Source organism: Schistocerca piceifrons, chromosome X (assembly GCF_021461385.2).
Source record: "Schistocerca piceifrons isolate TAMUIC-IGC-003096 chromosome X, iqSchPice1.1, whole genome shotgun sequence".
Lineage (NCBI taxonomy): Eukaryota > Metazoa > Arthropoda > Insecta > Orthoptera > Acrididae > Schistocerca > Schistocerca piceifrons.
Genome location: NC_060149.1, coordinates 309,444,154 through 309,588,332, shown reverse-complemented (window position 1 = coordinate 309,588,332; position 144,179 = coordinate 309,444,154). Strand labels below are relative to the sequence as shown.

At 42.4% G+C, this 144,179-nt stretch overlaps 1 protein-coding gene across 1 annotated transcript; it reads right to left on the bottom strand.

The window, feature by feature from the left end:
- Nucleotides 1-33,602: 33,602 nt before the first annotated feature.
- Nucleotides 33,603-140,065, bottom strand: LOC124721490 (aminoacylase-1A). Its single transcript, XM_047246498.1, has 8 exons — nt 139,925-140,065; nt 119,086-119,255; nt 79,711-79,882; nt 79,398-79,544; nt 75,874-76,061; nt 42,754-42,983; nt 40,373-40,433; nt 33,603-34,826 (listed from the first exon to the last, which is right to left on the bottom strand). Exons 1-8 carry the CDS (start codon nt 140,013-140,015, stop codon nt 34,671-34,673), a joined length of 1,215 nt encoding a protein of 404 aa, XP_047102454.1. The 5' UTR covers nt 140,016-140,065; the 3' UTR covers nt 33,603-34,670.
- Nucleotides 140,066-144,179: the final 4,114 nt, after the last annotated feature.

Below are 144,179 nucleotides of genomic sequence, written 5' to 3'. Positions count from 1 at the left end.
CATCAAACGCATTTACCAAATCAAGTATCCCCTGCACACCAAGGTGCATATTGAATCATATGAAGGCCGCAATGCCCCCTCCATCTGCCGTAGGTGTCAACGTTTGCGCCACACTGGCAATTACTGTTCACTGCCTTCTCTGTGTGTCAGGTATGCTGGCTCTCATCTCGTCCAAAGACTGCAAACTCCCAGCCTCAAAAGAACATATGTGTGCCCGCTGTTTGGGCACCTCTCACGATCCCCACCATCTGGCTTTCTGGAAGGGTTGTCCTGTATACCAGAGGGCTATGAAGTCTTCCCGCCCTCTACGAAGGAAACCAAGGACGAATCGACCAACCACGCCATCACGGGACTGCAACCGTTCCCGTCTTACGGGGTAAACCCCACGACCATCCCACCACTGACGCTCAGGCACCTGACGCATCTGTGGCACAGGAGGCCCCTTCAGCTCCATCCCCTACGACCATATTCGCTGCTGCAGCTCAGTCTCATCCTACTCATCTGTCTTCTATGGTGCATACCAACACCCACCAAGCTGAAAACTGCCTGCAGCCTCCTCCCGCCCTCCTACTGAAGTGCCACAACCCCCCATTGAAGCGGCTTCTCCACCAGCCACGACACCCACCCCTGCCTGTCGCAGAGTCAAGCAGCCCACCCGGGATGTTTCTCCAGTCGTGGAGACAGATGCTTCTTTCCTGGATGACATGCAAGAAATCCTCCAGGTCATCTCTCTGTTCATGCGGCCCCACATCAGGGCTGTCATTCATGAAACAGCTCAAAAGATCGTCGGTTGGAGGATGGGCTCCCTAAGGTCATCGCCCTCATTTAAGTGCTCAGTCAGATTTTGTTATAATGGCGAATCGCCCACCACACAACAATCAGCCCCTCAGGATCTAGTTGTCTGTATTTTTAATGCTAACTGCCTTAGAGGTATGAAGGCTGAACTGAACACTTTCCTCTACGACTACCATGTGGACATTTTATTTGTCTCAGTAACCCACATGAAACCTGCCGACGATTTTCCTCTCCACAACATGATTTGCTACCGCACTGACCACCTCCATTGCCGAGGGGGGGGGGAGGGGGAGGGGGCATGGCGGTGTTTTTGCATGAGTCACTCATCCATAATCATGAGGTTCTCCAACTACTCGGACATATAGAGGCTACAGCAGTCACTGTTTCTACCCGCCTTGGTGCTATAACTTTTGCTATGGCGTATTTGAGCCATAACCTACCACTTCTTGAAGCTGATCTCCGTACCTTGACATCATTTGAAAAACTCATTGTTGGAGCAGATTTCAACACCAAGCATCTGGCTTGGCGTTCACGCATGGATAATTGCAAGGGCAGACTCCTCCTCTGGCCCTGTCTGTCTATGGTCCCCACACTCTCATCCATATACCAGTCCAATCTGACTGCCAGCCAGACGTTCTGGATGTGGCCATTTTCAAGAACATTGCGGTACAGTTTTCGTGAGAAACAATCCACGAACTGGCCTCTGATTACCTCTCCTGCACCTTACCAATGTCACTCTGTCTTTAGACGTCCGTTCTACCGTGACCATCATGAATTGGGACAAATCATCCAGGACCCTTAATAACACCACTCGGCAACATCTCGGCCTAACAATGCCTGTCACTCTTGTTAGTGGTGTCGATTACCTCACCACAAAAATCCAGAGGGCATTGAAGGCCCCTACTTCCATTGTCCCAAGGCTGTAACCCCTCTTGATGACTTGCCTCCCCTCTTGTGTGAACTCAAAATCCAGAAGAACTGCTACCACAGGCAATGGAAGTAGTTTAATGATCCTTAGGATAAGTGTCACATGAAGGGTCTCTAGCGTGAATTCTGCCACTGGCTCGCTGATTGGAAAACTGAACAATGGGAGGACAAGATGTCCGCCTTCCTCCTCCAACATAAATCTGAATGGACTTTTGTCAGAGCACTGTGGCACTCGGCTGTGAAGACCAAACATACCACCCACACAGTGGGTGGCTTCTCTTATGATGTCCTCCATGTGGTAGTAACTCTGGCCGATGCACTTGAGGCCCAAAACCAATTGCTCGTCCAGGTCCTCACCCCTGATGAACTACAAGATCAACATGCAGTTGTCACTTTCAGACAAAGATCACCTCTGCCTGCCCCTATCCTTGCATCCATGGCAGAAATTCAACGGATCCTCTAGTGGAAGTGTGGGCAGTCGGCTCCAGGTTTGTATGGTATCTTAAATGAACTCCTCTGCCAGTTCCCACACAAGCCAATTGTCTTATTAACCAGCATCCTGAACCACTGTCTCACAACTGGCAGTTTTCCCCCACAGTGGCAGCAGGCCAAAATGATTGCCATCCCCAAGCCCTCGAAGGATCCTATGGTCCCTACCAACAACTGGCCCATTAGCCCTCTGAATACCATGGCCAAGGTTCTAGAATCATTGATCCCCCACCGCATTCCCCAGTCTCTGGTGGCAGCTGGAACAATTCGTCTGGAACAGGTTCGATTCACTTCCCATCTGTTGGCCGAACTCCAAATCCTTAGGATCACGGAAGATATGAGCAAGGGGTTTAACTCCACCATGTCGATGCCAGTGGTTTTCCTGGACCTGAAAAAACGCATATGACAAGGTCTGGCAAGACGATCTTGTGTACAAAATGCTGACACATACGACATCCCCGACATCAATGTGAAGATCGTGAATAATTTCCTCCACGATAGGACTTTCTTGGTTACTCAGCAAGGTGGACGCTCCAGCTTACGCCACATGTCGATGGGTACCCCTCAGGGCTTTGTGTTGTCTGCCATCCTTTCTAACATTAATGTAAACGATATGCCAGTCCTCCCACACTACTACCTGGCGCAATACGCCGATGATACAGTTATCTATACCACTGGCCACAACACAGACCATCTCATTGCTCGTCTCCAGAGGCAGGTGGATGCGATAGTGACCTGGTGCCGTTCCAACAAGATTGCCTTCAATGCTTGCCCTCAATGGCACCAAAACTATGGCAGTCTATTTCACTAAATGGCGCCCCATCCTCCACCACAACATCACTATTGCAAGCGTCCAGGTCCTGTGGTCCCCTAATACCAAATACCTAGGTGTCTGGATGGATAAAAAACTGCTCTTCCATCGCCATGCGGAATATGTAACCCTAAAAGGACTGAAGTTGATAAAAGCATTGTATCCTATGTTCACCAGCAGGGAACTGACCTTGACAACAAGCTCCGGTTGTACCGGATCGTTGCCCACCCTTCGCTCATCTATGGCTCCACTGCGTGGGCTACAATTAGTGTCACCCCGATGCAGACACTCCAGCGCCTGCAGAATAAGGTGTTTTGGTGGAGTCTGCATGCCCCTCCTCTCACGAGGGTAGTTGCCCTCCACGAGGAAATGGCCATGCCCACTCTCAAGACGTCCACGCAAGAGAAGGAAAGGCATCTCAAAGTCATGTCAAAGGCATGTCAAAGTAGAAGCCCTACGCGACATGATCGCTGGCTTACAAAACATTGGCACAACGCCTCCCTGGCACTGGCACCGACACCCTGTTCCTCTCACCATTCTTGAGGACTCTGATTCTGACCACGGCTAATGATAGTGTAGTGTCGGTAGCTGGACCGACACCGTGATGTTGATTGCTGAAAAGGAATGCTAAACTAAAGCTGTAGCCGATAGTGCACGCACGGCAATAAGCATACGGGCGTGAAGTCTGGAACATAAAAACTTATGAATGAATAAGAAGAAAAGTATGTAGATGCTTTTTACTTAACTTTTAATAATTCCTTGGAATACATCTCTCTTGAATACTCGTAAGCTATAGGCACTGATACAAATGGCTCCTTGTTAGTTCGTAGCCATTAACTTAGCTGATGGCTATTCTGTCTCTCGGCTAATGAGAGAGAAAGGCTTCGTACAACTGGGCGATAGCTAGGTTCGCGTACAACTGGGCGGTAGCTTGGTTCTCATACAACTGGGGTCGAGTCCACTCTCGTATCACGAGACCTGCCTTGGTGGTGGCGCTAGGTCTGCGATCACAGTGGCGACACGCGGGTCCGACATGTACTACATGGACCGCGGCCGATTTAAACTACCACCTAGCAAGTGTGGTGTCTGGCGGTGACACCACATTCCTCCCCCGCAAATCGGCGAACGGTCGTGTAATAAGGCTTCCGCCCGCCGTGGGGAGGACCACATGTTGACGTATGCGATGAGGTGGGGAGCCTAACAACAGGCGAGGCTGTGCCACCCGCACCCGGCCATCCGGTCCGAGGGGAGCTAGGAAACGCCTGCAAAACTAGTCCAGGGTGCACGTCAACATGCGGTGTATGCGCCCGTAAAGAGACAGGAGGGACTGAAGGGTCGACGTCCATGGCGTCGGGGTAGCCGACGCGCGATGACGTCATGTGGTCCGGAGCGGGCGGGCGTTCCATGGCGGAGGACAGCTGGTCACGGGAAGCGATCGGCGGCGCGTGACCCTGGGAGGCGCTTGGCGGCTGCAACGAAGCGTCTAATGCGGTCGGCGGCGGCGGCGGCTGCTGCTGCTGCTGCTGCTGCTGCTGCGGCGGCGGCGGCGCGTCGCCATGGGGCAAAATGGAAGGCATCGTCGGTAACACCTGGGGATGAGGCGAGCCAGTAGATGGGTCCCCAGGGCGCTGACCGGACGGCACCGTCGCTGAAAGCAGACGGGGAGCGGCAGAACCCGAGCGACGACAGAGGCGCAGCTGATTGAGATGCCGACGCACCTCACCAGAGGCCCCCAAAACCAAATACATCGCGCGGCCGAGGCAGCGAAGAATGCGCCCTGCGAGCCAACGCCGTGAACCTCGATAGTTGCGATAAAATACAACGTCGCCTGGAGCAAAAGCAGGAGTCTGCCGCTGCGCAGGAACCTGATGCGGCGGATGCAGCAAAGACATCAAGGTGCGATGAGGACGACCGTGGAGCAACTCAGCCGGCGAGCGACCATCTCGGGGCTGAGAGCGATACGAAGACAAAAAGAGCAACAATGCGTCCTCCCGAGAATGCGACTCTTTCAATTTCAACATCTGTGACTTGAAAGTCCGGACCAATCGTTCAGCGGCACCGTTGGACTGAGGCGAAAACGGCGCGGATGTCAGATGTTGAATACCATTGGCCTGGCAGAAAGACTGGAATTCTGCGGACATGAATTGTGGGCCATTGTCGGAAACAATAGTCTGCGGAAGACCTTCAATGCAAAAGATAGCAGACAACGCTTGGATGGTGGCGGAGGACGTCGTGGAAGACATCCGGACAACAAAAGGAAAATTACTGAAGGCGTCGACCAGAACCAACCATCGAGCATTCCAGAATGGACCAGCAAAATCAATGTGCAAGCGTTGCCAAGGGGAAGTGGCTTTTGGCCACGCAAAGACTTTCCGCGGCGGTGCGGACTGTTGTTCGGCACACGCCGGGCACGAAGAACACATATTCGTAATCGCAGCATCGATTCCGAACCAAGTACAGTGCTGACGAGCAAGTTGTTTCGTTCGCACTATACCCCAATGTCCTTGGTGAAGAAGCCGTAAAACAGAGGACTGTAACGAACGTGGGACCACGACTCTGGACTGATCATTATCAGAACGCAACAACAAAACACCACGTCGAACAAAAAGTCTCTCCTTGTGAGCAAAAAATCGGCGAACCAACGGATCCTCGATCCGAGACTTTGACAAAGGCCATTGCGTAGCAACAAAACGTAAAACAGTAGCAAGGACAGGGTCAGCAGCTGTGGCTGTAGCGACACGACGAAAATCAATCGGAAACGATTCGACCACTTCATCGGTTTCCGAATCAATGAACATGCAAGCAAGTTCGGAAGAATCGAATGCTTTATCCTCAGCAACAGGCAAACGGGACAACGCATCGGCGTTTCCGTGCTTAGCAGTGGACCGATACAAGATATCGTAGCGGTACTGCGAGAGGAAAATAGACCAGCGAATGAATTTCTGCGCTGTACGTGGAGGTACAGGCTTGGTCGGATGAAAAAGCGATGTCAAAGGTTTGTGGTCTGTGATGATGGTAAAGTGACGACCATACAAGAAATCATGGAACTTAGTAACACCAAACACGAGAGCCAAAGCTTCGTTCTCTATCTGTGAATAATTTCTTTGCGCAGACGAGAGCAATTTGGACGCAAAGGCAATAGGGCGATCATGGGAGCCAACTTTGTGCGCAAGCACAGCACCGATCCCGAAATCCGATGCAAATCCCATCCTCGTCGCCAATAATTGTAGTGTCGGTAGCTGGACCGACACCGTGATGTTGATTGCTGAAAAGGAATGCTAAACTAAAGCTGTAGCCGATAGTGCACGCACGGCAATAAGCATACGGGCGTGAAGTCTGGAACATAAAAACTTATGAATGAATAAGAAGAAAAGTATGTAGATGCTTTTTACTTAACTTTTAATAATTCCTTGGAATACATCTCTCTTGAATACTCGTAAGCTATAGGCACTGATACAAATGGCTCCTTGTTAGTTCGTAGCCATTAACTTAGCTGATGGCTATTCTGTCTCTCGGCTAATGAGAGAGAAAGGCTTCGTACAACTGGGCGATAGCTAGGTTCGCGTACAACTGGGCGGTAGCTTGGTTCTCGTACAACTGGGGTCGAGTCCACTCTCGTATCACGAGACCTGCCTTGGTGGTGGCGCTAGGTCTGCGATCACAGTGGCGACACGCGGGTCCGACATGTACTACATGGACCGCGGCCGATTTAAACTACCACCTAGCAAGTGTGGTGTCTGGCGGTGACACCACAGATAGCACTGTTACAGCCACTAACCATTAGTGTTGACTGTTCCACTCGATGGGTATCGACCATCGTCAACCACCACTGTTGATACGTAATGTGGTTCATAGTTAGTTAGTATTTGCCTGTGATCTGAACTTCCAATGTCGTAGGGTGGTATGGGACTTTAAGTTCCACTGCCACACCTTCAATGTGCACTCCAGTGATGTCTTTGGAATGACATCTTTGTCGAATGGAACAATTTTACTATCCACCACGACAGTAAGACCGTAAACCAACGGTGAAGCTGTTTTTCAACCTTCCCCCCCCCCCCCTCTCTCGCCCCACCCCACGCCAATTTCCCCCCCCCCCCCCCCCCCCACACACACACACAAAAAAAAATAGTCGCGGCCCAGTCGAAGAGAAGCTTCAAGATTAGCGACCTGAATAGAAGCATCGACTCTATTATCTCGCTTGTATTAGGATTGTTTATACTGAAGAACATTGGTTATTTTGCATGTCGCCCTTTCCTTGAGACACATCTGTGTAATATCAAAAGTAAGTATTGTCATTTACTTCTTCGTAATAAAGATCATCAATACGATTTGCTTGAATTCTTGTCTAGTGATCCGAGAAAGCAGGTTTCCTAGACACCTCATCTTTGAAGACTAGGCAGGATTTAACAGTAGGAACATGAATTTCTCAAACGACTTGGATTGACAAAGAATTAAAATTATAAGCCTTGTTAAATGAAAACAATTCCACGTGCATTTGACGCATATTATCGCACAAGGGAGAAAAACAAAGTTAATGGTATCTGTAAAATAACTATTCGTACAAGGCGAAATATTCTATCACAGCGTCTGGAAAATTATTATCTGAAGTTTTCCTGTGCTTATAAGGAACTAATGATTAATTTGGTCCTTGGGATATAGAAGAGGTCAATCGTTTAACCGACTTGTAAAAAAATGTTAACGTCACTTGCTCCAATTCCAGGAAATTGACAAATGCAATTTACAAGACATATCTTTAGAATATTTAGAAATCATGCTTCGCTGATAACAAGTAATGTCTGATGTTGGATTCCTGGGGTGGACAAACTAATACCGTCATTAATGATTGATGACGAGAATCAATAGACTTGCAAGGTAGAAGTAATACTGCCAAACTGCACTCCTGTGTGCCAACCATGTGATGTTCATTTTTATAACAAAGTTAAAGACTTTATATCGAAATCAAAAATACAATCTGCTTCTGGAAACCCAGTGAGAATTGCACAACCATGCTGATGCAATAACGATTCACAGCATAATTCATGATAATTTTTCGAGCAATGTTGTGTTGTGCGTGGTTGTCACCAAAATTAATTCCCGAAAAAGAAATATTTTAAAATGTAAACCAAGTCTGTTTTCCGCCGAATCTTCTAAAGGAACGATATAGTAGTTGCTCGAAGATTGCATTCTTTAGATATTCTTGATGCCATCAGTATATTTGCTTCGAATGTTTATATGAAAAGTATCACACATCTAAATGTTCGAAGAAAATCGAGGTCATGCAACAGAGTGAGTGAAAGAGCCGTTGTAAAGCGACCAGGATTAAATTTTTTAATTCTTTACTAATCCAAGACGCTTCAGAAATTCATTTTCCTATCTTGATATTAGTTCTTACTGATTTACTTACTTTATTAACTCTCTTATTCCTACCAATTTCGGCACGGAAAAAGAATACAAATGAAAAGAGAAACTGCAGAATGCATTTGGAAATCGAACAAATCGAACACAGGTTTTCTGCTCCGCAGCCCAGATGCCTTTTTCAGTATTCTGGCTTCTCTTTCGTTGAACAGTGTTTGCCTTATGGATACATAAGCGGTATTCGTTAAAGTTTATTTCATCGATTTCAAGGAAAATATGCGTTTACGGACCCCATATATGATGATGAAGAAAGCTGAACTTTCAGTTCTCTATCAATCGCTATCAATTTTGAGTCGATTGCACGACATAGACTTTTGGGGTGATTTTCTTAAAAACAAGGAGATTTTGAGGCAAAATATCTTAGAGTCTTTCATTTTAGGTTGTGCACAAGCGACCTGCCCAATATAAGCCGAATCGGTTGGTTGTATCTGAGGCCTACCTTTGTGAGAGGTAAATTGCCAAACTACGGATCCAAATATCTACCTAAGCTTTAAAAAAAAAAAGTTCAAATGTGTGTGAAATCTTATGGGACTTAACTGCTAAGGTCATCAGTCCCTAAGCTTACACGCTACTTAACCCAAATTATCCTAAGGACAAACACACACACCCTATGCCCGAGGGAGGACTCGAAACTCCACCGGGACCTAACCTTCGAGCTATGATCAGTCCAAGGATTTTAATCTCCCACTTGTCTCTTTATTCGCCCCTGGCAGTGTTTGTCGATGTGAAACACCGACTTGCACCTTGATTCGGAACCAACCTTAAACTGTGTGTCTATAATACCATCACCAACGGACCATGGCTCGTAAATCACTGTGGTATTCAAACCAACCTTCGGTTTGATGACAGGTTTGCCTCATGACTGTAGTGGTCAATTTATTGTATTTTTGGAGGAAGAACGGAAGGAGGCTTAGAGTTTTACGCTCATTCGATGACATATCCATTAGAATTAGAGCACCAGTTTAGAATGGAAAACGGTAGGAAAGGAAATCGACTGCAGCCTCTTTTAAGAAATCATCCTCGGCAATCAAGGTTATACAGGGTGTTACAAAAAGGTACGGCCAAACTTTCAGGAAACATTCCTCACACACAAATAAAGAATAAATGTTATGTGGACATGTGTCCGGAAACGCTTAATTTCCATGTTAGAGCTCATTTTAGTTTCATCAGTATGTTCTTCCACCTACGCTCAATGGAGCACGTTATCATGATTTCACACGGGATACTCTACCTGTGCCGCTAGAACATGTGCCTTTACAAGTACAATATGTGGTTCATGCACGATGGAGCTCCTGCACATTTCAGTCGAAGTGTTCGTATGCTTCTCAACATCAGATTCGGTGACCGATGGATTGGTAGAGGCGGACCAATTCCATGGCCTCCACGCTCTCCTGACCTCAACCCTCTTGCCTTTCATTTATGGGGGCATTTGAAAGCTCTAGTCTACGCAACCCCGGTACCAAATGTACAGACTCTTCGTGCTCGTATTGTGGACGGCTGTGATACAATACGCCATTCTCCAGGGCTGCATCAACACATCAGGGATTCCATGCGACGGAGGGAGGATGCATGTATCCTCGCTAACGGAGGACATTTTGAACATTTCCTGTAACAGAGTGTTTGAAGTCACGCTGGTACTTTCTGTTGCTGTGTGTTTCCATTCCATGATTAATGTGATTTGAAGAGAAGTAATAAAATGAGTTCTAACATGGAAAGTAAGCGTTTCCGGACACATGTCCACATAACATATTTTCTTTCTTTGTGTGTGAGGAATGTTTCCTGAAAGTTTGGCCATACCTTTTTGTAACACCCTGTATAGGGAAACCACTGGAAACTGAAGTAGGACAGCCACGATGGGATTTGATACTGCTTCTCACGAAAGGGTGTCCCCTGTGCGAACCACAGTGCCAACTCGCACAATGTATTTGAGAGGAATGTCGTTCAAATTAAATTAAACACATATTGATTTTGGTTTCCTTAAATCGCATGAGGCGAATGCTGAGATGGTTCCCTCAACAGTTCGTGGCCCGTTCCTCTTGTCACTCTTTTTCAAACAGAGTCACTGCTCCGTCTCGAGCCACACAGATGTTGTAAGGACAATGAATTCTATCCTTCTTGTCAAACGAGCAAGTGTCCCATCTCTAGGCGTAAGACTCACTGTCCTTAGTACCGTCTGCTGTTCATTCGGGTCTCATTCAAAATTTTTGGCGGCACGCGAGGTCACTGTGTACGAAATTATCCCAGATTCTACGTTCTTCACAACTGATGCATCATGTCGCTATATCGCTAGGAAAGAAACGCCCTACAATGAGTAGTCACTAAATTATGACAGTTTCACCAACGTGTAAAATCAACCGCGAGCCTACACGATTTTCATAAAGAATTGTCTCATGCATGAAGAATATTCGTGAGCCAGTAGCTACCGAATGCTCTAGTGTACTGGCGAAACGATAGAATTTAGTATTGTTTAATAGACGACTGACCATGTGCGCTCCGGGGCTTGCGCCTGAACCATAAAAGCCGGCCGGGGTGGCCGAGCGGTTCTAGGCGTTACAGTGTGGAACCGCACGACCGCTACGGTAGCAGATTCGAATCCTGCCTCGGGCATGGATGTGTGTGATGTCCTTAGGTTAGTTAGGTTTAAGTAGTTCTACGTTCTAGGGGACTGATGACCTCAGAAGTTAAATCCCGTAGTGCTCAGAGCCATTTGAACCATTTTGAACCATAAAAACATCTGAGCTGCCGCATTCAAAATGCATCGAGTTCGGTATCAAAGCAAGGAAATGAACAATCGGTACAGCTGTGCAGGACAGAAAATTGGTCTCTGCAGGCAGCCAACGCGCTCAGTCAACAGACGCATCGTTGAGGATCGTTGGCCTGATAACCATTATCAACATAATTGGTGCACGGTCTGTTACAGCTGTCTTGTCATACGCCCCCTCCCCCACTCACAACCGCCATCTTCCCTGCGTCACATGGACTTCACAGGACCTTAACAGCTCACACGATTAGCACAGTGAATCCGCTTTTTTTCTACTTTGTAGTCGGGCCTATATGTGACTGTTCTCAGCCACAACAGGTTATGCATCCGTCGTAGATGTCGTCCACAGGGAAGTGCAGTTAGCAACCCGCTTAGGCAAGTTGTATTGTTCTTACTTTGCCTTATTCTGTACCACAGTAGCAGGTAGGCAATTGCCTCTCCAAACTCTGAAATATTATTTTCATTCAGCATTTGGATGTTGTTTCCGTCAGAACAATAATCAGATAATCTAAGGAAGGAAATTCGCGTGTGCCATCTGCCTGTTAGTCGTGTCATTTTGTGTGCTGTGTCTCATGTTCTAACTGTTTGGGTATTGTGTTTGTGACATGGAGATGTGGGACCACTGTGACTTTTCACTAGAGACGGTAAAAAATTGCTCAAAAGCAATAATCAGGCTTGCCGATGTACCATACCAACCGCTTTAATCCAGAAAGCGGGTTCATTTCAGACCTCACTCTTCCCCACAAGTTAGGGCGGCGCGCGTTAAGCTATTGTAACAGATTTTTATGTCAAAAATTACTCATTTTACAAAAGGATATTATTATAATTATGTGTGAGACTCAAGTGCAAAACTGCTAAAGAAATCTACATCTATATCTATATCCATACTCCGCAAGCCACCTGACGGTGTGTGCCGGAGGGTACCTTGAGTACCTCTATCGGTTCTCCCTTCTATTCCAGTCTCGTATTGTTCGTGGAAAGAAGGATTGTCGGTATGCCTCTGTGTGGTGTCTAATCTCTCTGATTTTATCCTCATGGTCTCTTCGCGAGATGTACGTAGGAGGGAGCAAATATACTGCTTGACTCCTCGGTGAAGGTATGTTCTCGAAACTTCAACAAAAGCCTGTACCGAGCTACTGAACGTCTCTCCTGCAAGTCTTCCACTGGAGTCTATCTGTCATCTCCGTAACGCTTTCGCGATTACTAAATGATCCTGTAATGAAGCGCGCTGCTCTCCGTTGGATCTTCTCTACCTCTTCTATCAACAATATCTGGTATGGATCCCACACTGGTGAGCAGTATTCAAGCAGTGGGCGAACAAGTGTACTGTAACCTACTTCCTTCGTTTTCGGATTGCATTTCCTTAGAATTCTTCCAATGAATCTCAGTCTAGTATTTGCTTTACCGACGATCAACTTTATATGATCATTCCATTTTAAATCAATCCTAATGCGTACTCCCAGATAATTTATGGAATTAACTGCTTCCAGTTGCTGACCTGCTATATTGTAGCTAAATGATAAGGGATCTTTCTTTCTATGTATTCGCAGCACATTACACTTGTCTACATTGAGATTAAGTTGCCATTCCCTGCACCATGCGTCAATTCGCTGCAGATCCTCCTGCATTTCAGTACAATTTTCCATTGTTACAACCTCTCAATATACCACAGGATCATCCGCAAAAAGCCTCAGTGAACTTCCGATGTTATTCACAAGGTCATTTATGTATATTGTGAATAGCAACAGTCCTGCTACACTCCCCTGCGGCACACCTAAAATCACTCTTACTTCGGAAGACTTCCCTCCATTGAGAATCACATGCTGCGTTCTGTTATCTAGGAACTCTTCAATCCAATCACACAATTGGTCTGATAGTCCATATGCTCTTACTTTGTTTATTAAACGACTGTGGGGAACTGTATCGAACGCCTTGCGGAAGTCAAGAAACACGGCATCTACCTGGGAATCCGTGTCTATGGCCCTCGGTGTCTCGTGGACGAATAGCGCGAGCTGGGTTTCACACGATCGTCTTTTTCGAAACCCATGCTGATTCCTACAGAGTAGATTTCTAGTCTCTCTATGGGACTGAGAGGAATGAAATGCACAAACATGAAATTGTTTATTGTGTTGTAGATACAGCACAATTTATTTGTTAAACTACAAAAAATACAGATTACTGAGTTACAAGCCCAAAATCACAACCATTCCCAGTCCAGAGCAACTTGAAAACCAGCTGGTGCGCATCCCACAGAGAAATCGAATCAGCTGCGAAGGCTGTCGTTGGCCAGAAGGTTAATACCGGTTGTGGAGCGCATTCACATATGGAAAATTATCATCACTCTTCTTCTTCTTTATTGTCATTTCGTTCCCTCGTCCTCCGCTTCTCTAGCATCAGTGAATAAAAGAACAAAGATGTAGTCCAGTTTTTAAAAGGATGGACTACATACTGATTTCCTCCAGTCTGGATGCATTCACTGATTCCATTCGGAAGGGTGTCATAAAGCCACTGTATCCTCTGCTGATGCAAGCTGACACACAACTCCCTTATATCATTGATACTGACGCTGCGGCGGAGTTGTCATAGGATGTAGCCTCACATTTGTTGTTTCGAGGTCAGACCTGGAGAGCTTGCTGACCATAGGAGTACCTCAGCGTCTGCAGACAGTCCATAGAGATACGTGCCATGTGTGGGCGAACATTGTTCTGTTGATAAATGGCACCACGATATTGTCACACAAGTAACACTCGAAGACGCAGGATGTCTGTGACGTACCATTGCGCTGTCAGAGTTCCCTCAGACAGTATCACCCACGACCTGAAGTCATATCCGATAGATAGTTCCTCACAACATTACACCATAAGTGACACCCCTGTGCCTCTATGTAACATTGGAAAAATGGGACCTCTCCCCTCTACCCACCGATGCGCCGTCATTCATAAGTAGTCCAAGGATTTCTCCTTGGCAGGAGGACTGTTACGGGGTGCACTCAAGCTTTTGATGCCAATTCAGGAACTTCTTGACCGAGTAGTAGCTGCTCCACGGTCTGGAAAGTCTGCAAAACGGTCGGGAGAGCGGTCTGATTACCACACGCCGCTCCATACCGCACCCGCATGGCACCACTAGGCAGAGGATGACACGGCGGCCAGTAGACATCTCTTGGGGCTTCACGGCCTGGACGAGGAGCTCGTAAATATACCCTAGCAGGTTTTACGCCTTGGTTACGAGTAGAAAGAATTTCATCGGTAATGTAATGAAGCACTGAGAATGGCTATATGGCTGTTACCCCCCAGTCCTTTGGGATTGTTAATCACGTTTGACGCCTCAGTTACAAGTAGAAAGAATTTTATCGGTGACGTAATAAGGCACTAACAATGACTATCTGGCTGTTACCTCCCAGTCCTTTGGATTTGTAATCACTTTGACGCCTCGGTTCCGAGTAGAAAGAATTTTATTGGTGGTGCAATGAAGCACTGACAATGGCTATCTGGCTATTACCTCCCAGTTCTTTGGGATTCTTAATCAAGTTTGACGCCTTGGTTACGAGTAGAAAGAATTTTATTGGTGATGTAATGAAGCACTGACAATGGCTGTCTAGCTGTTACCTTTCAGTCCTTTGTGATTGTTAATCACGTTTGACGCCTTGGTTACATGTAGAAGGAACTTTATCGGTGATGTAATGAAGTACTGACAACGGCTATCTGGCTGTTAGGTCCCAGTCCTTTGGGATTGTTAATCACGTTTACCCCTCGGTTCCGAGTAGAAAGAATTTTATGAGTGATGTAATGGCGCACTGACAATGGCTATCTGGCTGTTACCTCCCAGTCCTTTGGGATTCTTAATCACATTTGACGCCTCAGTTGCGAGTGGAAAGAATTTTATCGGTGATGTAATGAAGCTTGACAGTGGCTTCTGGCTGTTATCTCCCAGTTGTATAAGAATTAATTACGATCGACTCCTTGATTACGATTAGCAAGAAAATTTTATTGGTATGCTCAGTTATGATGTAATATTTTGTGAGTTGAAATTTATACCCCTCACCACCCCCTGCAACACAAATGTGGCCCTGTGCCCGATAGTCCAATTGTTGTATGTCTTCCTCTTGTTATTTTTGATTTATTCATTTATTATTGTCTTTAATGGCAATTTATATTAAACAAGTTTGTAATTCTCCCAGATTTCCGTTGATGCCTAGAACAAGCGAAACCCATCACATGTGAAGATTAAATAAACCTATCTTGTGCAACCAAGACTTTTATTCTGTTCTAAAGATCCATTACGGCTGCTCCACCAGTGCCACTGTGGCAGTCATGGGGTGGAATGTTTTTAGTATGTGATTTTATACATAGGTGTTATTTCCTCAGCATCTATGGTATACAGGGTGTCTCTCCTAACAGCCATCAGGGGCACTTTCTCTGGTGTTTCAGCAGATATTTACAATTTCATTTTTTCGATGTGTGGTTTGAATGAACCCAAACAAACACTGCTCAGCACGTCTTTCATCATCTTGTGTGGATGGGAAGCGTCAGTTTGTTTCCCGTTACAAACAAAATCATTTTAAAGCCCATGTCACATTATATATGTATTAACAGGGACAGAAAACATGAAAAATAAACGGTACTCCAGCAGCGATTGAGCAGCGCTGTTACTGTATGACGGTAGCAGTCAGCACAGGCCAGGACAGTGCTGTCTCTGCTGGAATACTGGTTGTTCTTCGTGTTTTGTTGCCTGTGTTAATACATATCGATTAAACAAGTATAATCTGAGACTGCTCCATCAAATGAGTACCTAAAATTCCACTCTAAAAATATGTAAACTGAAAATACAGACGGTAAGAAAGGAAACTAAGGGAGGGGATTATTTCTGTCAGCTACATCAGGACACTGCGCGGAATTAGCGGCGACGAGTGAAAATGTGTTCTGGGCCAGGATTCGAACCCTGGATCTCCTGGTTGCTAGGTTGGTGCGTTAACCACTGCGCCATCCCCCCCCCCCCCCCCGTCTTTTTTTTTTTAAGGAACCTTCTAGGCGTTCAAAGGGAGGGGCGGGGGCACAGTGGGCAGGGGTGGCAACCCGAGACCTGGCCACTATGCCCCGTTCCCACCCTCCAAGAATTAAGGAAAGCGTAGGGAACGTGGAACAGAGGTACAAGGAGTGTCGTTTATTTATTTACGGGGGTCATTCAATAATTAAAGAGACAAATTGGTCTGGGGAAAGAACTGTTGGTAGGAAAAGTTTGATACTTTTATGGCTTTAAGTTGGCATCACTGGGATGAGCCCTGATCAGTTGATGTATCAACATTGTTTTGTTTATAACCTCAAAAATACATTTCAAGATGCCGAGTCCACTTGAAATGTCCACATTAGTTGAACAACGTTCTGTTATTCTTTTTTATTTGCTGAAGGCGAGAAACCAGTGAATATATGCTGTAGAATGTCTAACATTTATGATGAAGGCTGCATGCATCGTGCAAATTTTTACAAGTGGGTGGAGCAGTTCAAAAATGATTGCGACTCAATGACTGACGGACACCGTTATGGCCGACCAGCTGCAGTTGCAGTCGAATTGATGACATTATTTGTGCCGACCGCCGTGTGCCTGTGAAAATAATAGTTGAAAAGGTTCAAGTTAGTACCGGTACAGTTCCTAACATTATCTGTAACAAGCTGAAGTACCGCAAAACATGTGCAAGACGGATCCCAAAGGAGTTGACGCGGTTACACAAGGAAACAAGGTTGAGAGTGTGCACAGAACCAAAAAAACGTTTTGAAACAAAAGGAGAGCACTTCCTCAACAAAATATTAACTTGTGATGAAACCTGGGTTCACTATTACGACCCAGAATCAAAAAGGCAAAGCATGGAGTGGAAGCACATCAACTTAACTATCAAGAAAAAATTCAAAATCCAAGCATCAGCAGGAAAAGCCATGTTGACGGTGTTTTGGGATGCTGAAGGTCCAGTTTTTTGTGATTATCTCGATGAGCAGAGTACAATGAACAGCCAATACTACTCCGGTTTGCGTTTAAACAAGGGGAAGCCAGCCATGAGAGAGAGACGTCGTGGGTCTCAGAGGAGAGGCGTGATTCTCCAGCAAGACAACACACGTCCTTATATTGCTCAACCAACCCGTGAAACCTTCTGATTTAGCACCTAGTGATTTCCATTTGTTTGGTGCACTGAAGGAGGCATTATGTGGGAAGAGGTTCCAGAACAACGAGGACGTTAAAAAGTTTGTGGTAAATTGGTTCAAACATCAAGATAAAGAGTTCTTTGCAGCCGGAATAAGAAAGCTTAAGTGCGTAAATGTTCAAGTTGAATGTTCAATGTTGAAAAGTAGAAAAAGTATTGTTCTGTAAAAATAAACGCTTTTTTCCAGACCAATTTGTCTCTTTAATTATTGAATGACCGTCGTATTTATCAACATTAATACCACCTAAATAGCAGGAAACCGGCGTCGCGAGGAGGAGGGCACAGCGAGAAGTCGGACTCTTTGAGACTATCGACGTATATTTTTTCCGAGAAGAACATTCCGATGACCAGAGAATATATCGGTTCTAAGCGTGGAAGAGGCGTAGATCATCTCTTCATGACAGGAACACCCCAGCTCTAGGGTGGGATAAGGAAGACACTGCAAAGGAACTTGGAGGAGAATTGTCTGTAATTTGGATTGTGGAAAGCTGCACAATATCGATCATTAAGGAACTGTTAAAAATCAAGAATACTTATCTCGCAATCAGCAAACAAGTAGTGAGCTGCGTGTCCACAAATCCACTTCACAGAGTTCGTCTTTGCTTGCAGGAAGTAACCTGCGTCCAGAAAGAGGGCCGGCCGGAGTGGCCGAGCGGTTCTAGGCGCTACAGTCTGGAACCGCGCGACCGCTACGGTCGCAGGTTCGAATCCTGCCTCGGGCATGGATGTGTGTGATGTCCTTAGGTTAGTTAGGTTTAAAGTAGTTCTAAGTTCTAGGGGACTGATGACCTCAGATATTAAGTCCCATAGTGCTCAGAGCAATTTGAACCATTTTTGAACCGGAAAGAGGAGCAGTTGATAGGTATCTGATGAGGAGTCGTACGGGTAATCAGGGACAACATCTGTCGCACCGAGAACCAGACTCCTCTAGCCGATCTGCACAGCAGGCGGTGTTCGTCTGTGTCCAAAACATCACAGGCGACACACAACTGGATGTCTGCGAGGTGAATCCTGTGAAGGCATGACCGGCATACTTGCTTCCCCTTGACAGTAAGGTACCACGCAGACTGGGCGGCAGTGTCGGGATAAGTAGCGCACACCGATCTGGCTGTTACCTCCCAGTTCTTTGGGATTCTTAATCACGTTTTACGCCTCGGTTACGAGTAGAAAGAATTTTATCGGTGATGTAATGAAGTACTAACAATGGGTATCAGGCTGTTACCTCTCATTTCTTTGGGATTCTTAATCACGTTTGACGCCTTGGTTACGAGTAGAAAGAATTTAATTGGTGATGTAATGCTGCACTGACAATGGCTACCTGGCTATTGCGTCCCAGTTCTTTGGGATTCTTAATCGCGTTTGACGCCTCGGTTGCTGTCAGAAAAGGTTGTTGCAACCATTCAGGGGTGTTACAAAGGGAAATATTGGCACATACTCGGTCTGCGGTGGCTGATTGGTGTAGGTACACACACCGACTTTTGGAACTGCTGTGTTATGCCTTCACTTGCGAAGAGTAGACCCAGGTTGTAACTTCTCTAACACCTTGTGCTGTTAAATCAAATGGCTCTAAGCACTATAGGACATAACATCTGAGGTTATCAGTCCCCTAGACTTAGAACTACTTAAACCTAACTAACCTAAGGACATCACACACATCCATGCCCGAGGCGGGATTCGAACCTGCGACCGTAGTTGCAGCGCGCTTCAGGACAGAAGCGCCTAGAACCGCTCGGTCACAGCAGCCTGCTGCCATTATGGATAAGGTACAGATTTTGGGTTGCAGCTCGTGACAACAGACCCCCCCCTCTCCCCCCAAGAATAGCCTAACGCTGTAAAAATGTCCCATGACAATAGGTATCTTGTTTCTGTTAAGTGAAGCTCGAATGAAGCTGAACTCTTCACGCGGAGGTTTATGAACAGATGTGACTACAATCTTGCTGAGCTCTACAGAGATCACCGCAATGTTGTTAATTTCTCTATGGTATACACAGTACACTTTTAGGTCTGCTTTCATAAACATTGCATGTCCATATTCCCTATGTGGCTTTTCACTCATTAGAAATATTCCTTGAATTTTTCGACGTCTTTGCAGGGTATATCTGTGTGTTTTTTGACTGCATAATATATCGCGTTTCTTGTAATCCAGGCAGCTGTTGACGTGCATTCAGTATTTATGGTTATGGATCTTACAGTAGTTTTCTAAAAAGGAACATTTTATTGAATAAATTTTTTGTTCGTGCTTCTGGGTTGGAAGGACTGGCATTCACTTTTCCATGGGACGCCCGATTGTTGTATTTTTGCATTGTTTGCCAATACTGACCTTATGCTTTATTTCGGAACATAAAGCTGCATTTTGCAAATTTCTGGGTATAGAAAAGACTTTTGTCAATGTTGACTGAAATACACTGTTTGGATTTCTGAAGTTATCAGAGAGAAAATATTGGGTTCCGAAAATATCTACAACTCATACGTAAACGAGACTGCAGTACTAAAAGCCGAAGAACATGAAAGGAAAATGGTAATTAAGAAGAGAGAGAGAGAGTCAGTATTGATTCATACACCCCATTTTATTCAGTCTGTACATTAAGCAAGCAGTAAAGGAAATAAGTATGTATTTGGAAAGTGAATTAACGTTCAAGGTGAAGAAAGATAAATTGTACTGTAGGGACCTGAACTTGGGTGGAAATTCACGTGTGCGGATTCGAAGTTCATCCCATACAGGTGAGGTGAGGTTGGGTTTTTCATTGGAACCTACGTTGTATCTGCTGTCTTCAATTTTCTTCCACTCATTCACATAATCAGTCAACTTATTAAAACTTGTCACCATTTTATACAGATGAAGTTGGTGTATTCTCCGAGTTACTCTACACAATTTAATGTTTCTTCGTTTTTACTTACGATAGGTAATCTGTTTCCATCTTAGATCTTCCTGCCCTTTCAACTTAGAACACATGAGTACTTCCTTTATTCTCCACCGACAACTGTCTCTTTCTTTATCTAAATGATGGTATTGCACATATCAGGCTAGGAACAGCAAAGAGAAAATGACCTACACTCATGGAAGCCCGCTGACACTTGACCATGGTGTTACTATCTGGAAAATACTTCCATAGACTTCTCTTGGACAACTAACACACGTGTCATATAGCCGATACCAATCAAAAGTCACAGTTAATGTACATTTATACTGCAGATTGCCATTCTTGGAGTAGATTCGGTTCCCTTAAGTAACTTCTAGCGAACAAAATATTGTCGATTCATTCTACCGTCCAGCTTACATAGTGCTCCGTTTATACTGCCAACAATATAGACGAGACTTTCAACTCTAACTTTCCTTACTTCACTGGAGCATACGGGCGGGATACTACTTTGCAGTATGGCTGCTTTCACAGTGGCGGCAACTGACCCGCATAAAGGAGCGACTATCGCGTGATTGACACGCCCCGTTGAACGACTGGGCGCGCCACTGAACTCTGTTGTAAGAGCTGTGTACTTGCGAAGTGGATTCTGACCAGGAACTGTTGCTGTTCGGTCTGTTACTAAAAGGCAAAGATACACGTCGACGGAAGTATTGGAGTCATCAAATACTAACTACTCGTGAAAAGCTTGCACAGGCTGTACATTTACAGAACTTCTTCCTTTAAATGTGGCATTTCTATCATGTCCAAAATGCACGCTCCCCAAACTTCCTTGGTGGCACTGATGGGAGCCATACTCATACATTGCAGGCTTTCATGCATGGACGTCCGCAGAAATTTCTCTGGGTGGGAGTGGAAGACTCCGAAATTGCCATTTTTACATAAATGAATTGATCAGTTACGAGACGTGTCAAGCCACAAGAACTAAATTCATAAATTACACAAAAAACTAATTATATCTCAGAGAACTGAGATGTATAAGATTTATGTAATGAATAAAAGGCCTGTACTCCACTGCATTATAGGCTGCCATAGTTATCCGAAGCCGAAGAGGTTTGCACAGGATCGACTAATGTGGAAATTTACATCAAACCACTCTTTGGGCTAGACTTGATAACCCGAACACAGAACTACCACTACAAAATCATTTCTTCTATGGTGCTACATGTAGACTGTGACGCTGACTTTTACCTAACCTTCGTAGACATATACTGAGGTAACAAAAGTGGGTAGCGATATATACATATAAAGATTGACATAGTATAGCGTACACAAGGTATAAAAGAGCAGTACATTGATGGAGTTGTCACTTGTAATCAGATGATCCATTTGAAAAAGTTTCCGTTGTGATTATGACCACACAACGGGAATTAATAGACTGAACGCAGATTGGTAATTGGAGCTAGACGCATGGAACGTTCCATTTCGAAAAACGATAGAGAATTCAATTTTCCAAGATCCACAGTGTCAAGAGATTGCCGAGAATGCCAAATTTCAGACATTACCTCTCAGCGCGGCCAGTGCAGTGGCCGACGGACTTCACTTAACGACCGAGAGCAGCTGCTTTTGCGTAGAGTTGTCAGTGCTAACAGGCAAGCAATACTATGTGAGATGAAAGCAGAAATCAATATGGGATATATGACGAACATATCGGTTAGAGCAGTGCGGCGACATGTGGCAGCGCCTCTCATGGGCTCGTGAACATATCGGTTGGACCCTTGACGACTCGAAAACCGGGGCCTGATCAGATGAGACCGATTTCAGTTGGTGAGAGTTGATGGTAGGCTTCGAGAGTGGCACAGACCCAAGTTGTCAACAAGGCACTATGCAAGCTGATGGTGTCTTCACAATGGTGGGGGTTGTGTTTACTAGGAATGGACTGGGTCCTCTGGTCTAACTGAACTGATCATTGACTGGAAATGGTTATGTTCGGCTAGTTGGAGACCATTTGAAGCCATTTATGGATTTCATGTTCCCAGATAACAATGGAATTTTTATGGATGACAATGCATCATGTTACTGGGCAACAACTGTTCGCGATTGGTTTGAAGAACATCCTGGACGATTAGAGTGAATGATTTGGCCACCCATATCACTCGACATGAATCCCATCGAACATTTATGGTACACAATTGAGAGGTAGCTCATGCACAAAAACTTTCGCAATTATGGATTGCTATAGAGGCAGAACAGCTCAGTATTTCTGCAGGGGACTTCCAACGACTTGTTGAGTCCATGCCACGTCGAGCTGCTGCACTACGCCGGCCAAAAGGAGGCTGGTTGATTGGTTAATCTGGGGAAGGGGACCAAAACAGCGCGGTCATCAGTCCCATCGGATTAGAGAAGGATGGGAAGGAAGTTGGCTCTGCCCTTTCAAAGGAACCATCCCATCATTTGCCTAGAGCGATTTAGGGAAATCACAGAAAATCTAAATCACGATGGCTGGACGCGCAAAGGGAGGTCCAACACGATATTAGGAGGTATCCCATGCCTTTTCTCACCTCAGTGTATGTTCATATAGAAAAAGTAGCGACTGACAAATGTATGGAAATAAATAAAAAGTTACGTGAATCTGGGAAAACCTTGACCTATGTTGAATCAGGCTACCGCCTTTCATCCTACTTTATAGAAAATAAAGCATTTTCTGTTGAAGAAAAGATGCAACGTCCTCATCAAAATTATCGAGACCGATCAGCTGTATGGCATATATCAACCTGTCATCTTTATGTTGGCCTGAACTCTACTGGGGACACTCCCAGTGAGGAGTCTTGATGTCCATGGAGGAATGGCAGCTCATTCTTCCTCAAGAGCTGGATCCAGTCAAGGCAGTGATGTTGGACTCTGTGAAGGGGGAGCGAAGTCTACATTCTAATTCATTCCAAAGGCGTCCCATTGTGTTCAGGTCACGACTCTGGACAGGCCAGTTCGTTTCGGGAATGTTGTTGTCCAAAAACCATTGTCTCACAGATACTGCTTTATGAGATGGTCCACTGTCATGATGATAGAAACAGTCATCGTCTCTGAACTGTCTTCTACTGCATGTAGTACACAATGCTGTAATATGTGTTCGCTCTCTTAAGTGCAATAAGGGACCGTACCCTAAACATGAAAACCTCTCCCATATTGTAACACTACCTCCTCCATACTTCATTATTGACACTACTCATGGCGACAGGTAACGTTGTAAACATCGCTTAGCATTAACTACAGAAACGTGTGACTTATGAGGAGCTGCTCGACCATTGTTCCCCATTATTTTTGACGCCCTACGTACAACCATTGGACTAACTGGATTCGTGATAGCACTTTGGAACTCACGAGCGATTCCTTCCGACGATTTCATTCGCTTTTCCCAACCACCCTCTGCAATGATCGACAGTCCCTGTAGGTCAGTACATGAGGTCTGTTCAAAAATGGCTCAAATGGCTCTGAGTACTATGCGACTTAACCTCTCAGGTCATCAGTCGCCTAGGACTTAGAACTACTTAAACCTAACTAACCTAAGGACATCACACACATCCATGCCAGAGGCAGGATTCGAACCTGCCACCGTAGCGGTCGCTCGGCTCCAGACTGTAGCGCCTAGAACCGCACGGCCACTCCGGACGGCCATGAGGTCTGTCTTGTCATGGTTTAGCTAACTGTGATTGTTCCTTCACGTTTCCACTTCGCAATCACACAGCAACAGTCGACTTGACCAAATTCAGAAGGGATGAAATTGTCCTGGTGAATTTGTTCCTCAGATGACATCCAATGACTATTTATGTTCGAAGTGACTGAGGTCTCCTTTTGTTACTGATTCTTTACTGACAATACTGGTAGATCTGCCTCTGGTGACATATGGTAGTCAATTTCGCACTGCGTGGGGTGTCCGGATACTTTTGATCTGCCATTGTATACTGTGAAGACATCTGAGAAAAAAAAAAGTTTATATTTACGGGTTATCTAGAGCGCGATGAAACACGGAGTGAACTTCTGGGTTCTTAACCAATAAATGGCTGATATTTCACTGTCCTTTAACTGGAGAACTGCTTTGCTTTGATAATTAGCGTATGTTGCGTCCTGCATAGCTTTGTTTACCAGAGATGAATACTAAAAATTGTATGATGCCTTAAAAAAATTCGGTTTAGATAACATACACGGCACCACGCAAACTTCTTTGCCATGACTACACGAAATGAATTCGCTGATTACTTTCTCGACATTGAAAGAGTTGATCCTTGGTCAATACATAAAAATATATATCAGATTTATTTTTTCCTATTGTATTGTATTGTATTGTATGATAACCGGGGACCTAGAAACGACGGAGAGGCTCCGTCGCCGCCGGGGCCACAGCGGTCTACAACCCCACGGCGACTACCACAGTCCACTTCACCCCTCCGCCGCCCCACACCGAACCCTGGGGTTATTGTGCGGTTCGGCCTCCGGTGGACCCCCCCAGGGAACGTCTGACACCAGACGAGTGTAACCCCTATGTTTGCGTGGTAGAGTAATGGTGGTTTACCCGTACGTGGAGAACTTGTTTGCGCAGCAATCGCCGACATAGTGTAGCTGATGCGGAATGAGGGGAACCAGCCTGCATTCGCCGAGGCAGATGGAAAACCGCCTAAAAACCATCCACAGACTGGCCGGTTCACCGGACCTCGACACAAATCCGCCGGGCGGATTCGTGCCGGGGACCAGGCGCTCCTTCCCGCCCGGAAAGCCGTGCGTTAGACCGCACGGCCAACCGGGCGGGATTTTTTTTCCTGTTACTATTTTATGTTAAAAATTAGGCACAATTATTTTTATAAAATTCCATCCAAGCGTTAAGTTTTTTTTTATTTTATTACTAGAATAATTGTTTCTTGAACCCATTTCGAAACTGAAAATTTACAACGAAATATATGTGTCGGATATAAGACGAAAGGAAGTAAGGAATGCGTGTGATTAGCACTCATACACCAAGCGCTAACATAGAGCGGCAGCTGCTCCACGCTTTAACGTATAGTCGCGGCTGAATCGCTCTGGGTGTTAAGTCCAGCCGCGCGGGCAAGCTGCCAGTGTGATTGCAGCCTTAAGGTAGGCAACATTTGAGTGCTAGAATTGTCTGACATTGTCCTCACAAATACAGCGGATACCTCCAAAAGAAATGGGGACCATTAAGTCCTTGATCCTGAGCCGTACGGAGAATCTATGAGATCGTCTCGGCTGTTTAGTCTTTCGGCGCTCTGTTGCACATCCAAGTCACAAAGCACGCTTCAAACAATTCTGAGAAGGCACCTTTGATCTTCACTGCTGTGATAGTGTGACTCAGCTCTGCGTAATGTTATCAAAGTGCCCGAATTCTGGACACAAAACACAATAAACTGTTCTGATATTCTCACTTACATTTAATGAATTTTCTAGACATCAAGGGGCGCCCACGAAAGGAAGTAGGAATGCGCAGTTGATTAAACAGCTATCTTGGCGAAGCATTTCTCCATTGAGAAACTCACAAAAACATCTAGGGTGGTGTGTCATCCGATCCACCGTAAGAACAGAAATCTCAGTTTTATACGCAACTCTATTCCGTAATTTGTTGCCGGTTCTTCAAAACAGTTATCAATAAGTACATGAATGCTCTGCAGGTGGGACGAGCCTTCATGGAGTCTCTCGACCGTTCCACTCACAAATAGCACGAGGTAAAAAATGTACACCTAAAGTTTTCTGTGTGAGCTCTGAATTCTCTTACTTTGTCATGATGGTAATTTTTCATTGGTGTCACCAAAATATTGTGTAATGGAATTGATCTCAACCAACACGGAACCTTTCTATCGGCATTTGTGACTTAATTTTCGTAGATTCGATTGTTCAGAATCCACTCATGATATAAATATATGAGATCTAATGGCAACAAATAGACCTGACCTCATTGACTGAAACTGGTGTCAGTGCACATGAGACCGTTGTAGCAACAATAATTACCAAAGTACAAAGGGCAACTGAAACAAGTAGAAAGATTAATATGTTCAGTAAAATAGAAATAAAGAAACAGTAGTATCGTGTCTCTGTGAGAAACCTGAAACTTTTAGCTCAGGACAGGAGCAAGTAAACGAACTATGGCTCAAGTTGAAAAGAATATCTGACCATGCATTGGATATATATGTGCCCAGAAATACAGTTCATCATGGGAGGCAACCTCCATGGTGTACAATCACTGTTATGAAACTTTTAAAGAAACAGAGTTACCGGGTAACAGGTGTAAAACAAAGCTCAGGGCAATAGTTAGAGAGAAAGGTACTGGATGAAATATGCTTCGCTGTCAAGTTAGCGGTGGATGAAGCCTTCAGTGACTTCCAAATCAAATCAAATCAAATACTGTCGAAAGATCTTCGCAAAACCCAAAGAACTCTGGTCATATGTTAAGGTTATTTATTGGTACCGAAGTTAAGTGTCCAATCACTTATGGCTGAGACAGGAAATGAAATTGACGGTAAAAAAGCAACTGTAGTAATGCTGCACTCCATTTTCGAACGTTTCTTTACAAAAGAAAACCCTGCAGTATTGCCACAGTTTAATTCTTGTACTACTGAAAATATGAGTGAAGTAAGTCCCAGTGTCAGTGATGAGAAACAGATGACACCGTTAAAACTGAATAAAGCTCCAGAGACCAATGGAATCCCCTATTAGATCCTATACTGCATTCGCGGCCAAGTTAGCCCCTCTTCTAACTCCAGTCTATCATAGATCCATCGAAGAAAAACCGTTCTCAGTAGTTGGAAGGAAGTGCGTCACACCTGTCTAGAAGAAGGGTAGCAGAAGCGATCCACAAAATTACCGTCTAATATCCTTGTCATCCATTTATTGTAGATTCTTAGAACATATTCTGATATCAAACGTACCGGTGTACCCTTAAAAAATAACCTCTTCCGTGTCAACAAGCAAGGATTCCGAAAACATCGATCATGTGAAAGCCAACTCGCACTTTTCTCACATGACTTACTGAAAGCCACGGATCGAGGAAGTCAGGTAGATGCCATATTTCTCGATTCCCGAAAAGCATTTGACTCAGTGCCACATCTACGTGATCTTAAGGATTTCTGTGGACAGGGCATATCATTTTATCTCACATGGAGGGTCATCGACACATGTGGAAGTAACTTCATGAGTGCCCCAGCGAAGGGTGTTTGGACCTTTGCTGTTCATGTTGTATATTAACGAACTTGTGGACAATCTTAATAGTAAACTGAGACTTTTCGCAGATGATGCAATTATCTATAATGAAGTACTGTCTGAAAGAAGCTGTACAAATATTCAATCATATCTTGATAATATTTCAAAGTGGTACAAAGATTGGTCGCTTGCCTTAAATGTTGAGAAATGTAAAATCGTGCACTTCAGAATACGAAAAAACATAGGATCCTGTGACTATAGTATCAATGAGTCACAGCTGGAATTGGTCAAGTCGCACAAATACCTAGGTTTAACACGTTGAAGGGATATAAAATGGAACGATCACATAGGCTCAAGTCGTGGGTAAGCAGGGGGCAGACTTCAGTTTTTTGGTAGAATACTAGGGAAATGGGCTCAGCCTACAAAGGAGACTGCTTACAAATATTGCGTGGACCATCGCAGAATATTGCTCAGGTGCATGGGGTCCGTTCCAGACACGACTAACAGGAGACATTGAATGTATACAGAGAAGGACAGCACAAATGGTCAGAGATGTGTTTGACCAGTGGGAGGGTGTCACGGAGATGCTAAAAGAACTGAACTGGCAGCCTCTTGAAGATAGATATAAACTATCCCGAGAAAGCCTACCTACAAAATTTCAAGAACTAGTTTCAAATAATGACTCTACCACTATATTACAAGCCCCTATTTATTGCTCTCGTACGGATCGTGAAAAGAAGAGTCAATTAAGCACAGCGCACAAAGAGGCATCCAAACACTCATTCTTCCCATACTCCATACGTGAATGAAACAGACAAAAGCCCTAATAACTGGTACAATGAGACGTACCCTCTGTCACGCACTTCACAGTGATTTGCAGAGTACAGATGTCGATGCAGATGTAGATTCACATCTTCATCACATAAACTGTAGGGCAGATCAGCGTAAACCTGATTGTCACCCTCTTGTCACAATATAAAAGACATCCAGTTAATTAAATGACGTCGTGCAGAAATATTTACATCATAAACAGCACCGACTGGCGCGTGCTATTCCAGAGGATGTAATAGATACGTAGTACATCAGTGCTGGTTTTACTCGAACATTATATTAATTTCATCCGAATGGCCAAATGGCATAAAGGTGAAACGTCACGGCTACGTCGTGGATTTCACCAGCTACAGTTTGCTACCTCTGCTCTCCCCCCCCCCCCCCCCCCCCCACTCCAAACAGTCTATCTAACTGCTCAAGAATGATGGGACAGATAGCACCACAGTGCGTGTCACATATTAGCATTTATCTGTTTCACCTTCTACTTTCTACTTCGTTTCCCTGTATTCCTCAGTACCCTGCTAACAAAGAAACAACACTTCTTTCTTCTGTCTTGGTTGAAGAATTCATCAACATATCTGAATGCACAGATGGCACTATCGCTCAAGATAGACTACTACGGTCTTAATTTTTTTTTCTTAGGTGGATCTGGTTATCTAGTGGTAAAGTGTGTGCCGGGGACTGAGAAGTAATGGAATCAAAATTTTCAGTCTGCCTTTAATCTAGCCTCCACCTCTCAACGATGTAAATCGTCGCCAGCAACGGCACGTGGTTCACATACCACATCAACCTGTAGGTCACCTTTCTCCAATGTAGTCATGATGACAAAACAATGAGTATCCATCTCTGCGTTAAGCAGCAGAACATCAGAGATGACCGATAAATGGTGGGTGAGGTGAACCCAGGCCCGGAGCTCTGGATCGGTAGATTTCGAAAAATACATAAGCTACCCTTGGAGCACATAGTGCAGGACGTGCTCTAAGACAGGCTCACAGCACATGTCTGCAGTGATTTGAGTAGCTGTAATGGGAAACCCATCCAAGATGTTCTGTCGCCCCACTTCATTGTGGAAACATGACATTTCCTATTGGTCAAATGACAGTTTGGGCCCTAAGGGGAAACAAGAGAGACCATCCACATTTGTGCGTAGTGCCATGGGCTTGAATTCAATGATATCATCATATGATCTAAGGAAACGAGTTCAGCATCACAGCCGTTGCACAAATCACTCCAGAAGTAGAGAGTGGGGTCCAAAGAATGCTACCAGTGGTTTTTGATCTCTAATGAGAGTAAACTTGGTTCAATACAGATAAATGGGGAACTTATTAATGGCATAGATGATTACCAAAGCTTCTTCTTCGATTTGTTAGGAGTTCTTTTGAGAGTGCCTTACTGTCTTCGATGTATACAATTGGTTGCTTGGTACTGTCATCATTTTAAAAGTTTTAGTCAGTGGGCTGGATCCCTTCTTTGTTGTGCAAGTGGCTGAGGTATCCCACTTGGTCCTGAAAAAAAAAAAACTGGCAATTGTGTGTCACTTGAGCCCTGCATCATGCAACATGGCAAAAAGGGTACTGTGGTATCCCTTCATGGGATATCAACAAAGGTAGATAGGTGGCCAAATGTAGTGGAGCAGTAAACAGTCACTGTCAGAGTTTTTGGCCAGGGGCAAATAATTAAATTCTACCGATAGTCAGTAAATCTACCTTTACGTAACTTGCGTCAATCCTGATGTACAATCCAAAATCAGAGTCCATGGTTCACAGCAAAATTTCATCAACAAAAAAGCACATAGTCACGAGGTAAGATGCAGCGCACTCAGATGCCCAGCTCATGACAAACTGAATTCAACAGCCACAGAGCTGTCCTTTACCCAGTCTGCAGAGGTTGCTCTTGTCAGCAGTGGAGGAGGCTGGACCTAGCGGACATGCATCACTGACTGCAGTGTTGACATGTGTGACCACTGTCAGCATCAGCAGAATTCTTGTGATGTATTACCAGCTATCACCAGGTGCCACCTCTGGTGGTATCAATTGCAACAAGACCACAGGTAAAAAAGTTGTCCAGGTGGTCCTGTAGTGTAGTGCTTGTGCCAAGTCATTAAGTTAGTATAAACAAGGATGGACATGGTTAACTGTTCCAAGAGTCTCTGGAAGGCTGTGGATGGGAAGATAACCCAAGGGCAAGCGTCCAAGGAAGGGCCGTCTAGTTTGAGGTCTGCAGAGTGTGATACCGGATGTGGAGCCAATTGGACCACTGTGTCTATGATCAAGGAATCACCATATGAAGTTATGGAAGCTGGTTTCGTACAAGTGAAATCGCAACTCAACTCAATCCATGCATATCCATCACTCACAAGTGGTACGAGCGACCAGGTTACTTGTTGTATTGATGGAAATCAAGGCATGATACGACCACATATAATTGTAAAAATAATAATTGGACAGCTATGAACACATTTCTTCGAACATGAGTGTGACAGGATTTGAGTGTGGAGCCAACTTCCTTTCTTGGGGAAGCCCAAGAAAGAGTGAATGTTGGAGAGCATCATACAAAAGATGAAAAGTGACAAAGTGCTATTTCAGCAGTTGCAAATACTTGGCCCAATCCCCACTGGTGTCATTAAATGGCGGAAGCAAGGATGGGCAAAACTCTGCCTGGGAAGTGACCACAGCCTGCATGGAATGAGAGCCCTGAATCTGTAGGCGATCTGACAAAAGCTGAATATCCTGACAGAGCAAGTTGGTTTGCTGCAGTGTTGCTCAAACTGGTGCTGCAACCGCTGCTGTTTTACGAGTTTTGCATCCATGGGTCGTTGCTAACTTTTTACCTCATCGCCATTTGTAACGAATCAAACAAGGTCAGGCGTAAGTCCAGAATCGCGAAAACTGTCCAAGATTATCAACAGCGAGGCGTCAGAGAATAAACAGGTGGCCAACAACAAGAGAAAGACAGAACAGATTTGGCACAGTGGAATAATAAGTACAGTGAGCAAATCAAGATTGAAATGCCTAAGATGTGGCCAATCCACAATCAAAACAACGATTTGTAGTGAGATCAACACAATAACGCAGTGAAAGCACCACAGACTGACTGAGCAGCTGCGCTGATGGATTTAAAGGGTACTGATTTGCCGCATGACACACTTGTGTGTCTCCACGGCCAGCTCTGCCCCAGAGACTGCAGCCCTTGCACATTATAGTAGTACAATCTAGCAGCTGATATTGAGGTCCATGCGTTCTGGTGGGCTTTCACATTCGCTGGACTGATGTACCAGAGGCATATCAAAGTATGCAAAGTACGCTACTAATGCTGTCTCGATGTTAACACAGTGAGAGAGATTTCCAAGTGCAAATCAGGCAGAACTCATCAACATGATCTTGTCATATCAGTGTGTTATACATTTGGATACCTAGGAATATCACAAACTGTTTCAGTTAGTGTGTACCTATTGATCTCTACTTGCTGTAGCCCAGTTCTAAGTCTATTCTATACCCCTAACTAAGCCTCATACGGACTTGTGTGGCACCTCTTTCAGCACACTTCTGTCATCAGTAAACATCACAGTCTTTGAAGATTCACCCCATGTCTTTGACAAATCATTTATGTTGTTCAAGAGCAGGAGTGAGTTTAGGACCACAACTTGTGGGACAATATTTATTGATTCCCTCTCTGGACTTGGCTTTATTCCTGTAGTACTACTTTTTACAGTGACCCTTTGTTTCTGTTGTTGGCTTCATCCATACAATGGGGATACCTTCAAGGCCATAGTTTCCTCTAAAAACTGTTTCTTGTTTAGTTCTATCAGAACCGAGTTTGCGAGACCATATATTGCTTCCTCTGTTGAGAACCCTTTATAGAGAACTTCCTCATAGCATTTTACCACCAAACTTGTTCTATGCTACCTTTTCAAACATTTTTTTTTTCAGAGCATCTGAATATGAGAGACTGATCTATAATGTAGTATCTATTACTTATCTTCAATTATAATTGGGTATTGCTACTGCATATTTCATTTTTTCAGTAAACAAATATTAACTCTTTGCCCGTTGCACTATGAAATCAGCATAAGATTGGATTTCATTACTTCTGCTGAAATACCACCAAGACCAGAGGAGTTCCTCCATTTCAGTGAATTATTTTTGTGGTCTCATTAAGAATTAAGGGGTAGTTAAAACTGATGCCTGCTGGTGGAGCACATAATACTTTTAATTTCCATGTAGCTCCTTTCAATAGGTCATTTATTTTGTCTGCAGCTTCTGTCATAGTTTGGAAGATTCATTCAATTTAATTCCAAGAATTATGATGACAGTGCAGAGTACTAGTTTTGCTTGTAGTGCTCCTTTAAGTTTTGATTCTAGGTAGTTCCCCACAGTATGTAATGTGCTCTTACCTTGGCAGTAGATGCAGTGATCCCACATGTTACCCCCTCTCTTGGTTTCCACTCATTGTCTCTAACCTGTTGTAAAAGGAAAACTGGATTCGTAGTTTTTTTACGAATGTTATGAAAGAACAAAATTTGTTATCTATATGCACTCTTTTAAACTTCTTCCCATGGTCAATCAGTATCCCCTCTCTCCCTAGTGTGACTGTTACAATGATTCAATGAAACTATACTTTTCTCCCTACTTAATTAAATCTGATGGTGGAAATTTTTTATTGTTGATGTTAGAATGTCAGAGATGAGTCTAGCTGTATTAAACTATTTCATCTGCTGTGAACACTCATGATACAAGGACCCCACCACTATCCTAATCTTTACCCTGTCAATACAGATTTTTCATCTTTAGTGCTTTTGACAGGTTGATGTCCTGTGTTTATGGATAGTAATATGTATTGAAATTGTGTAAGTGTGACTTTCCACATTTTGACACTAGTAGTACTGTTCCTGCAGTGATGGTCATGAGTAAACAGCTTATATAGCCAAAGATGGCAAAAATCATGAATTTTATGGGTTCTTGCATTTTTGTAACAGCACCACAATTCCTTCTGGCTGAGCTTCCATCACTAGAAAAGATTTGTCCCTTACTTTACATGCTCTGGAATAATGAAGAAAAAAGACTACTAAATTGTTTACTGATTCTCAATACAGAAAGCTATGTCACTTGTGAACCTGTGCACTACATTCATTAATATTCTTCATTTCAATTTATTCTGCACCAATTTTTTTTTTTCATCTTTGACCTACTGTAACATTCTGACATACTTAAGAAATAGGTTTAGTGAGTGAAATAATTTCAAGGATATTCTTAATGTCATAATATTTGTCCCCCTCTCATGTTTCTGTTTTTAAACCACCACGTTGTGCTGCATAATAAGTTTCTTATGTAACAAGATATTTATCAGTTTATTTACGATATCATTTTCATGCAAGTACATTGTGGATAATTCTTATACATACTTAATTTGAAATTTTGTACAAATATAATTACTGGTTATTGTTACATTTTTAATTAGAACAACCACTCTGTGTTTTAACAAACAACACTCTACATAGGTTTCAGTATATGAGGTTAATATACAAAAGTAAAATAAAAATATCTAAAAACAATCATGTTTATCTTCTACCATGCAAAAATATTGTTAAGCCTACTATTTAAGCAAACTATTGCTTTCACAAATTGCACACATTGAGAAAGTCATCTTTTCTTTCTTGAAAGTAACTTGATTACAGTTACCATATCATTGTCACGTACTTTGTGCATGCAGAATGCCAAACATTAGAAGTAGCTGCTTAACTTTTAGCTGTTTCTGTTTTGTGACCATGTGGAAGCAATTTTATTCTTAAAGTGGCCTAATGATGCATGTGAAAGAAGTTGCTCTTTAGACAGTTTACACAACTAAAATGTGTATATACACTTATTTTGATCAAGACAAATCCTGTCCTAAAACTTAAGTAGTTAACTATTTTGTGTATCCCACTGTGTCTTTAAGACCAGTATTAATGCAATGAGGAAACAAGAAGGTCATTTGTTTTTAAGGATGAATCAAAACAAAAATTTCATGTCCATGAAGTCACAATTGTTTGGGAATTATGATACCAAGACAGACCTCACAATGATTACATTTTAGAAATGTTGACACATTGAAGAGGGGACAATTTAACAGATAACAATCAGTAACAATGTTTATTTTCATTTTAAAAAGACAAGTATGAATTTTCTCATCAGAATCTGATACTACTCTCCCTCACACAAATTGTTTACATTTATTAATTCTCAATTGAAACCTTGCTTTAAAAATCACCTCAGTAAATAATATTAAATCTTGACTACATGATTACTTAACAGCATAGAGGAGGAGATATATATCAGTTTTCACATATTAATACTTTGTTTTAGTGAAATCATTGGTGTAAATATCTTTTTAAATATCCCAGTAAGTTACATAAATACATTACTGAGGATCTGACAGATTTGCCAGAGCAGGTATTATGTTCTCATATATCTCAATACCTTTCAGGAAAATGCTCTCATTGAGGTATTCATCATGATCATGCAGAAGTACTGGTGTATGATTCATTGGAGAAAATCCCAAAGCTGGTAAGCCAATCTGAAAAGTTACGTTAAAATCAATGTGGTTATTAAGATAAGTAATAATCATAGCCCACTTTCAGTTTTACATTTATCAAATATGATTAATATCAGAAGTACAAATAGAAAATTCTCTCATAAATAACAGCAACACAGGCAAATGATTTCTCTCAGTTTAACTGACTAGTAATTGACTCTGATCAACCGGCAGCTTATTTTGGAATTCATGTGAAGCAGTCACTCGAGTTACATCAGGTGGCACATTCCAGGTTTCATTTATGGAAAGAAGTATGTATACATTCAATGACCAGTTCTTATACAGGACCTCTAACTTCTCAATAGATTTACTGTGATCTGACCATTTATTGTGGCCAATGAAAAGAACTAATCCACCACTTTCTGTAGGACTAGAATGAAATTCTATAGCGCTACTCTTACAGAAGTGATCCCACCATGTATTGTATGAACAAGAATAATCAAGAAGAAATTGGCCCTGCAGTTGCTGAGACATCGATGACAATCAGAACATAAAACCCAAATGTGCCTTTATTTACAGGTATGTTATGAGAGGCACTGGCTCCGCTTCTTTCAAAAATATACTTTGGGTGAAGAACCTGGGAGAAACCATATTGGCTTTTGTGAAGCCTGTGTTTGGTGTGTTTTATATTACAACTTACATCCTATGAATAAATGATGTTTGAAAACATCAGACGTTTAGGATTTCCCAAAAAGTAATTCGTACGAGTACAGTTTATCACAATTAACAATAAGGTAATGACTTATCAGTGTTTAAAGCTTTCAGGTGATCTGTGACACACAAGAAAGTCGCAATTACAATATCATCATTATGGTGTAGTTACTGTAGACTTGGGGATACAAAACTATAAGTCAAAGTTTGTATTCTGCCAACTGCAAAAGGTTTTACTATTCACGTTGCATGTCTGAAAGATTCTGGAGCTTCTGTTGTGACTCGCCGATCATTCAAAGCGCCGCCACACAATTACGCGCGTCCTCTACATGCGGCGCTGTCTGCCAGCCATGCAGCAGCTGTGCCACCTAAGCGGCCAGCCGAGCAGCGGCCGCTAGACTGGGACTCTGTGCTCATTCGAATGCTAAAGTGTACACACGTATTGCTTGTCAACTTACTCTGTGACTTATATGTGTTGAGTCATTCTGAAATATATGTGTTAAACTTGACGTTATAACAGCTTCTCTTATTAATTTAATAGACAGGTGTTCTGTAATATTTGGTGTTACATACATATGAGACTGCTCTCTCAAGAGTGAGTTGTCATTGTCAGTAATTTACAAATTAAGCATGAAACAGAAATGTGAGCAAATATTCAAAACATGATTACATGGTAAAACAAACTACCACTCAAGATAAAAAAAAACAAAGACTGACATGTGAAAAATAAAAGGTGCCAGTCTCATCTGTCTACTAAGTTCACAAGACATTTTACACACTAGCAGCCTTAGATGACTTTTTCCAAATGGGAAACCTTCGATTGAAGAACATATGCAGATGATATATATTCTGTTACTGGTACATGAATGTTTCTGCTGGTGTTTTTTTTCTCATTGTTTCAAATGCAAAGGAAGAAGTTCATTTTAATGGTAGTGAATTGCAATTTTTCACAGAAACTAGAGCATACTTTGCACAAGCAACATGCTTATTTACCAACAGGGCAGCTTCTCACTTTCAAATAAAGGAAGGACAGCAATAGTTTGCAAAATTGCACTGAATGCACCAACTGAATGTATAATGAGCTGCTGTTTTAATTTGTCTAGTAGAATGACTACTACTGTCATGACAATACTGTGACAACAGACATTTTTCGGTGCCTTGAAGAAAACCAAACCATATCTTTGAAAGCAGTGGAACAACATGACTTTTCATAACATCCATGTAAATAAAGGTAAGTACAACCCATAATACAACAACTGATGATTTGTTGTCTTCTACAGTCAACTTCATTAATAATAGAGGAACCATGACTTCCTTCAATTATATGGTCTTCAGGTAGTGGAGTTTGGAAAGACAAGTTTGCACTAAAGAATTTTAGACAAACATTTTTCTGACTTTCAAAATGTTAAAATTATTGAAGCGAAATGGATCAAGATAAACAAAATCTTCAGTAACATTGTTTGCAAAATTATAAAATAATTTCTTCTTATTTACGTCTTTCTACACATTTGCATGAGATTATTTATCTTTACATAATGTACCAACATTCCAGATTTAAATGGTTTTATCTGGATATTTTAAACAGTCTCATACAGAATCATAATCTCTGGACACACTACAGGCAGTGATAAAACTGAAGCTATTTATTTATTGTTCAGGTACTTCAGCATTTTTTTTTTTTTTTTGCTGTTTCCAAGCCTCTTTCTCCTACTGTCCACTGTGTGTCCACTGTGACTTTCTTCAGTTTGTCATTCCAATGGTCAGGTGACCTGCCTTGTGATCTTTTTCTTTCTCTGGGGCTCCACTCTAGTTCTGCTTTTGCCCATCTTCCATCATTACTTCATGTGATATGTCCTGTCCATTTCCTTTTCCATTTTAGAGCCTTTACACTTTCTGCATATATGATACCTCAGTGGCTTTTATCTGCATAGAAAAATACAAAAGTGAATTACTAATTCAAAGAGCAGTAAAGCAGGCTGATCTTGCAACACCAAAACTATAGCTATCCTTGAGAAAGCTATGACCAAAGTTATTTGAAAAGTCAAAAGAATTACAATATATGGGGAAAAAAGTCACTAGATTTGTGGATGATACAGTAGTCCTAGCCAGCATCACAAGACAACTACACTCCTCTATAACAGATTTATCATATAGTTGTGAGAACTCCTCTTATTGATCTTATGTCTTCATTTCTTTTCCAAATTTTGTTAGTGAGACCTAGGAATTTCCTTTCCTTAGCTCCCTCATCTGCTCATAGTTCACTTTTCAAAAACTCATTTAAATTCCAATTTCATAGCTCTATGTTATTATTGGAAGAACACACTGTTCAAAAACCACCTTTTTTTAAATTGCATATTACATATGGAAACAATTGTGTTTCTTGCATCTCTTCTTGGCCATCAATTAACTGTTCAGATAAACATTAACTAACCTTTTTTTAAATAGTTCTGGTTTGTTATTATTTGTCTTGTAGTTACCCACTTGTTGTGCATAGTATTTGATTTAGACAGATTTATCTTAAGGCCTTCTTTTTCACAACTATCTGATAAATCCTTTATAGACAATTGCAGTTTCATTGTATTGTTAGCTAGGACTACTGTATCGTCTGCAAATCTAAAGTCAGTGAATCTTTTCCCATTCATTTTCATTCCCCTTTCTTTCCAAAAACTTTGTGTCATAGCTTTCTCAAGGGCAGCTATATATAGTTTTGGGGGTATAGGATCACTCTGCTTTACTCCTCTTCAAATGATATCATGGATGTTACATACAATGTTTGTGTACTTCATATCTAAATTATGTTCAGCCAGAGCATGCATAATTGCAGTGTGGCTGACAGAACCAAAAACCTTTTCAACGTCTATAAAGGCTATGCATAGTGATATTTCATATTCATTGGTTCAACTAACTACCTCATGCAGGGTGATCGCACACTTTTACTTGGGCCCTGAGGATGCTGGGAGCAGAAGACTGGGATCGCCTCACAACATTGGCTGCTAAAACAAACCCTGCCACCTTCTCCCAGAGCACCCAGCTTACAGCCTATAAAAGGAATGAATGTGTAACAGGTTAATGCATTGCAGAAGTGACATGAAAGTTAATAGTGTGTCACTAGCTGGAGCAGGTACAGCCTCTTCACTCATTTTTGTAAATAATATTAAAAATCACTATGTGCAACAGCACCCCAAATCAACAGTATATTCACAATTGCTCCATGTTACGGCGCACAATACTGGTACGTAGCAAATGTTGGCAGTGATTGTACACATTCTGGAGCACCACAAAGTCAGTCGACTTCCACTGTTCGTAGAGGGGCCAACTGAATGTGAGCAATCAAATCAGTATATAATCAATTGTTATACTCAGTGTGGCATCCAACTTGTTCTACAGTTTGTATATTTCCACAATAGCATTGATGCAATTTTTCAAGACTTTAGTCAAAACTTTGTAGATAAAAGGGAGTAAACTGATGGAAGGAAGACAGGAAAACTAGGGTTTAATGTGCCATCAACAATGAGGTCATTAGAGGTGGAGCACAGGTTCTGACTTATGTTAAGGATGAGGAAGGCAATTCGCCCTGCCATTTTGAAGGAATCATTCCAGTGTTTGCACAGAGCAATTTAGGAAAGTCACATAAAGATAAATCTGGATGGCTGGAGGTGGATTTACCTGCCATCCTCCCGAATGCAAGTCCAGTGTGATAACTACTGCACCTCCTCACTCAGTCAAGTGGAATGATGGGCTGGTAATTCTTGAAATCATGAATACTTGCTTTTTGTGTAGAAGGATTATTCCTGATCAGTTATGCACCCTTTATCAGTAATAATTTCTATTCTTTTTTTACCAGTCAAAAGCTTTAACTTTTTTCCAGCCCCTTTTGTTCTCTAGTGCTGATTTTATGGCATATTTGTTTTATCTTTTTATATCTGTTTTTATTTTCTTCCTTGTACACTTACACAGTTCTGAGTATTCTGTCATGCCAACACTTATTTAAACTTTCACATCTTGTCCTAGCTATAAACTTCCCTGGTAGCTTAGTAAATTTCATTGGTCCCTCTATTCCTCTTGTTGTTTTCATTATCGTTTCAACTAGTTTTTCTTATGCCGACTGTTTGAATCTCATCTGAAGAGAGTTTTGGAATTATCTTCCTTTTTCACTTAAATTAACCATGCTTATAATTTCTTATTTTCACTGATACTAGTTTCCTTCTTTCTTGTTGGATGTTAGTCTAGTTTCACTTTCACCAGTCTGTGGTCACTACAAGTATTAAACTGATTTTAACTGGTACATCTTTGATTGTTCTGTTTTGCTTTAAAAAATATAATATGTTTAATTCAGAGTCTTGTGATTTGAACTCTTACAGTGGCACGAAACACCACTGTAGATTTAGAGTGTACGTCCTGTTACCTACAAGTATGTTCAACTAATAAAACATGAGCAGCTGGAACAGTAAATGGTGTATTGCCTGTAAAGGTATATGCAAGTTTCTCTTCCAGACAGGTATAGTTAGGAACAATAACTGAAAACAGACTGAAAAATAAAATAGATAATTCTTGTCAAGTCAAATTCTTGTAGCTTTGTGAACTTTCAGATTACTGTTGGGCATCATTTCTTGCACTAACTTTGGTTAGACATGATTCTAAACATCCTCTCCTTCCAGAAACTTAATTTTTGAGAGCCTTCAGCAGAATGGTGACTGTCTTTGCTTACCACTATATACAAATTATCAACCCAGCAAAACAAAACACACTCATTAATAGAGTACACTTGAGTACTTGTGAAGTATTTGGTAACATTCTGTTTAAGAATATATCTGATTAATGGAAATGTTATCCTGCATAATAAGCAGTCAATGCATAACAGAATTTTACTTATTTACCCCTCTAATATATCGGCTGTCTGTGGCTGCAGGAAATATTTGTGGCACCAATTTGAGGTTCCTGAAATAAATAGAACCACACAGTAAATGCAAATTTTGCTAAAGACAAGAACTAAACAGCACTCAACTAAATTTAATGGTAATGTTTATTTAACTCTAAATATCAGTACTTTGATGCCAGATTGATCATAAGGATGACAATCAGAAGGGTAAATTCAAGTAGATCCCTTAATACAGAGAGAAAAAAAAAAAAGAAATATTTTGAAATCCAAATGCACACGAAACAATGGAGCTTACAATTTTATACACAAATTCATGAAATATTTTTTCAAACCAACATGCATTCACATCATCTAAATGTGAGTGAAATGTTAATATCACCAGCAAAGAAATATTTTCCTTTTAATATTTTCTGAAAAATCACTGATTTTCACAAAGAACAACACTGGTCATAACAATACACTGAGGAACACACATTTTACTGCATTTTGGATTTGATAAAAGTGATTTTTCATGGTATTTCTTATTTGAGGTTTTTGTTTTCTGTGTCCTTTTTAATTTCAGATTTATTAGAACCTTTTCTTTGCTGTTTCCTACAATCCTAGCTCCTTTGCTAAAATTTTATAGTTAACAATTCCACAAATTTGAGCTGTTATTGCTATAGTAGGAAAGTTGTGGTAGAGTGTAAATATTTTGGGAATAAAGACCACTCACCAAAAAAAACAAACTTTCCTACTATAATAATAACAGCCAAAGTCTTTGATATTGTTGGCTGTTATCATGGTATGTATGACATCATTCAGAAAATTTTAGTAGGAAGTACTTTAATCTATTTCTTTTAAGACTCCAAAGAACTGTTACAAATACCTACTAAAAGTAATTTTTGCTTCATTTACCGAAATTACAGCACTAAGTAAGTCAACTACACTACTTTTACAGTAAATATATTATTTATCAGCATTCTAACAATACTGTGCATACTTATCATTCACTATGCTACATTGTATAAAATATCCTTATGTTGCAGTATTCATGTCACTTTTATCTTTGTTACTGCCAGTAAATCTGATAACTGTAGAATGATTTCTGTTATAGAGGTTCTGTTTTATATTGATAGTATTCTCTTTAAAAGTCTGATTCAAGAGTGCTTAAATTTCTTCTGTATTTTGTGTGGGTGGTGCAACTGTTTATAACACTTGTTCTGTCGTCATATGACAATATCAATTTGTCTACTAAAAATGCAGTTGCTTGCTGCTGTCTCCAGATATCTGTCTGACATTTATATTGGAGCTTTTATTACATCTTTATATCTGATCCTGACTAGGTTACTTACTACTAATTAAACTTCTCAGATTCCAATCTCCTCATCAGCATAGCACAACAACATAATTAGTTTTAAACATTACTTCTGAATTTTTAGGCTCTGTTACAGTCCAAAATACAATCTGAACTGCTGGTATTGTTTTGGTATTTGATATTCACAGCAAATTAATGAAGACACTGAATTTATACATAGCTATGCATATCTAAGCCTAATGGAACTGATGTGCATCAAACAGGGCCAACCCCAGAAGTTACCCAACAATGACTGATTTTCCTAAACAGCCCCCCCTCCATACAAAACCCCCATCCTCGTCAGAGCACACCTCACCTTTAACTTTGGTTTTGTTACAGAAATTTACATTATCCTCACAATCCAGATAATTAGCCCTAGGGTAAAGCATACTTTTGTGGCATAAAACATTCCACCATCATGACCAACAGGTGGTCGCCCAAATATTCCCAGGGTTTATGGCAGCAGAAGGGTGGCAATACTGGGCAGTCCCTAATGCAGGAACTCTTAGTTTTCCAAACATACCCCTTTCCAAGACTAACCAAGTTTTAGATGTATGATACGTAGATCATACACATAAATTTTTTAAAAAAAGTGAAGTAATCTATGGCTAGATAAAGAAATCAATACATGTGCTGCTCCTTTCTAAATTCAAAGTTACACTTTTACCTATGAGAACTGTTTCATATTATCTATACGCAAGTGAAATATAATCAAAAACTCGTTTGTGATATCTAAGTACAGGTATTTTTTTCTTTTTCAAAAATTTATTCTAGTTTGCATATTACAGTCTCTTTGCAATACTACAAAAATAAATGCACTTGATATCAATAATAATTCCATGTTGAATTTCCAGATTAATAAGTAAATGTACATGCAATAAATGGAGAACTTCAGTTTTGAGTTTTTAATATGCAGATGTTGCTTGTTAATAAAATAAGAACTCTTCTATAATTTTCAAATATTATGAATGTGTTTCTCAAACATTTTCTCTAGAACATTTTGTTAATAAAATTGATACTGACTTATTATCATGTCACATACTCACATTTTGTCACATTCAGCTTTGAATGCCAACCACCATGGATTTGTCTTGTCCAGTTTTGTTGCATCAACTATGGGACATTTTTGTTCATACTCCACATATATTCCTTCTCCTGCCTCTCTACACCACTTGTTAACCATTTCTTCAAACTCTGTATGTGCAACATCAAGAGCCAATCTTACATCAAACACTACTGTCAACTCAGGTGGGACAACATTTGACTGAACTCCTCCCTGTCACACAAACACATTAGGTAAAAATGGGATACACCATAACAAGTGTTACAAGAAACTTGGTGCATAACAATGTCTTAAGAATGTATTCTTTAATATTCTGTACATTCATTTTATCACAATCATCTATTTAGCACCTTTTCCATTTGCTGTAATCACTTAAATTTAAACTAGACCAAATATACTTCTTACCGACTTAAACTCTTCAGATTTACAGGTTTTTACAGTGTTACATAAATTCTGTGTCACTATTTGTTTATTGCACCCATTAAATCTGAATGTGAGTTTTTATTGTACCAAATAAAAAGTTTCTGCAGCTTCTACAAAACTATTCAAAACCTCAATTTTATCATAGTGTTTGATCTGCATTTCACACCACAGTAACCTTTTTAGATACATTTATCATGAATATATGTGGGTGACACATTTCAGACTGTGACATTTCCTTTGAATGGGTTGATTCAGTCTGACTGCCAAAAACACATACCTTTTTTTGCAACCAATGTATTTGTGGTAAACATATTTGCTCTTGTACCAAATTTCTCACAATCTATACTGGTAGTCTCTCAAATGTTTTACTCTACTAAAGCCACTAGCCCACTGACATCCAGAAACTAATCACTCCCTGCCATTTCCCCCTAATGTCTTCCAACTACCAAGTTCCTGGTATCAAATCACCAGATGCAAACTGCAAACATGAGCTACAAGGCTTGGATCTACTGCTCCTATAGAACTGCATCTCAAAGTTGCACACAGAAATGAGATTATATGTATTGTAGTAGTTACAAATTTTCAAGCATAATAATTTTCAACAAAGTGTCACACACAATTCATTCAGAACAGTTATATTTATAGGACAGTGCTAAAAATTTGACTAAAATGTAATTACTCCTGCTCAACTGAAGGAGTCATAAATCAATCATTATAAAAACTTTTTCATAACTGGAAAGACCTTGTGTTCATGTATGTGAACTGTACAAAACTTTAATTGCTGTACACTCTGATACGACCAATTGTAAAGAAAATTCTGAAATTTCACTAAATGTCCCGATTGTGATCCAGCTAGCACAATAATGCACATGAAAATCTGGCAAGCAATAAGCAGGCTTTCTTTCAAGAGTGATAAGTACCACTGCTTCTGTGGCTTGCTTACTTCCCTGACATATCTCCCATTTAATGTGTATGGATTTGTCTATTTGGTAACTAGTCCATCATTATCCTCCAGTAACCACTAATGCTACATTTTGAACTTGGATATTAACCATGTAGAAGCACACTATCCCACATAGATATTAAAGTCAGCTTTAATTGAATGTGACAATGTTTAAGTGATCCTTTTACTGGAGATACAATTTTTCACAAACATTATTGTAGTTTTATATTATTCATTACACTGTTATTATGTATAAATTACGAATTACATGAGCAATATATTACTCTGAATAAATGTTGTGGAAATTTAGTATTTGTTTAGAACCACATCCTCTGATATGTTTAACATAGTGAATTGAATGCTTATGCATTAAAATATATATACACAAGAATAAAGGAAATGCCAGATATTTTATGTGATGTGCTTACCTATAGGTACTATCAGATAAAGCATGAAACAGATCACAAATCACTTTAGTTTGTAACAAACAGCAGGATAAAGTCAAACTATGTCAAAAACAATGTACTATCCTCATGCAGACATTAACTGCTGTATCTTACTTTTGCTATAAAGACCAGTGTGATACTTCACAAAATTAGTTAACACTCCAAGTGTAGGTTACTGATATGCTTTTCTGCAGAGTGCTGATTATTTATTTAATGTAGTTCCTTGTGACTGCCCAGTCATAATACTGCTTAATCATCAATATAAACCTCCAAAAAATTTACATCAATGCTTTTATGTATTTCAGCTACCTGTTCTATGTCCCATATGGTCCACTTCAGACGTTTCAGATGACTGACCCATTGGGCTAAATGATTCCAAGCAAAAGAAATGTAGAATGCATACTAGAGCATTGTTTACAATGATAAAAGTGAGGAATGTTTTAAAAAACAAGACAAAAACAACTGTTAAGACAAAAACAACTGTTATAGAACTAATTAACATTAATTCCCACAGGTGACAGTATAAAACTGGATCTGGAAAACATTAACTCAAGCCTTCAAACTGTTAAGAGGCTTAAGATAAAGGTAAGGGATAAAATCCCAAAAACTCATTTCAACCAAAATAAATTTCCATTTTGATACATTGTGTAGTTTAGATGATGGAGCCTTGTTTAAACTGGGATTTTTTTAAAATTTCCCTGTTTATTTATGAGTGTGATAATGTTGATCAAGTGGAAAAGCTAATAGGCATAGGTGATAAATTATTTAATATTATTAATGAAATTGGTTTGGAGATAATTGTTCAGAGAAATTCTAAATTGTCAAATGACAACGGTACAGATGCTCACAGTGTTCATAAATGGTGAAAGAGGAAGAACACACACTTTTTAAGATAGTATATCAACATATATACGTATAAAAGTTGAGCTTGAAAGGAGAAGTAAGAGTATATTCTAAAGCAGTTTTCCTCTAATTAGTAAAGAGTTCCTTTTCAACATAACTTTGATTAGATTAGATGTACTTCTCATTCCAACAGATCCATAATAAGATTTTCCAGGATCCAGATTGCATCACAAAAACAAGAATACACAATAAATATTAAAAAAAAAAAAAAAATATGCTGTGCACCTTCCACTTATACTATGTGAAATGGTCATAATGGATGTGGAACAAGTAAAAAAATTTAACAATTTTCATTTAAAATATAATAAACTTCTTGTCATAACACATGTAAATGTTCAATACACTCAGGTGCATATGATAATTGTTATGTTATTGTAGCCATACATCAAAAAACAGAAAAATCATTTTAGAACACTTATTTACAATGATCGCATTACTGTACTGAATTTGTACAGAAGTCAGATTGTAGTTCTGCGCACATTATTTGATATTATTAGCAACATACACACATTAGTGTGCACAGAACCACTGTTTGCATTGCACCAGACTTTTGTTTTGTGTTTCAGGAGTCACGTGTAGTGGTTACAGCCCCTAGTTGAGCAATAACTTTCATAACAGCAGCGGCAGCAGCAGCAGCAGCCGCTAATCAGAGCAGTGCGAGTTGACACAACTTCTCGTAACAAGTTGTTTATTTTAAATTTTGTTAGTGTTATTTAGCATCAGTCCCTATATTTCATACATGTTTGTGTATTTATCAGACACAGTTCCACACTTTCTTAGCTGTATAGTTCATAGAACTGCTGTTTGCATCACGCCTGTGATTTGTGTTTCAAGATCCACTTGTGGTAGTTAGCTCCACCAGTCGAGTGATAACTCTGATAGTAGTAGCAGCTCATCAGATTTTCAAACAAAACTTAAGTGATACAGAAATGCTTTGAGAATTCAAATAGGAATTCCTGGAGGAAAGGAGGTGTTCTTTTCAGGAAACACTATTAAAGGAATTTAGAGAACTGGCATTTGAAGCTGACTGCCAAATGAGTCTATGCTGCCGACTTACATCGAGCGTAAGGACTACAAAGATAAGTTACAAGAAATTAGGGCTCATACAGAGGCATACAGACGGTTGTTTTTCCTTCGCCTTGACTGCAAGTGGAACAGGAGAGGAAATGACAAGTAGTGATGCAGGGTACCATCCGCCACGCCCTTTATGGTGGCTTGCGGAGTATCTATGTAGATGTAGATATAGATGTACTGTGACTTGACACAAACTCTCATAAAAAGCAACTTACTTTACGTCTCTCTCTCTCTCTCTCTCTCTCTCTGTGTGTGTCTGTCTCTCTCTCTCTGTGTGTGTGTGTCTGTCTCTCTCTCTCTCTCTCTCTCTCTCTCTCTCTCTCTCTCTCTCTCTCTGTGTGTGTGTCTCTCTCTCTCTCTCTCTCTCTCTCTCTCTCTCTGTGTGTGTGTGTGTGTGTGTGTGTGTGTGTGTGTGTGTGTCTGTGTCTGTGTCTCTCTCTCTCTCTCTCTCTCTCTCTCTCTCTCTCTGTGTCTGTGTGTCTTTATCAGGCCATCTTTAGTATGGATAGGAACTGTGATTGCTGTGATCAGATGCGAACTGAGTTAGTCACCCTTTGCTCACAACTCCAGGCAATGTTGGCTTTGGTCACACAGCTTGAGGCTGCTGCCAATGGGCTTGATGGTGGGGGGCCAGATGGGCAATCCAAAGGACTAGTGGCCGCCTCAGGCTTTGATGTTGATCCCTTATCCATGGTCGAGTGGTAGGTCATTCCAATTTGTGGCCGGCAGAGAAAGATTTTCCGAGGGGCCAATCGGAGGGCCTTCCTGGTTCGTCTGACGAACTGGTTTTGGGCGCCGTCTGTGGCTGACAGAATCCGTGAGCCAGATGAAGTTGCTCGCCCTGTTCCAGAGGAATCCTCTCGGCCTGTAAAGTCTTACCACTGATGGGGAATGAGATTAATGGCAGTTAGGAGCTCCAATGTTAGACACATAATGGGGCCTCTTTGGGATATGGCTACAAAGCAGGGGAAGGAATCCAATGGGCACTCTGTGCACATACTGAAAGGAGCAATTACAGATGTGGAATGATTGCTTCCAGATGCCATAAAGAGCACAGAGTGCAGCCAACTGCAGATGGTAGCTAATGTTAGCACTAACGATGTGTGTCGCTTTGGATTGGAAGAGATCCTCTCTGGTTTCTGGTGGCAAGCTGAAGAAGTAAAGTCTTGTGGTCCTTTGGAACAGAGCCGAGTGCAGGGTCTGAATCAGAGGCTCAGGCGGTTCAGTGACCGTGTAGGTTGCAGATTCCTTGACTTGTGCCATAGGATGGGCGGTTTCTGGGTTCCACTAAACAGGACAGAAGTCCACTATATGCAGGAAGCGGCTGCACGGGAAGTGGGGTCTAGGTGGAGGGGACTGAGCGGCTTATTAGGTTAGAGAGTCTCAGGGAAGTGCAGGAAGGACTTTAATTTCGAACAGTGCAGGACGAACACAGAAAGACGGTACACAATCAGTATTGCAGTCGTAAACTGTCGTAGCTGTGTTGGAAAAGAACCAGAGCTCCAAGTGCTTATAGAGAGCACTGAATCTCAAACTGTTATAGCCACGCAAAGCTGGTTGAAGTCGGAAATAGTTCAATAGAAATTTTTACAAAGGATGTAACAACACAGCTCAGAAATGACAGATTAAATACCGTCGGTGATAGAGTGTTTATTGCTGTCAGAAGTAGTTTATCTGGTAGTGAAACTTAAGCACACACAGTTCCTGTGATTTATCTTGGGCAGAGCTTATACTTTACAACCAGAACAAATGAATAATTGGTTTCTTTTGCCGACCCCCACGCCCCTCCTCCTCCTCCTCCTCCTCGACCCGTATTGGATGATACACTTGCTGAACAGCTCAAAGCAAATTTAAGTGTCATTTCAAATAGGTACATAACTCATACCATTATAGCTGATGGTGATTTCAATCTATCCTCAATATGTTGGAGAGAATACATGTATAAAGTCGGTGGTAGGCATAAATCGTCGTTCGAAATCTTACTGAATGCCTTCACAGAAAATTTATTTGAACAACTAGTTCAGGAGCCACATCGAAGTGTAAATAGTTGCGAAAACATATCTGATCTCTTAGCAACAAATAATCCTGACCAAATAGGGAGCATCATGACAGATACAGAGATTAGTGACCACAAGGTAGTTGTAGCTAGACTGAATACTGTAACAGCCAAACCCCGCAAAAATAAACGTAAATACATTTTTTTTTAAAAAGCAGATAAAAATTCGCTTAACAGTTTCCTACTAGACAGTCTCCAGTCCTTCCAATCCGATTATGCAAGCGTCGACTAGATGGTGTTTAAATTCAAAGAAACTGTATCAACGGCAACTGAGAGGTATTCCAAAATAAGAGATGGTAATATTATCCCAAAATAAGAGATGGAAATAAGAGATGGTAAACAGGCCATAACATTATTGCAGAAGCAACGAAAAAAGTTTAAAAGAATGTAAAATCTTAACACTGACGAAGTTTTGCAGAAGCTCGAAATTTAGCGCAAACTCAATGCGAGATGCTTTTAATAGTTTCCACAACCAAACTGTCTCGAAATCTGTCAGAAAACCCAAAGAGATTCTGGTCGTATGTAGACTAGCGGCAAGACGCAATCCATACTTTCACTTTGCTTTAGTGACACTGTCATAAATAACGTCACCATTGTCATAGCAGAGTTACACTGTTTTCCGAAATTCCTTCACAAAAGAAGATGAGGTAAATATTCCAGAATTCGAATCAAGAACATCTGCCAACATGAGTAACTTAGAAGATATCCTCGGTGTAGTGAAGCTGCTTAAAACACGTAAGAAAGGCAACGCTTCCGGTCCGGACTAAACACAAATAATTCTTACTACACATTTTAAGTAAATATAATACTAAATCAACAGGACCATCCTCTTAAGAACATTATTTGTCTGTTTTACTGACATGTTTATTTACAGATGTGCTGCATTCACATGAATTTCCTCACGTGTTCTGAAAAGTAAGTGTCACAGTTGACATGTGACCATGTTTCATACTTACATATTTCACTTTATATTGTTCGGAATCAAGCGTCGTTCCAACACAGATGGCATTTAGTCACCTCTTTAGTGATGATGGCAGCATTAAGCATAGATCTGTGTCGTCCGCTTTGACCTAAGAATGCCACAACCTGAGCTGAACTGTCTGCCATGTTTTCCCCAAAATATAAGATATTAATATTGTCACGTAGAAGAAGGTGTAATTAGATCAATGACGAACACTAACTTCACTTAACGAAGGTTTATTCAGCACTTGCACATACAAGAGCGCGGAGCGAACTGCCTCCGGCCAGAACACATACGGTATATATACAGCTACAAAACATTCCAGTACAACGAGTCTTGACATTTGTGGATACTTCTAGAATGTCCTCAAACCGAATATAGAAATTAAAATTTTTCAGTTCAGTTGAGTTTTGAACGCACGACACTCCTTGCAAAAGTTTAGTATCATAACCACCATGGTGCTACTCAGCTATTTCTGCGACATTGCTCCCTCCTGAGGAGAACAGCGTCTCGGTGTTGTGTCCTCTTAGTCCGGGCACGAGTCATCGGTCCTGCATATTCTGACTCCCGATGACTAATGCTCACCCTGGCGGTGATCTTCTTAGAACTTCCCTTGCCGCTACGTTCTTCGTCACCTTTCCGCTTGTTGCCTGTCGCTGGAGCTTCGAATTTACCCTGGGTTGCTGGATCCTTCATTCGAAGGGCGTGGACCGTATCTCTGATCTTTCGTCATCTTGTGTCGGGGTTGAAATCTTCAACTTCATAAGTAACATCAAAAACAACTGTCTTACAACCTTATAAGATCCAAAGTAGCGCCCGAGGAGCTTCTCAGAGAGACCAACCTTCCGAAGATCCAGACGACGTCACCAGGCTGGTAGAAAACAGGGCGGTGGCTTGGGTCAAACCTTTGGCGATCGTTTTCTTGAGCCTGCAGTGTGCGGAGTCGAGCTGATTGCCAAGCTTCCTCAGCTCTGGTTAACACTTGGCCGATGTAGTCGTCGTCCACGTCATCTGGATGTAACGGAAACACAGTGTCCATCGTCGTCGTCGCCTCACGCCCATGCACCAGGAAAAATGGCGTAAATCCTGTGATGTCTTGTTTGGCGGTGTTGTTGGCAGACGTCACGAAAGGTAGCACCTTATCCCAGTTGCTCTGCTCAACACTGACGAATATTGACAGCATGTCGGTCAAAGTCTTATTAAGGCGTTCAGTAAGCCCTCAGTAAGCCATTTAGTTTGCGGATGGTAGGCAGTCGTCATGTGATGAGTAATGTTGCACCGACAGTTTATCTGTCACAAGATTCGACTGAAAAACTTTCCCTCGACCCGTAATTAACGACCTTGGGCCACCGTGTATTAATAAAATGTCTTCTACGATGAATTTGGCTACCTTGGATGCTTCGGCTGTTTCCACGGCTTTTGTAATGGTATAGCGTGTCAGATAATCAGTGGAAACAATAATCCATCTATTGCCACTAGCAGACGTTTGAAATCGTACGAGGAGGTCACTCCCAACACGCTGGAAAGGCGTTTCGGCTAGTGGAATTGGTATGAGTCGGCCAGGTGGTTTCTGAGGAACTGCCTTTCTCCTCTGGCAGTCTCTAAAGTGGGACACATAGTGACGGACACTCCTAAATAAACCTGGCCAGAAATACCTCTTGCGGATTCTATCGTATGTCTTAATAAATCCTAAATGTCCGGCCTCAGGTGTTTCATGGAATTTCTGTAGAACATCTAAGTGCATGTGTTTGGGAACCACTGGTAGCCACCTCTTTCCACACGGATCAAAAGTTTTCTTGCAAAGTAATCCATTAACTACATTAGATTGTCCTTTCACATCCTCTGACCGATTTAAGGAAAGCATAATTTGAGATATCTTGGCGTCCTCCTCCTGCTCAGCAGAGAGATCCTGCAGTGCAACGAGACAGTCACTATCTTCATCAAAGTCTTGATGGTCTTGTACAGGGTTTCTTGAGAAACAGTCGGCATCTTTGTGTTTTCTTCCACTTAAGACCTGTCAACCAACAAAGTGAATGATGGTCTGTAACAACTGTGAATGGCCTTCCATAGAGATACTGTCGAAATTTGCACATGGCCCAGATCACAGCAAGACATTCTCTTTCTGTAGCTGAGTAGTTTTTCTCGGCTTTTGTAAGCGTCCTAAAAGCATAGGCTATAACCTTCTCTTTTCCATCCTAAATTTGCACCAGAAGAGCACCGATCCCATACCCACTGCCATCTGTGCGTAGTTCTGAACGTGCTCTCTCATCTTACAGACCAAGTACAGGGTCAGTCATCAGAGCTTTTCACAGCACATCGAAAGAATCTTGTTGAGCACCACCCCAGATAAATTTAGCATGGGTTTTTAACAACTCTTGGAGTGGCCTGGCTTTGATACAAAAGTCTTTGATAAAAAGACGGTAATTAGAACATAATCCGAGGAAGCTTCTCACATCTTTAATACTTTTAGGAATAGGAAATTCCGTTATAGATCTCACCTTTTCTGGGTCTGGTCTCACACTTTCGTTTGACACAAGGTGCCCAAGTATTTTGATTTCTTTTGCTCCAAAGAGACACTTTGTTGGATTAAGTTTCAGTCCGCCTTCTTGGAGACTAATCTTTTTATGTGTTCATCAAATGTCTCTGAGAACACTATAATGTCATCTAAATAACAAAGACACATCATCCACTTCAACTGCCTTAGAAGATTATCCATCATCCGTTCAAAAGTTGCTGGTGCATTACACAAACCAAACGGCATTACCTTAAACTCACACAGTCCCTCAGGGGTGATGAATGCAGTTTTCTCAGGATCGGCCTCATCTACTTCGATTTGCCAGTATCCCGAGTACATGTCCATGGTTAAGAAAAACTTAGCCCCCTACAGACAATCTACTGTAGCGTCAATTCGTGGAAGAAGGTAAACGTCCTTTTTAGTTATCTTATTAAGCTTCCTTAATCAACACAAAAGCGCCAACTGCCATCCTTCTTCCTGACGAGGACCACTGGTGACGACCAAGGGCTCTGCGAAGGCTGAATTATGTCATTCTTCATCATTTTCTCAATCTCGTCCCGAATTATTCGACGTTCCGTTGCTGACACATGGTATGCTCTCTGGCTTATTGGTTGATGGTCACCAGTGTTAATCCGGTGCTTCACCGTCGATTTGTCTAATTTGAAGCATTCAGCAACTCTTGAAGAACGGCAAGTAGCTTCTTCTGTTGTTCGTTAGTGAGATCTGGTGATAGCCGAGCTAGAAGATCTTGTCTCGTAGAGGTAGCGCTAATTTCGCCCACAGATTCGGCATGGAAGGTTTCTATGACGCTCAGCTGTTCTTCAATTAACGGCTTAGCGTTTGCTATGCACATGCATCTTGGAATGATATGCGGTTCTCGGCGACAGATAACTATCCACAACTCACCGAATCCGTTCTTAAACGAGACGACAGAGGCTGGGATGACCAAGTTATTCTTCAGTGGTGTGCTTCTCTTACATTCCACTACAAAATCTATGGGTTGATGCATGGCATGACACACGACAGTTTCCTTTCTAGCGCTGACTACAGGAATGATCACTTCATCCAGCACACAGTCTCCACACACTCGGATGCGCATCTTCCTGTCCACAGGATCTCACCTCGTTTAGCATAATCTTCGAGCGACCACAATCTGTAATTGCCTGAGAAGCTTTCAAAAAGTCCCATCCGAGAATGACTCATGACTACACTCTTGTAAGACGATGAATTCTAAGGGCTGTGTATGGCCACTTATACCCACATGAATGATACATCTTCCTGTAGGTTTTACATATTTCCCATTAGCCCCCTTCACCAGAGATGTTTTGCTGTCGAGAAATACGGTTTTCTGCAACTGGCGATGGTACTTCTCCTAAATGACTGAATATGATGCTCCAGAGTCCACAAGAGCTTGGACTGGTCGGCCATCCATGAGGACATCGACGTTGTTTCCTACCATTTTTGTAGCGATCGACGGCGGAGGATTTTTCTCTTCGGTGGCCTCACCTCCAAGGAAGGTCACACCTTTTAGTTTTCCAGGTTGCGGCGGCTAGGTGATAGGCTGGAGCTTCTAAACGGCGATGGAGACCTAGATTGAAGTGTTTGGGAGCGTCCTCTCCAGCGGCTAGCTTGCGGCGATGGTGACCTGCGTCGTCCTGCACCCACATCTTCTTGTTCATCTTCGTAGTCTGCTAAGATCGGTCTTCTGTCTTCTGGCGTGGGCATCATCAAATATCCGCCGCCTTTCTCGACAATAGCGCACCACATGTCCCGGTCATCCGCAGTGGAAACATACTGGTTGGTTATCCTGGGTCCTCCAGACGTCAGTTTTCCTTGTTGCCGCAACAGGTTCCTCATGTGGCATTCTAGAAACGTAACTTCGCCTGGGTCTTGACTTTTCCATCATTTTAAAGGGAAATGAAGGACAAGAGTTTGGGTTCAATGTCTGTTCCACTTCCTCCCATCATGAGCTCTCGAAGCGTCTCGGATTTTTGCCCGCCGTGCGATCCAAGTGCCTTCTGAACTTCAGCCGGCCGGGGTGGCCGAGCGGTTCTAGGCGCTACAGTCTGGAACCACGTGACCGCTACGGTCGCAGGTTCGAATCCTGCCTCGGGCATGGATGTGTGTGATGTCCTTAGGTTAGTTAGGTTTAAGTAGTTCTAAGTTCTGGGGGACTGATGACCTCAGCAGTTAAGTCCCATAGTGCTCAGAGCCATTTGAACCATTTTTTCTGAACTTCCTCTCTCACAATCTGACGAAGAACACTTGTGAAATCAATTTCTTCCTCCATTACAGACATCGATACGACGTTTGGAAGCCGTTCAAGCTTCTTGCGTGTAATTCTTTTTTGATGTATTGTCTCGATATACTGGCACCATTTTATGAAGTCGTCTGCTGTCGAAATCTCCTTCAGGAGTAGGGCTTGATACATGTCCTCAGCAACACCCTTCATGAGATGTGCAACCTTATCTTCCTCCTCCATTCTAGGGTCCGGTATTTCACACAGCTCCAAGACGTTTTGAATGTAGGACGCTGTCGTTTCTCCTGGACGCTGTGCCCTGCACTTTATCTTCAGCCTTGCACTTTTGTCGTCGTGTGTCGCCGAAATACTTGCGCAGTTCCACCTGGAATATATCCCAGCTTGTAAACTTCTCTCCTCATTGCTCTCATACCATTGCTTTGCAGTGCTCTCCAAATAGAAAAATACGCCAGCCAAAGACACGGTGTCATCCCATTTGTTAAATTTGGCTATACGCTCATACACCTTCAGCCACTTGTTTGGATCTTGGCCATCGTCGCCAGAGAACCCGGAAGGATGTCTCATGTGATGGCACACAGTTGCTGTCATCGTAACGTCCTCTTCTTCAATAGATTGCGATCTGTTGAATATGGCTTAAACTCGGGTTTCTCGCCACGTATACGGCGGCTCTGTCGTGGCCTGATGGGAGCCACTGAGTTGTCGATAATCTGCGGTGTCACAAGTTCCAATACCCAGCGTCTCCACCTGGATAATGTCACGTAGAAGAAGGTGTAAGTAGATGAATGACGAATACTAACTTCACTTAACGAAGGTTTATTCAGCACTTGCACATACAAGAGCGCGGAGCGAACTGCCTCTGTCCAGAACACATACAGTATACAGGGTGCAAACGGTATAAGGCGCCAAAATTATACAGATGGCACATCTCGTAATGCTTGACAAAAAAGTCTAGTAACATGTTTGCGTATTTCCTACGGTTGTCCCAGAAAAAAACAGTTCGTCTCAGGATAATGTTTTTGGTAAAGTAGATGCTTGGCCGTGCACGTACGTAAGCAATCGGTTCCTGTTATTGCCCGCTGCGCGTATTGACATCGCGAGCATAAATCGTAAACACATAGGCAACTGCGGCCTGAGTTGCTGCGTCATTGTAATACACCGAGCGACGACAGTAGGCGAGTAACCTGTGCAGATGTTATTGCAACTCTGTTAACTGTTAGGATGGAAACGAGATTTACTATACCTGAACTATGTGATATGCTTTTAATTTATGGCGAGGCAAAAGGTGTTGCGAGGGCAGCTGTACGAATTTATCGAGAACGCTTCCCACAACGACTTCCTGCACTGAAGACATTTGCTGCTGTGCACCAAAGGTTTGTGTCATTGTAATTCTCTACTTGTATGCGATTAGTATGCATTTACATCTTAATGAAGTGCAGTAGTTATCTGCACCTTTGTAAATTTTCGTCCGTATGCGAAACGTATATTCTGTTCTGATATGCTTTCCGTTTTTGTTGCATCATGGCAGAATACAACTGACGAGCACGTATTTAATTTCCTTAGATTGAGAGATACTGGCTCTTTACTGTCCCGCACAGAAGGCAGAGGCCCACAACGCGCCGATCGTACATTGGAAGCCGAGAAAAGAATTCTGGACCGCATCCAGGAGGATCCTTCTCAGAGTACTAGAAGCATCGCCCGCCACGTGGGTATATCGCACACTGTCGTTCATCGCACGTTGCAATAGGAGCGTCTGCGGCCTTACCACATTCAACGCGTACAAGCATTGGAAGAACAAGATTTCCCTCCACGACGTGAATTCTCAGAGTGGTTTTTGTTACACAGTGCGCAGCATGATTTTGTCAACAAAATACTCGTCACAGATGAAGCGTGTTTCACTCGCGACGGAATAACTAATTTCCATAACATGCACACGTGGAGTGTACACAATCCTCGCCACGTAGTGGCAACACATTTTCAGCGACGATTTTCCGTAAATGTGTGGATGGGTATGCTCGATAATTACATTATTGGGCCCTATGTTTTACCTGCACATTTGACTGGTAACTGTTACCGATCGATAATTACATTATTGGGCCCTATGTTTTACCTGCACGTTTGACTGGTAACTATTACCGAACGTTTCTAGAGGAAACATTGTTACCAACGTTGTTAGAAGACATTCCGTTAGGCATACGTCGTAACATGTGGCTCCTCCACGATGGAGCTGCACCCCACATTGGTCACAGAGTACGCAGGTTTTTGGATGGTCGATTTCCAGGACGATGGATCGGGCGTTCGGGTCCACGTCGATGGCCAGCACGCAGCCCTGATTTAAATCTACTGGATTTTTACTTTTGGGGCCATATGAAGGAACTTGTTTATACTGAGCCAGTAAATAACGTGGACGAATTGACGCAGAAGATTTTAGATGCTGCCAATACCATAAAGGCCAATGTGCATGTGTGTGAACGAGTGCGACGAAACTGGGTTCACCGTAATGAAGCATGTGTAGAAGCGAATGGTGGTCATTTCGAACATTTATTGTAGTATTGGTGTAAGAGGAAACGAAGTAATGGGTTTTCATTTCGTTACGATGTTGTTGTACAGAAGGAAAATAATGTGAATTTAATATTCGTTATGGCATTGCCGTAAAAAGGTGAAACAGTTGATTTTAATTAATGCACAACTATCTACTTGGTGATTGATTGAATTTGTACTAATGTAAATACACTGTGTTTGGTATTAGCTTGTCATTACTACTACGACCTTCGTTATCGACTTGTTGAGAAACAGGCTGGTTGTATTCAATTCACGTAAAGCGAATTACACATTCTTAACAACCCAAAAACCGATTACATTCCTTTTTTCGGTACCACCTGATTATCACACCACGTCGTTGTACACGTCTAATGATTTCAATCCTCTGGTCGGCTCGTTGCCTTTCTCTGGCCGCCCCGTCATTGTAGGCAATAAGCTCGGTACGCCGTGTACTGTCGGTTGACTACGTGAACAGAAATGCGTATACTACCTATCCTACCAACATTAGGTTTTAATAATACAAAAATAAAGTACATGATACTAGAAAATGTCATTAGACTTTTTTTGTCAAGCGCACCGAGATGTACCATCTGTATAATTTTGGCGCCTTACGCAGTTTACACCCTGTATATACAGCTACAGAACATTCCAGTACAATGAATTTTTCCATTTGTGGATACTTCTAGAATATACTCGAACCGAATATAGACATTAAAAACTTTCAGGTCACTTGAGTTTTGAACTCACAACCCTGCATACAACAGTCTATTCTCATAACCACTACACTATGGAGACTGGGCTACTGAGTTTCTACTGCGACAATATTCTGAGTTCAAACGTAACGCTGTACCTTGAAAAAATAACCTCTTCCGTGTCAACCAGCATGGATTCCGAAAACATCGATCATGTGACAGCCTACCCGCACTTTTCTCACATTACTTACTGAAAGCCATGGATCAAGGAAGTCAGGTGGATGCCGTATTTCTCGATTTCCGAAAAGCATTTGACTCAGTGCCACATTTACGCGTATTATCAAAAGCACGAGCTTGAGGATTTCCGTGGAGAGGGCACATCATGTTATCTCACATGGAGGGTCATCGATAGATGTAGAAGTAACTTCATGAGTGCCGCAGAGAAGGGTGTTGGGACCTTTGCTGTTCATGTTGTATATTAATGAACTTGCGGACAATCTTAATAGTAAACTCAGACTTTTCGCATATGATGCAATAATCTATAATGAAGTACTGTCTGAAAGAAGCTGTACAAATATTCAATCATATCTTGATAATATTTCAAAGTGGTGCAAAGATTGGTCGCTTGCTTTAAATGTTAAGAAATGTAAAATCGTGCACTTCAGAAAACGAACAAACGTAGTATCCTGTGACTATAGTATCAATGAGTCACAGCTCGAATTGGTCAAGTCACACAAATACCTGGGTTTAACACTTTGAAGGGATATAAAATGGAACGATCACATAGGCTCAAGTCGTGGGTAAGCAGCGGGCAGACTTCAGTTTTTTGGTAGAAACTAGGGAAATGGACTCAAAGGAGACTGTTTACAAATATTGCGTAGTCCATCGTAGAATATTGCTCAGGTGCATGGGGTCCGTTCCAAACACGACTAACAGGAGACATTGAATGTATACAGAGAAGGGCAGCACAAATGGTCAGAGATTTGTTTGACCAGTGGGAGAGTGTCACGGAGTTGCTAAAAGAACTGAACTGGCAGCCTCTTGATGATAGATATAAACTATGTCGAGAGATAGTCATTGCTAGAATGACTTTGAGGTAGCCAATCACAGCTGTAGTGTCAGTACATGCAGCGATGGTCACAGCATGAAACACAAACCAGCTTGATATCAGTGCCTGGCTTAGGCCGTAGCAAGCAGCGGGCCGATCAGCGATGGTGCAGGTACAAGGGGCCGCGAAGGCTCGCAAGGGGGCTGTTCTCACCTATTTGACGGATATTGAGAGCACGACTAGAACTTCAGCAAATGAACAGGGAGACGTAATTTTCAACCGTCTTCGAGAAAATTGAGTCTGAAAATTGTAGGCGTGCGTGTGTGCTTTGTATGGTCGCTACTGTTCAAGGAGTCCACAGCCGAGCCGCCATGGTAGCTCAGCGTGTTCGGTCACAGGGTTAGCTGCCCTCTGTAATAAAAAAAACTGAGTTAATCAATCAACGACTTGCTTGAACGGGTGTCTTACGACGTCCGCCCCGAGCAGATGCAACGAACGAAAAACGAACAAAACGACATTAAAAAAAAAAAAAAAAACAGAGTAACCGCATGATAACTTGAGCGCGTGATCTCTGAATCGATTCTCACTGCCAGTACCCCTTTTCTTTTTCATTTCCACGTAATTCTAACAACAGATGTCTGTGATATTTAAGATGACCGAGAACCGTTTATGAATGTAAATGAGTTGTTTCGCAATAGACACAGTGAAAGAACCACAAACTTGCAAAAATTCGGCGTTCATTACATGTAGTCTTATTTTCCATATTTCTACGGTCGGTCATCCTGATTCGTGCAGTGCTCCATAGTCTACACATTATACTTGTCACAAATGTAGCATCAATAATATAAATAAAATTACTGTACTGATTTGACAAAGTTCTTGTGAATCGTCTTATTTCCAAACTACTTACCAAAAATTTTTCCTCATTTTTCAGGATAAAGATTATGAAAAAAATTTGTTACTGGAAATTACGTGGGAACGAAAGAAATGAAGCACCGGCAGCGACTTTCGATCCAGAGTCCTCGCTGCTATGAAACCAAGCGCTTACTCGCTTGGCTGAGGACTCTTTGAATGCCAACGATCATACTGTACAAAGTATACAAGCATTCATGAAATATTGAAACACGATTTTCACGAAAACGGCTGAGAGTTGCATTTACCTGTTTACACATATTCAAGTTCTAGTCCTGCTCTACACACCCTGTCAATACGAATCAAATCAGTGAGGGTAAGTTCGTACGGTCCTCTTATCACTCCCCTCTACAAGTCCTGAAATAGCTTCTGTGGAAAAATTTTCGAACTGGCCCTGTAACTGAATGAACTGCCAGATTTTTACCGTGTAGTGCTCGCTCACTAATTTTAGTTGGAGTTTATGCGTCTTGTGAAACACCGGCAATAAGTTTTTCCAGCACACTGCAAAATATTTCTTTTTTCCAGATCGACTGAACGTTGGCAAGTTTTACCAAATTTAAAATTGACTTTGAGGGGCATTCTGATACAAGATGGTCATCAAAATGTATTTCAATTCACGCATTACATATTGAACTACTGCAAACACTGAATACATTACATAGCAGAAGGGACAGATGAACGGAGCATATATGCAGCTGATTTTGTATCTTCAGCTAAAGTCATTTTAAAAACGATTAAAGTCGAATTTATTTCTTTATTGGTTGTATGGAATCATCATCTTCAAGTACTGACAACTTTAATTGCATTTTATAGGAAAAAACCGTTTGCTTGGTTTCTAGAATGGTTTCACAAAAAATTAAAGAAAAGCGTGATTTACTTGGAGCAAAAAAAAACTAGGAAACTAGTATCGATAGAACCAGAATTTTCCGTAAAGCGCCACCGAAAGGTTCCAACAATGTTCGACGAAAAGGCCAAGGATGATGCGGCCATAATGACTGCACCTGAAATTTTAAAATTCAGCTTCACTGTGCTTCACACACACTTATTTAGTAAATGGTATAGAAACTTCAAGTGTAGCTGCCGTAGCTTGTGTTTTTTAGTTCTTACTTACTACTGTGTAGGAAGGGACTTTCATTAAACAAAACCTCAACTGAAGACCTAAAGAAATCCGCAGCTGGTCTCGCATTAAAATACATAGTTTATGCCAACGGGTTGTGTTTATAGATTGATAGCTAAAAACACTAAATAAACTCATTATTGTCGGATTAAAAAAAAAATAGACGTTACATTGCAGTTATTAAATTCCATGAAGAATGTGGCACAGTGACCAGTTTATCTCAATACAGAGATTGCACTTCGCCTAGCACTGACGTTACCTGATGCTTCTGCCAAAAGAAGATTCAGCATATTAACATTAATAAAACTTTATTTCGCTCGCAGACTGGTCAGCAACATTTGAGTAATTTCGCGACACTATTGAGTATGACATTGCAAAACGTACTAATGCACATCGTATTACTGATAAACTGGCCTCAGAAAAAGCCAGAAAAGGTAACTTAAGCTACACTGCCTAAATGAATGAATTCTTATTGTTTCCCTTCCTACACATTAGTAAGTAAGAACTAATTTTTTTCCTTAAATACGTACGTAACTTAAATTACACTTTCAAAGTTATTGTATGGTTTCTCTTTCAAGAAAATAAGTCTTAAGCCTAAGGGGAACAAAATTAAAATCTTGCCGGAGCACTCATGACACCAGCCTCGACGCTGCTGGGTACCACCATATTTTATATCTACCGTCATGATAGGTCTACTGCTCCAAAACTGCCTTAGAGGCATTATCAGTTTGGAAATTAAGTAACGGAGTTCAGTTTTTCACAAGTACTCACAGGATTATTAACGAATGGTATCACTTCAGGAGATAAATTCACTTCCAGAAAGAATGATCATCTATCTGTAATTATCCTTAAAATTTGCATACAAGTCCTTGTCACCTGTGTTTAGTTTGTTTCCTCATATTCAAAACAGAAAGATTCACCGTTTGCCGTTTACGAAAAAGTAAAAAAGCTGTAGGATTCTATTCATCATCTATTGCTACACTTAACTTATTGTACTTACTCATAAGAACTGTTTGTTAGCCTTAAGAACATAAAAAAACGGAGTGCATAGATCATATCGTAAATGAAAGATCAAACATTTAGTTTAAAGTTTCGCACATGTGGAAATGAAAAAAAGAGTTTGTCAAGAAAATTCACGGAATCCACATATAAACATGGAGAATTAGCTGTTTCAGCCATGAAAATTTACATTTTGGAACCAGATTTTTTTTTTACAGTTAGTGGTTTTTTGCTGTTATTCTTTTCATGTAGACTCTATTGTTGTGAAAAGTCTCAAAAATAGTGTACATGTTATTTATAAACGAAACTATAATACATTAGAGCCTAATTTGATAAAAATGTTCATATTTGTTACTTACGAAGGGGGTACTTTGACCTCAGTGGTTACTTTAAAAACAAACATGAAAAATCAGTTGCCTGTAAATATACTAACGTCTTTGCGAAATTATTCATTGTTATAGCATGACCCAAGGCAGTGTCTGTGACTGTGGTGTCTATGCTGTGTTAGTTTATTTATTTTTGGTCTGCTGTTGGTCATTCTGGAACTGTTTAGAACGTTTTGTCATAGGAAATTTGACGGTTACAGTTCACTGAAGGTATCCGACAAGATTATTTTTAATATCACACATTTAGCTCAGTAGAGTTGTAATTAGTATTTTGAAATTTATGTTTATTTTATTATGGAATTGAATTTAACCAAATATTTCGCTATTAAGTCGGGCATGCTTCTTTATTTTCAAAATTCGGATTACTTTGACCATTGGGCTTAGACGTTGGAATGGATAAGAGGAACAGTAAGTCAAAATATCTAGAGATCACAGAGTCGAGTTTCCACCGGAAGAGTCGCAGCAAGGAGGAGATCGAACTATAGGATGCACCGCACCGATCTAACATTGGAATATCCTGAGGATTTATCAGGGAATCAACGACAGTTTACCACCGACATGGTTTTTGTAATCATACATTGATACTCGTCCTATTTCCTATTTTACCATTTTATTAACTTTTTTGAGGGATGCCAGGGTTTCCTTCACCGAGGGGATCGTGGAGCGCCGGCCGAAGTGGCCGTGCGGTTAAAGGCGCTGCAGTCTGGAACCGCAAGACCGCTACGGTCGCTGGTTCGAATCCTGCCTCAGGCATGGATGTTTGTGATGTCCTTAGGTTAGTTAGGTTTAACTAGTTCTAAGTTCTAGGGGACTGATGACCTCAGAAGTTGAGTCCCATAGTGCTCAGAGCCATTTGAACCATTTTTTTTTATCGTGGAGCACTGATTGCTTTTTATTTAGTTCCATTTGATGACATTATGTACAGAGTGTGTATTCGTAATATAGGACAGGTCAACTTAACATTATATTTTATAATATTTAGCCTACATTTTACAATATAAAACGACGTACAATGAGTTATTTACGTACATTATACTACAATATTTTCAGTTGATTACAATACATACAAGTAACGACAGTATTCCCCATTTTTTACATATACGAGTACAGTGGCATCTCGGTATTTCGAGTCTCGCAACTACGAGCTACCCATAAATCCGAGCCTCGTAAAAAAAGAAATCCTCCTGTACAGCGACGTATCTAACCTCGTTTCCCCCACTGCTCGTAGCTTTCACATGTCGAACCACTCACAACCCCTATCTGTGTGTTACTTCTCCCCTGTCTGTGTGTTGCTTCTCGCGGTTTTTAATTGCTTACAAAAGTAAACTCTTTTTGCTGAAAGTTGTGCTTTCGGTTCGTCATTGTCGGTGCAGTACAGTGTTGTGATTGGTTTCCTTTCTTGGCCTTTTTTTTGTTACACCTTCTAAGAATGACTGCTTTAACAAAGGAAAGACTATCTGTGCTCTGAATGTTATGCTAAGAAGCATTGAAACGACTTGACAAGAGAGAAGCAATAAAAATAAACTTGGGCTCGTACACGATGTCGGCAAAGTTACTGTTGGTGACAGTCGAAGAAGCCGACTTAAATTGGAATAGTTTTCTACAAAGAAACGATCTGAAGTATTTCTTAAATGAAAAACTATAAGGAAGCCGGAGTTTGAAAAAACAAGTGAGGCGTTCATGTGGTTTATTCTTTTAAACATCCTCACGTAAATTTCGATATTCCGAGTTTTCAGTGGTTCGAGATGGTCCTGGTCCCGTTCAGCTCTAACTATGGAGAATCTACTGCATACTCCTCTACACTATAAAATTATTTTTCCATTAAGTAATCCTCTGGAAGTTTTTTGAATGGACTTTCACTCACACTGTTCTGTAGACTCCTGGGAAGATGCTTTGAGGACCTTTTTCATCAGCTGGCGTATACTTCTCAGTGGCTTTTGTTTCTTGTGTCATGTGAATGAACATTTGCATCTACTTCTAGCAGTTAGTGTCTTTGGCTTCATGAAATTGGTTTGTGTAACAAGATGGATGGAAAAATATTTTTAAATTACGGAGAGCAGTACTGCGTTAGTGGTTTTTATTCACAATTGTCCTAATAGCACTTTTTTGCAATATAAAAATTATTTGTGTTATTGCTCTTGGAGTTCTCCAAACAGTAATTTCATACAATAAGTATGGTTGAAAGAGTAAGGTGTAATGTACACAGGAGTTTATTAGCATAATGTGCCAGATGTTTTATAAAAATATTACGGTGCTTAATTTGCGACAGACGTTGCCTATAATCTGTATGTTGCCTCCATTGGAGCTTATTGTCAACTACAATTTCCGAAAATTTTATAGAGGTAACTTCTTCCAATCTTGTTTCATCTACGAATAATCTATGTGATCTTCCTTTTCTCTGTTCGTGACCATCATAAACATTGTCTTTTTTATTTATAATTTAACCATTCTGTATAAGCCGCTGTACTGAGCTATTTGTCGACATAAAAGCACCTCGCTCCAGTGTTTCCAGATTTTTTTCTACTTTCACTAATCTCATGTCATCAATATGCAGTACTGCCCAATTTTCACGGCCTAGTTACGCCACTGGATATAATTGTAGCCATCAAAATGCTAAAGTCACGAACAGTTCATTCCATATTTCTTCTTATTCTACATAGGCGACAAACTCATCAAAAATCAGCAATCGCATTCATAGGTAAAAATCATGTGCAAATATGACAAGTAAGTTCTTCCATTTACACTAGGAATAAGCAGAAGACGAAGTGTCACTTCAAAAACTGTGTGAAACTGGTACAGTCCCTATTCTAGACGTATTCCATACTTTCCTGCAAATGGAAAACACTTATTATCCATATTTATAGTACACAAAAACTAAAAACGTACCGTCAGTAGTTTTTATATCTGAATGGTCGATAGTCCTATTATACGGAGAGATTGCCAGATTGAACATGTTTGGTGCCACTTTTTGCCGTACATGCGCGTTTTTCCACCTCAACAATACTGGGTGTCCCGCGTCCGACCATCCTGATTTAGGTTTTCCGTGATTTCCCTAAATCGCTCCAGGCAAATGCCGGGATGGTTCCTCTGAAAGGGCACGGCCGACTTCCTTCCCCGTCCTTCCCTAATCCGATGAGACCGATGACCTCGCTGTCTGGTCTCCTCCCCCAAACAATCCAATCCAGATACTGGGTGTCTATGATGCATTCTGCTACACTGCATGAAACATGTTCGTCCTTTACTGTGATGTGTGGAAAATTTCACACAGTGAATGCAACTATGTTATTGGTTATAAATCTAAGAGGGTCACTTCCAGCGGTAGGTGTGAAATATGTCGGCAGCTTTCGTTGTTCGCTCTGCTATATAGAATGGCTGTAGCTGCAGAACATCAACAATAATTTAAGTAATTCACAATCCAGTAGAAAATTGAAGGTAATCAAAAGCTGATTTTATTACTGACTTTAATACAGGGCATTTGCAGCTGCAGTAAGACAACAAGGAAAAACAAAGTATAGTAATCCTCCGGCGAGTTTTAAACAGAGATATAGTGCAGCATTCGAATGAAGTAACGAGCGTGGTATCACTAAGCCAACAAACACTGGTGCCTGGGAAACGTATGAGGTGTAGAACGACATTTCTGAATAAAAACCATCAAATTTACTTTCTCAATATCACATCTGAAGTGCAATTTATTCACAGTGTTTGACAGCCATAAGAGATTATTAAGTGAATTTGGTGCCGCACACTGAAATGAGTGGACGTCAGAGTTGCTTAACATTCCCATGATGTTGCCAAATCAGAACAACTATAAGGGTAGCAAGAAAACATTTCCATAGTGACAGCCTTACTTGATGTTGAGTGCATAGGTCTTGAGCTGCTGCTCTTTAGATAACACCAAGATATTGCACGATCAAAACGAAAAAAAAAAAACAATCCCTCCAAAACTATGAAGAGAGAGTCAATGACAAAATTCGATTTTGTTCATTATCAAAGAAACAGGAAACAGACTAAACATTATTGAAACAGTTATCCGAAAATGTAGTTTTCCCATTCGGTTCTGGGCAAGTTAAAGTCATCACCTACAACCTGATGACCCATCAAGATCGTTTGGGGATTTCAGTAAGTCAGCTTGCCGAAATCCCGCACAATCTGGACGACAAGAGCCGGATAAGTAAATAATAATGAAATTAAAAAAAACTTACACTTTCTGGTGAGTACTTTTTCCTTCCGATAGGCTGTATGTTCCAAGTTCAAATGGTTCAAATGGCTCTGAGCACTATGGGACTTAACATCTGAGGTCATCAGTCCCCTAGAACTTAGAACTACTTAAACCTAACTAACCTAAGGACATCACACACATCCATGCCCGAGGCAGGATTCGAACCTGCGACCGTAGCGGTCGCGCGGATCCAGACTGAAGCGCCTAGAACCGCTCGGCCACACCGGCCGGCTATGTTTCAAGTGTTGACGAAAATTTCAACACTTGGCTCTCCTGCTCTTCGATTTCGCTGTGAACTCTTCGATAGTAAACTGCTCATGTTCCAAGATTCCCCTTCTCCACATTTGGTTTCCGCTCAGTTTCAATAATAAGTTTATGTTACGGCAGGTTGTCATCAGGGAAATCAATTTCGCCTAACCAAAGAAACCCAAATACGCCTTTATCACGTACTTTATGACCCTAGTGACATATCCAAAGTGCCCGCAGTTCTACATTGTTTTCCGTAGGTCGAGGAATCCACAACACAGATCGTCACAAAACCGACAAAGTCTCTGGTTTAGACGTCCTCAGAACGATGCTGCAAATCGGCAGCTGCGCTGAGAACCCACATTGAGTCTACAGAGAGAACGGAGAATGGTTTCAGATCTCAAGTGACACGTCCTTTGTGTATACCTGCGTGACGACCTGCAGCTGCCTGCACCCCGATTTCTCAGTAGTCCCAGCATGTCGTCTCCTCTCCATCAAGGGTAAATCCCCTCCAGAGGGATACAAAGCTAGTGCACATTTCATTAGTTCCCTTCCGGTGACGCATGATGACCCCGCTTAGGAAAGTAGCAACTAACAGCCCCTATTTTCCCTCGGTGATCGTCCAGACCTCGACAAAGGAGAGACGGTGCTAGAACAAGAAGGGCAACACCCGCTACCGCCGTCTCATTATCAGCGGATGGCAATGCCTCAGGCATACGCATGGTGCTTGTCTTTCGGCCATCTCTTACTCAGAGTTCTCCGCGAAACAACATATATGGGCACAGCTTGCGAACCTACATCAAATGACCGTTTGGTGCTAGATCACCGTTAAGCATCAACAGGAAAGCTCCGCGACGCGTTTGTGATAGCAGAATAACACCTTCGCACTCCACCACAGTCGCAGTTCGTGCATTGAACCAGTCTTCAGGGCCTTCACAGAAAGGCGGCAACTCATGGGACCTGTGAACGCTTGGTATTTGTAAGTCGAACAGACACTACGCGCTAGAGCAACGCCAGATAGAACACGATGACCACGCAATGTTGAGAAACCAGCCTTGGGGAAACATGCTATGAATGTTAACATTTTATTTGACATTTCTATCATAACACGGAAGAGCCTGTTCTCTGAAAGCGTAATAAAATATGCGAGTTAACATCAGAATATTGCCAAACACCTTTTGAAAAGACAATGGCTTGCAGCACAGTGCAAATAGGTATCACTCCATTCCAAGGTCAAAACGGCCATATATGGCTATCTACTGTGCAACATAGAGTGGCAGTATAACAAGATCAGCCATACGGTAGTAGCCAGATTGCTATGGCCGAAGAGTACTCTGACGATACCTAGAGGAAATTTAACCACTTTGCGTGGATGTAGAATCGAGAAAATTTTTATAACTCGTTATACTATCAGCGATTATCTTCAAAGCTCTTTCCAGAAGAACTAACTACATATGCTGAGGGATCATGTAAAAAAACTATCAATTCAAGCATATCGTTTTCTGAACGTCATTATTCAACTACCCTGATTTATTTTAGAGCACATTCTGCAACTTCTTTGTTGTGATCTTCAGTCAGAAAACTGATTTGATGAACGCTCTTCACCCTAGTCTTTTCTGCAGCAGTCTTTATCGTTGCATAACTACTGCATCCCACAACCACTTGCACCTCCTGACTGTCGTCTATCTTCTCATACAATTTTTACCTGCTTCATCCCCCACAAACACACACACTTTCTTCATTACCAAATTAACTATTCTTTGATGCCTCAGAATGAGTTCTATCATGCTATCCATTCTTTTCATCGAGGTGTGGCATAAAACTCTTCTTCCCATTTCGATACAGTATCTCTTCATTCGTACTTTATCTACTCAGACTTCAACATCCTCTGAGTCACGACATTTCAAAAGTTTCTATTGTCTTCTTGTCCGTACAGCTTTTGTCCATGTTTCACATCCATACTTCAGCCATCGTCAGATAATTTGATGTCCAAACAGAATAACTCGTGTTCTACTTTTAATTTCGTTTCCTAATCTATTTCCCTCCAGGATCACTTTAATTCTTTGGACTACATTTCACTACCCACGTTTTACTTTGTTGATGCTCGTCTTATAATCTTCCCAGTATTTGCCGTCACTGACAGAATTATGCCATCAGTAATTCTTAAAGTAAGTCTCCTCTCTGAACTTTAATCCTTTTTCCAAACGTTTCCTTGCTTTTCTTTAGTGCTTCCACATTGCAAACATTAAACAACATCGAGAACAGGCAACAACTTGTCTCCGTACCTCCTCGACTACTGCTTGCCTTTCATGTCCTTCGGCTGTTATGGTCGCTGTCACGCTTCTGTGTACGTGTTAGATATCATTTCGCACCTCGTATTTTATCCCTAATAAATTCATAAACTGGGAGATGAAGCAGCTTGCACAGGACAGAGTAGCATGGAGGGCTGCATCAAACCAGTCTCAGGACTGAAGACCACAACAACAACAACAAAAAAGTCATAATTTCAAAGAGTGTGTCAAACACCTGTTATACACTGTGTGATCAAAAGTATCTGGACACCCCCAAAAACATACGTTTTTCTTATTAGGTGCAATGTACTGCCATCTACTGCCGGGTACTCCATATCAGCGACCTGAGTAGTCATTATACATCGTGAGAGCAGAATGGGGCGCTCCGCGGAATTCACGGACTTCCAACGTGGTCAGGTGATTGGGTGTCATTTGTGTCTTACGTCCGTACGCGAGATTTCCACACTCAAACATCCCTAGGTCCACTGTTTCCGATGTGATAGTAAAGTGGAAACGTCAAGGGACACGTGCAGCACAAAAGCGTACAGGCCGACCTCGTCTGTTGTCAGACAGAGACTGCCGACAATTGAAGAGGGTCGTAATGTGTAATAGGCAGACATCTATCCAGACCATCACACAGGAATTCCAAACGGCATCAGGATCCACTGCAAGTACTATGAGGTGAGAAAACTTGGCTTTCATGGTCGAGCGGCTGTTCATAAGCCACACATCACGCCGGTAAATGCCAAACGTCTCCTCGCTTGGTGTCAGGAGCGGAAACATTGGACGGTCGAACAGTGGAAAACCGTTGCGTGGAGTGAGGAATTGCGGTACAAAATGTGGCGATCCAATGGCAGGGTATGGATATGACGAATGCCCGGTGAACGTCTTCTGCCAGCGTGTGTAGTGCCAACAGTAAAATTCGGAGGCGGTGGTGTTATGGTGTGGTCGTGTTTCTCATGGCGGGGGCTTGCACCCCTTGTTTTGGGTGGCACTACAGAGCACAGGCCTACAATGATGTTTTAAGCCCCTTCTTGCTTCCCTACATTGAAGAGCAACTTGGGGATTTTTAAAATTTTTTTATTTATTTATTGTTCCGTGGGACCAAATTAAGGAGAAGTCTCCATGGTCATGGAACGAGTCAATACATGAAGTTATAACACGATATTAGAAACAGATAAAATGAAATATAAAAAAACATATTCAGGTGACAAGTTGTAAGTTTAAATAAAGAAAATCAACAATGTAACACTGGAATTTGCTTAATTTTTTAGCTCTTCCAGGAGCTCCTCGACAGAATAGAAGGAGTGAGCCATGAGGAAACTCTTCAGTTTAGACTTAAAAGAGTTTGGACTACTGCTAAGATTTTTGAATTCTTGTGGTAGCTTATTGAAAATGGATGCAGCAGAATACTGCACTCCTTTCTGCACAAGAGTCAAGGAAGTGCATTCCACATGCAGATTGGATTTCTGCCTAGTATTAACTGAGTGAAAGCTGCTAACTCTTGGGAATAGGCTAATGTTGCTAACAACAAACGATATTAAAGAAAATATATACTGTGAGGGCAATGTCAGAATTCCCAGACTATTGAATAGGGGTCGACAAGAGGTTCTCGAACTTACACCACATATATCTCGAACAGCCCGTTTTTGAGCCAAAAATACCCTTTTTGAATCAGAAGAATTACCCCAAAAAATAATACCATACGACATAAGCGTATGAAAATATGCGAAGTAGACTACTTTTCGTGTTGAAGTGTCACTTATTTCAGATACTGTTCTAATGGTAAATAAAGCAGCATTTAGTTTCTGAACAAGATCCTGGACATGGGCTTTCCACAACAGCTTACTGTCTATCCGAACGTCTAGGAACTTGAACTGTTCCGTCTCGCTTATAATATGCCCATTCTGTCTGATCAAAATATCGGTTCTTGTTGAATTGTGAGTTAGAAACTGTAAAAACTGAATCCTACTGTGATTTAGCATCAAATTATTTTCCACAAGCCATGAACTTATTTCATGAACTACATTATTTGATACTGTTTCAATATTACACACAAGATCCTTCACTATCAAGCTGGTGTCATCAGCAAACAGAAATATTTTTGAATCACCTGTAATACTAGAAGGCATATCATTTATATAAATAAGAAACAGCAGTGGCCCCAGCACCGACTCTTAGGGAATGCCCCACTTAACAGTGCCCCATTGGGACTGAACATCACTACCACTCTCAATATTGCGGAGAATTACCTTCTGCTTTCTGTTCTTAAAGTAAGAGGCGAACCAATTGTAAGCTACTCCCCTTACTCCATAATGGTCCAACTTCTGCAGTAATATTTTGTGGTTAACACAGTCCAAAGCCTTCGTTAAATCAAAGAAAACACCTAGCGTTCGCAACCTTTTATTTAATCCGTCCAAAACCTCACAGAGAAAAGATAATATAGCATTTTCAATTGTTAAACCATTTCTAAAACCAAACTGAACATTTGACAGCAAATTATGTGAATTTAAATGCTCCAGTAACCTTGTATATACAATCTTCTCGATAACTTTAGCAAACACCGATGGCATAGAAATAGGTCTAAAATTGTCAACATTATCAATGTCTCCCTTTCTATAAAGTGGCTTCACTACCGAGTACTTTAATCGGTCAGGAAACCGACCACTCCTAAAGGAAAAGTTACAGATATGGCTAAGTACTGGGCTAACATACATAGAACAATACTTCAGTATTCTGCTAGATACCCCGTCATATCCATGAGAGTTCTTGGTCTTTAGTGATTTAATTATTAACTCAATCTCCCTCTTATCAGTATCATGGAGGAGCATTTCAGGTAACAGTCTCGGAACACTTTTTTCTAAGAGCGCTATATGATTTCCTGTTGGGACTAGGTTTCTATTCAGTTTACCAGCTATATTCAGAAAGTGATTATTAAATACTGTACATATGTGCGACGTATCAGTAACACGGACATTCCCACTACGCACTGATTCTATATCCTCGACCTGTCTCTGCAGACCAGCCACTTCCTTTACGACTGACCATATGGTTTTAATTTTATCCTGAGACTTAGCTATTCTATCTGTATACCACATACTTTTTGCCTTCCTAATAACATTTTTAAGCACCTTACAATACTGTTTGTAATGGGCTGCTGCATTTAGATTTTGACTGTTTCTAACGTTTTGATATAATTGCCACTTTGTTCTACAAGATATTCTTATCCCTCTAGTCAGCCACCCAGGCTGCCTGTTTGTGCTAGTACCCTGTTTTGAACGTTCTAACAGAAAGCAACTTTCAAAGAGCATGAGAAAAGTCTTGAGAAAAGCATTATATTTATCGTCTACTGTATCAGCGCTATAAACATCTTGCCACTCTTGTTCCTTGATGAGGTTTACAAAGGTCTCTACAGCAACTGGATCAGCTTTCCTAAACAGCTGATGACTATATTTAACACGTGATGTAGCACAAAAATCTTTTAGATTTAAAATTTGTGCATCATGATCTGAAAGGCCATTCACCCTTTTGCTAACAGAATGCCCTTCTAGTAATGCGGAATGAACAAAAATGTTGTCTATGGTTGTTCTACTGTTCCCTTGCACTCTCGTTGGAAAGAATACGATTTGCATAAGATTATATGAATTAAGGAGGTCTACCAGCATCCTCTTCCTTGCACAATCATTTATACAATTAATATTGAAGTCACCACATATAACTAACTTTTTGTATTTCCTATAAAGTGAGCCAAGAACCTCTTCTAGCTTTAGCAAAAATGTTGTGAAATCGGAGTCTCGGGATCTATAAATAACAACAGTTCGAAGTTTAGCTCCGTTAAATTTAACCACACCTGCACAACATTCAAACACCTTTTCAGTGCAGTACTTTGAAACATCAATTGACTCAAATGGGATGCTGTTTTTCACATACATGGCTACTCCCCCACATCGCAAGGAGCTCCTCGAAAAGCTGCCAGCCAACCTGTATCCTGGTAAAGGAAGCCTCTGAATTATCTCCTTATTTAAGAAGTGTTCAGATATACCAACAATTTCAGAGTCAACATCTATAAGCAGTTCACTAACTTTATCTCTAATACCTTGTATATTTTGATGAAATATACTAATTCCCTCATTACTCGGATACCTAAGCTTTGTCAAAAGTGGTTCCTTTGTTAGAGAGACTTCCCTTAAGCAGGAATACCTATCAGCTGACTACAATCTAAAAACGTTGCAGCTCTAACACCCACTACTGCAGGAATTTTCCCATGAGTGATCCCACCAACCCCACCTATGCTGTCACCTATAAGCTTTGCCAGTCTCCCCTTCTCATACCTGTTGAGCTGCAGGCCATGTCTAGTGAAACCCGTCCTGCTGATAGACTCCACCGACACCACTGAAATGTAACCAATGCTTTCTGTCATCAGCGCACCCCCAAATCTCATGTTATTACGCCTGACGGCTGTATTAAAATGAGGCCGATCGTGGCGCTGAAACAGTTCCACGAAATGCACATTCTTGTTGCCAGTCTGAGTGGCTATCTTTTCCAGGATGACGATTGCATCTTTCAACACGATCGAGCACCTGTTCATAATTCACGACCTGTGGCGGAGTGGTTACACGACAGTAACATCGCTGTAATGGACTGTCCTGCACAGAGTCCTGATCTGAATCCTACAGAACACCTTTGGGATGTTTTGGAACGCCGACTTCGTGCCAGGCCTCACCGACCGACATCGATACCGCTCCTCAGCGCAGCACTCCGTGAAGAATGGGCTGTAATTCCCCAAGAAACCTTCCAGCACCTGATTGAAGTATGCCTCCGAATGTGGAAGATGTCATCAAAGCTAAGGGTGGGCCAACACCATATTGGATTCCAGCGTTAGCGATGGTGGGCGCCACGAACTTTTAAGTCTTTTTCAGCCAAGTGTCCGGATACTTTTGATCACATGGTGTAAATGTACAAATACATCAAACGTGGGCATTTTTCGTTCTTCAATAGAGCAAGGTAAATATTTCATCTCGTGTTTCTACATTTCTTCAGGATCCAAACTGATCTCCCAAGTTGGTTTCTACCAATTATCCCAGCCAATCTGCATTGCCATTTTACAACTTTGATCTATCAAACTAATGATGATGCCATACATCCATCAGCAGATGTCTTCTTCGGTACTGGAATCCTTACATTCTTCTTAACGTGTGAGGATATTTCGCCTGGCTCGTATCTCTCATGGGAGGTGGAAGCGTTGAATAATTGCTTCTCCCAAGAATTTTAATAATTCTTGTGTAGTATCGTATACTCAATGTGTCTTGTTTCGACGTCGTTCTAAGTGGTTTGTCAAATTATTCATGCAATATTGCAACTCCCCTCAACCACAAAAAATCTTTCCTGCATGCACCTTTTTCATAATATGGCCATAAAGTTTCTTTCCAAATCTAGTCCTTAAGGCGCTATATAGTGCACGTCACAGGGAACTTGTTCGATACGATCATCGCATATCGATTTAGTGACAAATGACTGACTGACTGCCTACCCTGGCTTTATTAATTAAAGAAATAGAGAGAGAGAGAGAGAGAGAGAGAGAGAGAGAGAGAGAGAGACGTTAAGATAGTGCTTAGGAGCTCCACATAGTCTCCTCCTACTTGAGTACAACGAGCGTGGTGGCGCTGTGGTTAGCACACCTGATTCATTCGGGAGGGCGACGACTGAAATCAATGCCCGGCCATCCATGTATCAGCTTTCCCTGATTTCCCTAAATCGCTCCAGACAAACGCCAGGATGGTTCCTTTGAAACGACACGACTAATTTCCTTCCCCATCCTTGAAACATTCCGAGCATGTGTTCCGTCTCTGATGACATCGATATCGACAGGACGTTAAACCCTGAACTTACTTCCTCCCTTCCTTCCTTATTGCAGGCTTTAAGCATAGCCCCGTTTGAGGCGTGCGAGTTGCTCTTAAGTTTTTTCACCAATTTCACTTAATTTTCTTTTGTAACAAGATACCAGCAATCTTTGTTCTCGCAACACACTGCGAGTGACACCACTAAACGAAGGTGGGTCTTCGCCGTTTTTTATTACCTTAGTTGGCATGCATTTATCCTGTCCACAATTCATGATCTCTGCGAGCTCTGATAACTTTTCTATGTTTATCAGATTTGAACTATGTTTTTACGTTTTCCCTATCAGTTACATTTTAATTCTATCAAACAAAAATGCTCGCCTAGCTTTCTTGACAGACTTTCCCGTTGGTGACAAACTTTCCAGCAATAGCATAATGGTTGTTCTATCTTCGCTAATGGCACTCTTGATGTGGTCGAATCTTCTCACCAGCACCGTATTTTGTAAGACTAACTAAGACTACTAAGGAGACTGCCTACACCACGCTTGTCCGTCTTCCAATATAGTACTGCTGCGCGATGTGGGATTCTCACCAGACAGGATTGACGGCGTACATCGAAAAAGTTCAAAGAAGGGCAGCACGCTTTGTATTATCGCGAAATAAGGGAGAGAGTGTCACTGAAATGATATAGGATTTGGGGTGGACATCATTAAAACGAAGGCGTTTATCGTTGCGGAGGAATCTTTTCACGAATTTCCAATTATCAACTTTCTCCTCCGAATGCGAAAATATTTTGTTGACGCCGATATAGGGAGAAACAATCACCATGATAAAATAAGGGAAATCAGAGCTCGTACGGAAAGATATAAGTGTTCACTCTTTCCGCGCGGTACACAAGATTGGAACAAGAGAGAATTGTTCGATCAGAGTATAGATGTAGATGTAGATTGACCGCTGTGCCAAGATCTAGCGGCAAGTTGAAACATCAGACTTCATTTTAACAACCTTACACGAGTTACGCTTTCTCCTTTCGGTAAGTTCACAGTCGGGTTCATATTCAAGCTTGCTAGACCCAATATTTCTGTTCGATTCCACAAACACTTTATCGTTAGGCGAGTATCTTATAACATACGTTCAACTTCTTAGAACTATCACGATGATGCTGCTTATAATTTATCATTAATTTAACGGAGACTATTTCAAAAACTATGTTATACATTATCGTGGAGCGTCATACCTGAAGCTGTGTAAGATTTATTGTGGTAACATCCCCTAACTTGAGCTGTGGGTTTTTCTGCAACTTTTCCTTTTCCTTCTGTCTTAGATCCATAAATTTATCTATAATGTACCTGACTTTCTCTCCTGCAGTGTCAGGTAGTATAAGGGAACCGTGTCCAGGGGAACCAGGGCAATGTATATGCAGATCTGAAAAATACTTTAATTAATACTTTATATATTTTTTTCTGTTAAAACAACATTTACTTTTGTTATCATGAATCAAACTGCAATAAATATATTTCTGCTCCACAGTATTTAAGGATTTCGTAACCATCGACTCGTTCAGAAAATATGAACATTAAACTCCTGTTAATTCTTTACGCTTTTTAATAACATCTCATTTTAAAATCTGTTGACGAAAGATAAATTCCAACATAAGCTGCTATCGGGCGTTGAAAGAAATCCAGTGGCGACAGGTTAAAATTTTTACTGTCCAGAGACTCGAACCCGGATTTCCCTACCTGTCTCGAGCAGTTGCCTTTACAACACTGGCTATCCAAGGACGCTTCCCGTCCAACACAAATTCCCATTTGTCGTAAACTATATACTTAGTGTCTCCTGTCCATTATTCTCATTGCTCGTAGCCTCACCTGATTACCGCAAGAGGTCGAAAGAAGAGTGCATCATCACTGAAGGTATTATTTGCCGTCAAGGCGCATAATTTATATGTGTGGTGTCTGTTCTTGCAAGAGTCAGGCGACGCTGCGAGCAATGAGAATAACGGACTGATGGCAGTACGTGTCTACCCTAAAGTGACAAGTCATGGGATAGCGACAGGCACATATGCATAAGGCGGTAATATCGCGTACACAAAGTATAAAAGGGCAGTGCATTGGCGGAGCTATCATTTGTACTCAGGTGATTCATCTGGAAAGGTTTCCGAAGTGATTAAGACCGCACATCGGGAATTAACAGACGCTGAAACGGAGCGGTAGCTGGAGGTAGACACATGGAACATTCCATTTCGGAAATCTTTAAGGAATTCAGTATCCCGTGATCCACAATATTAAGAGTGTGCCGAGGATACCAAATTTCAGATATGTCCTCTCACCACAGGCAACGCGGTGACGGTCGGCCTTCACTTAACGACAGAGTTGCGTGAAAACCGCAGAAATCAATGTGGGACGTACAACGAACGTATCCGTTAGGACAGTGCGGCGAAATCTGGCGTTGATGAGCAATGGCAACAGACGGCCGACGCGAGTGCCTTTGCCAGTAGCACGACATAGCCTGAAGTGCCTCTCCTTGGCTCGTGACCCTCTCTCGGTTTGACTCTAAACTACTGAAAAACCGTGGCCTGGTGAAATGAGTCCCAATTTCAGTTGGTAAGAGTTGGTGGAGGGGCTCGATTGTGGCGCAGATCCCACGAAGCCGTGGCCGCAAGTTGTCAACAATCACTGTGCAGCCGGCCGCAGTGGCCGAGCGGTTCTAGGCGCTTCAGTCCGGAACCGCGCTGCTGCTACGGTCGCAGGTTAGAGTCCTGCCTCGGCCATGGAAGTGTGTGTGATGTCCTTAGGTTAGTTAGGTTTAAGTAGTTCTAAGTCTAGGGGACTGATGATCTCAGATGTTAAGTCCCATAGTGCTTAGATCCATTTGAAGCACTGTGCAAGCTGATGGTGGCTCCCTAATGCTGTGGGCTGTGGTTACATGAAATGCACTGGGTCTTCTGATCTTAAATGTAGTTGGGGTATATACCAAGGTGTTGGACAATATGTTTCCTCTCATCCCTCCTGCGAACCGAAACGTTCTGAGATGTGTTTTCGTAATATCCTGGAAAGGCTGACATAGTTAGCAATAACAGAATACCAACATACTGACCACCACATTCCAAACTTGTACGACTCTGCAGACCTAGGTTTCCCACAAAATACAGTCCTGTAGAGGCGCTCCTATTGCCTCCCGCCAAATTAGTGGGCGGATGAGGAGGAAGACGATGTTCTTTTCGAGGAACACTAATGAGAATTGGCATTTGAGGCTACCACAGAAGGATTCTGTTGCCACCAACGTACATTTCGCATAAGGACGACGAAGATAAGATACGGGGAATTAGCTTCAAATGGCTCTGAGCACTATGGGACTTTACTTCTGACGTCATCAGTGCCCTAGAACTTAGAACTACTTAAACCTAACTAACCTAAGGACATCACACACATCCATGCCCGATGCAGGATTCGAACCTGCGACCGTAGCGATCGCGCGGTTCCAGACTGTAGTGCCTAGAACCGCTCGGGAAATTAGCGCTCATTGGGATACACATAGGTAGGGTTTTTCGCTCTGCGTGGGCTGTGGGCGTGGTTACATGAAAGCACTGGGTCTTCTGATCAAACTGAACTGATAATTGACTGGAAATGGCTATGTTCGGCTACTTGGAGATCATTTGCAGCCATTAATGGACTTCATCTTCCCCAAAAAACGATGACACATTTATGGATGACAATGTGTCATCTCACCGGCCACAATTGCTCGTAATTGGTTTGATGAACATTCTGGACAATGCGAGCGAAAGGTCACCCAGGTCGCCCGACAAGAATACCATCGAACATTTATGGGACATAATCGAGAGGTCAGTTGGTGCGCAAAATCCTCCACCGGCAACTCTTTCGCAGTTATAGACGGCTACATAGACAGCATGGCTCAACATTTCTGCAGGGACTTCCAACAACTTGTTGAGTCCATTACACGTCGAGTTGCTGCACTACGCCGCGAGGAGTGGCCGAGCGGTTTGAGGCGTCATGTGACGGACTGCGCGGCCCCTTCCGCCGGAAGTTCGAGTCCTCCCTCGGGCAGGTGTGTGTGTGTTTTGTTCTTAGCATAAGTTAGTTTAAGTAGTATGTAAGTCTAGGGACCGATGACCTAAGCAGTTTGGTCCTTTAGGAATTCACACACATCTAAACATTTTTTGCTGCACTAAGCCGGGGAAAAAAAGGAGGTTCGACACGATGTTAAGAGGTACCCCATGACCTTTGTCACCTTAGTGTAGTTTTCCACCTACACTGACTCAAATAGGGAAAGTTTAACTACAGCCACCATGTTATGGTTGTTCTGCCTGTCTGAGCCATTAAACTGGTGCAAAAATTGTCCTCTATGTTCTGATTCCTATAGAAAAGAGCTAATATCATTTTATCACTGAAATAGGATGAAGAAGTAGAGATATAAAGTGGTCAGCGGACGAAGAAGCAGAGGGATGACGGTGAAATACAGGTAAGGTCATATTACAGTGAGCATGAGGGACACTTTACTACATGTAAATTATTTTTCTCCGTAACGCCTGTCTCTGGACTTAACTGGTTTTAGACGTTTTATTTTTCTCTCTTACAATTCGTAAGAAATTTAACGTATTTCAAATCACAAGTACAACATAACGTTTAAATTAAGCAACAGAGTTGCTCTTATACCATTAAGCATCAAAGTAAATTAATATGTGGTTTTTCTATGAATTATTTCGAAGATTATTTTACGCTGACATTAAAAAGCCTTACTTACGCCATATGCTTCTCTCTCCGTAAAACAAAACGTATTCCTCATTTGGGCTTGCCATGCCCTCATCCATAGCAAACCCAACATTGAGTGAGAGAAAATCTAGAGTAGTTACAAATTTCTTCATGCCTTCGATGCCTCCTATTTCTTCATCTGGAAAACAACTTACCGTTAGAAAGAAATCAACAGATACACGGTCAAGTCTCTATTCTGAAAATGTGCGGCATTGACAAATATTTGTTTTATTGTTTTCTTCTTCAAACAGAGAGAGAGAGAGAGAGAGAGAGAGAGAGAGAGAGAGAGAGCACTATTACCTTACCTGGAACAAATGACACGTGTATAGTTCTCAGAAGTCTGACATTTTTTTTCTTCAGTCTGCGAATTGCTTCCAGATACTGTATTCCCACACACTTCATATCTTGTGAGCCTCGAGCATATATGTTTCCATCCTTATCCTTTTCTGCCCCAAAGGGATCATGTTTCCATTTATCCTGTAGAAGGAAAATTGTAAAATTAAACATCTACTGTGTCTTGACAGTATTTCAAATATTTAAACAAAGGCAACCACAACAAATAGGCATTTCTTGGAATAGATTCGTCCCTTCTCTTTTCAAGTTCAAAATTGTTCACGAACGCTATCCGACATCACCCGTAGGTAGGCAAATAATTTATATATTTGAGTAAAATTTCGTTTGGGTATTAGTTGCGTGATTTTTGTAGCAGTACAACCAACTGAATCATGTAGGTATGTTATGGGGCGATATTTAGCTGGGTTTGCTGTGTCTGCTTGATCTTTAGGTTTCAGATAAGTTATTCCATGTGTAAGTGTATCAGGGAATGTGTATGGGTCTGCAATGTAACTGTTAAATAATTTAGTTAGATGTGAATGTGTTGAGGTGAACTTCTTTAGCCAGAAATTTGCTATTTTATCTTTTCCAGGGGCTTTCCAATTGTGAGTGGAATTAATTGCTTGGGTGACTTCATGTTGCAAAATTATCACTTCAGGCATTTGTGGTATCATCTTGTATGTGTCTGTTTCTGCTTGTATCCACCGTGCATGCCTGTTATGTTGTAACGGGTTTGACCATATGTTGCTCCAGGAGTGTTCCATGTCTGTTATGTTTGGTGGATTGTCTATTTTAATGTGTGTGTTATCTATTGCCTAGTAAAATTTCTTTTGGTTTGTGTTGAATGTTTGGTTTTGTTTCCTTCTATTTTCACTTTTTTTGTACCTCCTAAGTCGTTTGGCCAATGCTTGTAATTTCTGCTTCTTTTCATCTAATTGCTCTATCGCTTCTTGTTGTGAGATTTTACCTCACCTTTTTCGTTTTTTTCTGACCTTTTTGTCTGATATTTCATTTCTTATAAATTGTGTTAGCTGTCCGATGTCTTCTCTCAATTTTTCTATTCTGATCTGTAGCCTGTGTTGCCATGCTGGTTTTGTGGGTTTCTTCTGTGTGTTGGTTTGTTTTGATCTCTGCTTAGTGTGTATATTTAGTGTATTGAGTGCTCCTATATAAACCAGTAGCTGTAACTCTTCCATAGTTGTATTTTCATTTATGTTGTTGTGTATGATTGTGTTGATAGTTGTTATTGTTGTTATTATTGTTTCGACCTGTGGTTTATTTGGTGGTCTATGCAAGAATGGTCTAATGTCTGTATTTGTGTCTTTGTATTCTATATCTAACATGCGTATCACTTCGTGCTCTATTTGTGCTTGTTCTGGTGGCTGTCTTAAGATTTCATTTTCCTCTGATTGTTTAATTGATGCGTGTTGTTCTTTGTTTGTTTGCTCTGGGATGTTTGAGTCCATTACTGTATATTCTTCTTCTTCTGATTGCACATTATTTTGTTCCAGTATTTGTTGTACTTGTTTGAGGTTTTCTAATTCTGACTGGGGTATCCTGTTATTTTTTATTATTACACGGATCTGATCGGCTAGTCGTTGTTCTGTTAAAAATTTTAATTCTGGGTATCTGGTAATACATGTTGTGTATACTTGTGATCTGTATCCAGTTGTGTTGGTTCCTAAGTTTGTTGCTTGGTAATAACAGAACATGAGGCGTCGGTTAACTTCATCTGACTATCTCATCCTCTGTCTTTGTTTTCCTTCTAGAGTGGTTGCAGGAAGCATATCCTGAAAAACACCTCTATTTGGATTTAAATTATTTTCCGTGTGGCTAGCAGTGTCGTTACCATTGTGGACGGGCATAGGGTTCAAGCGTCGTCCCCGACCATGACAGCGCATGTCCGAGGCTTCATTAGTTGTCCTGAACCAACTACTCACACTAAAAGGGGGGTTAGCCCTATTAGTGGTTTGTTCTTTTCGTCGCCTTTTACGACTGGCAGAACATACCGGAGGCCTATTCTTTTCCCGGGACTCCACGGGGTTTATTATTATTATTATTATTATTATTATTATTATTATTATTTATATAGTTATGAATATATTGAATTTAAATGTAATTCTTGGTAAGACTGTGCTAAGCAGCCGGCCGCGGCGGCCGTGCCGTTCTAGGCGCTTCAGTCCGGAACCGCGAGACTGCTACAGTCGCAGGTTCGAATCCTGCCTCGGGCATGGATGTGTGTTATGTCCTTAGGTTAGTTAGGTCTAAGTAGTTCTAAGTTCTAGGGGACTGATGACCTCAGATGCTAAGTCCCATAGTGCTCAGAGCCATTTTTTTTTGTGCTAAGCAAATTGAATGTCGCGTTTGGGTAATGACATGAACAAATATATGGTAGGAGTACTGAAGGAATCAAATGTGGAAAGCTTAATTTCTCAAAGGAAGAGCGAAAATTAATATTGTAAGGCTACCAGATGCGATAGAAAGAAGTTAACTGATAGACATGAGAAAAACATGGATAGTGTTGACAATGAAAGAGATACTGGTTCACTGTTCGACGGAACTAAAACCTCTGGGATGTGTAGGGTGTATAATACTTGTGTTATTTATGGATGTTCAAATCAGGAAAATACGTAAAGACTAATTATAGGTTAAGTGAACATCGTAAAGACTGACACGTTCAGCCACAATATTCGGAAGCGGCAGCAGTCTAACAAGGAAAGCCTGCACATGTGTCGCCATTGGTCACGTTCCTGCCCAATGTGAGAAGCATAGATCAACGACCGAAGAGTCAGTCGCCGCCCTAGAAACTTCGCGACATTGGCAAAAACACCGAATAAATGCCTCCAACAACGTGGCGTGAGGCGGTCCTGTGAGGAGGTCCTTCGACGGGAGAAAGAAGACACGAAGGAATGTCGCTTGCACGGACGGACCAACGGTCACTCAGCAGATGTCATACTTCGCTCCAACAACTTAGCCGCTACGCTGCTCGACAGATGATGTCGCGACAATAGGGCAACGCAGAAGATGCCATTCCAGATGTTACCAGAAAGAAGTTCGTGTGGTACTTACCCAGGTGGTTGGTGAGGACGAAGGGACTACGGCCTCACCAAATGAGTCACCGGGGAACCTAAAGGTTGATGAACTCCCCCAGAAGACGCCGAACTTGAGGGTCGCTGGTTCGATACCGGGACGGAGTACTCTGCGCCACGCCGTGGCCGCTTGTTAATGACGCAATGGGCGAATTCACAAAAATGGCTCTGAGCACTGTGGGATGTAACAGCTGAGGTCATCAGTCCCCTATAACTTAGAACTACTTAAACCTAACTAACCTAAGGACATCACAAACATCCATGCCCGAGGCAGGATTCGAACCTGGGACCGTAGTAGTAGCGCAGTTCTGGACTGAAGCGCCTAGAACCGCTCGGCCACAACAGCCGGCAGCGAATTCACAAGGAGAAGATCGCGCCGCCGCCGCAGTGTGACGGGCACTGCACCCAATGGAAGACTACGCCGCCGCCGCCGCCGCCGCCGCCGCGCCGTTGCAACACGAGCCGTCACTAGAATCTGTACGCTATGACTCCGCCGCTCTGCAGCCGCGAGGAATTGAGCGAGTTAAAACACATTGTATTACTTTGTTTAAAGTGTCTTGTGTCTCAATAAACGACTGTTAGAGGAAGCACCAACGTTCCTCTCACACCTCACCCACTGAGCCACGTAAGAACCCATTCCATCGCCCACGAAGTGTCGCTTTCCCTCCCGCCACCCCTGACAAAATAATGACCTTTGCTCCCCTGTCCCCGGAAGGGAAGCTACGCCGATATGAGAAAGCTTTAATCTCTTCTTGAATGCAGAGTTGGTTTGCGTAAGGCTGTAATGAAGGCAAAGATTTGGTGTTGTGCATAGTTACAGCCAAGATTCTGTGCGTAACCGATCTAGTATTTCAGTTATAGGAATGATCTTAGGTATTTGGTATATGGGGATCGATGTTTAGGACACCAGTGTCTAAGAAGCCTATAAAGGAAACAGAGCGTGTCAACATCACGTCGCCTATCCGGTCGTTCAGCATCCACAATTAAGTGGTGCTGTGGTAGTCTGGTTTTCGTAAATTTGGAACCCCGATGTTTTAGGTCTTTCGTATCATTCCTCACCACATTAGTTACTATTAAAAACAACAACAACAACATGAGTAACAATCCCGCCATCTGTACTAATGCGGACACTAACGTGGCACTTTTAGGTGCGGGTGCTTGGGAACATGGTTCCTAAAGATACCAGTGGAGGTCGGAACTAAACTAACCAAGGAGGTTCTAATATTTTAGCCTCCTTGGAACTACAATATTTACGGCGCTGCCAACCTCAGCAAGTAATTGCCCTTAGCTGTTACCAAATGCTTTGATAGCACCGCTTACGCTTTGTGTTGTACGTAGCTCGTTTTCTTTTTATTCTGAAATAATAAGAGGCCAATTCTGGGCCATGACATTCGAGTACGAACTTAACATCAGTAGGTATTGGCGGGTCCTGTAACTCGTCAGTTCTACTTTCGTGGGAGCAGAGAACAAGGACGCTGGCCCCCTGGGAAGTGGGGCTGGTTCCCCCGCATCGCTCCACACCCCTCGGGGGAAGCAACTTCCTGTCTGTTTACGCTCGCTGCCGACTGCCACGTTTAGTGTCCGCACTTCTATCACAATCCAGTAATACGAACACACACAGCGCCAAATTCTGATGGAAAAAAATAGTGTCATCTCGTTTTGTTTGTAAGCAACCTCTGGTTCCCCATTAAAAAGCTAGACTGCCTTCAAATTATCCCCCGTGCAAGTGTGGACAGAACAACATAAATGCACCCTTGGTTTTTGTTGACAGACGTTGGGAGTAAAACATTTGGTTTCACATGAAACGCCACAAAGGGCCTTCCCTATTTCAGACCCAGCTGGGTGAATCTACAAGCAAGAGATAATCTCTAGTGATTTTATGTCACTCCAAGGGGGAGTGCAGTGTACTTAATTCTTCAGAAGAAGTAACCAAATAACACTTTGCCTAGGAAGCAGTCAGATTTTCTGCACATTATGCACCACGCGTTGTGCACTGAAATACAATCAGCCAGAATTGAAGGAAATTTCTTTCATATGCATGAACAGAACGATGAAGATGTAAACCGGCTTCACGCAGTTGAGTACCATTACGATGTTCATATTTTACAGGGACTGGACAAATATAGGGAAACACTGCGAGAAATTTATGCTTGAACACAAATGCAGATGCTAGACAATCTTATAAGTTGCACTGTTTTATTTGACCATGAACAGTACCTGTGCAATGTCTCCAATACGTCTAAAGTGACAGTCGCAGTAAGAACAGTGTTCTGTGTAACTGTCTGTGTATTATGTCGGACTAAGTGATGCAAATCGTTGGTGCTCGTATGGGATGCCCCCGTAACCAAGGTAGCTGAAGGGTTTGGTGTTTCATGAGGCATCATATCTAAGATTTATATCGCATACAGGGAGAAGTTAAATACATCATCCGCTAAGTTACAACGCGGAGGAATGGGTGTGTTGAATGATCGTGACGGACAGTCATTGAAGAAGATGGTGACGAAAAATAAGAACGAGAGATGCAAAAGTCACTGCAGAATTGAATGTCGCACTCACCAACATTGTCAGCATAAAAGTAATGCTAAGGGAGTTCCAAAAGCTGGAAACGAAGGGCGAGCTGAAATCCCAAAATTACTCATCAGTGATGCAAGTGCTCGTAATAGGAAAACCTGGACTATGAAGCAATGGAAGAACGTCATTTGGTCGAGTAAGTCTTGTTTCACACTTTTTCCAATTTCTGGCAGGGTTTATGTACTAAGATACATGGCCGCGTTTCGGTGATGATTTGGACTGCCAATCGTGGTGTTTCATGGGCCCCATGGTTGCTCTGCAAGGTCGCATTACTGCCAAGGATTATGCAACGATTTGGCTGATCAGGTCCATCCCATGGAACAATGGTTGTTCCCAGTGGTGATGCTGCATTCCAAGGCGACAGGGCTCCTGTTCACACACATCACATCGTCCAGGACTGGTTTTGTGAGCACGAGGATGAATTGTCGCATTTCCCTTGGCCGCCAGTCACCAGATCTCAATATTAAAGAGGTTTTTGATCTACTTCCTAGAGGGTGTGTGATCGCTATACATCTCCATCATTGTTACCTGAACTTGCCACTATTCTGCAAGAAGAATGGTATCAGATTTTCTTGACAACCATACAGGACCTGTGTTTATCTATTACAAGACGATTGGAAGCTGTTATGGATGCCGACGGTTTTCTGACACGTCTCGTCTCGCTAGGTCACGGACTGCCTAAGTCCGGAGATGCAGAAGTTTAAGCAGCGTCGCTGCTGTTCCTCCTTGATCTACGCTGTTGGTGTGTGTGGCCTCTTGATCGAACTGGCTTCGGGCTACTTGCTTTGTTTAAATTAGGGAAGTAGTTGATTGCAGGAAGATCTTCTGGGGCAGGCTGACGCCTGCCGAAGCGCCACTCCTCATTCACCCACTTCTCTCTGGCCTAGTAAATATGTTCCCAGTCAGAGGGGGTGAAGATGGGCGGCTATTCAGAAATCGCAGCTCTTTCCCCGTCACTGCCTCGCGCAACATGCCACGCGTGTGGCGCAGGTCGCACGGTTGATGAGGGATGGTTCAAATGGCTCTGAGCACTATGGGACTTAACATCTGTGGTCATCAGTCCCCCAGAACTTAGAACTACTTACACCTAACTAATCTAAGGACATCACAGACATCCATGCCCGAGGCAGTATTCGAACCTGCGACCGTAGCGGTCGCACGGTTCCAGACTGAAGCGCCTAGAACCGCACGGCCACACCGGCCGGCTTGATGAGGGAGGGGAGGCTTGGCATGCGGCGGCGTGAAGGGGTACGGGTGGCCCCCTTGAGGGTGCGTCCCGTCCCTTAACGACGCCACGATCTTCTTCGGGAAGGGCTGCACACTCCGCTCATCTGGGAGCGGAAGGGGCAGCTCTTCGTCGGTTGCCACTTCCTCATCTTGCGAAGAAGCGGTCGGCATCTCGTCCCCAGATGTTTCGTCCGCGTCTGTCTTCACAGGAGGAGGCAGCGCAGGCGTCCCGACGTCGATATCCGTGCGCGACGCCGCCTGCATTGTTGCAGGGGGCGAGGTGGTGGACGTCTGGGTGGCGGCGTCTACCCCCACTGGCCGTCTCACAGGGGTGGCGGGGGCAGGGACAGGCGGCGGATACTTCTAGGCATGGTAATGTGTACTTGTGATTATTCCATACTTTGTCCACGCCCTGTGTAAGTAATGTCTAATATTCCTTTGATGTGCTCTGGCACTTTTCATCCACGTGGAAGGTTCACACTACTGATTTTATCATCAGCCCCTCGACGCTTACCACTTTTATGAGAGTGGAATCTTCCGGCAAGGCAGTGCAATATGTCAGACAGCTAGCCACTGTGGTTAGAACATCAGTTGCTTCACTTTGAGTCTCTACTGAATAGGATTTCAACTAAAGTGAGCTGCTTAATGATGATCTCTATTTCATTATTGAGTCTATGGAGCCTGTGTGATTCACCTAGTTGCAAATTTGTGTTAGACTGATGAAGAGAGTCTTCCAAATACACTGTCTCAAGAAGTTTTCGCATGCCCGTAACTGTTCGTTCCAAGGTCATCAGTCATGTTATAATGTTGATGCATTAAGTTGTTCTGAAAGCGGTGCTGATATTCAAGACAATAAAAGCGGGTTAAAAGCTGTGAGCTATCTGGGGAAGTTAACCTTGCATTACTGAGCAACTGTTTCACCAGGTATCCAGTCTAGCTTACCAAATTCCCAACCAGATTAACATTAATTATAATCTTTTAATAGTCATCTTACGACAACCGGTGATTATATATAAAGAGAATTTAAATAAAAAGAAATAAATCAGTTTATATTTGGACATTTATTTCAACATTGATCATTCTTCCGTTAAAATTTCAACATATTAAACTTGTTTCGTAACTAAACTGGTGCCTTATTTAGGATTGTGAAAATGTGAGTTTGTAATCTTACAAAACACATCAAATATGGAGCCAAGATTGGGAGACTGCATACAACACCGCATTCATAAAATAACACACGAAGAACGTTGAAACATATGCAAGAGGAAATTAACCACAACCAACTGATTCAATTTTCACCCAAAGAAGTTACGTTCGTAGCGCAATCCTGTCCGTCATGAAATTACCACACACTGGTATACTAAATTCATACTAACTCTCTGTGAAATCTTCCCGAAAAGAATAGCTGAGGGCTACTTTGATGATTACACCACATGCTTCACGTGGTCAACTTGGCTTACACAAAGAGTGTAACTCCACAATAATTTTGATAATTAAAATAAATTACATCGAAACGCAATTGACAAAAGAAAAACCTCTAACTGGTTACTATCGTCTTACTATTAACCTGATAGGTCAAACAATTTTATAAGCACTTGTCTCACTGGTCTCACAAAGTACACCCCACGTGGGTTGAACATAAAGAAAAGTTGCTATATTGAAAAATATTGTCAAGACGAGACGTTATAATCTCACACATATTCGCATTTAAGACTGATGATCTTAGTTAGAGTTACGGATCATCAACACGTGGTTCCTCTTTACTCACAAAGTAGTGACAAAGCAACTACTGGAAGATATTCTGAACTTCACACTCGAATTACACTGCGTTGCAATTTAAGATAACATAAGATATTTTACATCTAAACCAGAAATAAAGGTGATTAAATTTTCAGTTAGGCTGAACTTATAAAATGTCCTACGGACTTAGCAGAAGGTGCTTCACAGATACAAAACGGAAGTGACCACAGAGGCAGCTTCCTATACCAACACGACAAGGGACGGACAGGACCATACCAAGAATAGAAACCTCTTTGCTTTTAGAAACCGTAGCTACCTGTTCCGACGTTGGTCCTACTGTTCTCTAGCAGACAGGCTTGTCTGCTACAATCAAGCAAGCAACTAGAAATACATTTGCTCATTCATTCTTTCACACAGAAGGGAAGGGGGACGACAATATCTTATCACATACAGTATATAAAAGAAAGCAGATGTAGGTTCCGTATGAGACTGTGTGACATGAATTACATATAAACAGTGTTTTAAAGTGTAATAGTGTGACAGATCGTTCTTGATTATGCGTAAAAGTAACACGTTCCACTGCTCAGTCTCCTCCCAGATAGAGTCAGAAACACCACAGTAAATTTAGAAGCGGAATTTATGCCGTAAATGACAACAGATTTAAGAAATTAACATGAAAGGAATCCAACAAAGACCTTTCAATGTGACAATGTCAATTATCTTCTGTCGCTATTATTAATATAATTTTCCACTAATTTACGATATACTGAGAAGTAATTAGTTTCCTCTCGTCAAGAGACGTAGTGACTCGTTCTAGTCGGGCTACTGAGCGAATGTATCTGGCGCGAAACCAGTGTACTGATTGGACGATATCTTCAAGACGTCCAGCGTCTTTCAGGTTAGGGCTTTGTACAGCAAATCCACTTGATGGCACCTTTTGTCCTAACTTAATGTGTAGAGCGGGAGTGTCATGCTGATACGCAAAAGGTTCGTTTTCAAGGTGATGTTACATACTAGTATGTTATTGTGTCAAATGTTTTCTTGACTACTTGCCTTCAGTTTGCCATCGATCAAAACTGTACGAATCTATTCTGAAGAAACCGTTCCGAATTCCTGATGTAACTTTATGCCACCACAACTTACTTACTCAGCTAAATACCATTCTGCAAGCATCCACCAGCTGTCCACATGTCTGAGTGCAGGCACATATATACACTATGTGATCGAAAGTATCCGGACACCTGGCTGAAAATGACTTGCAAGTTCGTAGCGCACTCCATCGGTAATGCTGGAATTCAGTATGGTGTTGGCCCATCCTTAGCCTTGATGACAGCTTCCACTCTCGCAGGCATACGTTCAATCAGGTGCTGGAAGGTTTCTTGGGGAATGGCAGCCCATTTTTCACGGAGTGCTGCACTGAGGAGAGGTATCGATGTCGGTCGTTGAGGCCTGGCATAGAGTCGGCGTTCCAAAACATCCTAAAGTTGTTCTATGGGATTCAGCTCAGGACTATGTGCAGGCCAGTCCATTACAAGGATGTTATTGTCGTATAACGACTCCGCCACAGGCCGTGCATTATGAACAGGTGCTCGATCGTGTTGAAAGATGCAATCATCGTCCCCGAACTGCTCTCCAACAGTGGGAAGCAAGAAGGTGCTAAATTGTCAATGTAGGCCTGTGCTGTGATAGAGCCACACAAAACAACAAGGGGTGCAAGCCCCCTCCATGAAAAACAGGACCTCACCATAACACTACCGCCTCCGAATTTTACTGTTTGCAGTACACACGCTGGCAGATGAAGTTTACTAGGCAATTACCATACCTACACCCTGCCATCGGATTGCCACATTTTGTACCGTAATTCGTCACTCTACACAACTTTTTTCTACTGTTCAATCGTCCAATTTTTACGCTCCTTACATCAAGCGAGGCGTCGTTTGGCATTTACCGGCGTGATTTGTGGCTTATGAGCAGGCCCTCGACCGTGAAATCCAAGTTTTCTCACCTCACGCCTAACTGCTGTCATAGCACTTGCAGTTTGGAATTCCTGTGTGATGGTCTGGATAGATGTCTGCCTATTACATATTACGACCCTCTTCAACTGTCGGCGGTCTCTATATGTCAACAGACGAGGTCGGCCTGTACGCTTTTGTGCTGTACGTGTCCCTTGATGTTTCCAATTTACTATCACATCGGGAATAGTGGACCTAGGGATGTTTCGGAGTGTGGAAATCTTGCGTGCAGACGTATGACAAGTGACACCCCATTCACCTGACCACGCTCGAAGTCCCTGAGTACCACGAAGAGCCCCGTTCTGGTCTCTGACGATGTCTAATGACTACTGAAGTCGCTGATATGGAGTACCTGGCTGTAGGTGGCAGCACAATGCAACTAATAAGAAAAGCGCATGTTTATGGGGGGGGGGGGTGTCCGGATACTTTTGATCACATAGTGTAGGGTGACATTCTTTAATTATTATTCCAGTGCTGCTTAAACAGATACATGGGTCTTTTACTAGTTGAACTCCGAAATATTTTGCTAGGATGTTTCACCGTTTGTGCAGCTAGTATCGAGTTCATTGGTCACGATTACTTACCTTGTTAGACCTGCCACAGTGATGAATAGATTTAGTGTATCCCTGACGAGTCCACTTCTCAATAACAAAGCTGAAAATTTACTCTGGCACAACATAGCTTCTGTGAAACTTCTGACGGAACATTAACTTATGGGCTCCTAGAATCTTACCGAATTCGAACTACCCTAAATTCTTTCTATAGTATTGATATCTTATGCCAGCAGTTTATACCATCGAATACACAGCCTGATATCACACAGAGCATGTCCAGCGCTGCGTCTGGAATCTTCTTGCTGCACAATCTATCTACAATAAGGTACGTGCATCGTATCGCGTCACTGGACTCAGATGACGTGTATTCTGCAAGCGACTGTACGTGGATATTTTCCAATGCTCATAATATGAATGCTTTACCTGAATCACAAAATCTAGTGTACACATATCGCTTGAAATGAAAACTATTCAGTCCTCTTACTGTACCTCAGAACTTTACGAAGCACGAGAGCTACAATTGATGCTAAATCGAAACATAAGGAATGTCTAGTTCAAGCATAAAATAATTCTCTGTACAGTTTGAAAAAAAATCTGAATAGTTTCATAAAATTCATTCCGTAAATATTCCTGGATTCGACCACGTAAGAACTACAGATTTTGTTCTCGTGGCTGAGGCTGAACCTGGAAACGTTCTGATCAAACTGAGTGAATACCTTACATTGCCAGTCGGATGATAATCTGTGGAACACGAATTCCATATTGCTGGAGAACGGCGTTGCCTGTACTGGAATAACGTTGTGGCAATCATGTGACTAAGGTTCCCTAACTTATCGTTTGCTTTCCTTTTCCTGCAGGGCCCAGGGAACTCATTAGTTCCTCGTCTGCTGATTGCACACATTATTTGGACACGCGTCTCAAACTGCAACCGACGTCACTGCTCTGTCTTCTGCATTGGTGCGGAATATGTACGGGAAACGATTAATTAGATTACTGACAGTAGGCTTCCGCAGAAAAAATTGGAAGGAAATAGTTAATTGTCCCATAGTCCCTATTAACGATTAGGTTGGTTGGATGGTTGAGTGATAGATTTGGGTAAGGGGACCAAACGGTGAGGTCATCTGTCCCATCGGACTTAGGGAAGGATGTGGAAGGAAGTCGGTGGCGCCCTTTCAAAGGAACCATCCGGCAAACGACGAGGTCTAATTGAAGACTGCTACAAGAAATCTCTGGTGACTTTTACGAATAAACAGTCCCAGCATCATCGTAATGTGGTTAATGAAAAGCCCGGAACAACTAAATTGGGAACGCACCTGCCGAACATGGGTGCAGTGTCTCAAATGCTGCAGTACCTCAGTCAGTCTCGCAGGAGACGTTTCTATCATAAGCGGGGAATTTTTGCAGTCAAAACAAGGCAGCGCTTCCACAGAAAGCTGAAATAAGTCGTTAGAGACTTCAAACTTTGTAGTCTGCGCGATATCTGTGTTCCACGAAATGTGCGACACCACTCGGCAAGAACATTTGGTTCCCCACACTAACTTTTATTCACATCCCACCCTGGTAATTGCACTGAGCAAGTTCAGGTAGGAAAAATTCATGTCTAAATCTAACTTAACACTCGTGATTATTGCTGAAGATTGTGCTCTGCCAAGTTTATAACTTGCGGCAATTTCCACTGCTATCCTTATTACTACATATTGTTTCGTTTATAATCTATTTCTTCACCCTGATAATTTCTGTATCAATTAAAGAAACAAAATAAGCATCCACAATTTTTTTTCAACAGGAAGTATAGACCAGATTATAGATTCGACCACTAGTGACGGCCGACCTTTGGCTACTACCATTCATCTTACCGAATCCCCTGAGAACCTGTTTAGAAACGCTTCCAGCGTTAAGCAAGTGCTACCTTTTTAGAGGAAAAATTAGTAACTGCATTTGGCACACCATTTTTCTCAGAACGCTGAGGACAGTTAACTTTAGAAACAACGGGACCAACTGTCGGATCTTAGAACTGTGAAGCAGTACCTATGTTAGTAAGTAGTTTGTAGAACAGTTTTAGAGTATCATGTCATTAGCTTGATGAGTACCAGCGCTACTGGTGGACTCCTCCATGAGAAAAAGATACGTGATCTACGAAACTGAAGATATACAGCGAGGTATCAATAGAGACTTATTTGGAAGCTAGTCTTCAGCAGACGCAGCCGAAATGTTGAAAGTAACGTCGTCCTGGCAACGGCCACGACAGTAGCTCCGAAGCGGCGTGCTGATTTCTGCAAAAGCGCAGTGCCGTCCTAATTTCCTCAAGATATGTTCTTCATAATGGCTGTCAACGAGTTCTAATTTCGACACTGAATTTAACTACCGTTCTACATCACAAAGAAAACACAATAAATATTATTGGCCCGACATGTACTGATCCTCTAACGTCTTTTAACAATCTGATGCGAATCCAAGTTACTGTGGGGAAGAAACAGTTAGTAAATTTCTTTGAATTGTTTTGTGGTACATTATCGTAGTGTGTACGAGGGTGATGGCGTGAGATGATATACCTTGAAGCAAGTGGCACGCGCAGACACTGAGCTATCTATATTGCTACACTACTAGCCATTAAAATGGCTACAGCACGAAGATATTTGTCCAATGAATATCCGTTAATCATCTGCATTACTTCTTGGTGTAGCAATTTTAATGGCCAGTAGTGTACTTACGTACTCTCCTCAAATTCGCTACCTACCTCTTCCTGTCTTCAGGAAGCCGCTTCCCAGGAGCATGAAATGTCTAATTCAAGCGTTCTTTAAAGGAAGCTTCAAAAATGGAAAGTTTAGAGCTTAACACATAGTAGATGACTAAGCAATAACAGATGGAGCATTAGCTCTGATACGATCTTTGTATTGGCGTTACTCAATTTATGGAATCTAGAGAAGACCTAAATATACGTGGTCAGATGACGACTTGAGCTCTATTCCTCTCCAATTTGAGTCCAGTGATATGCATCACCAGACTGCTCACTAAGAAGCCTTTAATTTATATGCGAATTTCGTTTCTGCTTATTGCAAATCTGCATCTGCTGTCGGTACGACACGCGATTTTCTCTCAGTGTAGTCTGCAGTCTCCGGTAACTGCTAGGCAGTGGGTACTCATCGAACCCAACGAGTAGATTAGGTGAGCCAGGAAATTTCTGTATGCAAATAAAACGAAGAACACGGCAGAAGGCAACAGATCAAGGTTACTAAAGCATGCCATTTACACAGAGCCTATGTACACTGACAAAATAAAAATTTCAACACCAAAAAAATTTTTAAATTCCGGGAATACATTTGTCTAGGTAACAATTTTAGTGAATAACATTGCAAGATCACAGGTTAAAGTAAGCGTTAGATATGCCATTGCAAATGTGAAATGCTGGTACATTAATAACCGTTGTAACCGCCAGAATGTTAAACGCAAGTATGCAAACATGCATGCATTGTGTTTTACTGGTGTCTGATGTCAGTTTGTGGGATGGAGTTCCATGCCTGTTGCACTTGGTCCTTCAACACAGGGAAGATTAATGCTGGTTGTGGATGACGCTGGAGCTATCGTCCGATGATATCCCATAAATGCTCGACTGGAGACAGGTCTGCTGATTGAGTACGTCAAGGCAACATGACGACACTCTGTAGAGCATCTTGGGTTACAGCAGCTGTGTTTCGGCTAGCGTTATTGTGTTAGATAAACACCTCCTGGAATGCTGTTCAAGAATAGCAGCACAACAGGTCTAATCATCAGACTGACATAAAATTTTGCAGTCAGAGTGAGTGGGATAACCACGAGAGTGTCATATGAAATCGCACCACCGACCATAATTCGAGATGAAAGTCCATTGTGTCTAGTGCGCAGGCAGATAGGTTGCAGGCCCTCAACTGTCCTTGTCCTAACCAACACACGGCCTTAACTGGCACCGAGGCAGAACCAGATTTCATCTGAAAACACAACAGACCTCCGACATGCCCTCCAGTGAGCTCTTGCTTGACACCACTGAAGTCAGAAATGGCGGAGGTTTGTGGTGAGTAGAGCGCACGCTACAAGGCGTCTGGCTCGAAGCTGTCCTCCTAGTAACCGGTTTGTGACAGTTCGCTGTGTCACTGTGGTGCCAACTGCTGTTCAGGCTGCTGCTGCAGCTACAGTAAGATGCGCCAGAGCCATACGCCGAACACGATAATCTTCTCTCTCGGCAGTGCCAAATGGCCGTGGAGCCTGGCCTTCTTGCCACCGTACATTCTCGTGACCACCGCTGCCACCAGTCATGTACAGTGGCTACATTCCTGCCACGTCCTTCAGCAGTATCCAGAAGGAATATCCAGCATCTCGTAGCCCTATTACAGGACATCGTTCAAACTCGATGTGTTGATAATGGCGTCTTTGTCGCCTTTTCGGCATTCCTGACTAACATCAACCCACCTCGTCAAATCTCTAAGGTAACTAACGCTCACGACCGTTACAGCGTTTATTTAAAGCAAACACGATTTGAATCCTCACAGTGGCGCTACTAGCGCCACTCTTGTGCGAAATCTGAAGAGAGATCATCTTTCAGATCTAGAAACACTCCTAACAACTTTCGTTTATGTCGCACAACTCCTTCTTGGTGCTGCGATTTTTTCCATCAGTGTATATTGTGCGAGCCATGATGAGAATACACCTTGTTATTTCTCACGCTCTTTCCTAGTTTATTTGTGAGTGGAGCTGTACCAGTCTGTGTGACAAGGCCTTACTACTCAAATATTTCATGCACTGATCTTATGGCCCCTATATCGGCAGCAGAGGATCAAGTAGGTAAAAAGACGACGGCTAGTAGAAATCCTTGGGTAACAGAAGAAATATTGAATTTAATTGATGAAAGCAGAAAATATAAAAATGCAGTAAATGAAGCAGGCAAAAAGGAATACAAACGTCTCAAAAATGAGATCGACAGGAAGTGCAAAATGGCTAAGCAGGGATGGCTAGAGGACAAATGTAAGGATGTAGAGGCTTATCTCACTAGGGGTAAGATACACTGCTGGCCACCGTAAATGCAACACCCTGAAGGAAGCATCCGAATCAAGTGAAATTTACACCATGAGTTTGCAGCGATGAGATATGCAACTGATTAGAATTTCAACGCAGACGCACATCACGCGCGCCTGTGGCGCCATCTCATAGCGCCATTTAAGGCTTGGCGATTTCGACGAGTGTACGTTCGGCACGTGTGTTTACCTTGTGGTTGTTTCACAAGACGATCAGTTATGCCTCGTAGACAACAGCGAACATCTTTTGATCAAGTATCCGAGTTCGACAGAGGAAGGATAGTGGGTTACCGAGATTGTGGATTATCATGCAGAGAAATCGCTAGTCGTGTTGGACGAAACCAAACAACTGTAATGCGGATATGTGACCGTTGGATGCAGGAGGGTACGACGGACCGACGTGGTCGATCGCATTCACCTCGGTGCACCACTGCACATGCTAATAGGCAAATTGTGCGCATGGCAGTGACGGATCGCCCAGTGACATCCCGAACCATAGCACAGCACATTGCGTCTGTAACGCATCATCCAGTGTCTGCGCGTACCATTCGACGCCGTTTACAGCAGAGTGGTCTGTCCGCAAGACGCCCATTGCTTCGTCTACCATTGACGCAGAACCACAGACGTCTCCGTCGCCAATGGTGTGATGACAGACGGATGTGGACGGCAGAATGGAATGACGTTGTCTTTACTGACGAGGCACGCTTCTGTCTGCAGCACCACGATGGTCGGATTCGAGTGTGGAGACACCGTGGAGAGAGAATGCTGGACAGCTGCATTATGCACCGCCACACTGGTCTTGCACCGGGTATTATGGTATGGGGCGGTATTGGATATTACTCTCGCACGCCTCTAGTACGCATTGCCGGTACTTTAAATAGCCGGCGCTACATATCCGAGGTGCTGGAGCCAGTTGTCCTTCCTTACCTTCAGGGCTCGGCCACAGCCATATTTCAACAGGATAATGCGCGACCACACGTGCCACGCATTGTCCAAAGGTTCTTCGTCAATAACCAGATTGAATTGCTTCCCTGGCCGGCTCGCTCTCCGGATCTTTCGCCGATAGAAAACATGTGGTCCATGGTTGCTCAACGAGTGACCCAGATTACATCCCCAGCTGCCACACCAGATGATCTTTGGCAACGTGTGGAAGCTGCTTGGGCTGCTGTACCCCAGGAACACATCCAACGTCTCTTTGACTCAATGCCGAGACGTGTGGCAGCGGTGATCTCCAACAATGGCGGCTACTCTGGCTACTGATTCTGGAAGGAACCACATGTCACAGACGTCTGTAAACGTAATCATTTGATACTTGGTCAACATGTTATCTACAAAATAAATTTTGTTGCGCTACCTCTTGTCTTTCTTGGTGTTGCATTTACGGTGGCCAGCAGTGTAGATACAGCCTACAGAAAAATTAAAGAGACCTTTGGAGAAAAGAGAACCACTTCTATGAATATCAAGAGCTCAGATGGAAACCCAGGTCTAAGCAAAGAAGGGAAAGCAGAAAGGTGGAAGGAGTATATAGAGGGTCTATACAAGGACGGTGTTCTTGAGGACAATATTATGGAAATGGAAGAGGACAGAGATGATGATGATGAAATGGGAGGTATGATACTGCGTGAAGAGTTTGACAGAGCACTGAAAGACCTGGGTCGAAACAAGGCCCCGGGAGTAGACAACATTCCATTAGAACTACTGACAGCCTTGGGAGAGCCAGTCCTGACAAAACTACCATCTGGTGAGCAAGATGTATGAGACAGGCGAAATTCCCTCAGACTTAAAGAAGAATATAATAATTCCAATCCCAAAGAAAGCAGGTGTAGACAGATGTGAAAATTACCGAACTATCAGTTTAATAAGTCACAGCTGCAAAATACTAACGCTAATTCTTTACAGACGAATGGAAAAACTGGTAGAAGCCGACCTCGGGGAAGATCAGTTTGGATTCCGTAGAAATGTTGGAACACGTGAGGCAATACTGACCCTATGACTTATCTTAGAAAATAGATTAAGGAAAGGCAAATATACGATCCTAGCATTTGTAGACTTAGAGAAAGCTTTTGACACTGTTGACTAGAATACTCTCTTTCAAATTCTAAAGCTGGCAGGGGTAAAATACAGGGAGCAAAAGGCTATTTACAATTTGTACAGAAACCAGATGGCAGTTATAAGAGTCCAGGGACATGAAAGGGAAGCAGTGGTTGGGGAGGGAGTGAGACAGGGTTGTAGCCTCTCCCCGATGATATTCAATCTGTATATTGAGCAAGCAGTAAAGGAAACAAAAGAGAAATTCGGAGTAGGTACTAAAATCCATGGAGAACAAATAAGAACTTCGAGGTTCGCCGATGACATTGTAATTATGTGAGAGACAGCAAAAGACTTGGAACAGCAGCTGAACAGAATGGACAATGTCTTGAAAGGAGCATATAAGATGAACATCAACAGAAGCAAAACTACGATAATGGAACGTAATCGAATTAAGTCGGGTGATGCTGAGGGAATTAGATTAGGAAATGATACACTTAAAGTAGCAAAGGAGTTTTGCTATTTGGGGAGCAAAATAACTGATGATGGTCGAAGTAGAGAGGATATAAAATGTAGACTGGCAATGGCAAGGAAAGCGTTTCTGAAAGTATTTGTATGGAGTGTAGCCATGTATGGAAGTGAAACACGGACGATAAATAGTTGGGACAAGAAGAGAATAGAAGCTTTCGAAATGTAGTGCTACAGAAGAATGCTGAAGATTAGATGGGTAGATCACATAACTAATGAGGAGGTATTGAATAGGATTAGGGAGGAGTTGCCGCGCGTGTTTAGCCGAGCGGTCTGGGGCGCTTCAGTCATGGACTGTGCGGCTGGTCCCGGCGGAGGTGTGAGTCCTCCTTCGGGCATGGGTGTGTGTGTTTGTCCTTAGGATAATTTAGGTTAAGTAGTGTGTAAGCTTAGGGACTGATGACCTTAGCAGTTAAGTCCCATAAGATTTCACACACATTTGAACATTTTTGAAGAAGAGGAGTTTGAGGCACAACTTGACTAGAAGAAGGGATCGGTTGGTAGGAAATGTTCTGAGGCATCAAAGGATCACCAATTTAGTATTGGAGGGCAGCATGGAGGGTAAAAACCGTAGAGGGAGACCAAGAGATGATTACACTAAGCAGATTCAGAAGGATGTAGGTTGCAGTAGGTAGAGGGAGATGAAGAAACTTGCACGGGATAGAGTAGCATGGAGAGCTGCATCAAACCAGTCTCAGGACTGAAGACCACAACATCGGTTCGCATGCGACAGCATACGCTGCCTAATATGTTCCAAAACATTTAGCATAAAAACGGGATTTTTCCGGTGCTCATACCTCGGGTTCTACTGGAGATAGAATGGTAGGCTCAAGTGTTTAGATGGCCCTTGGGCTAGGTGTAATATTGCTGGCTTTACAGCCGTCATATTCAGCTATAAGAAGCTCTTCTTAGAGCAGTTGAGAAGGTAGCAGTGGCATGATGACGTAATGTGGTGTGAGGTACCGATTACAGATGGTTTGTTCGGTACGGGTATCGTAAGAAAGACCGCCTAAATTGTGGTCCTTCTCCGCGATTGGTTGCCGCATTCGGACGTTGCGCGCCAAAATGATAAACTTCTGTTATTAATATTAGACAAACTAAATAGCGTATTTCCTTACATTTCGCATTAAAGCATCTATCAATAATGTGATATCATTCTATTATTTTACAGGTATTATTAACCATCAGAATAATAAACAACCACTAAACGAAAAGGCAGACGAAGCACTTCGGTGATCTTCGGATCGCGCCTGACTTGGATGGCGGGCGAAGTGGTTCGGCTATAAGATGAGAGCTGCTTAGGCAGTGTCGGAGGACAGACATGTCATTTGCTGCGATATCAGTTAAAACTTAATTTGCAATGTCTAGTTTGGAAATGTGGTAGTTGTAATTACAGAATAGAAATTATTTGTGACTCTAAAGTGGAATGGAATTTAGTGTTCTGCCAATAAAAAGCGAGTGCATCCCGTATAAAAAACTGATTGGAAATTTAATTATTTCTAAAATAATAGTTCCTCGCTAAGAGTGTTACAACTTCAAGATAACGGATTAACGAGCTACGCGCTGTTTTCTGTGCAGGGGACATCAACTGTAGAAGATTGCAGATTGGTGAACATTTAGTAGAACTTATGCATTCCACTCAGAGCGGTGGAAGCAAATAGGCAACTCGCGTGTGCTAAAATCTTAGTACAAACGATACCAGTGACACGTCAACTGTGGTGACACAGAGGAGGTACGAAGGAGAGATATTTTTCGAGTGGAAGGGTTTGTGACACGCACGTATATGTGTCCCTTTTTTCTCTCTCTCTCTCCCTCACTCTCTCTCTCTCTCTTTTTCGACTTGCCATACATGGCCTCCCTTGCGGGGATAATCGTTGACGTCTAATTGCTTTGGAATTATGAGGCTACATTTTACTAGCGAGAAATGGCTCTGAGCACTATGGGACTTAACATCTGAGGTCATCAGTCCCCTAGAACTTAGAACTACTTAAACGTAACTAACCTAAGGACATCACACACATCCATGCCCGAGGCAGGATTCGAACCTGCGACCGTACCGGTCACGCGGTTCCAGACTGACGCGCCTAGAACCGCACGGCCACACCGGCCGGCTACTAGCGAGAACTGTGAACTGTAATTGAACAAGGAATTGTGTAAGGACTGTGATAAGTGTGAACTGTGAAGGTCCAGTGAACTTCGTGAGAACCGTGATGAGTAGGCTTTGGATTATTTTTGAACTGGTTTTGAGCTTTACTTCCACTATAATATCTGATGCTGGAAAATCAAATCTTTTGCTACCGTGATTGTAGTATCGGTATAAAGCAGGAATGGGAAGTTCGAAAGTGGAATGAGAATGAAAGTTAACGTTGTGTGCGCGGTCCATGAGATTGCGTTATTAACCATCACTTCACGATTCTTCATGCTACGAGACGGTGCAACGTGCAGAGCAGCGTCAGGCAGCCACAGACAACAGATGCAAGCAGCGGCCTGCACAGTTACAGGGCACGTTTGGTGTCAGCTTCCGCATACCACACCAGCGGAGTTGCAACCAGCGGTGCAGCCCACAGCTACGAGAATCAGTGGCAGTACGTCGAGGAAGAAAAATAGTGTAAAGCCTAGTTTACTCGACGACACTATGTTGCAGGTAACTATGCTACCGGCCACTGCACATGCGCGCAGCGCGTTTGCGCAACTCGTTGGTGAAACTAAACACTTTCGGCGTGTTCCAACTTTGGCGACACTAGTTGCATGAGTTTTGAGGTTATGTGTGTTCGTAGAGTGTAAACAAACTGTAATATGAAGTGGGGAACAGAGAATAATGTTCCCTTTTTGGATATCTATGCTTTGCATAGGTGTTTGTGGGATTTCAGTGATGCGGATTACAAAAATAAGCAACATATTGCTACTCCTGAGACCTTAAAAAATGTTCAAATGTGTGTGAAATCCTATGGGACTTAACTGCTAAGGTCATCGGTCCCTAAGCTTACACACTACGTAACCTAAATTATCCTAAGGACGAACACACACCCATGCCCGAGGGAGGAGCGAACCTCCGCCGGGACCAGCCGCACAGTCCACGACTGCAACGTCCTAGACTGCTCGGCTAATCCCGCGCGGCCTGAGACCTTCATGTGCGATCAGAACATAGGTGGTTTGACAGTGTCTGAGCTGTAGGGAAAAATTTACTTGGTTAGGAGCACATATACAACTGAATTAGGAAAAATTCCAGCGAGTAGTTCTATATGTCACAATGCCCTCGTCTACTAGACTAAAATCCCATCGTTCGAGTTGGCCGACTCTTTGTTAAGGAATATTGTTGACAGAAGGGGAGGCTACACAAATCAAGAAGCTGCATTCTTTATTCAGTATTCATCTATTTATAACGTCGCAGCAGTGATCCCCATTCACATATGTTAGAATTTTGAAATATTGCCACTGTACAGATCTATCTTCAAGAGAGTAGTTTGCAAACCACTTCTTAATGCGCCCTGCTTCGAATAGTTATTTCTGTTAATGTTAATAATAATTACTCTTAATGGTAATAATTATTGGTACTAATGAAAAAGCATGATCACCAACTAAAACGCATCTTATAACACGCAGAGTGTTCTCGATTGTAGTGCACGCAATATGATACGTAATTTCAGCGCATTACAGTATCTTTACTCCTTATTGCATAATTAACTCTGCTTAGAAGAAACGTGAACAGTTCTGGTGACATTCGAAGATAACTGAAAGAACTTCTTGGGTCTTCCATTATAAATTATTTCAGCAAGGATGCTGAGCAACCGAGATGACGTCTGTTCTTCATCCAGTCACGAATCGAAACACTTTTCTTATTTTTTTCTTTATGCAGAGATTCCACTCAACTAGATTTATCTCCATCACAACTCGTGTGACGTGCAGCTGCCAAAACTTTCATTCTAGACAACGACTCAAAGACCGTCAAAATGACGAAACTGAAGTCTATACTGGTGGCGCTGTCTCAACACTCAAACATGAAACCTGAGAGAAGTGTCTGTAGAATTCCAAAATGTTTTTCTTGTTCTGAAATTTATCTCTGTATTCTCTGTCACACTGCAGGTCAATAATTTCTTGCTGCAGCTCAGGACGAATCTCTTAAATATTCGCTTAATATGGAGAGAACAGATCAAAATCACTGTCTAGTGCTGTCAGATCTTGAAAGCGCTGATCAACGAAACTATGTGAATAACGTTCACAGTCTTTGTGAACATCTTGCATGGATGATAATTTAGGAAAATGAGCTAGGTTTCCTGTTTCCAGCTGACTCACCCAAAGTGTCAATTTCATTTTAAAAGCTCGTATTCGATCTATGAAATGAGTAATTAGCAGATCTTTACCTTGTAGTAAAATGTTCAAAGCATTCAGATGGCTAGTTACATCTGCTAAGAACGCGAGATCACATTCAAACGTGCGCGCGCATTTCCCCTCCCTCCCCTCCCTCCCTACTCCGCTACCTTGCACCTGCTCGCGAGCACGTGCCTGAGCAGACGCGAGTACTCGCGCTCAAAACCGGCCAGTTGTTAAGCCCTGTTCTAGGGGACTGAAGACCTCAGATGTTAAGTCCCATAGTGCTCAGAGCCATTTGAGCCATTACTATTGGGGTGTCTGGGGAAAGGGAAGTAAGATACGCTCTGAGAAGTAGGGAAGTAGTTAAGTCTCGCAGTAGTAGTGACGAGCTGAAGGGACAGATACACATAAACGGTAGTGAAGTCAGATATGGTTTAGTGATATGTCGAATGTAGTCACAAATAACCAAAGTGAAAATGTAAATTCAAACTTTGGTGATGAATCCGAAACAGCAGATTCAATGACCAATAATCACATTGAGAATTCTAAAGTACTCATGAATGATGTCACTGAAAATGTAGAGTTAACTAATAATGAGGGCACTGGAAATGTTGATTTAGTGGCAAACAATGATAATGTAAACCCAGGATTTCTAGTACCCAGTCAAAACGAAATGATTCATTGGAATGACAATGCCAGAGAAAATGACTGACGTTGACATACCTAATGAACCAGTCACTGAGTTATTTACATTAAGTTATGGTACAGCATCAGCTGACACGTACCAACTCAGAATGGTGATCAGGATATGTCTGTACTAAAATTAATTTTACAACAACTAAAAGATGAAGCAAGAAAAACATAAAATAAAATAGAGAAAGAATTAAGTAAAGCACAAACGAAGTAAAGGCGAATTAAGAAAAACACTAGAGAAAATAGGTAAGGGGTTTCAAGAACCTAAGGTAGGAATAGCTCAGATTATCGCAAAGTTTGATGCTTTCGAACAAAATGATACAAATCTTGGAGCTAAAACAGAGATGTAGCAAGAATATAGACTGTGAAACAAAAGAATGGGGCAAAGAAGAAGTCTAAGTTAATAATACATCAAAAGATTGACCATGAAGTCGAAAAGCTAAATGAGGATTTGCAGAATCCAAATGGGGTAACACAACCAACAGTTAATGACGTTAGTAATGTAAGACCAGAGCGAAGCAAAGGTATCACGAGTAATTTGCGGAATATGAAATATGACCAGGAAATACTTTGTTGTAACATTTCACATGTAGAATCCTCTTGTAAAGGCAGCCGGCCAGAGTGGCCGAGCGGTTCTAGGCGCTACAGTCTGGAATCGCGCGACCACTACGGTCGCAGGTTCGAATCCTGCCTCGAGCATGGATGTGTGTGCTGTCCTTAGGTTAGTTAGGTTTAACTAGTTCTCAGTTCTAGGGGACTAATGACCTCAGCAGTTGAGTCCCATAGTGCTCAGAGCCATTTGAACCATTTGTTCAAGCATTCTTCATCAAGACTGGTCTTGTAGCACACAAAACACAGCGAGAGGTGAAGTATTTGTGTACAGAAGGTTTGATGGTGAAAAAGCCATTATACTACAAATGGATAGGAGTAAGGTACTAGAAGGTCCCGTACCGAAGTTCAATGGCGTCAAGATATCAATAAACACAGACTTGACATCCAGCTTCTGTCAGAGGGCGCTACAAAAAATGGTCAAGTCTATACTGCATTCGTCTATGGGAGATAAAGCTATCAGTTTGGTTCTACAAAGCATCATGTGGGGATAGATTACGTGGTTGAATTTGAGAAAGTTGTGAATGAAGTGCCTCACCACGGAAATACCACCACAACAATCCTGAGATGAAATCTCAGGCATCGAAATGAAAAAAATATTATGAATACTAACCTCAGGGGGCAATAACGTTCTTTGTATTGCTAGGTAACTGACGAGTACCAGGTGCCCTAGTTAACTGACGGCGTGCTTCATTTTATTTTTCTGCTGTTAGTTCTTCCCCTTCTTTCATTCAGAACTACTATTGTTTTCTTTAACGTTCTTCACTTTCAAGGTTAACATGAACAAATATCCTTGTACTGAATGCGACAACAAAAAATGTTCAAATGTGTGTGAAATCTTATGGGACTTAACTACTAAGGTCAACAGTCCCTAAGCTTACACACTAGGCCGTGCGGTTCTGGCGCTGCAGTCCGGAACCGCGAGGCTGCTACGGTCGCAGGTTCGAATCCTGCCTCGGGCATGGGTGTGTGTGATGTCCTTAGGTTAGTTAGGTTTAAGTAGTTCTAAGTTCTAAGGGACTTATGACCTAAGATGTTGAGTCCCATAGTGCTCAGAGCCATTTGAACCATTTGAACTTACACACTACTTAACCTAAATTATCCTAAGGACAAACACACACACTCATGCCCGAGGGAGGACTCGAATCTCCGCCGGGACCAGCCGCACAGTCCATGACTGCAGCGCCTGAGACCGCTCGGCTAATCCCGCGCGGCTATGCGACAACAAAGAAACAACTTATGACAAAAAAAAAAAATAACCCAGCAGAATAAATATCTGTATAGCACGGGTGAAAAACAGACTCAATGGCACATATGTGAACAGGCCACAAATCGGAAGTATAGGATTACAGATACACCAACAAGAGAACACAGTATATAGTTACAACACGACACAAGTACCATATTAATGCAAATAACAAAAACGTAGTGTAAATTGAGTAGTGGAACAATTTTTTAATATTTAGAACAACGATAAAGAAAACTTTATGTTTGAAAATACTTGAAGGCTATTATATATAACTCAGATGAAATAAAGCATAAAAATAGCTGAAGGCTGCAGTAGAAGAGGATGACGCTAAACCAGGTAAGTGAATATGACACTGTACAATAGCAAAAACTCTAGTGGCAAAAATAATGGAAATAACTAAACGTTCTCTTGAGATGATGTTCAGAATGTGTTAAAATAGACATATCGTTACTCTTTAGTATGAATTGAAACGGCGAAGTGGTTTCCGCTGCAGTGAATTATGATCCACTGATAGGCGAGGAATAGTCCTGCCAAAGAGGTATGTGGTATATGGAGAGTTATGGTTATTAGACGACAAAAGTCAGCCAATTAATCACGTAGAGAGAGAAAGGAGAAGTACTGTTTTTTGGCTATAGAAATATCGGCCGATTATTTACATAGTGAGAGAAAGGCGAAGTATGGTTATTAGGTGACATGAAAGTCGGCCATCATTGATGTAGATTGAGGGAGGAAAGGCAAAAGGCGACGTGTAGGTCGGCCGTTAAGTAGTATTTATAGGCGAAGTGGTTCCTGCCAACTATTTTATGAAGTACAAGGGAGTAGGGATAATGTCGAAATTGTACAACACTGACATGGAAATCTCTTAAGATACGGACGTAGAGAATAAGGTTTAAACAAAAGGCCACGGAATATGAAGTACACAGTGTAAAAACGCTCACTGGTTTTAAATTTGACAAGAATGTGGAGTAAAGGTTAAGCTAAGAATAAGATATTTAGCCCCTACTATTACAAAGTCACACAATGTTCGTATGTGAAAGTCAGTAGAAAATACATTGCCATTACATGAATAGAGTTCCACTAGTACTTTTTGTAGCAACCATGACACACAGATGTTAAAGGAATGATACTTCAATTCTGCGGAATGAAGCAACGATTTGGTAAACAAGTGTTTGTGCATTATGTTTGAAGCAAGATCCTGAAATGTTCTCTCTATGTGTCGATGAATCGCAATTGTGATCCTCTGTAGATAAGATCTGAAGAGCAAAGATCATAGCAGGCTACTGAAGTAACAGATGGTGTGAGCAAGCACAGGGCTCAAAGAAAGCGAAGGACAATGCCCCAGTTGTATGTAGCTACAGCTGTGACCAAAACAAATACATTGATCAATCACTGTCGTAATACGCCGTAAACATTAGTTTTTTATAAACACACTAAACCTAAACAAAACATTATGTATTTATATTATAATAGTGCATGGAAACAAGTTTATTTAGAATTTGTTTAAAATTATTAGAAAGCTAATTTAAGCCATTTTTATTGTTTCATGGAATTGTACTGGAGATCTATGCCGGGAATGGAGATGGAAGAATAGACTGACAGTTGTTGAATTTAATACCACTTTCGAAAGTCTGGAGTTTCAGAACGCAAGACCCCACCACGGACAACATATACATCAAAATGGGTTGCTGTTGTGTGCTGCTTGCGTATGTTCTGATAAAAGGTGTGGAGTCTAAAATTCTTCCGTCTCCATGTATTTGTGAAATGTATAGGTGTTGTGTTTATTTTAATTATAACCCTGTGAAGTGGACGCCTTCGAGACACATTCATATAAATAAGCGCAGAATGGCATGGTGTCGACGTAATAGTGAAGAAGTGTAAAGAATGTTTCATCGAATTGAAAGGACGGCAATACGCCGACAGAAACCGTGTGGCAGTATAACTTACGCCGGCCGCGGTGGTCTAGTGGTTCTCGGCGCGCAGTCCGGAACCGCGGGACTGCTACGGTCGCAGGTTCAAATCCTGCCTCGGGCATGGATGTGTGTGATGTCCTTAGGTTATATAGGTTTAAGTAGTTCTAAGTTCTAGGGGACTGATGACCACAGAAGTTAAGTCCCATAGTGCTCAGAGCCATTGAGAAGTATAACTTACAGTTGCTCACTTTAAACAATGGCAATGTGCTAGAAGTGAATAACAATGTAAATTCTTGACGAGAAATATTTTGTTGAATTCAATAGACGGAAATGCGCCGATAGTAGCTTAACAGCAATATAAAATTTCTGATTCATTGAAAATTGGCCAGGAGACAGTGGACTTCTACACTACTGGCCATTAAATTTGTTACACCACGAAGATGACGAGCTACAGACGCGAAATTTAACCGACAGAAAGAAGATGCTGTGATATGCACATGATTAGCTTTTGAGAGCATTCATACAAGGTTGGTGCCGGTGGCGACACCTACAACGTGCTGACATGAGGAAAGTTTCCAACCGATTTCTCATACATAAACAGCAGTTGACCGGCGTTGCCTGGTGAAACGTTGTTGTGATGCCTCGTGTAAGGAGGAGAAATGTGTACCATCACGTTTCCGACTTTGATAAAGGTCGGATTGTAGCCTATCGCGATTGCGGTTTATCGTATCGCGACATTGCTGCTCGCGTTTGTCGATATCCAATGACTGTTAGCAGAATATGGAATCAGTGGGTTCAGGAGGGTAATACCGAACGCCGTGCTGGATCCCAACGGCTTCCTATGACTAGCAGTCGAGACGACAGGTATCTTATCCGCATGGCTGTAACGGATCGTGCAGCTACGTCTCGATTCCTGAGTCAACAGATGGGGAAGTTTGCAAGACAACAACCATCTGCACGAACAGTTCGACGACGTTTGCAGCAGCATGGACTATCATCTCTGAGACCATGGCTACGGTTACCCTTGACACTGCATCACAGGCAGGAGCGCCTGCGATGGTGTACTCAACGACGAACCTGGGTGCACGAATGGCAAAAAGTCATTTTTTCGGATGAACCCAGGTTCTGTTTACAGTATCATGATGGTCGCATCCGTGTTTGGCGACATCGCGGTGAACGCACATTGGAAGCGTGTATTCGTCATCGCCATAATGGCGTATCACCCGGCCTGATGGTATGGGGTGCTGTAGGTTACTCGTCTCGGTCACCTCTTGTTCGCATTGACAGCACTCTGAACAGTGGACGTTACATTTCAGATGTGTTACGACCCGTGGCTCTACCCTTCATTCGATTCCTGCGAAACCCTACATTTCGGCCGGCCGCGGTGGTCTCGCGGTTCTAGGCGCGCAGTCCGGAACCGCGCGACTGCTACGGTCGCAGGTTCGACTCCTGCCTCGGGTATGGATGTGTGTGATGTCCTTAGGTTAGTTAGGTTTAAGTAGTTCTAAGTTCTAGGGGACTGATGACCACAGCTGTTAAGTCCCATAGTGCTCAGAGCCATTTGAAACCCTACATTTCAGCAGGATAATGCACGACCGCATGTTGCAGGTCCTGTATGGACCTTCCTGGATACAGAAAATGTTCGACTGCTGCCCTGGCCAAAACATTCTCCAGATCTCTCACCAATTGAAGACGTCTGGTCAATGGTGGCCGAGCAACTGGCTCGTCACAATACGCCAGTCACTACTCTTGATGAACTATGGTATCGTGTTGAAGCTGCATGGGCAGCTGTACCTGTACACGCCATCCAAGCTCTGTTTGACTCAATGCCCAGGCGTATCAAGGCCGTTATTACGGCCAGAGGTGGTTGTTCTGGGTACTGATTTCTCAGGATCTATGCAGCCAAATTGTGAAAATGTAACCACATGTCAGTTCTAGTATAATATACTTGTCCAATGAATACCCCTTTATCATCTGCATTTCTTCTTGGTGTAGTAATTTTAATGGCCTGTTTGTATACAGTATTCTAGCAGAAACGGTAGACTAAGTTAAAAAAGGAAGAGACTACTATTAACAACATAAAGGTGCAGAATAAAACTACTTTAGAGGCCTTTACTGTTAAAAAGATAATGTAAATAGTATAGAAAATGTTACTAAAGATTAATGATTATTGAGGGTAACAATTACTTTTTCTATCAAAATAGTTAAGTCTATGATTATATGCAACGGCCTTGCCGCAGTGGATACACAGGTTCCCGTGAGATCACCGAAGTTAAGCGCTGTCGGACGTGGTCGGCACTTGTATGGGTGACCATCCAGGCCGCCGTGCGCTGTTGCCATTTTTCGGGGTGCACTCAGCCTCGTGATGCCAACTGAGTAGCTACTCGACCGAATAGTAGCGGCTTCGGTCAAGAGTACCGTCGTAACGACCGGGAGAGCGGTGTGCTGACCCCACGTCCCTCCTATCCGCATCCTCTTCCGAGGATGACACGGCGGTCGGATGGTCCCGGTAGGCCACTCGTGGCCTGAAGACGGAGTGCTTTTTATGATTATATAAGTTGATTTATAATCTGAGAATGAAAAAAAACGTTCTCATTCTGAAAAACAACAACAAATTACAAGTATAGTGTAATTGTATGGCTCTTGAGATGTAATTAAAAAATGCATAAAATTTGAGTAAAAATTTGTTTATTTCCAAACTTGATTGTTGTCTGCGAGAACATCCCAATGTTTGAAAATCTCAGAAGGAGGGGGATGTGCAGTATTTCTGGCCTTACAGCTGTACAAGAAGGTACAAGAAGCTCTTCTTAGAGCAGTTGAGAAGGCAGCTGTGGCAAGATTACGTACTGTGGTGTGAGATACCGATGACAGATGGTTTGTTCGCTACGGGTATCGTGAGAAAGACCGCCTATATTGTGGACCTTCTCCGTGATTGGTTGCTGTAGTCGGATGTTGCGCACAAAAATGATAATCTTCTATTGTTAATACTAGACAAACTAAACAGCGTATTTACTATGATTTCAAATTAAGGTATATCTCTATAGAGTGCTATCATTCCATTATTTTACAAGTATTAATAACCACCAGAACAATATAAAACTGCTAAACGAAAAGACAGACGAAGCACTTCGGTGATCTTCGGATCGCGCCTAACTTGATGGCGGTCGAAGTTCAAATGGTTCAAATGGCTCGGAGCACTATGGGACTTAACTTCTGAGGTCATCAGTTTCCTAGAACTTAGAACTACTTAAACGTAACTAACCTAAGGACATCACACACATCCATGCCCGAGGCAGGATTCGAACCTGCGACCGTAGCGGTCGCGGTTCCGGACTGTAGCGCCTAGAACCGCTCGGCCACTCCGGCCGGCGCGGTCGAAGTGGATGGGCTGTAAGATGATAGCCGGTTCGGCAGTTCGGAGACAGACATGTCTGCCGCGCCAGTGTCAGCTAAGATTTCGTTAGTACTCCACGGTAGGTAGAAACAGAACTTGTTCCGCAGTGTTTGAGAACAGACATGTCGTCTGCTGTTGAGACTTAATTTGCTATGTGTAGTTTGTAAATTTGACAGCTGTAATTACGGAAATACGCAGTTCATCAGTTTGTTGAAGAACAGAAATTATTTGTGACTCTAAAGTGGAATATAATTGTGCAGTTTGTCGTGTTCTGACGGTAAAAAGCGAGTGGCATCCCGTATAAACAAACACATTGGAAATTTAATTATTTCTAAAATAACGGTTCCTTGCTAACAGTTTCTTACAGCTTCAAGATAACGTGCTGTTTTCTGCGCAGGGGACGACAACTGTAGACGAATGCAGGTTGGTGAACATTTATTAGAACTTATGCATTCCACTCAGAGCGGTGGAAGCAAATTGGCGCCTCGCGTGTACTACAATCTTAGTACAAACGAGATCAGTGACACGTCATCTGTGGTAACACAGATGTGGTACGAAGGAGAGAGATATTTTTCGAGAGGGAGGGTGTATGATACGCACGTATATATCTCCCTCTGTTTCCCTCACTCTTTTTTCCGACTTGCCGTATAGGGACTAATTGTATACCCAACAGAAGGATCTTCTTACTGTACCTATCCTACAGTGGTGTGGAAGTTTGAATATTACACACTTCCCCCAGCTTAGGCTAATGGAGCAAATCTGTTGGTACCTTTTGCATTATACACTGATGAGCCACAACAGTGTGACCCTTGCTTAATAGCTTTTTGTCCCTCTTTGCAACGAAATACATCACCGATTCTGTACATCAGGGATCTGACAGTTTGTTGGTAGGTTTGTGGAGGTATGTGGCATTTGATGTCTACGCACAGGCCATGTATTCGCATAAATAACGGGCCGCTGATTTGCGTACTCCATGATAGCACCCGATAGTGACCCAGATGTGTTCCATAGGATTTACAACAGGAAAATTTGGCCACCGAATCATCGACTTGAGTTCACTATAATGCTCCTCAAATCACTGTAGCACGGTTCTGGCTCAGAGAGTCGGACAATTATACTGCTAAAAGATGACATAGCTGTCGGGGAAGACATCCAGCATAAAGAGATGCAGATGGTTCACAGATGTCAGCATGTCTTCGATTACTACCACAGGTCCCATGCAAGAGCAGTAGAATGTCTCCCATAGTATAATGCTGCTCCCACCATCCTGCGTTCGTGGTGCGCTGCACGTTTCGAGCCGCTGTTCGCCTATATGACAGTGTTTGTGGAGACCACCAGCGACGTAGTGTAGCAAAAATGTGATTCACCCGAAGAGCCGACACGTTTCCATTGATCGACGGTCGAATCCCAATGGTCCCGTGTCCAATGCAATCGTAACTGACGATGTCACTGGGTCAACATGTGAACACGTAATAACAGTGTGCTCCGAAACACTTGTGCGTGCACCAGCATTGTGCTCTTTCGGCAGAGATACCACAGATCACTGTCTATCCTACTTTAAAGAACAGGGAAGCTTCTGAACCCCCTGTTCTGTGAACCAATTAGCGCGTAGTGGTAGTTTCACTGTCCTACTCCTTTCCGTAGAAGCCCACTACAGTAGCAAGATAACATTCGACCAGCTACGCCGTTTTCGAGATACTAGTTAACAAGCTTTGCGTAATAATGATATGCCCTTTGACAAAGTTGCTTAGCTCAGTGGATTTCCCCCTTCGCAGCCCCTATCTTCCCTAGGGTGATCCCCCGTCCTTTTATGTTCCGTTTACATACTCTTATTACCGTGTCACGTGCATATTGGCCTTTTTTGTGCTCCGATAGGAGCATTTTTCCATGGCGGAGCCAGAAGAAACGGTTGACTCAGACTCTGATATTAAACATCATTTATCACACACCCCCTCTCGAAATATACCACGTTTGTTGCATATTTCGCTTCAGCAACACCGTAGCACTTCATCGTACGACCTGACAGAATAGGTCGTGCTCTTGCAGCTACACATTTCGATGGCCTCCGCCACTCCACCTACGATGTGACCTGATGTATTCAAGGTGTACTAAAATGCCACCGATGCCTTGGTATGTGTTCTCAATTACAGATGAAAGAACTCGCAGAATTGTTCAAACGCACGGAAATGATTTATTCTACTTCCTTGCGACTTATTTGCTGTTCATATGAAATGACATTTTCTGCAGGTGACTGAGGTGCTAAGGAATTGAATGTATTCCACTGCAAGCTGAAATAGATAATGGAATAAATTGAATATCATACCGTAAACAGACGTACAGTGACAATATTTCATTAATACGATGCGGTTGTGGTGCCAATCCAAGTGAAAATATTTGCTGTTCACTCCACTTTACACAGCTTCGTAATATTAATCATAGACGTTTAATGTATATGACATTTTTATTCCTCATTGTAATGCATTTAACTATCTCTGAGGAGGATAGACGTTTAGGAATAACATGATAATTGTATAATAATCTTCTGGATTTACTTTAACGTAATCATCGATGATACTACTATAGTGAACAACGCCCCTTTAGACATTAGCAGCTTATCGACTAATGTACGTACTTTTTGCTACTTACTACTTTACCATTTATGCACTGTAGGAGACTGGTTATCTCTGAGTGACAAAGAAAATAACTCTGAACGAAGACAGAAACTAAAAATCTTTGTATTCGCTTTGCTTGTGGCTCAGGAGTCTAACAATTTCACTGGTACAGTAAGGATTGCGGGGGTGTGAATCACACTTATTTCCTAAATAGTGCTGTATTGGTTCTGCAAAAGTTAGGGGGAAAAATGAAGATATTCAGAAAGACGTTTATCGTAGGCAGGAAGACTGAGCACAGGCTCGAATCGGCAAAGAATGGCGAAGGAATTCGGCCTCACCTTTGCAACAAACGATCTCGGTATTCATTTTAAGCAATTTACGAAAATCGCGAAAAACCTACATCTGGATCGCAGGACGGGATTTGAACAACCGCCCTTCCGAATAGGAGTTGTGTCCTACCAATACCGCAGTTAACTAGATGGCATTTATCAAAGATGATTAAACTTAGCCAAAGCATAGAGCATATATGACACGGCAAACATAAAAAAATGAAGTACAAAAGTAGCCTGCAAATTAGATGCTTTAAATGTAAAAATGGATGAGTTTGATTCAGCACAAGCAACCCCAGTCTGGATTGTAATTACTCCAGGCAACAATACAGAGATTGCAGCGATATGTGTTGCTGTCAACTACTCCATAGGAAGACACTGTCAAATGGCTCCTAGCACTATGGGACTTAACATCTGAGGTCATCAGTCCCCTACAACTTAGAACTACTTAAACCTAACTAACCTAAGGACATCACACACATCCATTGCCGAGGCAGGATTCGAACCTGCGACCGTAATGGTCACGCCGTTCCAGACTGAAGTGCCTAGAACTCTCGGTCACAACGGCCGGCAAGATACTGTCCTCCTTGTAAAGGCACGCTCAACGCGGCAAGGAGGACCGCGACCGGTAACAATTCCTGCCAGCTTCCTTTTCTACTTCTACAGGATTCAGGCCTCATACATACATTGCCTCCTTCAAAGGCAGTCCGGGCACCGATGATTGATGAGTGGTAGGGAAAAGCCCGAATTTGTCAAACCAAAACGTTTGTTACTACTTTACGAATTACTTGGCAATGTCTCTACCAGTGGTAAGAAATAACACACCAACACCATGTGAAAAAAAGGGACTTGGAAAATGGTTTACTTCCACTCTGTTATGAAATTAATATAGCGTAACAATTTGACACCAATTCGAACAAAATCTTCCATATGCAAAACTGCACAGATTATTCCAGCACTGTACATGCCTTGGTTTACACTATGAGAAAGAACCGGCTAAAAACTCATTTCTGCAATGTAATATACACTAAGAAAGCAAAACGACGAACCGCGAAGGAGTTGTACAAATTGGTCACAAATAGATATTCATACAGGTACCGAAAGAAAGTGCAAAACTGTAAATTTCGCAGCTGACAAGGATAGTAAAGAGGGGACATATCGATACCACGACAAAATCTTTTCGATTTTCATTCCATGTCTTCAGCTGAACAACAACTATGCCTCGCAGACAGGCATGTGAACAATATACACAGGAGTCAGCATTTGGGAGAGGGTGTGTAGTTGCTCTCGAAGAAGCCAGTTGGAATAATTGGCGAATCGCTCGACATTTGAATAGAAACGATGCCACTGTTCGACGATGTTGGCAGGAATGGGTGAACCATGACTGAACACAGCGTCAAGAAGGAAGCGGTCGACCTAGAGAGACAACAGAACGTAAGAACCGAAAAATCGTCAGAGTGGCGCTCAGAGCCTCAGATTCATCATTATCAACGATACGACGTGCAACTGATGCTTCGGAGATCACAAGGACAATTAATAGACGTCTCACGGGGAAGGGGCTGAGCTCACGGCGGCCCTTGCGTCGACTACCATTAATCACAGTACACCAACACCCGTTTGCAGTGGCGTCGCACACATTCGGCCTGGATTCTCATTGACGGGGGTACAGTTGTCTTCAGGTATGAGTCCCGCTACGAACTGAGCCCCGATGAGCAGCGAAGACGCATCTGGAGATGCTCCGGATAGCGGTGGGAGACCAACCTGATTACGGCACGGCAACCAGGAGCGAAAGTCTGCGGTGCAATTTCATTGTCATCCGCGGCACCGTTGTAGCACAGAGGTACATCGACGACGATCTACGCCCCGCTCTGTTGCCCTTCATGGCAAACCATCCTGGAATTGCAACTGCGAACCACTAACGAAAAACGTTTCAAGAAGGTGTGCTATAACGACTGATTTATTAATGGAATTACTAAGGCGGAAATGACTGTTTTACTAATTTTGCATGACGTACAATTCAATGATGCTGCGTACGATAGAATTTAAAAAGTACGCAGGCAGGACTTAATCCCGTACCGCCAACATGGCAGCCGTCGTTCTTAGCCACTGAACTGTACTCCTTGATAGAAACATGAGTAATGCTACGCATAAAGGTTTACATGAAACTTCAGCACTGACTTTCCCCAAAACTTGGGGCCGTCGCATGGAAAGCCGCTACGCAGGTACTCAGGACAGGTTCCTCTCCAACTTCCCTAAGACTCGTCAAAATCCGTGGTTAAAAGGTCTGACGTCCTCCTTGCCAGACTAACGAGCAGTCTAAACTATATAGTGGGTTAGTTACATAGCTGTGCTCTGCAGCCGGCCGGAGTGGCCGTGCGGTTCTAGGCGCTACAGTCTGGAACTGCAAGACCGCTACGGTCGCAGGTTCGAATCCTGCCTCGGGCATGGATGTGTGTGATGTCCTTAGGTTAGTTAGGTTTAAGTAGTTCTAAGTTCTAGGGGATTGATGACCTCAGAAGTTGAGTCCCATAGTGCTCAGAGCCACTTCTTTTTGTGCTCTGCAGCGATCGGTATGATTCGTAATTAACACACTGCGCAACTTCGCATTCCATGATCGCAGTGTAGACACTTTTACTGTTTCAAGATGACCTATTTCATGAGTCTTATGCTGACATCATCCGATATTAGGGGAAAACAAAGTTAACTGGTTGGGGGGGGGGGGGGGGATGGAGGTAGACTACAATTAATTTCACGGATTATACATACATCAAAAAAAGTTTTGCATCACCTCGGTTCCGAGAGTTCCGGAAGCTGTACAGAAAATTGGAATAGAGATCAACATAAACATCATTTCCGCCCTTTTTATTGCTCATGAAAACCACACATTACATGTTTTACCACCATACTATCCACAAGTTCATCAAGGTACTGTTGTCCAGATTGTCCCACCCCTCAACGGCAACTCGGCGTAGATCCCTCAGAGTGGTTGGTGGCTCACGTCGTCCTTAAACAGCCCTTTTCAATCTATCCTAGGCATTGTCGATAGGGTTCATGTCTGGAGAACATGCTGGGCAAATGATGCCTGTCCAATATGCTGCCGATATGGTTGCACTATCGGTCGGAGGATGGCATTCACGTATCGTACAGCCGTTACGGCGCCTTCCATGACCACCAGCGGCGTACGTCGGCCGCACATAATGCCACCCCAAAACAGCAGGGAACCTCCACCTTGCTGCACTTTGTGGACAGTGTATCTAAGGAGTTCAGCATGCACGGGCTGCCTCCAAACACGCCTCCGACGATTGTCTGGTTGAAGGCATATGCGACACTCATTGGTGAAGAGAACGTGATGCCAATCCTGATCGGTCCATTCGTCATGTTGTTGGGCTCATCTGCACCGCGCTGCATGGCGTCGTGGTTGCAAAGATGGACCTCGCCATGGACGTCGGAAGTGAAGTTACGCATCATGCAGCCTATTGCGCACAGTTTGAGTCGTAACACGACGTCCTGTGGCTGCACGAAAAGCATTATTAAACATGATGGCGTTGCTGTCAGGGTCCCTCCGAGCCATAATCCGTAGGTAACCGTCATCTAATGCAGTGGTAGCCCTTGGGCGGCCTAAGCGGCATGTCATCGACAGTTCCTGTCTTTCTGTATCTCCTCCATGTCCGAAGAACATCGCTTTGATTCACTCCGAGACGCCTGGACTCTTCCCTTGTTGAGAGCCCTTCCTGGCACAAAGTAACAATGCGGACGTGATCGAACCACGGTAATGACCGTCTAGGCATGGATGAACTACAGACAACACGAGCCGTGTACCTCCTTCCTGGTGGAACGACTGGAACTAATAGGCGCTGCTCATGCATGGTTGTTTACATCTTCGGGCGAGTTTACTGACATCTCTGAACCGCCAAAGGGACTGTGTCTGTGATACAATATCCACAGTCAACGTCTATCTTCCAGAGTTCTGGGAACCGGGGTGATGCAGAACAATTTTTGATGTGTGTATAAAATGTACAAAATTTCAAGTACCTTATGAACTCGTTACAAAATTGTCATGTTAAATTACATGAAGTCAAAGTATAAAACGCATTCCCCACGTATACACATTTTGTTAAAAATCTAGTTGATAAAATGCACACAGTCGATAAAAGCCTCGTAACATCCATGCATGTTGGCCGCGAACATGACTCTCCCACGCTGTGTTCCTACAGCGATTCAAGACAATCATATATATCACATATGAGGGTGTCAGAATAAATACTGCATTACGAGAAGCTATAGAAAACATTGTTAACTTTTCGGCTATATAAATTGATAAGTGAATCAGATGTTCTAAATCAGTCCGAGAATAGTGATTATATAATACCAGTCTTTTGAGGTAAAAAAACGAGAACTTGTTGAAGGAAATATTAAATTAATCAAGCGAAGTTCTCAACGGTAATAGGCGCCTACATGACGTCCTGAATGTCTCGAGTAGTGTAATTTCATAATTAATTCGGTATCCGCGCACAGTATTCAGTGTTTTGAAGGAACTCATTGTGGTTTTTAACCGTATCAGCATTAACGGGAAACATTTTAGAGACTCCAGTATCAGGACGTTCGTACCAGTAGTGCAACAAAAATGGTCATAATGGCATGTAGATACGTAGGAGGTAGGAGACGAGGTACTGGCGGAAGTAAACCTGTGAGGACGAGTCGTGAGTCGTGCTTGGGTAGCTCAGTTGGTAGAGCACTTGCCCACGAAAGGCAACAGTCCCGAATTCGAGTCTCAGTTCGACACACAATTTTAATCTGCCAGGATGTTTCGGCAAGTACATAGCTTGCCACTCGCTACCCATGCAACAACCCTCCGCGGAAAAAACTGGAGACAGAATGATGAGCAAACTGTGGCGGCTCTCTCGAATGCGCTACAGGCATGCCGCAGAGGAGTGTTTGTAAGGTCATTCCACTTATCTGGGAAAGGGTTTATACAAACGCCACATACAGCACATGCCTTAAGTGGTGACACCACCTTCAAATGAAGACTTGCTAGGCAGCTAGGGTGTCGTTCCCATGGTCTTGGTGTAGGGTCAGGCCTCCTTATTTCACATCTGTTCGATACGGCTAATTTACACGAAAACTTCATATACTAATTCTTTGTGTCGGACAATCTCACAGGTGGTATGATTTACATTTCTGGCCTGGAAATATTGGAAGACAAGTTATAAAAGAAGAAATTATAAAAATTACACCGATTACAAAACGAAGAATGATGTGGAACAACGAACCTTGCGGCAGAAACAAAAATTTCATTTAATTTGTACTATAGATGGGAGGTCAATACATTTTCTGAACTTTTTTCACGCTTATATAACAACTTTTCGAACAACAAACTAACCTAAACCACAATTATAAGAAAATCAAAACAAAAGATTTGTATTATTTGAGAAGGCAGAAAACTTACCGGAAACACCGGAACTACATCCATATGAGAATTCAGGAGGATAGAAGATGCTGATGGTTTTTTTCCTTCCCATGTTAGCACGACGATCGGTTTGCCCGCAGTCACTGAATACACTTTGAAATCCAAACCAATGCTCTCAGCTTGTTGCTTAAGAAAGTTGACACATTCATCTAAAACGAAAACATGAAGAAAATTAGACGCAATATATTGACTGTCGACGGCGATAAGGTTAACTTTCTCTACTTCTGTGAGTGTGTATATATTATTTAGTGCCAAAACGCTTTCAGTGTGTCTCATTATTACGATAGTCTTGTTCCCTTATATTTGTTCTCCAAGTATTTCGAAAATTTCTGACAATACTGCAAAGAATATGCTTAAACTTAGATTAGAACAATACTTCTTTTAGCTGGACAGCGGAATGGAACAGTACATTCCCTTGATAAAGACAACATGTGGACATCTCGAATCATTTTAGGCGTACCCATATTGTAGTAGTCCAATATCAAAAGCCACAGTGATAACGCTGTCCAGATGTTTGCGATGAGTTGTTCCATTTCGCTGTGTTTTGATCACTCTAGTGAAGCTCAACTTTTGCACTTCGATGACGATTAAGGGAAGAATGTACAACATAGCCGGCCGGGGTGGCCGAGCTGTTCTAGGCGCTACAGTCTGGAACCGCGCGACCGCTACGGCCGCAGGTTCGAATCCTGCCGCGGGCATGGGTGTGTGTGATGTCCTTAGGTTAGTTACGTTTAAGTAGTTCTAAGTTCTAGGGGACTGATGACCTCAGAAGTTAAGTCCCATTGTGCTCAGAGCCAATGTACAACACAGTAACTTTTATTTTGAGAAATATGACTAAGTGCTGTATTAAGCAAATGTTTAGCTTTCCGCCAGTTGTACGGCACTGCCTTTCCAAATCAGCATCTGTAACTTGCGTCCTGGCAAGCCGGAAGTCTGGCTACCATGTTTCACTGCAGGAGCTGGAAAGTGTCGAGTTGCCATGTCTGAACCTCCGTTCCGGCAAGGGAACGAACTGTGTTACCACACCAAACCCTGCAGCCTGCTACTAGAGCTGGAACTTTGTCGTGCAACATGCAACAAGGCATGGACCGCCGCAGTCATGACCTGAAGTACATCATGTCTGGGCTTGGCGCTACACCGCCCTTGTGGTAGACCGTCTCTGACCTTCCTACCTTTAAATATTGTACAAGAGTGAGTCAATTTGTTTCCAAACATATTTCCAATTCTGGTTTTCGAATGCAGTTTATGACAGACTCAGGCGATGATTTGAGCGTGTTTACAGTGAATTTATAAAAGAACATATACTGGTTTGTGCCCAGTTAGTATGGGCACTGTTACTTATTATGAATAAAGGACGTGGCTCAATTTTCACCTGTAGTTTGTTTTTAGATGTAAAGGGTGCTTACCATGAGCGTCCGCTCAGGCGGAGAAAGTGAATTATAGCAAGAAGTGGTAGAAATAGTGGATTGTTGCACCTGCGTGGAAGTGTAATTTTCACAGAGGTAATGAACTACTGTTGTAAGTTAACATTTTGGTAGCATAAATGGGAGTCACTGCTGACTGACAGATGATTTAGTCAGTATTTAGGAACAGTTGTATTTTTTCTGATTGAAATATCATCTATTTGTGTGCTAGTGCAGTGAGCCAGGGATCTGTTTTGTTTCGCAGTATAGCTGAGATGACGTTTGTTTTAAACAATTGTCCATAGTCTTATGAAGGGCATATCGTAATATTTGCAGTATTTTAGAGGCTTATAGCTGAATGGTTGTGTAATGCCTGTCCGAAGTAATCCAGACAACCACAGGGGCTTGCGAAGTAGAATTATTCCTAGGAGAAACATGGGCAAAAGGATGCCCACAGGACATCCTAACACCGCAATCCTATTTCCAGAAAGCCGATCCACACTGGGTATAATATATATACGATCCAGTGGTGGTTACCGTGAATTGTTACGAGCATGGGCGACCTAAGGTTGCAGAATGGTGGGAATATTTATAACTTTGACGTAACATCGGTGACTTGCGTGTCGCTAACCTACGCCACTGACGGCGTGTGACATTTCAGGGCCAGCATCCAGCATCCATGAAAGGACTACGGTTCTGAACATATCATACCCGTTACCCTACCTGCCTGGCAAACCCTTGGGTATATTACCCGCCCAAAATCTGACCTTTATGAACAGAACCACACATCACATCCTACTTAAGTGTCTAAATGAGCACAGAGCAGATGCTTCAGGCATGTGCAACAATATCGCAGTAATTACCACCATAAATTATACAGATGGGCGTCAACCTCGAGTACCACCTTACATCTGCGTCTTGTTTGTACAGTCTATCGGCGAAAAGCCGCCCACCCTCCTGAACTCCCTGTACGCCATATACCAACCAAGTAACTCACCCTTAGTAAATAAATAGTCGTTACGTACACCAGTCATCGAACTTTGTAAAGGGGAGTGGCTTAGTACAAAACAGTTGGAACGATAAATGACCATAAATGTAAAAAATGTAAAATATAATGTTAAGTGATTTGCAGAAGCAATACCGGTCCTCGATCCGGTGGACCACATCATCTAAAGAGGGAAGAAATGTCATGCCACATTTCGAACACGAAACAGTAGCTCGTGGCAAGGCAAGCTGGAATGCTGCCTACCACATTCTGCTTTAGAAGCTGGAAGGTATTCAGTTGTCATGTCAGAACGGTTCTGCCTGTTTCCCGGCAGTGTACATGTTACATCTTAGCTCTATCAATTCCACTAACTTCTACCATTTGCCTCGTTTATCAGTCCCCGGTAATGTTGTTAGTGGCAGTCATGCAAGACTGAATATAGAGAGCTCTTCCATGTGTCAAATGCATTGGAATAGCAGCCTTTTACTTCTTATGGATCCCAATTTTTCACCTAGAAGATCAAGCTATATAAATGAACTTTCCTACTAAAAAATGTGCTCTCATAACCCATCTATGGCTCTTTTACATCTAGAATTTAGAAAGGTTTAATGTGTACATGCCAAAGTAAATGTTTTTTTTCCATGCAATGTAGTTTAACCTTCGCTAAACCTACAGCTGCAAGTTTTATGAGAAAAAAGTCATCTATTTTTTAAAAAAAAGGTCCTCACAGTTAATTTTAATCAGCTCTAAAGGCGCCTCCTAACGTTAGATCGATTTAATGTCACCGTGCTTTATAGTGTTTCCTTTAGTTTTCCGAAATCCCCATCACTCATTAACTTAAAAAATAATTTTCAAAACTGCACGTCTCAAGGGCAGTCCTTTAATTTCACCACTTTGAGAGTTCTAGTCAGGCCATATTCCCAAATTAAGAAATTGTTGGAGATTCTTGGAATGGAGGACAGTAGGTTAACTGTACCCACTGAAGCCCTGGGGCAAGGTGGAAAAGCAACTCACACTTCCAGTGATATAATGCTGTAACTGATAAGTAATAGGATATCTATCAGTGGGCGTTCTGGCCCAAATAACGATCTTATCTCAAGGTCACAGATAAGGACTTTGTGACAGATTATACAACTGTGCTACTTAAATTCAAGGTCACCCACCCTCTCCACATACTCCCTCCTTCCAGGGAAACCACTGGCAATTGATCGAGGGCACATAACAGTCGAACACTACACCCCTAATCAGATTCCGCTCCCGTTTCTCCCCCCCCCCCCCCCCTCCCCGACGTCGCCTGCAACGCCCATTGCCTCCCGCGCTGTGCGCTTCCAACCAGCTCTGAGAACACTGTCTGGGCCACGACTGCCCATCTCTACTATGGCGCTCCTTGGGTAAATTAATCCTCTAGCCCTGGGAAAGAACCAGTATCAACGGATGGACATTGGTTGACAGTAACTGCCGGAAATGTCCTACAAAAAACTGATAAAAGGTGAGGAATCACCGAGCTGTGTGTAGCGACACGCTACAGGTAAGCGTCAATAAATTCCTTTCCCCACCATGTCCCTACCCACGAATCTCCGATCACAACGTCCAGAATAGAGAGGCCACTCAGGATCAGTAAATAATACAGGAGCCGAGGAGTGTCCACGCACTGATTGCACCTGTAATCGAAGGATGTCGGTGCTTCGTTAGGCGTCCAGGGCGCCACCTGCCAAAGACGCATGGCTGCCAGCAAACACGCACACAGAACGTACGCACCAGTAAACCGTTCGAAATTTACTTTTCCTTATTATACATCTCTCTAAATACCACGAATAATTTCAGTAATGACATAGTAGCAGAGGTTTCATGTACAGCGAGAATTTAGTGAATCGATTGTACTAAAAAAGAAAGCGTTCCGAGACATTAGCAATGTCAGATATTCAGTAAATTTTATCATGTTGACAGCCTAACCAATCTGATGGGATCATTAAATGTGTGTTTTGCTAGTTTCGATCAGCATGCGACTATTACGCGAACTCATATTGCACGACGTTCTTTTCGCAAAAAAGTATATAACACGCACTAATATGGTTACACTGGACGAGAAGGCGTTGCAACGAGAGGAGACGAGAAATGATGTTGCCAAGTTCCTGCCCACATCTTACGCGACGGTCTGAGGCTAAATTTCGTATCTCTCAGCAGCCCGTTATGGAGTGGGGGCATATACATCATTTGCGATAGTCATACTTCCATTGGAAGGGAATGTTTAGCCCGGTGGAACTCTTGAAGCTACACGAAAAGAAAAGGGTGTGTGCCGATGCTGGGCTTCTCTCTCTCTCTCTCTCTCTCTCTCTCTATCTATCTATCTATCTATCTATCTCTGCTTTGTATTCCATACTTATCCATGACAAAGACACTACACTGAACAAACGCCTTAGTCGCTTAGACGATATAGGTACGCAGTTGATATTTCGTAAAAGGTCGGATAAGGGAAACAGCAATTAACCTCCTATAGACCCTTTCAGAGATGCACAATTTCCACATAGTTCCGAAGATGATTAGTGTCTGAGTATCTGAATAGGGGACTGTGGCTCTCTTAATTGTCCGTCGGAATGCTGTAATAGGTAACCACTTTACGTCTGGACAATGGCTTCCAAGATGTAACTGAAATTAATGTTTATTACTGACAAATAAGACGAACCACCACAATTCCTTCTCGCATGAGTTACTCTATACTGAAACTAGAAAGGTTTTTTACTGACTGCTGGAAACGATAAGTAGCCACGTCACACATCGAACATATCTGGAATACGATTGACCGGCAACTTTTTCGGCATGCTCCTACGGCAATCATTTCTAATTCTCAGTGATCTCGAGCAAATTGCGTGGACTAATAACCACCAGGAACATATCCAGGCTCTGATTCCATGGCACCATATACAGAGGGTCTGTGGCAGCTCGTGGGACTATGTAAAACCCGCCGTACAAAGCTCGTTTCATCTCATGTGTCCTCTTTGGTGTTGCTGTTATCACAACTGGTTTTCGTGTACCGTTATACATTTATTTTGAACGTAAGAACAAGAATATACACTACTGGACATTAAAATTGCTACACCAAGAAGAAATGCAGATAATAAACGGGTATTCATTGGACAAATATATTATACTAGAACTGACAAGTGATTACATTTTCACGCAATTTGGGTGCATAGATCCTGAGAAATCAGTACCCAGAACAACCACCTCTGGCCGTAATAACGGCCTTGACATGCCTGGGCATTGATTCAAACAGAGCTTGGATGGCGCGTACAGGTACAGCTGCCCATGCAGCTTCAACACGATACCACAGTTCATCAAGAGTAGTGACTGGCGTATTGTGACGAGCCAGTTGCTCGGCCACCATTGACCAGACGTTTTCAATTGGTGAGAGATCTGGAGAATGTGCTGGCCAGGGCAGCAGTCGAACATTTTCTGTATCCAGAAAGGCCCGTGCAGGACCTGCAACACGTGGTCGTGCATTATCCTGCTGAAATGTAGGGTTTCGCAAAGATCGAATGAAGGGTATAGCCACGGGTCGTAAGACATCTGAAATGTAACGTCCACTGTTCAAAGTGCCGTCAATGCGAACAAGAGGTGACGTGTAACCAATGGCACCGCATACCATCACGCCAGGTGATACGCCAGTATGGCGATGACGAATACACGCTTCCAATGTGCGTTCACCGCGATGTAGCCAAACACGGATGCGACCATCATGATGCTGTAAACACAACCTGGATTCATCCGAAAAAATGACGTTTTGCCATTCGTGGATCCAGGTTCGTCGTTGAGTACACCATCGGAGGTGCTCCTGTCTGTAATGCAGCGTCAAGGGTAATCGCAGCCATGATCTCCGAGCTGCTAGACCATGCTGCTGCAAACGTCGTCGAACTGTTCCTGCAGATGGTTGTTGTCTTGCAAACGTCCCCATCTGTTGACTCAGGGATCGAGACGTGGCTGCACGATCCGTTACAGCCATGCGGATAAGATGCCTGTCATCTCGAGTGCTAGTGAGAAGAGGCCGTTGGGATCCAGCACGGCGTTCCGTATTACCCTCCTGAACCCACCGATTCCATATTCTGCTAACAGTCATTGTATCTCGACAAACGCGAGCAGCAATGTCGCGATACGATAAACCGCAATCGTAATAGGCTACAATCCGACCTTTATCAAAGTCGGAAACGTGATGGTACACATTTCTCCTCCTTACACGAGGCATCACAACAACGTTTCACCAGGCAACGCCGGTCAACTGCTGTTTGTGTATGACAAATCGGTTGAAAACTTTCCTCATTTCAACACGTTGTAGGTGTCGCCACAGGCGCCAACCTTGTATGAATGCTCTGAAAAGCCAATCATTTGCATATCACAGCATCTTCTTCGTGTCGGTTAAATTTCGCGTCTGTAGCACGTCATCTTGGTGAAGCAGCAATTTTAATGGCCAGTAGTGTATAAGGGGCGATCAAAATGTTTCTGTTCGAAGGCCGTACAGTCCAGAATCCGCATGCCAGTCAGGCAAAATCGCCGTGAGCATTGAGGCAATCATCCCACCGACGCACCAAGCTGAAGATACCCGTTTGGTAAAACGCCGTGTCCTGTTGCGTGAAGAAGTCCGTAACTGCCTGCCGCACGCCCTCGTCCAACAGGAATCGTCGACCCTTCAAGGCCATTTTAAGGGACCGAAGACGTGATGATCTTCTGGGGAGAGATGAGGACTATAAGTCGGGTGCTCGAGTGTCTCCCACTTGAGTCGGCGTAACATCTGCGTTACGACATTCGCGATATGGCGACGCGCGTTATCGTGAAGCAGTAGCACCATTCCACAACGGTGGTTTTCGACAGTCATGCTGCCCCATACACATTCTTCAATCTCCGATGGATTTCTACCGGTGTTTGTCCTTCGGGAGCGAAGAAAAGAATAACAGCACGTTGGTATTTTTGGAGGCATTTGGTAGTAACTTTGACAGAGTTCACGTTCCTGCATTTACTGCACGCACGCAGGAAACACACGAATGCCACACTTCTCCCTTGCCTAGGTGTCAGTGCTTATATACCCGCGTCGGAGTCGCGCTGCGCTGCATATACGCTGCAGCAACGTTCTCAAACGGAATCTTTTTGATCGCCCCTTATATCTCTGCAGAATTCAGCTAGGCAGAAGTCACTTTGCAGTGATGGACAACAGTTAGATTGAAACGTCGTTAACTTTAATAAATTAAAATCGACGTCCAGCTGCGTAGGGCAAGACACTGTGACCCAACTCCACTGAAGCAAAGCAGCCGTCAGAAACAAACCTGCGGCAAATACATCACATCATGTCCTTTAAGCTGAAAACGACTCGCAATGAAGGTATGTTATGGGAAAATCCAAAACACGCTTAAAATAAAGCGCATGCCAAAATAAACTGCATGCACACAAAAGGAATTCGCTAGCATATTCTTTAGATAGCCTGACTTTAAACATTTTAAAATCATTTGTTTGACACCCTATTTACCGATTAATTGTCCAATCGAAGAAAAATATTTTGATGAAAATTACGACCGAGTGTCGCTACAGTTGAATATTTATTACATAACGTTTTGTTAAATTTAACAATCTAAGATTGCTGAAAAACAAAAGTTTTTAGGTGATTTAAAAATTACGCGAGGCAGGATTGAGAGTCTATGTAGTTTTTTTTACATAAAGTGAAACCCTTCATGAATATATCCTAGCTGCTACAGTAATGAGGAGTAAAGCTTTGTAAACGACAGACCTCTGCGTAAAACTGCAGAGTTCGCAAATGAAACAGCGGTGTTCTCTTGTTACTCAGTAGGAATGAAATTGTTTGTAGACACATTCAGGAATAGTACATCAGATTAACTCAGTTGATGGAAAATAGTAATGCAAGTGTAGTTCATAAATGAAGACTGCAATCAACGGCAGTTCCAACTATGTAAGGGGAAGAAAAGCACACCTATTAATCAGAGCTTGTGGTCCGTCTCTAACGCCGACGTCGACGGTACGTTACACCCTAATCCTCCTTTATTCGATTTACAATATAAACACACTGCTGCAGCAGGAATTTAAGCTTTTGAATGCATCAGATGTGTATTACCAACCATACTAGAGTAACATACTCTCTGTAGTTGAATGATGGCCATGCGGAAAATCTACGGATAAATGATTTACTGAGTGATAAAACCTTGTAGTCGTCCTGGTTGGCAAATTCTCATCAGAAAGAAAAGTTTTCAAAGCAAATACCTCATCACACAGAGTGATCAACACACATTAAGACACTGATTGACGACTTCGATGTGTGCTGAAAGGTACCTTCATGCGTAATTGTAGGGAAATTCATAACAACATAAGTAGACTACCCACTGAGTATAATGAATGGAAGCATCCCTTAAATGTGGCTAAGTGTAAGAAAATGCTTCTTAGTGCGAGGAAAAATTCAGTCTCTACAAATAAAAATGAATGTTTCTTTGTATATTTGACCTCTATGCGTTTCTAAACCATACATCTAATTGCGATGAAACTTTACTGCGTTGTTCTCCGTACACCCGCGAAGATTCCTAGCCCCCCAAAAAAGTACGACACACAGATCAGGAGACGTTACATTATAAACAATGAGATGCCACCGTGCGAAAATACCCAGGTTTATGCATCAACTATTTGAGAATGAGAGCACTTTTCCACTGGCAACAAACATTACATAATTTATAATTTCAAACCTTTACGGAAGTTTTTCTTGCTGACACCCCCCACAAAATGATGAAAGGAAAAGAGGTTATCTCTTACTACATTTTCCTGTAGATGCCCTAAAGCTGCCACATCAGGCGTGACGTTTGAATGTATTACTTGTTACTACTAACTCTATTCGGTTCATATTTTCTGTACATTATCCACATATATTACTAAATGTGCTGGCATATGTATATCGCTGTAGATTCAAATGGCTCTGAGCACTATGGGACTTAACATCTGAGGTCATCAGTCCCCTAGAACTTAGAACTACTTAAACCTAACTAACCTAAGGACATCACACACATCCATGCCCGAGGCAGGATTCGAACCTGCGACCGTAGCGGTCGCGCGGTTCCAGACTGAAGTGCCTAGAACCGCTCTTCCACACAGGCCGGCATATCGCTGTAGGAGAAATAGTTCAGGAGGTGGGGCGTCATAAACTTAGAGATGTGTGAGAATCTGCCGCGCCATGCACAACGTTTTGTTTTGTTACTGCTTTACTACTAAAACTATTCGCAACACATTTCCCAAACGCATTAAAAAAGTATATAAAAACCACAGGCGTATTCCATTGCAACATTGGGTCAAAAATTTCAAATCAATCTATCAAGAACTTTCCGAGATTTGCAGTTAGGAAGATTTACAGTTTCTATTCGTTTGTTCTTAATAGAAAATCTCAAAGTTTGTGACCAACTGATTTGAAATTTTGATAACGTTTGATTCTAATACGGGCGTGTTTTCATAAATCTATTATCGTAGTAGTCCACCCGCGTACTCAATTCAAGCATGTCATACGTTAAGGGACCTCAATAAAATACACTACTGGACATTAAAATTGCTACACCACGAAGATGACGTGCTACAGACGCGAAATTTAGCCGACAGGGAGAGGATGCTGTGATATGCAAATGATTAGCTTTTAGAGCATTCACACAAGGTTGGCGCCGGTGGCGACACCTACAACGTGCTGACATAAGGAAAGTTTCCAACCGATTTGTCATACACAAACAGCAGTTGACCGGCGTTGCCTGGTGAAACGTTGTTGTGATGCCTCGTGTAAGGTGGAGAAATGCGTACCATCACGTTTCCTACTTTGATAAAGGTCGGATTGTAGTCTATTACGATTGTGCTTTATCGTATCGAGACATTGCTGCTCGCGTTGGTCGAGATACAATGACTGTTAGCAGAATATGGAATCGGTGGGTTCAGGAGGGTAATACGGAACACCGTGCTGGTTCCCAACAGCCTCGTATCACTAGCAGTCGAGATGACAGGCATCTTATCCACATGGCTGTAACGGATCGTGCAGCCACGTCTCGATCCCTGAGTCAACAGGTGGGGACGCTTGCAAGACAACAACCATCTGCACGAACAGTTCGACGTTTGCAGCAGCATGGACTGTCAGCTCGGAGACCATGGCTGCGGTTACCCTTGACGCTGCATCACAGACAGGAGCGCCTGCGATGGTGCACTCAAAGACGAACCTGGGTGCACGAATGGCAAAACGTCATTTTTTCGGATGAATCCAGGTTCTGTTTACAGCATCATGATGGTCGCATGCGTGTTTGGCGACATCGCGGTGAACGCACATTGGAAGCGTGTATTCGTCATCGCCATACTGGCGTATCACCCGGCGTGATGGTATGGGGTGCCATTGGTTACACGTCTCTGTCACCTCTTGTTCGCATTGACGGCACTTTGAACAGTGGACGTTACATTTCGGATGTGTTACGACGCGTGGTTCTACCCTTCATTCGATCCCTGCGAAACCCTACATTTAAGCAGGATAATGCACGACCGCATGTTGCAGGTCCTGCACGGGCCTTTCTGGATACAGAAGATGTTCGACTGCTGCCCTGGCCAGCACATTCTCCAGATCTCTCACCAACTGAAAACGTCTGGTCAATGGTAGCCAAGCAACTAGCTCGTCACAATACACCAGTCACTGCTCTTGATGAACTGTGGTATCCCGTTGAAGCTGCATGGGCAGCTGTACCTGCACACGCCATCCAAGCTCTGTTTGACTCAATGCCCAGGCGTATCAAGGCCGGTATTACGGTCAGAGGTGGTTGTTCTGGGTACTGATTTCTCAGGATCTATGCACCCAAATTGCGTGAAAATGTAATCACATGTCAGTTCTAGTATAATATATTTGTCCAATGAATACCCGTTTATAATCTGCATTTCTTCTGGGCGTAGCAATTTTAATGGTCATTAGTGTACTTATAACAGTACTATTGTCATAATATCGCTGATTTTGCGCAGACAAAAGATGTTTTATACTTTTTCCAGGTGTAGCATGTAATGGTTAACCACAGATAAAATATTTTTACGTTGTCTAGACGGACCTGGTATTTGTAGCATTTTCTGTCAAACGTGTGCGACACTATGCGGCTCGTTCAGGCGTCGGGAAACCGTATGATTTATTTGTGTACGCACCAAACGAAAAAGCCAAACATACTGTGTATTCAAAAGCACTTCAATATATAGATTGTAAAACCACACACTTATTTTCTTCTTTACGTGGCATTGCGATGCATGCTAGTGCAGCTAGTAGGTAGTAAATATGATCTGTCTGACATGGTGTTCTGGTGGTAAAGCAAGCGGCTGGAAACCGAAGTTTGCTGAATCCAATCGCGGTCGGATCACGGAATATTTCAGTCTGTCTTTAACATGGACTTCATTTCCCAGTGATGTGACGATTCACTAGGAACGACGCGTGGCTCTCATTCCTTGTTAAACTGTATGTCCCATTTCCCAGTAGGATTACTGAGGTAGGTTGGGAACACCCAAGTCGCCGATGTGACGTCCAATCGAAAGACTTGCACCACGCCAAATTTTTGTCACCACCATCGTCGAGAAGCACATTACTCTAGTGCCATGTATTCTTTAGTAGTGCTTGAGTGTTTGGATCCCCATTAGAGCAGGATAACATTCAGAGAGGCATGTTGCTACATTTGTAACCAGCCTATTCAGAAAGTATCAGTCTTACAATGATGCTCTGGGATCTTACACAAGTACATTTGGAAAAAAAAAACTACGTTCATTTCGCGAAACATTTTTCAGCAAACTTACTGCAGCACTATCCTACACAAAACCGTATAAAGGTTCCCCTTCACATACCTCGTGAGAGGACAGCAACAACAAGATAAGAGATATCAGTGCGAGTGGAACTGAAGCGAGAGTGCCAACTAACGAATGAAAGTACTCCTAGTATCCGCCAAGCCCTATGTACTACCGCGCGGATTATTCATGTAGAGGTAGACGTACATGTAGATAACTGAAATGAAGATATGTGAAATACCTGAAGATCAGTGCACACTCTACTTATCACGAGAAATTTGTATGAAAAAATGCAATGGGTAGCGCCCATTTAGAAACTAAATGTACCAATAGCAGCTATGCTCCGCAAGCCACGCAGCAGTGTGTGGCGGAAAGTACTTTGTGTACCATTATCATTTCCTCCTTTTTGATCACGGCTGGCTCGACAGCCTTCGTGAAATTTTTAGATAAAAATCATTCCGTTTTAGGCTGTTGAAACGTTATTTATTGCGATTGCAAATTTGACACGTGATCATTTTCAAGATTGTTGGATGTTTTAACCCACTCACTAATACAAAGCTTTGACATGCTGTGTAAGAGCAGTTGTGTATGTGGCGGTGAGAATTTATCTGCTGTTCCATACACCATACACGTTAAAAAGCTGGTGAAATAATTGTATAATCACTTAAGTTTAAGTTTTGTGTAGCAGGCGTGGTATATGGAGTATTCATCTTTGCGCTTTTGTGATCCATTTACTACCCTTTGCTGCACGAAACGGTTTCACCAGCTTCCTAATGTTTATAGTATATGGAACTGCAGATAAATTCACACCACAGCATATGCAACTGCTCTTACACAGCATATCACAGCTTTGTATTATTTTGTGGGTTACTACATCGCACACTGACAACGTGTTGAAACTTCAATAGTAATAAATGTTTTAACAGCCTAAAGCGGAATGATTTCATTTCAAAACTTCCCCTTTCATTCATGTTCAAGTCGCGAATGCTTCGCGGGAAGAATGTTTGTTGGTAAGCCTCCTTGTCAGCTCGACTTTCTAATTTTACCTTTATGTTCTTTTCGCGAGATGTACGTAGGTTCAAATGACCCTGAGCACTATGGGACTTAACTTCTGAGGTCATCAGTCCCCTAGAACTTAGAACTACTTAAACCTAACTAATCTAAGGACATCACAAACATCCATGTCCGAGACAGGATTCGAACCTGCGACCATAGCGGTCGCGCGGTTCCAGACTGTAGCGCCTAGAACCGCTCGGCCACAACGGCGATGTAAGTAGGAGCAAACAATATATTGGTTGTCTCTTCTAGAAACCTCTGAACTTCAGCAGTGAAGCATATCATCGTGCAGAAAGCCTCTTGTGCAGCGTTTGCCACTGGAGTTGGCTGAGCATCCGATGACTCTTCTGCACTTACTAAATGAACATGTAGCGAAAAATGCTTCTTTGGGTCTTCTCTGTTTTCCTCTACTAATCCTATTTTGTACGTATCCCAGGCTGACGAACAATATTCAAATATTGGTTAAACGACGGTTCTGTAAGCTGTCTCCTGTGTTGGTGGACTACATTTCTTTCGGCTTCTTCCAAGAACTCTGTCCGGCATCCGTTTTCGAGAATAATTTTTCACCTGCGCTTTCTTATGTAACACAGAATAAACAAATCTAGATTTTGCTGCCGCACTGTGTAATAAATTCTGATACACGAGGAGAGAAATGTTATATGTCCCTGAAGCTTCAAACTTTCAAATGCCTACGGTGTGTCTAATTAACTTACAAGGAAATTTTTTGTTATTAAGTCGTCAGGTTTCCCTCAGTTTTATAGCCATTTCGTTGTTTCTCCTCACCCTTTTCATTTCTGCTAGCTGTTACATCATCTTTTCACTATTGTGTGTATTCTGCTTTTCCAATTTCCCGTATTGCTACTACTCCCAATGAACTTTTAATTTTTCCTGAACGCCAAAGCAGATGGTGCACTAACCCGCCCTTGGATAGTTTTCCATTACCTTTATTTCCTCACCAGCTACTTAAACGAGAAGCAGCGGCTCCAGTCACAACTGACAACGGCTGGGAGAGTGATGTGCTGACCACATGCCCCTCCATACCCGCATCCCGTGACGACTATCATCTGAGGATGACATGGCGGTCGGTCAGTGCCGTTGGGCCTTCCGAGGCCGTTTCGGACGGAGCTGTTCCCACCTCAACATTGTATAGTACCACTTCATTTCGTAATTCTCTCTGTCCACTTAATTTTTGGCATTCCATAGTACCAGAGCCAGATTAAATCTTATCCATAATAAGTAAGAAAGAAACGCGACGCATTGTCTAAGCCCGAAAGTGGCCAGTTTGGACATACGGTTTTTACTTTAAGCTGTCTAAGAATAGTAACGTCTCCGCAAATCGGCAAAATGCTATCGCCACTGTTGCCAAAGAACTTTGTGCCTATGATATAAAAGTTGCCCAGACCGTACGCCATACAGGCAAATTCAAGACGCTGTTCCACCCGGTGCGTAAGAGACGACTATGATTCACACTGTACCGTATGATGTTCACATGGTAACCTCCACATGGTTAGAATATCGTATATGCGAGACTTTTTACGGCACTCTGCCGTTTCTACGCATACTTATCTTCGTCTTTAATAAAGTTATGTTTTAGCAGCAGTTTTGCCAACGCATTGGTACGCTGGACTTCCATGCTCTGAGCCTTCTGCAGGACACCTGGCAGTGGGTGATGCTACAAACAGCACTACCCCGTGAGAAGGCATGTGATACAAACGATATTAGGCAAACATCCTGCGCTAAATCCAAGAATCTTACGCACCAAAATGCTTTAATGATATTCTTTCTCACCATCATTTGCCCTTCGACTGGGAAAATGGGGACAACTTGCTATAATATTTACACACATCAAAAAAAGTTTTGCATCACCCCAGTTCCCAGAACGTCTAAAGAGAGACGTTGACTGTGGGTATTGTATCACAGACACAGTCCCTTTGACTGTTCAGAGATGTCACTAAACCCGCCCAAAGATGTAAACAACCATGCATGAGCAGCGCCTATTAGACGGAGGGGGTCCGACAGCCGATCAGTTAGTCATTCCACCAGGAAGGAGGTACACCGCTCGTGTTGTCTGTAGTTCATCCATGCCTAGACGGTCATTACCGTGGTTCGATCACGTCCGCATTGTTACTTTGTGCCAGGAAGGGCTCTCAACAAGGGAAGGGTCCAGGCGTCTCGGAGTGAATCAAAGCGATGTTCTTCGGACATGGAGGAGATACAGAAAGACAGGAACTGTCGATGACATGCCGCTTAGGCCGCCCAAGGGCTACTACTGCATTAGATGACTGTTACCTACGGATTATGGCTCGGAGGGACCCTGACAGCAACGCCATCATGTTTAATAATGCTTTTCGTGCAGCCACAGGACGTCCTGTTACGACTCAAATTGTGCGCAAGAGGCTGCATGATGCGCAACTTCACTCCCCACGTCCATGGCGAGGTCCATCTTTGCAACCACGACACCATGCAGCGCATTACAGATGGGTCCAACAACATGCCAAATGGACCGCTCAGGATTGGCATTACGTTCTCTTCACCGATGAGTGTCACAATCGTTGGAGACGTGTTTGGAGGCAACCTGGTCAGGCTGAACGCCTTATACACACTGTCCAGCGAGTACAGCAAGGTGGAGGTTCCCTGCTGTTTTGGGGTGGCACTATGTGGGGCCTACGTACGCCACTGGTGGTCATGGTAGGTGTCGTAATGGCTGTACGATATGTGAATGCCATCCTCCGACCGACAGTGCTACCATATCGGCAGCATATTGGAGAGACGTCCGTCTTCGTGGACGACGATTCGCGCCCCATTGTGCACATCTTGTGAATGACTTCCTTCAGGATAACGACATCGCTCGACTAGAGTGGCCAGCATTTTCTCCATGCATGAGCCCTATCGACCATGCCTGGGATAGATTGAAATGGGCTGTTTATGAACGATGTGACCCACCAACCTGAGCTATCTACGCCGAATCGCCGTTGAGGAGTGGGACAATCTGGACCAACAGTGCCTTGATGAACTTGTGGATAGTATGCCACGACGAAAACCGGAATGCATCAATGCAAGAGGACGTGCTACTGGGTGTTAGAGGTTCCGGTGTGTACAGCAATATGGACCACCACCTCTGATGATCTCGCTGTATGGTGGTACAACATGCAAAATCAATGTGTGGTTTTCATGGGCAATAAAAAGGGCGGAAATGATGTTTATCTTGATTTCTATTCCAATTTTCTGTACAGCTTCCGGAACTCTCGGAACCGAGGTGATGAAAAACTTTTTTTGATGTGTGTATTTATTGGAATATTATAGCTATAACCAATTCATGTATGTTTTCCAAATGACATCTAATGCTGATGAAGTATAATTATGGCTATGCGTCAGAAGATAATTATCTTGGCATCAGTCTGATTTCAGACAATATGCCTGTGCAGAAAACGTGTGGTAGTTATGATCTCAAACGCTAATTTTCAGTGGCTGAAACAAATAGTGATTTAATGCTACAATTTTAAGAATCCATTGTGTAAATGTGCGATTTTTAACATTATTTTAGCAACGCCAGCCACTAAGAAGTTAACATACGTCACCTGTGATAACGTGTATTTTTCTGTAAGCCAGCTCATTTTAACGTTTGCTAAGAGAACGCAGTCGAAAAGCGAGTCCAGAAGTTAATACCAGTTATGGCTCTTATTGAGTTTTGAACTTTGACTGTGCACTTTTCCAACTACCTGAACGTAGAACTGTCTGTGGACTCCACGTGCTGTGTCATTTTGCCACCTGAGAGCGATTCAAGGTTGTTGACATTAGCATAAAGAGCACTAGTAACACTGCTTTGTTTTCAGGACAGTTTGCGGTGTTGACTTGTTTGATGCTGTCTTTTCTTTCTGCCTACCTCGTTTTAATCTTTTAATGTATAAGAACATTCTGAAACGCTGTTCTGCGCATTCTGATCCTTATCCGCCTCTCTAACCATCTTTAATCTCTATGGCCCCTTTCAGGGTCATTATAACTGTTCCTGAATGCCGAAGTAAATTTTTCACTGACCTGTTGCCTGGAAGGAGGCAACAAACTTCTTACCACACTTTTTGTTTCTAAGATCTTTTCATTTCTTACTATTGCCTGCCCGATTAATTTTTAATGTTGTACTATAGCCCCACATATCAAATACTTGCACTTTTCCGACAGTTCATGTTTTATTTATATATAATGGTGTGCTCAAAACGTATCCACTCAAACTTCTTCCTCAATTCTTGTCAATGTTTTTTCCTGTTAAGCATCTTTTGTTGAGGATAGCTAGTTTCTCCTTTGGAAACCTATTTCTTATATCTTCCTTACTTTGGTCAAACAGTCTAATGTTGCTTAAAATGCTAAATACTTTTTTCCACTACTTCTAGTGCTACGGTCTATCTCATTCAAGTAAGCCCTCCCTACTTTCGTCTATAACACCAGTGTCGTCTCCGAACCTTGTCAGCAATAAGTAGAGCAATGGTCGGGGCTTTGCGCTTTCTTTGCATCCCAGAAATTCCCGCTTCAGAATAAAAAGGCCTTAATGAGATCTGGGTACATGAAGATCCTGTGAAATTTTATGGAATACTGTGTTTCGTGTGCCCTTCAATACTGCTCAGTTTGAACCCAGCTCTGTTTGCTTATTGTTGTAAAAAAATTAAAAGTCTAAGATGGTGACGAAATACACCTGCATATACCCATCCTCAGAGATTCATAGACTACCGTCACGCAAAGCGCGTGTAGTGGAAGAAACAGGCTTGGCAACAAGCGAATTGCGAAGATTAATATGAAAATACATTTTATATCATTATTCACTTTATAGAAGATTGAGATAACTACGTGGCGAAGAAGCAGTTATTGTAACATTGACACACACGTCAGAGTGGCGTCGTATCAAGAAACTTCACTTGGAAGTGAGCCTCTTTGTACACTTCTGTTGCCAGCTAATAACTTTTCTAGAACCAAATTTAAGCCTCAAAGAGCTATTACAACTTAAATCCATACCGTATAATTCTTTTTGGTTTCTACTTTGCCTAATGCGAAATTGTACCATCGATCTGGAAGTGGCAGGAATGGCAAGAATATATTGTCTCTAGTAGGATCCTGTCAAGAAAAGCACTGACGTGAACACACTTTGAATCGACGACTTTCCAGATCTCTCCTGGTGCAGATGGTGGAGGTGACAGAGGATAGGAGACAGTTCAACGTCAATAATTATGAGATAGTGACCTCCAGCTCATTTGGAAAACCATGGGAGGTGGAACTGCTGTTGTAGTAGTAGCAGCAACTTTTCGCATAATGTTATTTAGGGGATACACCGCACAACTGCTATCTCTTCGGTTAGTGAACAAAGCAGTCGCTCGACATAAAAGTTTTCTGGGTTTGGTACCAAACCCAGAAAACTTTAATGTCGACTGACTCTGGGCGCGGAAGCCTACGCAATTATAAAAGCAGTCGCTGTTTAGCTGTCCCCTTGTTCGTTTCCAGTTCTACACGGAGAAGTGTGGTAAAAAACGATTAAATGAGAAGGTACAATAACCAGATGAACAGCTTTTATAGTTTTATATTGTACCTGTATTACATATTGACCTCCGCAGAACTCACAATAACTTTTTTTCTTTGTTACGTGACATACGGGGAACTTATGGGTTTTTGCGAAACTACCATCTATAACTACATACATATTCTGCAAGCCACCGTACGGTGCCTGGCGAAGCGTACGTTGTACCATTAGTAGTACTTTCCTTTCCCGTTCAGTTGCACAGAGTGAGGGAAAAACTACTATCTGTATGCCTCTGCACGAGCCCTGATTTCTTTGTATTCGTGGTTCTTACGTGAAATGTAGGTTGGAGACAACAGAATATTTCTGCAGTCAGCTTCAAATGACAGTTCCCTATACCTTCTCAAAAGTGTTCCCCGAAAATCACGTCGCCTTCCCTCCTGGTAATAGGCTGAAATACTTTAAACGAGCTAGTTTTATTGGTACAGTCTCATTAGCAGGAGATCCACAAAGAAATACAATAATTTCACCGCCTATGTCCCGCGAAAACGTTCATGATTAGTGAGAACTAAAGTGTACTTGCTTGTATAGGATATTGTCCTACACTCCTCGATCGTGTCAAGTAACTTACCGGCATTGACTCAAGAACTACTGTTGAATCGAAATTTGTCTTACTGTGAAATTATACGGTTAAGGATAACGGCTTATGAATGCTTGAGAGCATGACAGGACACTTATTTTCTCAAAAATGGTTCAAATGGCTCTGGGCACTATGTGACATAACATCTGAGGTCATCAGCCCCCTAGAACTTAGAACTACTTAAACCTAACTAACCTAAGAACATCACACACATCCAGCCCGAGGCAGGATTCGAACCTGTGACCGTAGCGGTCGCGCGGTTCCAGACTGAAGCGCCTAGAACTGCTCGTCCACAGCGGCCGGCTTATTTTTTCACAAAGACGAGTAACATTTCATGTCTATTTCAGTAACTACAGGTCGGATTAAAAACTTTGTGACTTCTTCTGTGTTTAATACTTAGTTATTGGCTTGTTGCTAAAGGGTAGGTCGTGGAAAGCTTATTAATATCTTGATGTTGAGACAGCTACCAGCCACAAATTTATTTTAAGTTCCTTTATTCAAAAGGTACCGTTACCGGTTTCGAACCATTACGATTTGTGGCTGGTTGCTGTCTCAACACCACCAACACTTTTCTTCAAATAACAGCCACGGTCTCCAATCACGTCATCATATGACAAAATCGCATTATATCTGTCATTACCGGTACCGGATTAAAGTTTCTCGTCAAAGTTTAAATAGGTCATGTCAAGGTCTGTACTATCTATATTTGCACCACTATTGGAATTTACATGGTGCTGCATGCCCAGTGTAGTGAATCAGATTTTATCACGATGGTTTTCGGGGAATGTAGGGTTGGGGAATAGAGGAAGGTACAAAGTCGCTACCACTGCTATAAACATGTCAGCGTAGGTAGCAAGAGCATGTAATGCAGCGATGAAACCTGGAGGAAAAATTAATTTTGTCCACTAGTGTGGAAACCAATCCTGTGATATATTAAGATTTTATGCATAACAGCACACAGCGCCGTGGCCCTCTGTCCTTTCGCACAATACTAGCACACATAAACGCTGCATGATCCATGTTGACTTTGCTTGGACGTCAAATCTTAACAAGGACTTTACGAGCCGTGTGGTGTAACAGGGGGCGAGAATTAATAGATCCGGTGCCACTTATCGGTTGTATGACTCCCGAAGGTCAGAACAATCACAACTTCCTTTACTGTTTTAAGTTCCCCCTTACCCACTTGCAAGGCTGCCAACCTCGGCGCACTCCTGGTCCAGATCTCTAAATCCTCTGCGCACATTCGTCAAGCAGAAAACTCTCCTAATGTTATATCAGAATCCAATGAATGTCCAGAATTCTAACAGAACCTGTAGGACTTCAATTATGTTTCATTAAGATTAGTAATAATTTTTTACTTTAGCGTAATCATCGTACTTCGCATTATTAGAAATCGATTTTTACGACACGATACTAGTATATTTTCTTACCGTAATTTATATTTGGTTGCACTGATGGTATCCTCAAATACGTCCTAAAATTAGTAACTGCTTCATCTTCAGCTTTAGCAGAGGTCGCCATGACTTGTGCCCTTCACGTCTGCTCTGTGTGACCCCCACGTTGGTAACTGGCTCTGTCAGTTGCTGCAGCAGAGATATTGTCAGAGAGTCTCAACAGTTGACTTACGCAACATTATTTACCGACTGTTGTAATCTTTGCCAGTGAGGACTAGATTTGATTTATTTCACAGTAACAGATAACGTGTGGCCTGTTTAGTTGTACAAATGGAGTTATGTAATGAAAAGAGCTATATATACACCACGACACGAATTTTACAGAATTTCAAGATTTAGCTTTAGTTCTGGTTTTTGCAATATCGATAATAATATGTGAAGTAAGTTATCCGCTGCATTAAGAAACATGAAAGTTAAATATAATACCTTAACACCAACAACATTTAAGTTTCCAAAGTATATCGAAAAAGATATGAAGAAGGCGCAGCTGTCGCTCAAGTTACATTGGCGACAATTTCGCGTTGATTGCTCCATTTTTCCTGCTAGGTGCGATATAGTGTGAGAAGTGTAAAGGAGCATTATGTAACTCGAAAATTAAGCGTAGTGAATAACCAGTATTTTACTTTCGTAATGTGAGCTCGAAGTTGCAATATACAAACGCTTGATTAAATAGTTTGTAAGAATATTTACGAAATAACTAGAAATTACACTGAGAAGAAAACACTGCATCAGAGGTTGACGACACACAATTATAAGTCAAAGGGCTTAGGCCTGCTGCCAGCACTGACAATGCGTATCTGATTTCGTAATAAGGTCTGATTTTATTACCGGATGGCGGGGGATTCGTGAGTGTCAATAGCTGCAGTATAGCTGCTCGTAACCAGACAGGTTTACTGAAAACAAGGTGCTAAAAATAACATTAAAAGAAGAACAAAAATTCAAATGTTAAAAACAGTTGATTCTGCTGTGGTGGTGGCTATGGTAACTATAGTGTTAATGAGCTCCCGAGTGTTGTATCAATCACAGAACCAAAGTCTTTTGTAAGTGCTGCGTTACTTTTAAACGACGATAAGAAACATTCTCAACCGAACAGCTGACATGGTGCAGCGGACAGCGCATAGCTGTCAATCTAGAAGCGGTCGCCCTCTCGTGACAGCTGCGAGCGTTTAGTTTCCTCGCAGCCGCCAGATGGTGTACGCTGCTCGATTGCAACGCTCTGAATTCTTTCCTCGGCCCCAACAGTTGCTGTTCAGCTAGGTTTGAGGCTTTCATGGCACGCTACCGCGGCACGATGGTCTCATAGGTTAAAAATCATGATAGAAATGGAATGGTCGGATGGATAAATACTGGACGATGCTAAACATTTCATCGCTGGACGATGTCAGCCTTTCGGCTGAGAATTTTTCTAATTGTTATTTAAATGTAACACAGCACTTACAAAAGATTTAGTTCTGTGGTTACTACAACAATCAGGAACTCATTAACGCTATAGTTACCATAGCCCCCACTACAAGAAAATCAACTGTTTTCAATGACATACTTTAACTCTTTACAGAGTTTTATGCTAGTGGGATAAAAGCCAATATTCCTGTTCGTAGGCTGCAGATGTGAAATTTCCCACTCACATGAATTTTCATCTACCGCGACAGACGGTAAGTATCCGCGGTTAGTTAATTGAAAACTATATAAAACAGTTTAATTCCTCAGAGCACTTCGCAGCTATTATTCATTACGAATTCGTTTGATCGGAGTACGTCTTTGACTGTCTTAATACCAGTGATGAATACCGTACACTTGGAACAACCTACGTCTGCACCTAGCAGTGCATCATTTGTCAGGGCTTCTTCCCTTTCTATTCGCGAACGGAGCGCGGAAAAACTGATTTCTTTTCGCCTGTGAACGCGTTTCCGTTTCAATTAGTCTGGGGGGGGGGGGGGGGGTCTTTTACGTTATGCCGTTTCTTTACATTTCGTAAACAGGTTTTCACGGGATGGTTGGCATCCACTTCAAGCATACGCCAGTTCCGGTTTTCTTAGCATCGCAGTGACGCTCGAACCTCAGTGAAACGAATTTGCATCTACACTATATCTACATGTCTTCTCGACAGTTCACAATGAAGTACATGGGAGAGGGTTCATCGAACCACCTACTGTACCATTCTCGAACAGCGCGTGGGAAAAACGAACGCTTAAATCTTTCCTCGTGAGCTCTGATTTCTATCTATTGCTATACTACTGTATTAACATTATCCGATGTTTAACGTTGTTACCAAGAACGTCGAAAAGTTCTTGACCGATTTACTGCAAATGTTTGCACGATATTCCAATTAACGTTCGAACGGACATATGCTAAAATTTTTTTAATATATATGGCATATAAATATGTGAATAATAACACTTAAAGAGGAAACAATGTTAGCAAAAATTTCGAAAATTTCTTGACCGATTTACTTCAGATTTTTACCCGATGTTCTAATAAACAGATGGACGGATGGGAAGAGTTATTAGCAAAATACTCGGAAAGTTCTTCTCTGACTTACTTGAAATGTTTATATGATACTCTGAAAAAGATACAGACGGACGTAGGGTACAATTTTTTTAAACAACAATCTACAAGTTTTCTCTTAAAACTGACTTCGAGAAACAAAATGCTGTGTTATGCAGTGCTGTGAAACTGTGTAGTTTCGTTTTCTTTCTCGCAGCAAGTTTTAGGTACGATAGCAGGGTATCTAAACCACTGGACAAATTGTTTCTCCCGTATATATTCTTTTTCCTTATATATATATATATATATATATATATATATATATATATATATATATAATTTGAAACAAAAAATTATATGAACAGCTATGTTCTGATTTGTTGTTTCTCTCATAGTCGATTTTAAAGGAAAACAGGAAATTTGTGTTTATGGCTTATCGGTTTATGATTAAGGAAAGGCAAACCTACGTTTCTAGCATTTGTAGACCTAGAGAAAGCTTTTGACAATGTTGACTAGAATACTCTTTCAAATTCTGAAGGTGCAGGGGTAAAATACAGGAAGAGAAAGGCTATTTACAATTTGAATAGAAACCAGACGGCAGTTATAAGAGTCGAGGGGCATGAAAGGGTAGCAATGGTTGAGAAAGGAGTGAGGCAGGGTTGTAGCCTATCCCCAATGTTATTCAATCTGTATATTGAGGAAGCAGTAAAGGAAACAAAAGAAAAATTTGGAGTAGGAGTCAAAATCCACGGAGAAGAAATAAAAACTTCGAGGTTTGCCGTTGACATTGTAATTCTGTCAGAGACAGCAAAGGACCTGGAAGAGCAGTTGAATGGAATGGACAGTGTCTTGAAAGGAGGATATGAGATGAACATCAACAAAAGCAAAACGAGGATAATGGAATGTAGTCGAATTAAATCAGGTGATGCTGAGAGAATTACATTAGGAAATGGGACACTTAAAGTAGTAGATGAGTTTTGCTATTTTGAGAACAAAATAACTGATGATGGTCGAAGTAAAGAGGATATAAAATGTAGACTGGCTATGGCACGGAAAGCGTTTCTGAAGAAGAGAAATTTGTTAACATCGAGTATAGATCTAAGGGCCAGGAAGTCTTTTCTGAAAGCATTTGTATGGAGTGTAGCCATGTATGGAAGTGAAACATGGACGATAAATAGTTTGGACAAGAAGAGAATAGAAGCTTTCGAAATGTGGTGCTTCAGAAGAATGCTGAAGATTAGATGGGTAGACCATGTAACTAACGAGGAGGAACTGAATAGAAATGGGGAGAAGAGGAATTTGTGGGACAATCTGACTAAAAGAAGGGATCGGTTGATAGGACATGTTCTGAGACATCAAAGGATCACCAATTTATAACTGGAGGGAAGTGTGGACGGTAAAAATCGTAGAGGGAGACCAAGGGATGAATACACTAAGCGGATTCAGAAGGATGTAGGTTGCACTAGTTACTCGAAGATGAAGAAGCTTGCACAGGATAGAGCTGCATCAAACCAGTCTGTGGACTGAAGACCACAACAACTATCACGGAATCTGCATTGTCCAAAACTTTGTAAAATACTGTCACTGATGCTATAACCTCACAGGCAGGAGAGATTTCTCATATTCCGTAGACCAATGATCCCAACTGATATACTCATTTATTTTAAGCGCCTTCAGCTGGCAATCAAGGTTTTGTTGGCAATAACAGTAAACAAGGCTCAAGGTCAGCGAGATAGGGGAAGAGGAA

Excerpts from the sequence above, each read along its gene's own strand:
- LOC124721490 (XM_047246498.1), bottom strand. The coding sequence starts at position 140,015 with ATGGCGACCTCTGCTAAAGCTGAAGATGAAGCAGTTACTAATTTTAGG. Across the intron at positions 119,256-139,924 it reads GCAACCAAATATAAATTACG|ATGAATGTGTCAACTTTCTT; the intron begins GTAAGAAAATAT and ends TTTTCGTTTTAG. Across the intron at positions 79,545-79,710 it reads ACACGTGTCATTTGTTCCAG|ATGAAGAAATAGGAGGCATC; the intron begins GTAAGGTAATAG and ends GTTGTTTTCCAG.